The 108,060-nt window shown below is 40.9% G+C and overlaps 6 protein-coding genes across 16 annotated transcripts; 5 read left to right on the top strand and 1 right to left on the bottom strand.

The window, feature by feature from the left end:
• Nucleotides 1-3,082: 3,082 nt before the first annotated feature.
• PRUNE1 (prune exopolyphosphatase 1) lies at nt 3,083-57,893 on the top strand. The gene is made up of 8 exons (XM_051992711.1): nt 3,083-3,274; nt 39,067-39,159; nt 39,619-39,821; nt 40,175-40,359; nt 40,904-41,062; nt 41,841-41,935; nt 54,909-55,067; nt 56,233-57,893. The coding sequence occupies exons 1-8, from the start codon at nt 3,236-3,238 to the stop codon at nt 56,656-56,658; spliced, it is 1,359 nt and encodes a 452-aa protein (XP_051848671.1). The 5' UTR covers nt 3,083-3,235; the 3' UTR covers nt 56,659-57,893.
• A 203-nt stretch (nt 57,894-58,096) lies between these two features.
• On the top strand, nt 58,097-64,480 carry BNIPL (BCL2 interacting protein like). Of its 4 annotated transcripts, XM_051992697.1 has the most exons (10): nt 58,097-59,259; nt 59,995-60,084; nt 60,234-60,298; nt 60,468-60,680; nt 61,609-61,791; nt 61,987-62,089; nt 62,222-62,353; nt 62,981-63,067; nt 63,282-63,380; nt 63,995-64,480. In XM_051992697.1, the coding sequence occupies exons 1-10, from the start codon at nt 59,117-59,119 to the stop codon at nt 64,029-64,031; spliced, it is 1,152 nt and encodes a 383-aa protein (XP_051848657.1). In that variant the 5' UTR covers nt 58,097-59,116; the 3' UTR covers nt 64,032-64,480. The 4 variants fall into 4 exon arrangements, with proteins under 4 accessions (XP_051848657.1, XP_051848658.1, XP_051848659.1 ...); XM_051992699.1 differs by lacking the exon at nt 58,097-59,259 and having other exon boundaries at nt 60,069-60,084; nt 60,445-60,680; XM_051992698.1 differs by lacking the exons at nt 62,981-63,067; nt 63,282-63,380; nt 63,995-64,480 and adding an exon at nt 62,525-62,974.
• Nucleotides 64,481-64,582: 102 nt separating this feature from the next.
• Nucleotides 64,583-68,009, top strand: C4H1orf56 (chromosome 4 C1orf56 homolog). 2 transcript variants are annotated; one of them, XM_051992689.1, is made up of 2 exons: nt 64,583-66,824; nt 67,831-68,009. In XM_051992689.1, the coding sequence occupies exons 1-2, from the start codon at nt 64,863-64,865 to the stop codon at nt 67,849-67,851; spliced, it is 1,983 nt and encodes a 660-aa protein (XP_051848649.1). In that variant the 5' UTR covers nt 64,583-64,862; the 3' UTR covers nt 67,852-68,009. The 2 variants fall into 2 exon arrangements, with proteins under 2 accessions (XP_051848649.1, XP_051848648.1); XM_051992688.1 differs by having other exon boundaries at nt 64,583-66,860.
• A 461-nt stretch (nt 68,010-68,470) lies between these two features.
• Nucleotides 68,471-77,235, bottom strand: CDC42SE1 (CDC42 small effector 1). Its single transcript, XM_051992704.1, has 5 exons — nt 77,137-77,235; nt 72,066-72,386; nt 71,443-71,553; nt 70,943-71,031; nt 68,471-70,635 (listed from the first exon to the last, which is right to left on the bottom strand). Exons 2-4 carry the CDS (start codon nt 72,117-72,119, stop codon nt 70,957-70,959), a joined length of 240 nt encoding a protein of 79 aa, XP_051848664.1. The 5' UTR covers nt 72,120-72,386; nt 77,137-77,235; the 3' UTR covers nt 68,471-70,635; nt 70,943-70,956.
• On the top strand, nt 71,570-83,796 carry MLLT11 (MLLT11 transcription factor 7 cofactor). 2 transcript variants are annotated; one of them, XM_051992702.1, is made up of 4 exons: nt 71,570-71,998; nt 74,915-74,963; nt 78,188-78,242; nt 82,393-83,796. In XM_051992702.1, the coding sequence occupies exon 4, from the start codon at nt 82,399-82,401 to the stop codon at nt 82,672-82,674; it is 276 nt and encodes a 91-aa protein (XP_051848662.1). In that variant the 5' UTR covers nt 71,570-71,998; nt 74,915-74,963; nt 78,188-78,242; nt 82,393-82,398; the 3' UTR covers nt 82,675-83,796. The 2 variants fall into 2 exon arrangements, with proteins under 2 accessions (XP_051848662.1, XP_051848663.1); XM_051992703.1 differs by lacking the exons at nt 71,570-71,998; nt 74,915-74,963 and adding an exon at nt 76,373-76,826.
• Nucleotides 83,797-83,882: 86 nt separating this feature from the next.
• GABPB2 (GA binding protein transcription factor subunit beta 2) lies at nt 83,883-107,257 on the top strand. 6 transcript variants are annotated; one of them, XM_051992692.1, is made up of 9 exons: nt 83,883-85,675; nt 88,513-88,620; nt 90,812-90,979; nt 91,524-91,718; nt 92,836-92,986; nt 99,119-99,232; nt 101,084-101,269; nt 102,891-103,030; nt 103,310-107,257. In XM_051992692.1, exons 2-9 carry the CDS (start codon nt 88,513-88,515, stop codon nt 103,640-103,642), a joined length of 1,395 nt encoding a protein of 464 aa, XP_051848652.1. In that variant the 5' UTR covers nt 83,883-85,675; the 3' UTR covers nt 103,643-107,257. The 6 variants fall into 6 exon arrangements, with proteins under 6 accessions (XP_051848652.1, XP_051848651.1, XP_051848656.1 ...); XM_051992691.1 differs by having other exon boundaries at nt 88,481-88,620; XM_051992696.1 differs by lacking the exon at nt 88,513-88,620.
• The last annotated feature ends 803 nt before the right edge of the window (nt 107,258-108,060 follow it).

The raw sequence follows: 108,060 nt of genomic DNA, 5'->3' as shown, positions 1-108,060 counted from the left end.
GAGTTCCAGTAGCAAGAATCTGCTTGCTTTTTGAAAAGCAAGAAAAAAAGAGGCAAATCTGATAGCAAGAAATCCATAATATTATATAAGACTGAGAACTAATATGTTTCAGACTCAATATTTCTAAAATAAGACCCATTATTCCCATTTTCAGAATTGAAAATGTTTGCCTTCAAGGTCACATTCTGCCCATGAACACAGTTAAGTAGAAGCCTTGTTTATATTAAATCCTGGAGTCAAGAGGGAACTATTAGATTTAATGTTTAATAGAGAATGACATGGCGAAGTCTGTATTGAAAGAAAATCACTTTGGCTTTGTATGGAGGTTGGACCAGAATAGGGAAAAACATAAGCACAGACCTATCAATCAGGAATCTTTTACACAACCTATGCAAGAAGTAATGAGGGCCTAAACCTAGCTGGTAAGGAGCTCCAAAAGTGAGTCCAAAGTGAGAAAGGATATAGAGGCAGACATACAATATTTGGTAGCTCTTTAGATGTATAAAGTAAAAGAAAGTGAGGAAGTGAGGAAAATTTAAAGGTTCTAGGAATCTGGAAGAAATTAGGGAAGTCTAGTTTTGGGGAGAAAGATAATAGTTTCTGTTCTGCATACGTTAAATTTAAGATATCTCTGGATCTGCATGTGTTTTGAGAATAAAAAGCTTTAGCTACACCCAAAGAAAGAACACTGGGAAATGAATATAAACTGCTTGCATTTTTGTTTTTCTTCCCGAGTTATTTATACCTTCTGAATCCAATTCTCCCCGTGCAACAAGAAAACTGTTCGGTTCTGCACACATATATTGTATCTAGGATATACTGTAACCTATTCAACATGTAAAGGACTGCTTGCCATCTGGGGGAAGGGGTGGAGGGAGGGAGGGGAAAAATCAGAACAGAAGTGAATGCAAGGGATAATGCTGTAAAAAAATTACCCTGGCATGGGTTCTGTCAATAAAAAGTTATTTAAAAACAAACAAACAAAAAAGAGAGAGAATAAAAAGCTTTAAATTTAAAAAAAAAAGATATCTCAGGGACATTAAGTTTGAAAGGCCTAGTTGGCCCCTGCTGATGCTCAGGGGAAAGACTCAAGTTGTTCATACAGATCTGAGAGTCATCTGCAAAATGATGAGAGTTAAACTCCATGAGAACTGATATAGTTCCTGAGCAAATATATACACAGAAAACAGAAGACCCAGGATATAACCATTTTCACCAGCAGTTAGGGAGTATAATAGGTATAATGAGGCACCAAGGAGTCAGAGAAGAAATGGTCAGAGGTAGGAGGAAAATGAAGAGACAGAACAAACTTCTTAGCAGACATGGATGATAATTAAGGAATCAGTAACATATCTTCTATTTTATTCTGCCAGGAAGTTGATCCATAAATGTCAAAACATAAAGCAATTTGCAGAACTACTAATCAGTCATTTCACATTTAATTTATCTTCACACTCTCTCCCTCAAAGCCCATTTTTGGGGTTAGGTCAGGAGTTAAATTCCTTCCCCTGATGATGATACCTTCTCTGATGCAGGTACTCCTCCTGCCAATGGGGAGGGAGAGGGGGGTCCCTCGGATGAACCCAGGACCTCTGGACCTCTCAAACTCACAAAATCACTTGACCCTGAACAAATCAGTTAAGCTCACTTAACTTCAGTTCGCTGCTGTTCTTCAGCCCTGCCCAACTCTTCCTGACCCTATTTTGGGTTTTCTTGGCAAAGATACTAAAGTGGTTTGCCATTTCCTTCCCTGGGTTATTTTCCAGATGAGGAATTAAAGCAAATAAGGTTGAATGACTTGTTCAGTGTCACACAGATCTTGTCTGAGTCCACATTTGAACGAATGACGATGAATTTTCCTCATTCCAAGCCCAGCGCTTTATCAGTTTTACCACTAAGCTGCCTTCCACTTCAGTTTACTGATCTGTAAAAGCCAGATAATACTAGCATTTACCTCAAAGGTCAAACAAAAAAACTAAAATGAGAGAAGTGCTCTGCAAACCTTAAAGCACTATAAAAATGCTTGCTAGTGGCGTCACCTAATAAGGAAGGGAACCTCGGAGCAGGGTAGCTGGGGAAGGGCTCAGGTGCAAGCTCCTTAAGCCCCCCTCCTCCAGTTTCTCTGGGGCTCAGCTAGTGTCGCCTTGTGCCAGAAGCCTTTCCAAACCCCCTTAAGGCTGGTGTTAGTGCATCTCCCCTCCATTGGATAAGCAGGATACACTTTCTGCATGTTCCGTATCTCGTAGGAACCGAACTGTTCCGTGATTGTCCCGTGATTGTCCCCCTCATTGGACTGTGAACTCATAGAGCGCAGGGGCTGTCTTTTGCCTTTCTTTGTATCCCAACAGGCGTTCATTAATTGCTAATTGGCGACCGGTGGCCATCCAACCCCCCTCCCCCCTTCGAAGAACGCCTCAGGCGGTTGTTTGGTTTGGGGGGGTTTTTGGAGGGAAGGGGGGGGGACAAGGTTTGTTTTTGGTTTTGGTTTTTTGGTTTTTTAATGCCCCCTGGAAGGTAGAAGAAATCAAACTGGGAAACTGTCTCTTTTGAATTAACGCGGCACTTCCACGTCTTAACAATTCGAGTGGTCAAAATGCTCTAGGACTTTTTTGAGGGGAGGTCATTTTGTTCTCTTGGATAAGGACCCCGCCCTGGGAAACGCAGGGAGGGGGCTCACTGTATGCTATGTAATACACTAGATTTTAGATACTTCGTGAATCAGAACTGGTTCTGTCCTGGACAGAAAAGGACAGAAGTCAAAGTTTGGGTACTTGTGGCATTTAAAAACCGCCACTAAGTATTCCCTGCGGAAATGAACCTATCTGCTCCCAAGACTTCAACGTTTACTCAGAACCAAGAGACTACAATTCCCAGCAAGCCTTGCGCCAATCCGGACGCGCCCCTATCTCCGGAAACCCGCTCTATGGGAGGGACCAAGAAAGAGGCGGCTCAGGACGTGGCGAGGAACGTGGGTTTCTCCACCTTCTGAAGGGCGGGATGACGTCGGGCGACGTAAGCGGTCGGATGACGTGCCCCCTTTTCGGGCATGAGGCGGAGTCGGTACGCGATGCGTGTGAACCCCGCCTCCCTTCCTCCCCCTTCTAGCGCCTAGCGCCTCCCGCTGTCCGCCTGTGGCCTCCGGGCTCGGGGCGGGGCGCGTCGTGGGGAGCTCCAGAGACAGCTGTGTTGGGCTGGGGAAGAGGCTGTGCGGCACCGCGCCCGCTCTAGCTCGGCCATGGAGCGCTTCTTGCTGGGTTGCCGAGCCGCCGTTCAGGTAACGGGGCCGGGGCCCTTCGCGTGAGGGCGGGGCGGTGAGGAGGGGGAGTGCCGCCGCCTGCCGCAGGGGCCCGGAGGCGGGCGCGATCGTTCCCAGCCCCGCGACTCTTGGGCTCGCTGTCACGGGTGCCCCTCCCTCCGGGGCCGTCCCGCGGCTCTGGAGGGGCTCCCCCGGGCCGGTTGGTCCTGGCGTACCCCCGCCGTGGGGCCGGTGCGTGCCTGGCAGCAGGCCCGGGCGCTGGGGCTTTCTCCTTGACTGAGCGGAGGCGCGGGCTGGATAAGAAGCTGTTCTGGGGCTCGGCTTCGGAGCTAAACATTCCCTCGTCCCCCCGCAGAGCTCTTCCCGCGCTGCACGTGGGCTTCTGCCCCCGTGTTTTCTCCCTGGTCTGCAGCTGGCCGCCTCTGTGTGCAAACGGGAACGCTCTTCCACGCGGCTACTGAGGGTTAGCTTGTCCTGCCAGTCCTGGTGACTGGCCAAATATGCCCAGGCTGGAGCTCCTGGTAATACGGCAGGCGCTGACCTCAGGGAGAGAGCTTTCCCTAGGGTATCTCCTTGGATCCCATACTAGCTCTGAGTAGTGCTATAGGTATTATTAGACCCATTTACAGATGGAGAAACTGACACCCAGAGAGGCGAGGGATGTGAAGTGATTCGAATGAATGAAAATGAATGACAAAACGTATTAAGTGCTTACCAAGGGTTAGATCCGGAGTTAAAGGTTGGGAATTAAATTATGATTAAGACATTCCCTGCTGTCTAGGAACTGGGCGGGGGGGGGGGGGGGGGGGGGAAGGGGAGGGAAGGGGGGGAAGGGAGGATGGGGGGAAGTTAATACAGGTTTTCCTATGTTCTATCCAGTATACTCACCCACCTGGTGCTACCTCTGTAAGAAGTTAGCCAGGGAAAAAGACATATAGCACATTTCATTTCTGGGTCAGATTATGTCTAAAGCAATCTAAGAGTTAGATGACTTTTTCCTTTAAAAATCTCCTGCTTCATGATAAATGTGGAAATTATATAGAAGAATTGCACATGCTTAACCTATCTTGGATTATTTGCTGTCCAAGGGAGGGAGAAAACAATTTGGAACAAGGTTTTGGCAAGGATGAATGTTGAAAACTATGCACATGTTTAAAAAAAAAAAGATCTCCTGATTTCATAACTTCCTTATATTAGATGAAATTCAAACAAATATTAACATGTACTCTATTCTTAGATGATAGATGAAGGTGTCTTACAATAGCCTAGAGAGGTGAGAATCAGCTAATGTTCACTTGCCTTTTGTAGGTTCAACCATTTATTCTTTTTTTAAATAAATTTTATTGATATCTTTTTGCTTATTACCACACCAAAATTTCTAGTATCCCCCTTCCACCCTTTCCCAGTTATTCCATATAAGAATTATTTTTACAAAGAAAAAAGAAAGAGGAAGAAGAGGAAAAAACCCACAAAACCAATCAATACATTGGAAAAGTCTGAAGATATATGCAATATTCTATACCTGTGACCTTCTACTTCTGCAGAGCAATATTATGAGAAGGAGGGGAATCCTTTCATATCTTTTCTTTGGTGCCATCCTTGTGCTTTGTAATTTTGCAAAATTTACTTTTGATCATTTTGTGATTATTCTTTGCATTTGCGTTATTGTACATGTTGTTTTCTTGGCCCTGCTTGCTTTACTCTGCATCAGGTCCTATAAAACTTTTCAGGCTTGTCTGTAGTCATCATAGTCTTTTTTTCTTATAGTAATATCCCATTACATTCTTTTGTTTGTTTTTGTTTTCTCAAAGCAGTTGGGGTTAAATGAGTTGTCCAGAGTCACACAGGTAGGAAGTGCTAAGTGTCTGAAGCCAGATTTTAAATTCAGGTCCTTCTGACTATAGGACTGGTGCTCTATTCACTGCACCATCTAACTGCCTCTCCATTAAATTCTTGTTCCTTGGTGTGTTTAGACCCAGTTAATGGGCATCTATTTTGTTTCTAATTCTTTTCAGTCATTTATTCTTTAACTTAGGGTAACTGAAGAACTTGTTTCAGAAGTAGGGACAAATATTAAACATTATATTTTAATTTTTAAATTAAAATTTTTCATACATTTAATATCATACATTAAATATATTAATAGGTAACATTAATTCTATTATATGTATAATTAATATTTAAATTTTAAAACCAATTATGTGAAGCTTTTCCTTAAACAAAATTTAAGACATATACTTGGGATCTTCTACCTCTAAAATTCTATAGTTCATATCATGTATAAGAAAAAAGTGTTTTAGCAATTAAAATGTTGATCATAATGATGTTTAATAGTCAATCCTGGAGAAATAGATACCCAACTTTTACTGATTGGAGCAGGGATGAAGAAAGGAAATGGACATGAAATTTTAGTGCAAGTTAGAACCTCTTTTTCTGCAACATACCGCCTTAGACTATAAATTCTAGAGTGTTGCCAAGAATACTGTAGCCTCCAAAACCAATCCACCTTTGTGATTTTTAATTATGTTTAGATGGACTAAAAGGACAACTCATGTCCAAATGAGGTCATCCAGGATGACCTTGAGGCCCAGGAAGGGCCTTGAGACCAAGATATGAGGATCAATTGAAGTGGGCATATTTAGCCTAAAGAAAAGAAGATTTGATGAATACTGAAGACTATCTTTACACATATTTAGAAAATAAAATACTTATAAACTTAGGGGGGGAAATTGGGGAGTTGGGGGGCAGGGAAGCAGCAGTAATGTGTGTGTGAGATATAATAGCTATCTTCCAATATTTGAGAGTTGCTATGTGGAGAAGGTATTAGACTTGTTTTATTTAACCCACTGTCACCCCTCCTCCTCTAAATAGCAGAACCAGAAACAATGGTGTAAGTTGCAAAGGGGTCAGTTTATAACAACCTTAGCTATTAAATGGAATGGGATGACTCAATATACTCCTCCTTAGAGAGGGTTCAAGTAGAGGCTTCTTTTATATATAGTGTGGACTAAATGCTCAGTTCTCAGATTGCTTTGATTAAGGATCATTAAATCCATTAAATTCAACAAACATTTGTTAAGCACTGTAATGTTGTATATAAAATATTATTCTTTCTCTTCAGCAGGAGGGATGAAGCAATGGTAATGTAGGAATATATGAAAGGAATAGTAGCAGAAGCATATAACTCATACCAGAAACAGTAAATGAGGACAAAGATTCATGTTCATAAAGTGTACGACTACCAATAAAAACTACAGTTGCTTAGGATAGCTATCTGATAAGCCAACCAAGTCTTCTCTTAACATATTTTTAGCTTTCGTTCGGAAGAATGTTCTCTAACTTTTGTCACAGTGGTATAGGATGACCTATTTAAAGGGAATTCCGTTGAACAAATTGGCCCATATACATTTGTCCTTTGCTGTTCTAGGACCTATGGCCAACATGAACATACATTTTCTTGTCTTCAGAATTGAGCTAACCCAGGAGGTAAATAGGATGACTGCTCAACAATCTATGAAGTCTGTGTATTTTTCAAGGGTTAGATTAGAATCAACAATCACCTGCTGTCCCTGAAAACTTTGTCTAATGGCCTAATATCATTGAAATTTGCTTGATCTGCTTTGTTATGGTGCTCTGTTTTCTTGTTTATTTTTTATCACCACTGAATACTGTAATATAAAGTATGTATCAAACAGACAAAGATTTTGGAATTTGGGCTTCAGCTGTTGTACTCCATGGGTGATGATCAGCGACACGGAGACAAAGCAGCCAGGGTTCTGCCTTGTAGGTCATTTTAAAAAAGGAAAAAATATCTTATTTACTCATGGCTCTTGGATTCCATTTCTTCCATCAGAAGCTCAGGTTTCTACATTGCTACAAAGCATTGCTATATTTGACCTGAACACACTCTCCTAATCAGAAAATTTAGGGTGTTGCCCAGTTTAAGCTGCTTTCAGCTTGTGAGGAATGGGGGTGGGGATTGAGAACTACACCTGTTATTCATACTCTTTTCTCTCTAAGCCTGGGCCACCTTCCCCAGCCTGATTGTGGGCTGAGAGTGTCCTTTGCTTTCTAATTTAATTGGTAATAATCCTGTGTTTCTGCAGATTAGAGTTCTACTATTGGTCTCTCTTGGTCTTTTTCTTGATTCAACTTTCTCACTTTATCTCACTTTATCTTTCGTGATAATCTTATGCCTGCTTGATTTCATATATATATCATTATACTACTGGCCATCCTTTGTTGGATGCTTTTCTTCTATTTGATATTTTAAAAAGCTGAGTGATCACTGTGGCATAGGGTGATTAAAAATGACTTCAAAACAGGAGATTGAGATTGGAAGGCCAGCCTATGCTGGATTCTGAGGATCCAAAGACAAATAAACACAAAACAGGTCTTGCTTTCAAGGAGTTTATCTTCAACTCAGCAGTTTTAAGTACAAACACAAATTAGTAAGCACATGGAAAGTTGAGGAAGAAACACTTTGGCATCCCCCAGGAAGGCATTTTAGAAAAGGTGATTCTTAAGCTTGAGTCCTGAAGGAGAAAAATTCTGAGAAGTAAAGATATTCTAGGATGTAGCAGTCAAAACTCATAACTATTGATTAGACTATGTCAGCACTATGCTAGATGCTAGGGAGAGAAATTCAATTTAGCTGGTTTTTGCTCTTTAGGAGTTTTATATTCACCTGGGGAATATATGTTTACATATAATTAATGCAGGCTATGAACACAATAAATGCATCACAATTGGATAGGGCACTAATAATTGGGGAATGAGTGACAGACCTCTTAAATTAGGTGTTTTTTGAACTGTCTTGAAAGGAATTTAGATGTTCACTGATATATACACATGTGTATTATTGCCTTCCCTTTTACAATGTAAGTTTCTTGAGATCAAGAACTGTTTTATGTTTGTCTTTTGGGATTTCTGGTATCTAGCACATAGTAGATACTTAAATGATTGTTGATTGTTTAAAGAGGCAGAGATGTGGAGGGAAAGAATTCCAAAAAGGGGGAATGAGAAGGGTGGTGTAGCCTGTACAAAGATAAAAATGTGGGAAATTTTGTGTCGAATTTACAGAGCAGTGTTAGCCACTTTGGATAGAGAGTAGAATGTGTGAGGAGGATTAATTTGTGTTCAGCCTGGAAAACCTACTGGAACCAGATCATCAAGGGCTTAAAATGCTAAATGGAGGAGTTAATATATATTTTATCTGAAATGCAATGTGGAGCCATTGAAACCTCTTAGGCAGGAGAATGACCTTGATTTGTGCTTTACGAATTCCGATTTAGCAACTCTGATGAGAATGGAGTTGGACCCATTAGAAGGATGCTAAAATAATTGGGACCCAGGGTAATGACCTTGTCCTGGAATCATTATGGTGTGAAGAGAGTAAAGGGAACAAATGAGAAAGATATTAAAAAGGCAGAATTTTTTAAAATAACTTTTTATTGATAGAACGCATGCCAGGGTAATTTTTTACAGCATTATCCCTTGCATTCACTTCTGTTCTGATTTTTCTCCTCCCTCCCTCCACCCCTTCCCCCAGATGGCAAGTCCTTTACATGTTGAATGGGTTGTAGTATATCCTAGATACAATATATGTGTGCAGAACCGAACAGTTTTCTTGTGCACAGGGAGAATTGAATTCAGAAGGTAAAAATAACCAGGGAAGAAAAACAAAAATGCAAGCAGTTTATATTCATTTCCCAGTGTTCTTTCTCTGGGTGTAGCTGCTTCTGTCCATCTTTGATCAATTAAGGCTCTCTTTTCGAAGAGGTCCACTTCCAACAGAATACATCCTCAAACAGTATCGTTGTTGAGGTATATAATGATCTCCTGGTTCTGCTCATTTCACTCAGCATCAGTTCATGTAAGTCTCGCCAGTCCTCTCTGTATTCATTCTGCTGGTCATTCCTTACAGAACAATAATATTCCATAACGTTCATATACCACAATTTACTCAACCATTCTCCAATTGATGGACATCCTTTCATTTTCCAGCTTCTAGCCACTACAAACAGAGCTGCCACAAACATTTTGGCACATACAGGTCCCAAAAAGGCAGAATTGACAAGGCTTAGCAACTGATGGGTTATATGAAGTAAATGAGTGAAGAGTTGAGTTTGACTACGTTTTGGACTTGGGTGACTGGAAGAATTGTAGTCTTGTCAAAAGAAATGGAGAAATTAGAAGCGGGGCTATAATGAATTCTGTTTTGGATATATTGAGTTTGAGAAACCTAAGGGACTCGAGATAGAGTTGTCCTGCAAATTTTTGGAAGTATAGGACTGAGGGGTAACTAAATGGTGCAGTGGATAGAGCACCAGCTGGAGTCAGGAGGATCTGAGTTCAAATATGACCTCAGACACAACACAACACTGTATGGTCTTGGACAAATCACAACTCTAATTGCCTCTTTAAAAAGGGGGGGAAATGATAAGCTAAAAAGACAGTGTAGGATAGGGCTCTGAAAGAGGCTGAGATCTGGATATATTTTGAGGGGATTAATCTGCATTGAAATGGTAGTTGAATCTTTGGGAATGCTTGCCCTCCACATCAGCTACAGATCTCCCTGGTTTCTTTTAAGTCCCAAAGACTTATAAAGAAGCCTTTCCCAACCCCTCTTAATTTTATTGTCTTTCTTAATTTTGTACTCATTTGTCTTTATGTAGCTTGTTTGTACATATTTGTTTGCGTCTCTTCTATTGACTGTGAGCTCTTTAAGGGTAAGGACTGTCATTTGCTTCTTTTTGTATCCCCAGCACTTAGCATAGTGCCTGACATATAATAGGCACTTAATAAATATTTATTGACTGACTGTAAATAAATAAAAGGAGGGAATGAAATGTTGAGCTCTGGAACAACTAGTAGTTCATTCTCTTTGGCTGGAACCTCAAATTTGAAAAGAATAATATAAGACTTGAAAGGCAGATAGAACAGTGCTTCATTAATCAAAAGAATAGATGAATTTAGAGGAGAGAAAACTATTTTATATTTGTGCTAAGTACTTTTGGTAAAAGTCCAACCTCTATAATTTTTATAGAATTGGAACAAATATAATATATAAGGTCAAAAGGTATTTTCCAATAGAAAAATGGTCAAAAGACAAGAATGGCTTTTAAAAGAAATATAAACTATCAATTACCACTTGAAAAAGTATTTGAAATGACTGGTAAACAGATAAATACGTATTAAAATAATCCTGATATGTGCTACATCATATCCCTCAAATTGTCAAAGATGCCAAAAGATAGGAAAATTCCTTCTTGGATGGCCTGTCTTCCCACAGGCCTGCTGATTTCTCTACTGGTGGAGTTATGAATTAGTTCAGCCGTTACAGAAATCAATGTGAAATTATGCAAGAGAAGTTAATAAATGTTCATGCCTTTTGATGTAGAAATAGATGTACTATTGGAACATATCCCACCCAGGTTACTGACATTAAGGTATAAGTATTGTAGGAATATTCATAGTTATTGTTAGTGATGACCAAAAACTGGAAACAAAATATCTTCCCAACAATTGGTTATCAGATAGATTAGTTGATGTAACTTTAATAGAGAAAATAACTGATATAGTGGTTAATCTTCTAGAATTGGAATCAGGAAGACCTGAGTTCAAATTCTACCTATAACACAATCTTCCAATTCATTACTAAGCTTGGACTTTTGCAACTCTGTCATCAAACTGACTCTGAAGTTAACTTTGATTTTGTGGCCCTCTCCTTTGGTCAGAGAATCACTGTCAGGGACCACCATTTCAGTAGGTACCCATGTCATCTTTCTTTAATTCACTTCTATGTCTTCATTTTTCCACCTAGCAGCCTTGCCCCATGTGGTTGCCCTCCTTCCCTTTATGTGTTGCCTTCTATTAAAATGTAAGCTTCCTGAGGGCTGGGTTTATCTTTTTTGCCTGTATCTATCTATATTCCTTGTTCCTAACAGCACATGCTATATGGTAAGTGATTTTAAAATGGTTTAATTAAATAGTTATGTAGCTATCTACTAATTGACTCTAGGTAAATCATTTAATCTAAGCTTCATTGCCCTCATTTATAAAAAGGAAAGAACACCTGTAGCCTCTCATAAAATTGAGGCGGAAATGAGATAATTATGTAAGTAACCTTGTACATTTTAATGCCATATGTAAATCTTTATTACTGTGTGATAAGGAATTATAACTATCAAGGTACAGAGAAAAATAGGAGTAAGAAGGGGTAGAATATAAATAAAGCAGACCCAAAAGAATGATATACACAGTGAATGCAACAACATAACTCAACAGGGAGTTAACAAAAATGGTCCAATAAAACATTGTTAATAAGTCCAAAGGTAAAGGGGTTTATCCTTTTAACAGTCAGTAAACTGTTTTTGGTTGTTTAGTGGGAGGTATTCAGAGAAAGTATTTGTTGTGTCATGCACAGAGGAGGTAAAAATGTGTCAGTCTTCCCCTATTTCCCACCCCTTCCACTCCCATAGTAGGTGTGAGCCAGTTATAGAAGACCTTAAATGCCAAGCTGAGCAGTTAGCATTTATTCTATTAGCAATGGAAAACCACTGGAAGTTTTAGAGCAAAAAAGTGCCTTAAGATTATTGTAGTTTGGGAGGCAGTTAACTGATGCAGTGGACAGAGCACCAGCCCTGAAGTCAGGAGGACCTGAGTTCAAATGTGCCCTCAGGCACTTAACACTTCCTAGCTTCCCAGTGATCCTGGGCAAATCACTTAACCCCGATTGCCTCAGTTTAAAAAAAAAAAAAAAAAAAGACTATTCTAGCTTTGGTTCATATTATTTATCATTATTAAAATATATAGTTTTAAGACTTCTTTCCTGACAGTATTATGTAATTTTTTTAAGAGTGGGTAGATGGAAGTGTTGTGTGTATGCTACCATACAGCTGATATGTATTTTGTCTCTTCTTTATGTATGGATCATAATCAATCTGTTGCTTATGAGAAATACTTAACAGCCATTGTTACAAGCTTATAATGTAAAAAATGATTATTCCAATAGCCTTATGGAGGATGAATTAGAGTGGGGAAGGCCTAGAAGGAGGCAGATTAATGAGAAGGCTATGATTGAAGTGTAGGGAAGAGATAGTGAGGGCATCTATGTGAAAGCAGAAAAGAACCCAGGGAGAAGAGATGTGAAGCAGGTGAAGTATTTGACAGTATATGGATAAAAGATAGATGAGGAAGAATAATAAAGAATCACAGATGACTCCAAGGTTTAGAACCTTTGTGATTAAAAAGATGTTGGGTCATCGACAGAAATTGGGAATTTTGCAAAGGGTGAATTTGGTTAAGTGGAGGAAAGATGAATTCACTTTTGGACATACTGAATTTGCAATGCCTTTGGGCAATGATTCAGGAGATTCCCCAGCAAGCATGTATCATTCTGTCTAGATTTCCTAGCCTTTTAATTCTCCTTTGTTGCTGTTTTGTCCTATTCTTTTAATGCACATGTTGATGTAATTGTTCTTCATCTTTTAAGGATTCAGCTTCACCTCTAGTACTTGATATTTCATCCTTGAATACTATGTAGTCTTCTTTCCAAGATCATTACTTCAAATCCCAAGGATGATGATGTTAGTGGAGTTTAGTATTGGGTTCTGACTGAGTCTGATTTAACTTGCATTGAGGTAGCACTAATCTAAATAAGCTTTTTATAAAGATTTGTACAGTGACCTATGCTGTCTGAGTGCATTTTAGTGCAAAATTGTAGATCTCCTCCTGTCTTTGCCACTTCTTTGTTCCTCTTAACTTCCTTTTTTCAGTTCCAGAACCATATTCCACTCTTGTTTGTCTATCGCCTTTCTCTTTCTAAAGGATATCTTATCCTAATATTGCCTTTGCAAGCAAGTTATCTTTGTGGCCACTTACCTTAAGTGCTTTGTTGTCTTTTCAGTCAACATCTGCTGAAGCAGCTCCCTGGTATCCAGGAAACAAAAAGCTCTCTCTCTCATACATTAGGGCAGTAGCTAGGAAGTGGGTGAGTAGATAGGGAACTGGCAGGAGGTAGTCTTGTATACTTAGTTTTCCCCCTATATTCAAAAACTGCTCAGTATTTTAAAGGAATATATTTCTCTAAATCCTCCTGCTGCTTGACTGAATAAGATGTGGCTTCAGCTGACTAGGTGACCTAGGAAGTGCTTTTTTCAAAAAGCATTTGCTAATTGGTAACATATCCAGTACTTTTTGTCCTTTATCCAGAAGGGATATTTCAATCAAACAATAACAACAAAAAAATCTTTGTTTCCAGTGTGCAAATTTTTGTGAAAAGTCATTTCAAACTGGGTACTAACAAAACAACAAAAACACTTAAACTATACATGATGTGACTAAATCATCTTGGAAGTATTCCTTTTAAGTTTAAAAACTTAGATTGTGGTCAACTGGGTATGGTCAAAATTTGCCACAACTTCTTAAAGGTTATTTGAGGTCTTGTAGTTATTAGTGCATTTTTGAATAAGTTTTTGTCACCACCCTATTTAAAGTACCACAATAACTTTTTATAATAGCTTTTTATTTTTTAAAATAAGATAGTTTTCAATATTCATCCTTGCAAAATCTTGTGTACCATATTTTTCTCCTTCACTCCTCATCTCCCTTGTCCTATACACAGCATGCAAACTAGTACAGGTTAATAAACATTTGCAGTTCTTCTAAACATTTACACATTTATCATGTTGCAAAGAAATATCAGATCAAAAGGGGGGAAAAATTAGAAAGAATAAGCAAGCAAGCAAACAACAAAATCAGAAAATGTGAAAATATCATGTTGTGATCCATCTTCTCTCTGGGTGCAAATGGCTCTCTCCATCACAAGTTCATTGGAACTGGCTTGAATCACCTCATTGTTGAAAAGAGCCAAATCCATCACAGTTAATCATCATATAATCTTGTTGCTGTGTACAATGTTCTTTTGGTTCTCATCACTCCACTTAGCATCAACTTGTATAAGTCTTTCCAGGCCTTTCTGAAATCATCCTGCTGATTGTTTCTTATAGACCAATAATATTCCACATAACATAAAAATCAGTTTTATTTTCATCAATGAATTCTCTCCCAGCCATTTCCTCTACTCTCACCTCTTTGAATAAGCAAAAAAAATGAAACCCATTAAAAATAAGAATAATCAAGCAAAATAGATTCTCTCATTGGTGTGTCCAAAAAAAGGAAAGAACCTCAATTTACAGTGGAGTCCCTCTGCTTTCTCTCTGGAGGTGGATAGCATGTTTCACCATGTTTCCTCTGAAATTCTTACAGTAATAACTGTTTGATTTGATGAAGCATGGTAGCATTCTATTAATATGGAATTCATATACCATAACTTGTTTAGCTATTTCCCAATTGATGGCATTCCCTTCATGCCATCATGAAAAAATTGCTATAAACATTTTTTGTACTCATGGATCCTTTTTCTTTTTCTTTGATCTTTTTAGAGTATAGATACAATATTGCTATCACTTGAGTTAAAGATTATGCCTGACTGAAGAGTTTTTGGAACATAATTCCAATTTTGTTTTCTAGGATGACCTGACCTGTTCACAACTCTATCAATAGTTCAGTACCTATTTTCCCACAGCCCCATTAGCATTTGCCATTTTCTTTTTTCTGACCAACTTTATCAATAGGTGTGAGATGATACCTCAGTTTTAATTTTCATTTTTCTGATTATTAGTGGTTTAAAACATTTTTTCATATAGCTGTTGACAACATAGATTTCTTTCTTTGAAAACTACCTGTTGAAATATTTGCAAGGGTCAATGTTGAAAAACTACCCATGCATATGTTTTGTAAATAAAAAGCTATTGGAAAAAAAAAAAAAAGAATAGGAGAAAAGGCAGAGCAGGTCAGTCTTCCTGGAACACCGAATGCATAAAAGGAAGGAATGTTATTCTGGATTACATGTAGCTCAAGCCTATGTGTAATTCAGATTTGGGATCTGAATTTAATGAGACGCTCATGAAGTATAAAATCTAATAAAAAACAACTTTACTTTTAAAAAAAGAAACCATTTTTCATTTGAGAAATGCTTTTATTTCATAATAATTTCTAAATGAATAATTATAATGGAGATTTGTATAGTAAAATTATAGCTTTATTCAGAAGTACTCTAGAAGACAGACAAGATTATATTGGGATGTTTGATTTGCAGAAGTCCTTTTCCCTCCTTAGCTTTAGCCATGTTTAGATGATTACTTTTCCCCACTTTAGTTTATCCCTTTATCTTTTTGCTTCATTCCTGATTCTTCCAGGATGTCTTCCTTGCCTGACTGAAGTTTACAGAATTTGTGAACTTCTACCTCATACCTACAGATAACTTATTTCTCCCAAGACTCATGCCAAAATCACATGTTCCTTCAGGATCAGAGGATCACAGATTTAGTTACTTTTGAGGTCTTCTAGTCCAACCCCCTTATTTTATGGTTAAGAAAAAAAATGAGGCCTTGGCTAAAATAATGAAGAATGTTGAAGGGGATGTAGGAAAAGTGGGATACTAATACGGTGTTGGTGGAGTTGTGAACTGATCCAGCTATGTCTATAGGGCTATCAAACTGTGCATATCCTTTGATCCAGCAGTGCCTCTACTAGGCTTGTATCCCAAAGAGATCATAAAAAGGGAAAAGGACTCACATGTACAAAAATGTTTGTGGCAGCCCTTTTTGTAGTGTCCAGAAACTGGAAACTGAGCAGATGCCCATCAATTAGAGAATGGCTGAATAAGTTATGGTATATGAATGTTATGGAATATTATCGTTCTATAAAAAACGATCAGCAGGCTGTTTCATAGAGGTCTGGAGAGACATAAGCTTATGCTGAGTGAAATGAGCACAACCAGCAGATCATTGAACACAGCAACAAGACTGTGTGATGATCAACTCTGATGGACATGACTCTTTTCAACAAAAAGGTGATTCAGGGCCAGTTCCAATGCTCTTATGATAAAGAGAGCCTTCTGCACCCATAGAGACGACTGGAAGAACTGAGTATGATCACAACATAGTATTTTCACCTTTTTTATTGTTGTTTGTTTGCATTTTATTTTCTTCCACAATTACTTCTTTTTTGATCTGATTTTTCTTATGTACCATGATAATTGTGAAAAGATGTATAAAAGAATTTTATATGTTTAACATATTGGATTACTTGCCACCTAGGGGAGGGAATGGGAAGAAGGGAAAAAAGATTTGAAACACAAGGGTTTACAAAGGTGAATGTTGAAATTCATGCATGTTTTGAAAATAAACAGCTTTAATTAAAAAAAAATAAGGCTTAGAGAAATTAGGTGACCCTTAGGAAATAGGTTGAGATAATAGTTGGAAAAGAAAGTGATAAAACAGAATGTTTCATCATGGCAGATCGAATCTAAGCCTCTGTACTCATATGCATGAATATCATGCAATAAATGACAATCTGGTCACTCAAGCACTGATGGTTTTAAATGCATTTCATTTTCAAGTACCTTGATATCTGGGGAGGTGCAAGGCAGCAAGATTAATTATAGCAGCTGACATCTCTTCTGCCTCAGAACTCTTATCAGCAGCTTGGCTTTTCAGAGCCTTAAAAATAAAAATTCCATCAGCAGCTGTTATTCTTGTTCCAGCTTTGGATCTAAACCTGCTAGGGAAAAATTATATGTCTTAAATTGAGGAGCAGTAATTATGTGAAGAATCTCTGAAAATGACAGGGTTAACATGGGTATCTGGAGAACCAATGAGATTTTGTATTTATGTAACACTTAATTTCACATTTCCTTTGCATTTTGTTCCTCTAGAATGTAAGTATAACACTTCTATCTATTTTTGAAGATTGGAAAACCTGTACAGATAAGCTATAAAAGACAAGAAATTCAAGGGTACAAGACAGTGTGTAGTTAAATTGATTAACTTAACTGTACAGTGAAGACTACAAAGATGAATCTTCCCTTCTTCAGACCAAGTCTCTTCTGATCCTTGAGCCAAGTCACATGTGACATGGATTTAAAGCCTTTCTCCCTCCTTTTTGCCTTTGAGGTCTTCTTTTTTGAGGTCTTCCTAAAGACTGGTATCTAGAACACAAGTGGAACCATCTTAATTCTACCGATGAGGAAACTGAGGTCTAAAGACTTGCCAAAAGTGAAAAGCAATGCATGGCTTCTTGCCTCCTGCTTCTCAACTCCTTGGCTTCCTTTACAACTTGACTGGTCTTCTAAGAGGCTACAACCCCTATGAGCTATAGAGGTATACATCAGAGTTTTGTCTTGGATTTTTTTCCCCCTTTTCTCCTCACTCCTAGTGAGCTCATAAATACTCTTATGGTCAATTATCTGTTTGTTTTTTTTTTTTTTTTAGCTGAGGCAATTGGGGTTAACTTACTTGCCCAGGGTCACACAGCTAGGAAATGTTAAGTTATTTCAGGCCAGATTTGAATTCAAGTCCTCCTGACTTCAGGACTGGTGCTCTATCTACTGTGCCACCTCGCTGTCCCTTATCTGCCCCTCTTAACTGACTTTCTTCTTAATTAATTCTTCTTAACATTCAAATCCTTTTTCCCAAAGTCTAGCCCTATATTTATCATCAGTTGCCAGTCACCATCTTCATGTGGATGACATTGACTTCTCATATTCAGCATGTCCAAAATGAATCTCATTATCTTCCCCTATAGACCCACCCTGTCCTCACATTTCCTTATTTTGGTAGAGAGTACCACCATTTTTCCAGTTACCCAGGTTTGCAACCTTAAAGTCTGTCCCTGTACATCACTGCTTCTCATATACCCATACCAATCAATTGTCTAGTTTTGTTGATTATATCTAAACAATAATCTTGATTCTGCCCCTTTCATTCATACCCTAGATTTAGGCACTTATCATAGGTGACAACCTGTAGTGTTACTCCTTACTGGTTTCTCTGCTTCCATTTTTTCTTCGTTGTATTCCATCTTCCACACATCTACCGAAATTGCCTTCATAAAGCATAGGTCTGACCAGGTCATTGCCTTTAAAGAAATTCTCATGATGAGCTCAATGATCTTAGAAAACATGGATAGACTTGCAGGAAATAATAAAGAACAAAATTAGCAGAACCAAGACAATGTTGTATACAGTAACAACAATATTGTTTTAGGAACAACTTCGAGAGAATTAAGTCATTTTGACTATTATAAATTCCCAAATTAACTACAAAGGACCCATGAAGGAAGATGCTATCTGCATTCAGAGAAAGACTGATAAATAGAAGAATGCATAGAATGCTTTTACATAGATGTGTATGTGCACGCACGCACACACACACACTTGTGTCTAATAATAGCCATTTCTTTGGGGAAGGGAAAGAGAGTGAGGAAAGGGAAAAAAAAAAGAAATTTCCATGATAATTTCATCACATATTTAAAAGGAATTGTAAATGGTACATAGTAGATTTGCAGTTTCATGAGCAAATATCTTACTTTCTTATACTGTTATGGAAATATTTGTTTTATTTCATAAATCAAAATAATTTTGAGAAGAAAAAATTCTCCACTATCTCTGTGATAAAATACAAACTCTTCAACCTGGCATGTTTAAAGCCCTTCACATTTAATTTCCAGCCTACCTTTGATTTTATTTAAATATTTAATTATTATTATTTATTTTTTTAACTAGCAAGCATTTATCTCCCCTTCCCTCCAGCCCCCAGCTTGGGGAAAATTTTTTTTTTAAATTGACAAAAATGGCTCTTATTTTTATAAATTTGACTCTTTATATTTGAGAAATGATCCACCCTATTTTTTAATACACATTTCTTTATGAATTATGTTGGGAGAGAAAAAGGGAAAAACAGAAGAAAAAGGGGGTAAAGTGAATATAGCATGTATTAATTTACATTCAGTCTCAATAGTTCTCTTTCTGGATGCAGGTGGTGTTTTCTATCCAAAGTTTATTGGGATTGCTTTGGATCACTGAACCGTTGAGAAAAACCAAGTCTTTCATAGTTGATCATTGAACAGTCTTAGTGTTACTTTGTATAATGTATTCCTGGTTCTTCTTGTTTCACTCAGCATCTGTTCACTTGAAAGTAGATCTTTTAAGGCCTTTCTAAAATCAGCTTGTTCATTATTTTTTATAGAATAATAATATTCTGTTACTTTTATATACCATAACTTTTTTAGCCATTCTCCAATTGTTGAAGAATTTGGTCTGTTGATATCTACTGAAATATCTGATCAAAATTCCAAAATATTTCAAAAGCCTAGAATTACATATAAGTAATGTAGTTTCTTCTGAAAAAACTTCCCTCAGAAAATTAGCTACATGGCACTAATGTACAAATTGATATCATTCAGCCTAAAGAAAGAAGTAACTAGCCATTCCTCTGTGGTTCATTTCCTAGGCTTCAGCTGCTGAGATACGGGGGGAAAAGGGACTAAAAAGTAGAGGAGTCAATACTGTCCTAAGCAGACATGACAGATTGCTGTATGACAAGATAGGGAATGAGAGAAGAAGAATTTGATTCTATACCTGGACTATTACTTAAGCCTAAAGTTACAACTCTGCCAACAAAGTGGCAGCAATAAGGAACAATTAAAATTATCTTCAATATAGTGGGTGAATCAGCTCTTCCAGGAAGCACTCAGGGCAAGATCAAAGGTCTTGACTAGCTTTGGAATCCCGAAAAAAAAAAAATAGGAGAATAAAGAAATGTTGGGGATCTTTAGAGTGGGCTTCTTCCTTGAAGTAATAAGAACAAGGTGTCTGAGGTTATAGCATCTAAACTGTGTCCTTAGGTATAGCTATCTCAGACTTCTGACAAAGACGATTATTTAAATAAGAGGCACACTGACTGCTCAGCTCCCAAATGCCTATTCTAGAAAAGCCCTACAGTTCAGACCAGATTGAATAATCTAAACTTTCATTAAGAAACATTTATAATTAGTGACCTTTTCTTCCCCTGAACAGCCCAAAAGTCAACCATCACTTGTGTGTCCCAGGCATACTGAAAGTATGTAGCCTATAAGGCTCTGCAACTGCAGGCAGAAAGAATTGAGGACTTTTCTGGAAAAACACTAGAAAAGGGACCTTGGAAGTCCTGGAGAGTGGCAGCAGCAGTGACCTGCATGATAACAGTACTCAACCATGAATAGCACAAGCCCAGGACCCATTCTGAGATGCCAGGAACTGAATGAACAAAAGAGAATTAGAAAGAAATAAGTAGCTTAGAAGTGGCAAACCTTAACTAAGAAATAAGATTCCCTGAAAATTGAATAGATTAAATGAATAAATCATTCTGTGAGATAGCAAGAAACATTATGGTACAGATAAAAGACTAAAGAAAATGTAAGATATCTAATACCAAATGTTACCGCCAACCTGGAAAATGTCAATAAATTGATAATAAATAATTTAAGAATAATTTAATTTCCTGAAAATTGCATTTTTTTTAAGCTTGGATAATTTTTCTTTTTCTATTATAGCTTTTTATTTACAAGATATATGCATGGGTAATTTTTCAGCATTGACAATTGCAAAACCTTTTGTTCCAATTTTTCCCCTCCTTCCCCCTACTTTCTCCCCACGATGGCAGGTAGACCAATACATGTTAAATATGTTAAAGTATAAGTTAAATACAATATATGTTTATATATCCATACAGTTATTTTGCTGCACAAAAAGAATCGGACTTTGAAATACAATTAGCCTGTGAAGGAAATCAAAAATGCAGATGGACAAAAATAGAGGGTTTGGGAATTCTATGTAGTGGTCACACTCATCTCCGAGAGTTCTTTCACTGGATGTAGCTGGTTTAATTCATTACTGTTCTATTGGAGCTGATTTGTTTCATCTCAATGTTGAAGAGAGCCATGTCCATCAGAATTGATCACCATATAGTGTTGTTTGTTGAAGTATATAATGATCTCCTGGTCCTGTTCATTTCACTCAGCATCAGTTCATATAAGACTCTTCAGGCCTTTCTGAAATCATCCTGTTGGTCATTTCTTACAGAACAATAATATTCCATAACGTTCATATACCACAATTTATTCAACCATTCTCCAATTGAGGAGCATTCACTCAGTTTCCAGTTTCTGGCCACTACAAAGAGGGCTGCCACAAACATTTTTGCGCATACAGGTCCCTTTCCCTTCTTTAAGATTTCTTTGGGATATAAGCCCAGTAGTAACACTGCTGGGTCAAAGGGTATGCACAGTTTGGTAACTTTTTGAGCATAGTTCCAAATCGCTCTCCAGAATGACTGGATGTGTTCACAATTCCACTAACAATGTATCAGTGTCCCTGTTTTCCCACATCCCCTCCAACATTCCACATTATCTTTCCCTATCATTCTAGCCAATCTGAGAGGTGTGTAGTGGTATCTCAGAGTAGTCTTAATTTGCATTTCTCTGATTAATAATGACTTGGAGCATCTTTTCATATGGCTAGAAATAGTTTCAATTTCTTCATCTGAGAATTCTCTGTTCATATCCTTTGACCATTTATCAATTGGAAAATGGCTTGATTTCTTATAAATTAGAGTCAATTCTCTATATATTTTGGAAATGAGACCTTTATCAGAACCTTTGACGGTAAAAATGTTTTCCCAGTTTATTGCTGCCTGGATAATTTTTCAAGAAATCTTAAATAAAAACTGCTCGGATCTTTTAAAACCAGACAAATAGTAACGACTGATCATCTCCTGAAATGTAATCTGAAAGGAAAAGGGTCAGGAATATCATAGCTAAATCCAGAATTCATGTCAAAGAAAAATGATGCTGCAAGCATCCAGAAAAGCATTCGAAGAAGCTATTCAAGAAATTAGTCAAAATCAAAGAAGACCAGGCGACTAATACTAAAATCAGAGGATATCTCGAAGCAAAATTAGTTTGACTAATTTGTTCAGTACCTACTGTGTGCCAGGCATTGTGTTAAGTACTAGGGATAAAAAAAAAAAAAGGCCCAGTCCTTAATCAGGACTAATTCTAATTGAAGAAAACAACATGCAAACATATACAAAATAAATTATATATAGGATAAATAGGAAAAAATTAGCAGTGGGAAAGCACTGAAATTAAGAGCCCTTGAGGAAGGCTTCCTATAAAAGATGAGATTTTAGATGGGATTTAAACGAAGGCAGAAACATTAGTAGTTGAAGCTGAGGAGGGAAAGCAATCCAGGCATGGGATGTATGTCTGGAGCTTGAGATATAGAACCAGAAGGCAGTGTTACTGGATTAGTGTATCTGTTGAGGAGTGATGTCTCAGAAGACTGGAAAGTTTGGAAGGGCTAGATTACGAAAGGCTTTGAATGCCAAACAGAGCATTTTGTACTTGCTCTTGGGGGCAATGATTGGACTTATGTTTTCAGAAAATCACTTTAGTGGCTAAAAAGAAAATGAATTTGAGTATGGAGAGAGTTGAATCAGATAGACTCTTCAAGCTTTTGTAGTAAGGCATGAGGTGGTGGTGCATAAAGTGGTGCTGCAGTGTCTGAGGAAAGAAGGGAATGGCTTGGAGAGAGATTGCAAAAGTGAAATGGACAGGCCTTGGATATGGGGATGGGGAGGTGCTATAAAAAGTAGAGAAGAGTCCAAGATGACCCTGGAGCACTGGGGAAAGGGTGTGGCCCTCTACAATAATAGGGAGTTTTAGAGGGAAAGAGAATAAAGTCTGTTTTGGACATAATTGAGTTTAAGATGTGAGGTGTCTGAAAGGCAGATGGATATTGGAGAGGGGAGGTCAGCTGATAGAATGGGGATAGAGTGGGGCAGCAGAGGTAAATTTAAGTAAGATTCATCAGCCTAGAGATAGTCGTTAAATCCTTGGGAGTTGAGATCACCAAGTGAAGCTGTATAGGAGAAGAAAAGAGGAATGATTAATTAGAAACTAACAACTCCAAGACACACCAAAAAAATATCAGAACAAAGTCAGAATATAAGGTTTTCACAACAAGAACAAATGATCTGGAAAACAGATTGAGGAGAAAAAAATTAAGAATGATTGTACTATATGGGAACTGAGTTAACACCCTGGACACTTTAGAATCAGCCAGAGTCAGGATAAGCAAAAATCCTTGGTCTTTATTCATGGTTGAAATGAGAGGAATAGACACAGGAATCTCCTCCTCCCTCCACCAGGAGTCACACTTGCTTGTCTTACTCCACCCTCTAATCCCTCCTCCAAATCTCTCTATACACCAACAGATCAGGCCAGCACCAATTAGTGGGGCAGGCCATTTTCCAAGCATATGCTAATAGAGTATTGTCCAACAAGTAATTAACCTTAAGTGCTCGGCTGTCCAAGTGCATTTGCTCAGTTTCAGCCTATTACATCTCCTGCTTTCTTTTGTTTTAGAACACAAGTAGTCATGCCATCCCTGACTTCTCAGGGAGGTGAGAGCCCCTAAAAGGAAGTGACATCTCAGGAAGGGAGATGAAAAGCAACAAAGGGAAGTGGGGATTGCTAGCGGGTTTCTGGGCTGAAGGGTCTTATTAGAAACGGTATGCACAAACCCATCAGCATGGGAGGTATTACAAAACACATAGCAATAACACACAGGCTATTAGTGATGACTCTCCCCACAGTCAGTGCAGGCTCGATGTGGTGTAACAAACATGAATTGTACATGCAAGTGGTGATATAACAAACAATATGAATCAGCATGGTATTGTAAAAGATTTCCAGAAGTCCTAGAAGGAGGGTATGTAAACAACAGTCATACATACGCCTTCTTCAGTAGCCAAAAGATAGTCCCAAACCAATCTATTGTCCATTGCCTCACTTGTCAGGGAATCCAGTGATCCCTGCAAGTTTTTGAAGTCCTGAAACAATCTTTTTATGTGTTAGGGAATCCAATGATTCCTGCAGATTTTGAAGTCCTGAAACAGTCATATCATTTCTCAGAAATTCCAATGATTCCTGAGGGTTTTCAAGTCCTACAACAGTCTTATCATGTCTCAGAGAATCCAATGATTCCTGAGGGTTTTCAAGTCCTACAACAATCTTATCTTGTCTCAGATAATCCAGTGATTCCTAAGGGTTTTCAAGTCCTACAACAATCTTATGTCTCAGACAATCCAATGATTCCTGAGAGTTTTCAAGTCCTACAACAATCTTACCACATCTCAGAGAATCCAATGATTCCTGAGGATTTTCAAGTCCAACAATTTTTTGATGTCCATGAGTCAAACGCCATAACTGCCAGGCTCATTCAGTGGTGGGCACAATCAGCAATGGAACCACCCAATGTTTCTTGGGTCTTCTTCTTCGTTTTAAGGGTATGCTCTGTCTCTCTCCAAAGGACAAGGCGAATATGGCTCGTTGGTACCCATCTGATTCCTTCTCCATCTGTAGAGATACAAGCAAACCCTCTCCCCCAAGCAGTTAACCTATCTGGTCCTGTCCATTTACCACTTTCTGGGTCTCTCCACAGCACATGGCAATTATCTAAAGATAGTGGAGCTGTGTTGCACTGGACACTGCCCTTACAGTGGGTTATAAAACTTGTCTGCTGGAGCCAGTGCATCTTTGTCAAAAATCAAGAAATTAATAGTATAAAGAGCCAAATTTAGAAGTTCTCTAGGGTTACATGTGATTCCCCTTTCTTTTGTTTTTGGAGGAGATTCTTAATGTCTCTGTTTCTCCTCTCTACTATTGCCTGTCCTTGAGGATTAAAGGATATGCCAGTGGTGTGTAAAATCTTACACTCTGCACAAAAGTGTGCAAAATGTTTAGAAATATATGCAGGTCCATTATCTGTTTTCATTGCTTGTGGCACACCCATAATTGCAAATGCTTGGATAAGGAATTCAGGGATCACTTGAGCTGTCTCTTTTGCTGCTGATATTGCAAAAGTGAATCCTGAAAAGGTTTCTACCACAACATGGATAAAAGACAACGACCAAAAGATTCATAATGGGTCACATCCATTTGCAAAATTTCATTGGATCTCGAACCACTAGGATTCTTTCCTGGAGGCAGTGTAGGAGCATGGAAAGGAAGGCAAGCTGTACAGGCTTTTACTATGCTCCTAGCTTCCTCTCTTGAATTTGTAAACGTAAAGCTCGAGCAGCCTGATGATATTTAAAATAAGATTCTTGGGCTTCTTGAAATAAAGGAGTATAGGCCAACATAGATAGAAGGCTATCTGCCTTTGAATTATCTCAAAAATAGGACCTGGAAGTTCAATATGAGAATGGACATGCAAGATATAAATCTTATCTGGATGCTTTCTCACTTGCTCTTGAAGTAATTTAAAGAGCTGATATATATTAGAGGCTACAAATTTTATTTGGGCTGTGGCAATTCTTTAAACCACACCTACTGGATAGGCCAAATCAGATATTATATTTATTTCTCCTGAATAATAAGTAAGAGCTAGAATGATTGCATACAATTCGTTCTGCTGAGTGGACTGAAAAGGAGTTCTGACTACTCTCTTTATAGTTAAGTCATGAGAGTATACAGCACAAATATTGTTTGGCTGCATCTGTAAAGATAGTTGGTTCTTTAAGAGGAACTTTAGAAACTTTTTCTTCAAGAATCCATCGCCAATTATGTAATAGTCTGCTTATCTTTAATGGAGACCCATGTGTAAAATTTGGAGCCATGGCTAATAAAATTTGCCATGCTGGGATGGTTTCACAGCACACAGATAATTGTACTGCTCGCTTAATGGTCTTTAATAAAATTCTAGCCACAAGCACTGGATAAGGAATAAGACTTTGTTCTGATTGTGCTGGGAGGTTCATCCACTTTATCACACTGTCTCCTTGATAAAGGACTGCTGTGGGTACCTCTTATGTAGCAAAAACTGATATTTCCAAGGGTTTTTGAGTGACTCTTTCACCCATATTGGATAAAGCCAGTTCAACTTCTCTCAAAGCCTCTTGAGCTTCTTTTGTAAGGTGGCATGGTTAGTTTAAAGCACTGTCTCCCCTTAATGTTGCAATTGATAGTTAAGCCTAACACTGGATGCATCCATTGGATATCTCCTATCAATTTCTGAAAGTCATTTAAGGTGTTTAGCTTCTCTGTTCTTAAAGAAAGTTTTTGTACTGTAAGCACCTTAGGGTATACTTCATATCCTAAATATTGAAAAGGCGCATGTCTTTGAATTTTTTCTGGAGCTATGTACAATTTGTAGTTCCTTAGTGTTTTGTAGACATGCTTCTAACATTTGTTCCTCAGGTGCACATCCCAATATATCATCCATGTAATGTAATAACATTACTTTTGGAAATGCTTTTCTTACTGGAGTAAGAGCAGCAGCAACATACATTTGACACATAGTAGGACTGTTTTTCATTCCCTCTGGCAAAACTGTCCATTCATATCTTTTATAAGGCTTAGCTAAGTTAATGCTGGGCACTGAAAAGGCAAATTTTTTCATATCCTCCTTATCTAGAGGGATAGAATAGAAACAGTCCTTAATGTCTATAACCCAAAGAGGCCATTCTCTAGGCAATTGAGTAGGAGATAGAAGTCCAGTCTGAAGAGTTCCCATAGTTTCTATCTCTTCATTTGCCTTTTTTAAATCAGTCAACATCCTCCATTTTCCATATTTCTTTCTTACAACAAATACTGGGGAATTACAAGGACTTAGACAAGGTTGTAAGTGTCCTTGGTCAAGTTGCTCCTGTACTATATCTAACAAGGCCTGAATTTTATCACTACCTAAGGGCCACTATTCTATCCACACTGGTGTATCAGTTTTTCATTGGATAAGAACAGGAGAAATTGTTGGCAGGCCTTCAACAGCAGCCCTGCCTAAAAAGCCAAAGTACTCATTTTTAACCCTAATTGTTGTAAAATGTCTCTTCCCCACAGATTGATGGGGATTTTTTCAACTATAAAAAGAGTAAAAACTCCTGTTTGGCCTTCAAAAGTCCATCTCAAATGGGTACCACTAACTTCAGCTGCTATTGATCCTCCTACACCAGACATGTACATGTCTGCCTTAATCTTTGGCCAGTGACTGGGCCAGTTGGCACCTCTAATGAGTGTACGATCTGCACCAATGTCTACCAATCCGTCTAATGGTATGCCATTTATATAGATAGTGAGCATAGGTCGGTCAGCTTTCACAGCTGCTGTCCAGTATATTCCTGAATTTTGAATCCAGTCAGAATCTGGGGGACTATTACCAGATTTCTTATTAGGAGTCTGTAGCAGTAAACTTGATGTTACTACTTCTCCTGAGTGATAAGTCACACATTGTCTACCTGTATTAGTGACTGGGATATTATCTACACATTTCCTAGTTTCCCACATCAGTGTATTGATGGACACTGTTTTGTAAGTGCTCTCAGGAGGTAAAATGATCAAGCCTACTGTGCCTGGAGGCAAGGGATCCATAGGCTGGAGAGGAACAGATTTCACCTCTCCAGGGGGTATCTCAGTTGTCCCAGCTGCATACAACTCTATTCTCCCCAATTGTAATCCCTTTCTCCCATCAGATGGCTTCCTGGCTGATTGGTCATGTCTGGGTACTGGACTTCTAGGCATTCTCTGGGTGTACCATTGGCTGCCATCATGCCCCAAGTATTTTTTGCCTGGGTTCCTGGAGCTGGGCCCCTCATCCGGTTTCCCTGAATTGGTCTACATTCTGAAGAACAATGGAAGCTCTGTTGCATTTTGGACATGGGGTCTTGTTCTCCCACCCTGTTTTCTCACTCTGTCTCTATGCCAACATTGAGCTTTCCAGATGCCCTACTTTACCACACTGAAAACATTGACGAGTATCCCTGGAAGTCCCTTGCCAGAAGGGACCCTGTCTTCCCATGTTTGGATCTTGAGAAACCTGGCTATAAAAGGCATTTGTGCCCACTGTGGCACAGCGTTTTATGATCTCCTCTAAAGGAGCACCCTTGCATAGTCCTAGTGGAATTCTTCTACAAACCTCATTAGCATTTTCTTTAGCAAGTTGCCTTATCAAAATGTCTGTTACTGCATTTTCACCATTAGTTCATACGACAGCTGTCTGCAAACGTCCCACAAAATCAGCAAAGTGTTCATTTGGCCCTTGTGCAATTTTTGTGAAGGCTTCACCCTTGTCTTTTTTATTGTGGAGAGAAGCCTATGCTTTGATAGCAGCAGCAGCAGTTTGCTAATATGCTGCTATGGAATTAATCTGTACTGAAATGTCTGCATAAGAACCTACACCTGTTAGGTGGTCACAGGTGATAAGAGGATTAACTCCATAGTGACTATTTTGTTGGGCTTGTAGCCTACAGAGCTCACTATATTCAGAAAGCCACAACAAGTTCTCTCCAGGTTCTAAGCATGTCCTTGCTATAGATTTCCAATCCCTAGGGGTTAAGACTTCTTCATAAACCAAATTCTGTAATAACATCTTAACATAAGTGGATGTAGCCCCATAAAAAGTGCAAGCTTCTTTCAGGTCTTTGAGGATTTCTATATCAAAAGGAGCATATCTTCTATTTTCTTGACCTGAAGAGTTAAACTGTTGAATCACAGGATACATTTGTAGTTTCAACTCAAATATAACCTTCCTTTCCTCTGTGGCTTTAAGTACTGCCTTTTGCAATCTAGTCATAGGAGGGGATGATTGCTGGGGGGGGGAGGTGCTGGTGGTATCACTGTTCCTCCCACTACTCCTCCTCCCTCCATCCTGGAAGGTGGAGTTGATGGGGGCGTGTCAGTTATCTGCTCCATAGGCAGGGTTGAAGCTGCCTGGTGAGAGGGAAAATCCCCATGCCCTTGAACCTCATTTAAATCCCCATGCCCTCTGGCGATATGGGCATTAAACTGTTCTTTGTTGTCCTCTTTTTCCTCACACTTCCTCATCTGGGTGTTCTGAAAAGTTTTCTTTTTTCTATAACTTAGCGGATTTTTTTTAAGGCCAGTTGTATTATGTTGTGTATATATATAGTGTTTCTTTGGAAATTGACTCAGAACCATTGTCATTATGATATTCACATAATTGATCTCCTACAAGTTTCCAATTATCTGCCCTTACATCTTCTTCATTGAAGATCCAAGGGGACGTATGTTGTGATGTATCTAGGAATCCATCAATCTGCTCCCAAGTCATAATTAAACCCTGTCTCTTTTTCAGTCTGAGTATGTTTCCTGCAGATCTCCTTTGGGGGTGGGGTTGGGAGAGAATCCTTTCCTAATATCTGCCCCATTTCAGCTAGAAAAGGTTACTAGTTTAGCCTTTACAAAGCAAGTTCCCTCTTTGTCTATTAAAATACTCACCCAGTTTTCTGGTCACCGGGAACATCGGTGAAAGTAGGGTCCTTGGTTCACACATTGGGCACCAATTGTGGGGACCGAGTTAACACCCTGGATACTTTAGAATCAGCCAGAGTTGGGATAAGCAAAAATCCTTGGTCTTTATTCTTGGTTGAAATGAGAGGAATGGACAGGGGAATCACTTCTTCCTCCCTCCCCAGGACTCACACTTCCTTGTCCTACTCTACCCTCTAATCCCACCTCCAAATCTCTTTATACACCAACAGATCAAGCCAGCACCAATTAGTGGGGCAGGCCATTTTCCAAGCATATACTAAAAGTATTGTCCAGGAAGTAATTAGCCTTAAGTGCTCGGCTGTCCAAGTGCTTCTGCTCAGTTTCAGCCCATTATAGTACTATATGAATACCACTGCCAAAAAAAATAGCCTAAGTATTCTACTTAAAGAAATTTTAAAAAGAAACTGCCTAGATCTCTTATAACCAGAGGACAAAGTAGAAATTAACATCCGTTCATCATCATTTGAAAAAAAAATCTAAAATGAAAATTCCCAGGAATATCATAGTCAAATCCTGAGTTCCAGATCAGTGAAAAAGAATTGCAAATAATCAGAAAGAAAAAATTCAAATACTAAAGAACCACAAAATCAGCTCAGTTTATTTAAATAATATCAGTTCTTTCTGGAGTTAGATACTATGCTTCATCATTAGTCCTTTGGGATTGCTCTGATCATTGTAATGCTGAGAATAGATAAAGCACAGTTCTTCAATGAACAATTACTGTCTACAGCATGACCTTGATTCTGCTTATTTCACTTTTCAGTTCATACAAGTCTTTTCTGAATCATCCTGCTTGTCATTTCTTATAGCACAATAATATTCCATTATAATCAAGTACCCCATCTTATTTAGCCCTTCTCCAGTTAATGGGTATCCCTTTGATGTCCAGTTCTTAGTCACCACAAAAAGAGCTATTATAAATATTTTTGTACATATTGATCCTTTCTCCCTTTTTTTGGATGTCTTTGGGATATAGAATTAGTAGTGGTATTACTAGATCAAAGGATATGCACAGTTTTATAGCTCTTTGGGCATATTTCCAAATTGCTCTCTAGAATGTTTGGATCAATTCACAGTTCTCCTAGCAGTCCACTAGTATACCAGTTTTCCCACATTTTCTCCAATGTTTCTGTAATCAATAGTGATCCAGAGCATTTTTTCATGTAACAATAAATGCCTTTGATTTCTTTCTGTGAAAATTGCCTGTTCATATCCTTTGACTGTTCATCAATTGGGAATGACTTGCATTTTTCCTTTTCTATTATATTAGCCAATCTGATATATGTGAGGTAGTACCTCAAAGTTGTTTAATTTGCATTTTTGTAATCAGTAATGATCCAGAGCATTTTTTCATGTAATAATACCTTATGAATTTGATCCAGTTCTCTATATATTTGAGAAATGAGGCCTTTTTCCAAGGTACTTGTGGCAAAATCCTTCTCTCCCCCGTTTTCTACTTTCCTTTTAATTTTGGTTGCATTGGTTTTGTTTGTACGCCTTTAACTTTTTATATAATCAAAATGAACTATTTTACTTTTTGTAATGCCTACTCTGTTTAATTTGTGCTAAATTCTTCCCTTATCTACAGAGCTGACAAATAAAATAAATGTGTAAATTATATATCCTTACACTAATATGTTTTTGGTGGTATTATAAAATGATCCAATCTGGAGAGCAATTTCTAATTGTGACCAAAAAGCTATCAAACTGTGTATACCCTTTGATTAGCAGTATCACTGCTGGGTCTGTATCCCAAAAAGATAATAAAAGAGGGGAAAAGGACCCATTTGTGCAAAAATGTTTTTAAGCAGCTCTTTTTGTACTTGGCAAGGAACTGAAAATTGAGCAGGTGTCCATCAATTGGGGAATGGGTGGATAAGTTGTGATATATGAATATAATGGGATATTATTATTCTATAAGAAATAATGAACAGTCTGATTTCAGAGAAACCTGGAAAGACTTAAATGAACTGATGCTGAGGAAAGTGAACAGAACTAGCAGAACACTATACATAGTTAACAGCAAGATTGTGTGATGACAAGACATGATAAGCATAAGTCTTCTCAACAGTGCCAGTGGTCCAAGACAGTTTTAATAGATTTGGGATGAAAATGCCATCTACATCCAGAAAGAGAATTATGGAGACAGAATGTGGATTGAAACATAGTATTTTTGTTGAGGTGTGAGAATTGAGGGTAAGAGATCCCCTAATGGCAATGGGATCCCCTTGGCCTGTGACAGGCTTTTTGGTAAACTCCAATAAATACAGACACTTGTAGCAAAAAATGGATTTATTTATGCTAAGAAAACAATACGCTAAGAAGATAGCTTTCTTAGTGGGCAAAAGCAGGAATTTAGCAAAGATGGGTTTACACTGAGAAGAAAATATCTTCATCAGTGGGCTAAGTCCAGAAGGGCATTTAGCAAAGGTGGGTTGACAAACCCTTGGTTATATTGGTTAGTCTTGGCCTGCAGTTGGGGAGCAGTTTGAGCCACTCAATAGAGGATGTTGACTATGTTCCGGGCTAAGATTTCCAATTGAATGAGATTACTTATTTTGGGAGTTGTCTGGGAAAGGTGTGCTCCTCCCAAAGGCCAGGAGGATTTGAGAATCGGGAGTATCCTTCCCCCAAAGGGGACACAATTTACATGAGGGCTCCCCCCTCCAAAGATTGAAGGGGACACAATTTACATCATTTTCATCTCTTTTTTGTTTGTGTGTTTGCTTTTTCTTTCTTATGGTTTTTTTCCCATTTGGTTTGATTTTTCTTGTATAACATGAAAAATATAAGTTGGAAAATGCTCTAGAGTAGACTATCTAGACTTTCTCCTTACCTCTATCAATCCTTGCTTCCTTTGAAAGCTCACTCATTTAGAATTTTCATCTAATCACATAGATGTTCCCTTAAATTCTCTAACCTCCCAATCCCTTAATCTCTTTAATAACATATACCTTCATTGCATTTCAGGCATATACTTAGGGAGGATCACACACTAGAGTTCATCATTACCTATGTTTTCCACTTACTTGTTTAGAAACCGATACTCCTCCATCAGACATTGAAGAAAAAAATTATTTAGACTGTATTCTACATTTTAGTCACAATTCTGACAATTTTATTTAACAATAATCTGATGTCCATGCCATTTCTAGTTTAGGGAGGAGATGTCCAAACCAGCCTAGCACCTCTTCCTTCAAGCCTTCATGCCTTCAGACCTCAGAACAATTAGAGATATTATAGGAATTTTGAAAATATATACACATAATATCCAAAATTAGATATTATATCCCCCAAAATGGGTTATTTCAGAATAGTTAAATTAACAATGTTATTCATTATTCTGTTCTTTCCTTGATCTTTAAGAATTTAAAAGGACTCCTTCCTTGTGAACAGTATCAAAATTCTCTTCTGACTATTGAAAATAATAGTAGCTAGCATTTATATAGTATTTTTTAAGGTTTGAAAAACTCTTAACAAATATTATTTCACTTTATTCTCATAGTAATCCTGAGAAGTAGGTGGTATTGTTATCCTATTTTGTGGATGAGGAAACTGGAATATATGGCAGTTAAGTAACTTGCCTTGTCTAACAGGAATTATCTGAGACCAGATTTAAACTCTGACAGATATTACCCTTTTTAGCTATGTAGATTAGGGTGCATCTTCTTACTGATCATCTTTAAAAACCCAGGAGATAAATAATAGTCACATCACATAAGGCTTTTAAGGTTTGCAAAGCATTTTTACTCATATTATCTCATTTCATCTTCATAATGGCCTCTATATTATTATTCCTCTTTTTACAGATTGTGAAACCAGGCTTACAAATAGGTTAAGTGACTTTCCTAAAGTGAGCCAACATTAGGTACTTGAGATAGCATTTGAATCCAGGTCTTCCCGACTCTAAACCCAGCCCTCTATCAAGTATAACCTATGCTTATTAGAATCAAAGGATAGATTTGACTGAGAAAGTATACCCTCAAGTAGTTTTGGTGGGAAGAAAAGAGTGTGACTTGTTAGGGAGGAGTGGGAAGAACTATCCATTCAGAGAATAAGATTTGTTTAAAAAAATTAATTTTAGGAAGTAATGATTTTGATACATGTACTGAGAATAAGCTGTTACCAAAGAGGGAATAATATTTGTTTTTGTTGCTGTTGCTGTTGTTGTTGCTTGTCCTTCATTCTTGAAAAGGACCATGACTTCAGGGAGGTGACATGCTAGTGAATTGTATTGAAGTGATTTGATTTGATTTTTTTTTTGGGGGGGGGGGCGCAGTGTGACAAATATGGAAATACATTTAGAAGAATTGCACATTTAACTTATATTGGATTGCTTGCTGTCTTGGGAAAGAGGGAAGTGAAGAAGGAAGAAAAATTTTGAACACAAATCAAAATTTTTTTTTAAGTCTTTTATCTTTGACGTATTACCTATCTTTTTAAATAGGAGAGCAAGCCTTGGAATGGGCTTTTAGACCAAAACTAAATTGAACTTAAAAAAAAATTTTTTAAATTTGTTTCCACACTGAATATAACTTCTTTTTTTTTTTTTTAATTTTTTTATTTAATAATTACATTATATTGACACTCGTTTCTGTTCCGATTTTTTCCCCCTCCCTCCCTCCACCCCCTCCCCTAGATGGCAAGCAGTCCTTTATATGTTGGATATGTTGCAGTATATCCTAGATACAATATATGTTTGCAGAACCGAACAGTTCTCTTGTTGCGTAGGGAGAATTGGATTCAGAAGGTATAAATAATCCGGGAAGAAAAACAAAAATGCAGATAGTTTACATTCGTTTCCCAGTGTTCTTTCTTTGGGTGTAGCTGCTTTTGTCCGTCATTTATCAATTGAAACTCAGGTCTCTTTGTCAAAGAAATCCACTTCCATCAAAATATGTCCTCATACAATATCGTTGTCGAAGTGTATAATGATCTCCTGGTTCTGCTCATTTCACTTAGCATCAGTTCATGTAAGTCTCGCCAGTCCTCTGGTCATTTCTTACAGAACAATAATTGAATATAACTTCTGATCTTTCTACTTCTCCCAAAACTTCATCCCTCTTAAACTATTTTTCACCTCCATGGAAATTTCCAATGCTTTACTGCTCGCTACTTTTTCAGATTATCCTCAGACCTCACTTTCTTCCCTTTCTTAATTTCAAATCTACTACTAAGTTATTTCCATTCTACACTGTCTTCTGTTCTCAAATCACTTGCCTTCTTGTCCTGTCACTATTTATATCTTGTCAAACCTCAGCCCTGGATTACTCCTACCATCTGCCTCTACTTCTATTCACCAGCTGATAAATGCAGTTGGAGAAAATCTTACAACTTTGTTCACAGGATACATTACAAATTCATGGTAACCTGATCCTGTCCTTTTGATTTTCTCCAGCAGATTGTTTCCTCATTCATCTTCCCTCAAATATTTGGTCTCTCAGTACCTTGGTTCTTTCCCTGCTGCTTTTGAACTTACCCAGATTTCCCCCATTTTTAAAAAATCTTGAGAATTCTCTTCCTTTTCTTAGTCAAACTCTTTGAAAAAGTTGTCTGCTTCCTTGCCTCTGCTTCCTCTCCTTTCACTTCTCACACCTTTGTGATATAAATACCAACCTCATTACTCAGCTAAAGCTTCTTTTCCTAAAGTTACTATCTTTTAATTTAAAATTTGGTGGTTTTTTTCCCTCAGTCCTCATCTGCTCCTCTGTAGCCTTTGACACTGTTGGTCGTCATCTCTATTTGATAATCTTTCTTCTCAAAGTTTTTATATTAGCACAATGAAGAGACAGTGATCTCTCCTGGGTCTCCTACTTCTCTCTTCATTCCTTCTCAGTCTTCTTGGCTCACTCATTATCCATATTCTTTCTGAGGTTCTACTCAAAGCTCGCTGTTTTTTATTCTGTACATCAGTTCTGATGAGTTTCATGTTCATCTTGCTGCTAGACATCCCCACATTTCTATAGCCAATCTCAGGTTGTCTCTTGAACATCAGTCCCACTGATTGGATATTTCAAACCGAGTGGCCCAAACATATCAAACTCGTTGTGTCCAAAAGTGAACTCATTATCATTCTTATTTCATTCCCTTCCTAAATTCCCCATTTTTTGTGTAAGGTACTACAAGCTTTGCAATCTCCCAGGTTTTAAATTTTTTCATTATTCTCAATGACACTCTCTCTTCCTCACCTCATATATCTAGTCACTCGCTGATATTGCTGTTTCTCAATGCACATCTCTGGCATCTTCAAAATTTCTTTACTTGAATAGCTGCTACCTTAGTTCAGGCCTTCATCACTTTTCACATAGATTATTTTAATATGCTCCTTGTTGGTCTCACTATTCCTTCATTCCTGTTTCTAGTCTGTCCTCCACCAGAGTAATTTTCCTTAAGGGAAAATCTGACCACTTGACTCCTATATTTATTCATTTCCTATGAGTCCCTACTGCCTCTAGGACAGTACATTAACTCCTCTTTTTAGCTTTTAAGACCTTTTACAAACTGGCTCTAATCTATCTTTAAAGTTTTAATAGACATTACTCTGTCCTCCACTCTGCAGTTCAGTCAGACAAGATATTCGCTCCACTTTCTACCTCTACCTTTGTTCTGACACTCTCATATGCCTGAAATGCACTCTGTCTTTACCTCTACTTCATATATTTCTATGCAAATCAAGCAACACATTCTTTTTTTTCATTTCTATATACAGTGTGGCACAGGAGGATTGCATATGAAACTTCAAATTTCCATTATGCAGAGCTTGCTTGTTTTTTGTTTTTTATATACATTTAACATGAAACTTTGCTTGTGATTCCTTCTGTTTTCAACTTTTATTCTCCATATCTTTTACTCTCCATATCTAAAAATATATGTCCTGTTATATGCTGAATCCTTCATCTCTCTGGTGGTGGGGTACATATTTCATCAGTTTTTACATTTTTGCTTTTTACAATACTGTTGTAAATTTTTTTTTTGTAAATTTTTTTTGTTTTGTTCATTAAATTTAAATGTTTTGTAATTTATGCTGGTTCTGCTCACTTTACTCTGTATCAGTTCATAACTGATAACAAGAATTCTTGGTTTTCTCCAAAATGATTCCTTTTTTCATTTCTAACACTACTATAATTCATATTGTGTTCACATATCACATTTTATTCAGTCATTCCCTAACCAGTAACCACTCCCTTAGTTTCCAGTTCTTTTCACCTTTACACAAGAAGTCTTTCCTGATCTTTCCCCAGTGCTCTCCTTTCCCCAAAAAAATACACAATAAAGTATATTGAATTACTTTATATTTGTATATATCTACTTTACATCTATGCCATACATATTTATATATGAACTTGTATTACTTGTGAGTAGAGATTTTCTTTTGCTTGTATCCCTGGCACCTGGAAAAATCCCTTGTACATAATGGGTCCTTAGTGTTTATTGTTTGAACAATTGAGAAGGAATCGTCAGAGGGGATCCTACTAAGGATAAGGATTTCAAGTGCTACTCCCAGAGATGATTAATTCATAAAGAACAAGTTTGGAAAGAAAGATGAGCCAGTGGGTTGATGTCATTCCCTAGGCTGAAATGGGTCTGTATCTGGGAAAAGGTATCTACATCTATCTCAAAGGGGCTTAGAAAAAGGAAACACTTCCTATGAAGGAGATCCAGTGGTCTAGTAGATAAAAAGAGGACCTGGAAAGTGGGAAGTCTCTGAAAACCAGTAAGGAATGGGTTGTTTCTCCTTGCCAAAAGTTGCTGAGGTCAAATGAAAGAGGATTGAAAAAGGCCTTTGAACTGAATAATCAGTTACCAACTTTTTTTTTTTAAACACATGATTTCACTGTTACAAATTATTCCTAGTAAGGAAACCTACTTTACCTATGCATATCCACCCTTGTTGGAATACGTTGGAGCCACCTGACAGTGGCTGCTAGAGATCCAATCCAGAATGGATCTCTTCTTGTGAGAGGATGATACAAGGAGACTGAGAGGCAGTTGTGTTCTCTGATCTCTCTGACTGAGAAACTGTTGTGTTGTCTGATCTCTCTCCTCTTCCCTCTGCCTCCAATTTATCTCATTCCCAGTCTGCAACACCTGTGTCAGCAAAGGCTGCCCTGCAACTCCTTCAGATGTTATGATCCACAGCTGTGGAGGCTCTCAGAGAATTGACCTGTCCCTTAACACACCCTGTTCTTGAATTTATATTCTTAGAGATTTGGTGAGGCCCCTGAGAGGTTAATTAATTTGCCAGAATAACAACATTGATCAGGTCACTTTTAAGAAAATGATTTCTGTAGAGTAGGGAGCATCTAAGCCAGAATATAGAGGGTTAGGGAGAGAATGAGTCTTTGAAAAAGTGATGGTATTGGATTTAGAATACTTTGTCTAAAAAGTATTTCTTTTTCTGAGAAGAGAAGGTGTAGGGGAGAGGGACTGGAGGTGGATTGTGTAGAAGGGTCAAGGGAAGGATTTTCCCTCCTAATAATTGAAATGAGATGGAGCCAGTAAAGGAGAAGAGATGGAAAATATAGGAAAGAGATCATGTGCTACTTGGGTTTGGAGGAAAAAGAGAAGTTTTAAGAAGAGTAAGGTTTAGCAAAAGATGCCTATGTGTAGAGAGGGAAGGAGAAGAAAATGGGTAAAGATCCTGAACATTGTCCTCAATCAACATAAGAGGATTCAATATAAAAGCATGAATTTCCATTTTGTACTGTTTACTTTTTAAAAAAAGTATATAATGCTGCATATAATTTTCAAAGCTACCCTGTTTTTTGTGCTTCCTTTAAATTTTGTTCTCTGTAATGTTTACTTTTTTTTTCTTCCCTCTCTCCTCACCCCATTCTAATGAAGGCTACCAATAGATGTACTATACATACTTCTATTTTTATTCTATTAGCTATATCTCTGGATGTTGAAACCGTCTTCCTTCTTAAGTCATTGAGATTGTATTTGGAATTAGTTGATCTTTTAATATTTGGTGGAATTCACTGGTAAATCCTTCTGATCCTGATGTTTTTTTCTTAGGAAGCTTATTTATGGCCTTTTCAATTTCTTTTTCTAAAACAGGTTTTTTAAAAATATTCTATTTCATATTTTTGTAAATTATTTCACTTAAATTATTAAATTTGTTGACAATATATTTTATGAAAGGACTACTTATAGTTACTTTGATTTTATCTTTATTAATGATTTAATTAATATTCACTCATTGCATTTTTTAAATACTAGTGATTTGTTTTACTTCACTTTTTAAATCATATTAACCAATGGTTTATCTATTTTAATGTTTGTTTCTTCATAAAACTAGTTTTTAGTTTTATTTATTAATTCAGTGGTTATCTTCACACTCAGCACTTTAATTTTTAAGATTTCCAATTTGGTGTTTAATTGGAGATTTTTAATTTGTTCTTTTTAAAATTGCATTCCCAATTCATTGGCCTGATCCTTCTCTGTTTTAGTGATAGACAAATTTAGAGATATAAATTTTTCTTTGATTATTGCTTTTGTTATAGCCTAGGTTTTAATATATTGTCTAATGCCCCTTTCTTCTATCTTCCTAACCGCCTCCTTACTCTTTTCAGGAGTCCCGACCTCTGCATATTGTATTGGGAAATGAAGCCTGTGATTTGGATTCTATGGTGTCTGCTCTTGCCTTGGCCTACTACCTGGAAAGTGTGAGTTCCTGAGGCATGGCTGCTTGTAGCACTTCAGAGTAGAAGTCTCCCTAATTTTGCTTTTCACTTATGCTGGGCACTTCTTATTCCATTTTTTCCAGGCTTCTACATACTAATAATTATCTTTTCCCTCTAGCACTTAGACTTCAAAGTCATTTATCATATCATTGATTTTCACGTCTTCACTATATAAAAGAATGGTACTTTCAAATATGTAGATATGGAGTAACAAGCAGAAAAAATATCTGTGACTTAAAATTCACAATAGGACTAATATGATATATAGTAACAAAATAAGGTTCTCAACCTGAGGTTATGTCAGCCTGCTTTGGCTCTTTTTCATTCTGTGTGTGTGTGTGTGTGTGTGTGTGTGATGTCCTTGTAACCAAGAAACACTCCATCTTTCCATTCGTCCATCTACTTTTAATACACCAAATTTCTTTTCATCTTCCTATCCAGACATCTGAGTCCAAGGCAGCCTTTGTGCCAGTTTTAAATATCCCACGCTCTGAGCTAGCCTTGAGAGGTGATAGTGTCTTTATGCTTTCGGAATTTAACATCCCAGAATCTTCCTTGATTTTCCGAGATGAAATTGATCTTCATGCTTTGCACCAGACTGGAAAACTTACCCTTTCTCTTGTTGACCACCATGTCCTCCCAAGGTAAGTGTAACAATTATTGTCAGTATTTATCAAGTTGCCCCTAAGCACAAACTTTTAACTGGTAAGTAGATTTTGGAGGGAGGCATCCCAGAAAGTGTTCTAAAAGGCAGAGGAAAGACATTTTGAAAATAAATACTTGCTACAGATGGTATGTAAGATATTTACACTACTTATGTATAATTGAGAGTTGACAATAGTTACCAAAAGAATTATACAAGTGAACTGAGGAGATGATGAATTGATGATTTGGAGAAGGGCTAAGAATCCTTGAAGATTAGCTTAAAAATCCTTTAAGGGAGACTGCTGGAATTTTTTCCCATAATCCCTATCTTTTCTCTCCCCCACCCTCACAGCAGTGACGCAGCTCTAGAGAATGCTGTAACAGAGGTGTTGGACCACCGGCCTCTGGAGCATCAGTACTCCCCTCCATGCAATGTAACAGCAGAGCTGGTGGGGTCCTGTGCCACTCTGGTAGCTGAGAGAATCCTTCAGGGGAAGCCAGAAATCTTGGACTGGCAAACTGCAGCACTTCTGCATGGTAAGGGCATTTTGGAAAGTATGGCGAAGTGTGGGAGAAGCTTTAGGTCATCTTAGTACAGAATAAAGGACCTTTTTCCTCTTTGCTTATTGGGGTTTCTATATTAGAGTTCAAAATTTGTCTTCAGGCTTATAGAGTAATTTTCTTTTCAGACATTTTCAGGGAAGGGAACAGCAGTAGCTACCTGCATCTTTGCAAGCTGTTAAGTATTAAACTTAACTTGGTGTTGTCTATTTTGCTTTGGGGGAAATCTCATCTATCTTTGCCTGTGATAAAAGCTTTCCAAGTCTGCAACAGTCCTGCTTCTCTTTATTTCCACTTCTATTGCAAAATCTTTTTTTCCTTTCTGAGTTTCTGGGATTTCAGAAAATCTTAAGTTTATAAGTGAAGGAGAAAAAAAAATCAACACAGTACTTGCCAGCTCTTTTTTTCTAGTGGTTTTACTCCACTCTTTCCAATGCTATATGTTCAGTTTGTTGAAGAAAATGTTTAGGGTAGTGTGTGAAGGCAGAATTTCAGCTATCAATTTTCCTCTTTCTTACAGGGACCATAATCTTGGATTGTGTTAACATGGCCCCTGAAGCTGGCAAGGTTACTCCAAAAGATTCCAAGTATGTGGCACAGCTAGAAGCCCAATTTCCAGACCTACCTAATAGGAGCAACATCTTTGAGTCCCTGCAGAAAGCAAAGTTTGATGTATCAGGTATGAAACATTAAGCCGACTTCCCTTCTTAGGTTTTGTAAGTGGGTAGCCAGTGGCAAACTCTTCCTCTGTTCTGTTGTCATGCTTTGGGACAGTTGCGAAATCTTAGAGATAATGTAGGCTATAAATATAGGGTAAATACAAGCCAGAAAGGAACCAGGTTTTGAATGAGACTGATATTTAATTAGTCAATAAGGAATATTTGTCTAGCAGCTAGGTGTCTTCTTGATACCTGTGGTATATGTGTTGGGTGAGTTTGTATTAAGAAATAAGTTCCCCTCACCCAGGAGTTCTCTGTCTAATCAGGAAAACAGAACATTTTAAAGTAAGTAAATTATGTATTAACTTGAGTTTATAGGTGAGATAGAATACTAAGGGATGGATTGGGTAGGGAATAGAAGTGGGTTTGAGTACTTGCTTTTAATCCAAGAGAAGAATAAAGTTAATGCCTAGCCATTTATAGTAATATACCCATTTTTCAAACTTTTTTTTTTTAACTTTGAGATTATTTGTTAGATTCTGCTCAAAATTGCTCAGAAACAATCTCTGTTTTTCTTTTTACAGTGTTAACATTAGAGGTAGCCAAATTTATTATATGTCATTTTGGGGGTGGTTTTTTTCCTTTATCTTGCACATTCACTCCCATTGTACTGTTCCTTTATACCCTCTCAATAGTCCTAGCCCTTTATCTGACTGAAGTTTCTTGGTCTTAGAGCCCTCTACTCTTCCTTTAGCTTCTTCATTCCATACCTTCACTTTTTGCCTGTCCACTTTCCAGGGCTGACTACAGAGCAGATGCTGAGAAAGGATTTGAAGACAATCTCTGGGGATGGTACCATGCTGGCCATTAGTGCAATATACATGGATTTGGAGGTAAAATCCAGGTATAAGGGAGTTTACTCAGAATAGGTATGGAGGAGACAAACCAATGCTTCATGTATCCTTCCCCGGAAACCTCAAATTACACTTGATGTATTTGATGATAAGTGTTAGAGAATCATATAGTATTAACTCTAAAGGGGACCTTAGAAATCATTTAATCTATCCACCTCATTTTACACACGACAGAGCTCTGAGTTTTTCATTAGTTTGTGGCTCTAGGTCAGTCAGCAATCCTGTTTATTGGAGGACTGCTTATGCCATTTCATGAATATACAACCTTGGATATATGTCACAGTATTTACAATCATTATTTTTCCCTCCTTTTGTCCTTTGGATGGTCTGAAATTTTGATTCTTCATTGAGTATGGTGTTCTAAGATTAGCAATTACACAATTACAATGGAAGAAATTTCAGTTAAAAAATGGTGAGGTTTTGTTCCAAGGAGCCGTTTCTCCAGTGCAATCTAGCTGCTTTGGAGGGTAGAGGAGAGGAAATAAAAGGAAAGGTAAGCAGCTTTTCCTTCCTACTATCTTCTGCTTGATCTCCAGCCTCAGTGGAGTGGGAAGAGGAAAAGCCTTCTACTTCATGCTTTCTCCTTACTGCTTTCCAGCTTGTATGGGAGAATTAGAAACTCTATTCCAACATATCTATCTCTCAATGCTGAAATATCAGGAGCAAGTGTCATTCCATCAAGTCTCCAACCTAGTTCCCTGCCTTAGGGTAGTAGAATGTCATGACCCCTTCTCTAAGTTCTTGCTTCTTCACTTAAATTGCCTAAGATTCTAAAAAGGAAGGGGAAAGAAAGGGAACACACATTTATTAATGTCTTACCAAGCATCAGACACTGTGCCAAGCATTTTATCACTATTATCTCTTTTGATCCTCAGAAGAGCACTGGGAGGTAAGAGCTATTATCTTCACTTTACAGAAAAGGAAACTGAGACAAACAGAATTTAAGTGGCTTGCCCAGGATCATGTAGCTAATAATGTGTGGTGGGCAGTATTTGAATATAGATCTTTCTGACTCCAGACCTAGCACTCTAATTGCTGTTCTACCTAGCTGGCTTTACCCTTACATTATAATAATAGTAACTTTAAAATTCTGAGTTCAGTCTTTCTAAAATTCAGTCTTCCACCTGGTCATATTTTACATGTCCTGGTGATTCTGTACCTTTGTAGGTTGTCATCCAAATCTCATTCCCTCTTCCACACTACCCAATCCCTTATTCCCATTCCCTTTAACCTAACCCCGTCCCTACCCCCACCATGTTGCACTGTAAATCTACTCAACCCTTCCCTTGTGACCTCTGGAATACCTACCCATAGTCATTTAACTTGTGCTTATCTTAAATATTCCTTTTCCACTTCTTCCCCCACATGATACAGCCTCTCTGGCCACCTTTTACAGCACTGGCTGCAATTTTATTCATTGTTTCAACTTACTAGTCAAGGCGGGGGAATTGGAATACTCCTTCCCCTTTGTCACTTTCAGGTTTCTTTCCACCATCATCAGTCATTAACCTAATCCTCCTTGGAGATTAGCCAATCAAACTCTTGATAATTGTTGTCTACCTACCTCCAGGTCCCTCCCTTTCTCTTAGGCTAGGGAACTTCAACATACATAAGTGCTCAGTTCTCTCAAACACCACCCTATCCTCCTAGCTCCTTAACTAATTTCTCACAATGGTTACTCCACTTTACTTTATCCACACACAAAGATAGTCATATCTTTGATTCTGCTGTCATTCACAAAGACGTCAACTCTGAAATTTTCTTACCTGATTACAATCTATTTTCTCTGCTTTCCATCACCAAATTCTTTTCTTATCCTCACTGAGACCTTTCTTGTTCTCTAATTTTCTCCTAGACCATTTCCCTGCACTAGCCACACTCTCTTCCTTTCACCTCCTTGACCCTTTAGTGAACCAGTTCAACTCTACCCTTTCTTCTTCTCTTTAATCTTTTGTCCCCTTATCAAAGTGCCAGTTGAGCTTTGGCAAACCTTTAAGATTACTTCTTCCATCTCCTGCCTTGGAGCTCACACATGTGCTGCTGAATGAAGATGAGAAAATCATTCAATTGTTTTGTTTGGATCCACTTTAAATTTGTTATAGAAACTCAGTTCTGCTCTCACTGCTGCTTGGCAATCCTTCCACATTTTCCTGATGTGAAAACTCACTGTTCCATCTCCACAATGGCTCTTCCATAACTTTTCATTCCACTTCAAACCTCCTATTAATTCTCCCTCTACCATCTTTTCAGCTGAGAACCTTTCTTCATTTTTTACTGAAAAAATGCAGGCCAGTCACTGAGAGCTGCCTCTTCTCTTCTCATCTCGTCTCATTCAGTGATTTCTGCCAAGAACAAGTAGGTAGTGCTATGGATAAAGCACTCAGAAAGACTTCAAACACTTCCTGGGTAACTCTGGGCAAATCATTTAATCCATATTTGCTTCAGTTTTCTCATCTGTGCAGGGGAGATGATACTAGCACCTGCCTCTTAGGGTTTTGGGAGGATCAAATGAGATATTTGGAAAGTACTTAACACAGTTGTTCAGTGTCTGACCCTTTTCGATCCCACTTAAGAGTTTTCTTTTTTTTTTCTCTTTTTCTTTCTTTTTTTTTTTTTTTTCTTATGAGGCAATCAGGATTAAGTGACTTGCCCAGAGTCACATAGCCAGTAAATGTCAATTATCTGAGTCTGGATTTGAACTTAAGTTCTCTTGACTCTAGGACCAAAGCTCTGTCCACTATGTCATTATGCTTAGATTTTCTTAGTAAAGGTATTAGAGTGGTTTGCCATTTCCTCCAGTTCATTGGTTAAAAATAAAAATTTTAAAAATTTAAGTAACTTACCAGGGCCAGATAGCTAGTACGTTTGAGACTACATTTGAAATCAGGAAGTCTTCCTGATTCCAGACCCAACACTATCTGCTATAATACTGCCATATTACCTTCTTAACACAGTACCTGGCATGTGGTAAGTTTTATATATATATACATTAGCTTTTGCTACTACTGCTACTACAACATCAAGAGATGGCCCTTCTCCTAGTCAAGAAGACCTCCTCTGTATGTCCAAGTGATCCCATTCCATCCCCTCTCCTCTAGCAGATTCCTTCTTCTGTCATTCCCTACTCCCTCACCCATCTTTAGCTTTTTCTTGTTTACTCCCTGGCTTCCCTAATGCCTAGAAACATACCCACATCTCTTTACCCTTAAATAATGCTCATTTAATCCTCCCATTCCCTCTGATGCCACAAAGCTCTCTTGCCCTTTGAGCCAAATTCCTTGAGAAAGCTATCTGCAATAGATGCTTCCATTTATCAAACTGTGCATACCCTTTGATCCAGCAGAGTTACTACTGGGCTTATATCCCAAAGAGATCTTAAAGGAGGGAAAGGAGCCCGCATATGCAAGAATGTTTGTGGTGGCCCTCTTTGTAGTGGCCAGAAACTGGAAACTGAGTGGATGCCCATCAATTGGAGAATGGCTGAATAAATTGTGATATATGGATGTTATGGAACATTATTGTTCTGTAAGAAATGACCAGCAGGATGATTTCAGAAAGGCCTGGAGAGACTTACATGAACTGATGCTGAGTGAAATGAGCAGGACTAGGAGATCATTATATACTTCAACAACACTATTATATGATGATCAATTCTGATGGATTGGCTCTCTTCAGCAATGAGATGAACCAAATCATTTCCATTTGTTCAATAATGAATAGAACCAGCTATACCCAGCAAAAGAACTCTGGGAAATGAGTGTGAACCACTACATAACATTTCCAATCCCTCTATTTTTGTCCACTTGCGTTTTTTATTGCCTTCACGTGTTATGTGTACATTATTTCAAAATCTGATTCTTCTTGTGCAGCAAAATAACTGTATGGATATGTATACATATATTGTGTTTAACATATACTTTAACATATTTAACATGTATTGGTCTACCTGCAAGCTGGGGGAGGGTGGGAGGGAGGAGGGGAAAAATTGAAATAAAAGGTTTTGCACTTGTCAAAAAAAAAAAAATAGGTGCTTCCATTTCCTAGGCTCTCAGTCTTTTCTTAACTTTGTCAGTAGGGCTTCCCACATTGGTTCAACAGTTCTGGTATTAAGTGACATCTGTTTGGGCTAGAAACCTCAAGAGGCTTCCCCTCCCAGATTTTATTTATTTGTGTTTTTTTTTTGACTAGGTAAAAGAGGCCATTCTGTGCCTCATTTAGCCTTAATCACTGAATGGGTATTGCCCAAACTGAAACCTGTTAAAGAGCTTAGCTTAAAAAGATCAAGGTCTCCAACTTCATCTGGGACCATCTCTAATTGTTCTAATCTATATTTTGCTACTAGACCCAGATGGCTTTGGAAGAGAAAGTAAAGCAGGTGACCTTGCCAACCTTCCTCACTTAAATCCAATTCACTTGCATGTCATGGCATCTCCTTCCTGATGTCATGGTCCTCTTTGAGAACAAAGGACAAACATAGGGCTTCCGAACTCATATCAGTCAACTGGAACTATTCTTTTCAAAGTTACCAGTGATTTCAGCTGCCAAATCCAATAACCTTTTCTTAGTCCTCATTTTCTGCAGTCTTTGATGTTATTGATCATTCTCTCCTCCTTAATATTCTCTTTTCTGTGAGTCTTAAGGATGTCCTAATTTCCCTTACTGTTCCTTCTCTGTCTCCTTTGCCAAATCTTCATTTGTGATGTTTTCTAGCTATGGTTGTTCCATAGGGCTCTGTCCTGAGCCCTCTTTTCTCCTCCTATACTAATTCACTTGGTGATCTCATCAACTCCCATGGATTCATTTTAAATTTTTCTATCATTTTAATCTCTAAGCTAATGAGTCTCACAATCTATTGGCCTCTTCATTTCCCCTCTGCAACTTTAATATATTCCTCAACATCTGATGCCTGGATTATTACAATAACCTGTTGGTGGCTCTTCCTGCCTCAGGTTTCTTCCCCTTCCAATCTATCCTTTCAGCCAGTAAAGTGATTTTCCTGAAGCATGGGGTCTGACTATGGTAAATATTCCCAAATCCCCCCATTCTACTCAACAACTTCCAGTGATTCCGTGTTGCTTCCAGGATCAAAAGAAAAATGCTCAGTTTCATATTCTAAACCCTTCGTAACAAAGCATTCTCCTACTTTTCCAATCTTCTCATACCTTATTCCCTGTCAAGTACACTTCAGTCCAGTAATACTGGTCTTCTGGTTATTCCATAAACAAGACACTCTATCCCTTAGCTCTAGGTATTTTCTCTATCCTCCATGTCCAGAATGTTCTCCCTTTTCAGTCTTCTTGGCTTCCTTTAAATGTCATCTAAAATCCATCTTAATTCTACTGTTTTCTTTCTCTTAATTATTTTCTGTTCATTCTACACATTTGTTCGCTTGTTGTGAGCTTCTTGAGGGCAGGGACTATGTTTGATCTTTTTTTGTATCCTTACTACTTAGCACTGTGCCTGGCACATAGTAGGCATTTAATAAATAGTTATTCTTTGATTGATTGCCTGCACAGTCAGGATGAGGATGATCCCATGGACTAAAATTTTACAGAAAAAGCCCAGAAGAAATGGAAGATTCTCAAGAATGAAATTTTGAAGACACAAAAAGGGAACCGACTCCAAAGAAAGGAAAATAGGAATTCCGCTTAGATTTTTTTTATTTTCAAAAGATATATGTAGAAAAAGGAGAGGAGGGAGGAAGGAAAAGCAAATAATGAAATGAATATAAAAGTATGGTATAGTGCTGGAGAAAATTGTCAGGAGTGAAGAGGATCAAAATGAGATTGGTGAGAATAAGCTAAGGATAGCAAAAGTTAAAGAAAGTTGCAGGAAGAGACTTATGTTTTTGCTATATTGAGGGGAGGAAGTATTAAAGAAGGACTAGGACTGCTACTTGGGGTGATGGAGGACAATGGTAACTTATTGCCAAGAAGACAGAGTAGCTCACTTCATCTGTTTTCTCTTCTAAAGAGAGGAACATTTGGTTAGAAAAATACTGAATAAAAATACCTTACCAGGAATTGTTATTCCAAAAAAATAGTTAAGTAGTAAAAGATCACCTACCTGGTCTGAATGAATTTAAGATAGTTGGCTCAGGTGAACTGCTTTTTTGGGTACTGAAAGAAATGGCAAGTATAATTGCCAATCCAGTGTCAATGTAATTAAAAGATCATGGAGAATAGGAAAGATATGACAAAAGTGGGGAAGGACAAATGTCCTAATTTTCAGAAAAGGGAAGACAATAATATTTGCAAACTATGAGTTACTAATTGATTCCTAAGAAAATGCTAGAAGGTAATAGAATGTAAAAGTTATAGTTAGTGAATATCTAAAAAAAGGAAAGTTTCATCAAGAGCAAATTATCATAGAAATATGTGTTACAACTTTTTATAGTAGCAAAAACCTGGAAACAAGGTAGCCATCCATTGGGAAAATAGCTAAACAAATTATGGTATGTGAATGTATTAGAATATTCTTGCTGTAAAATGAGACAAAGTAGGCTGCTATGAAAAAAAATTAAATAGACTTCTGTGAACTAATGAAGGGTGAAGTGAGCAAAACCAAGAGAACAGTTTATACAATATTAATATTATTAAGAAAAACAACTTTGAAAGACTTCATTACTCTGTTGAATTGACAAACATGATTCTATTGGACCAGAAGGATGCCTCTGATGGAGTGCCCTTGGATCTATGGTTGGTCCAATGCTGTTTGTTATTTTTTTAATCAGTGATTTAAACAGAAACATAGACAACATACTCGTGGTTATAGGTGACACAAAACTAAGAAGTATAGCTAAAATACTTAACAAAATTAGGATCCCAAAAGATCATAATTGACTAGAACACTGAGCTAATCTAATAAGATGAAATTTAATAAGGATAAATTTGAGGTCATATATTTGGATTTTAAAAATTATGAGTATAAGATGGAAGAGGTAGGGTTAGCATTTTGAAAAAAAAAGATTTGGGGGTTTCATTATGTTACCAGTGTGATATGAACCAACAATGCAGTATGGCAGCCAGAATACTAAAGCTAAACATAGCTTTGGAGTATCTTAAAGAGATTAGGAAAGAGATTTTTTTTTTTTTTTTTTTTTTTTTTTTTTTGCTGTTTCTAATCTCCTAACTTCTAACAGTGTATCTAGATCTGGAAATATATTAAAGAAAAGACATTGAAAAATGTCTATAAGAAGAAAAACAGAATAAAGAATAAAGGGCCTTGAATCCATGCCATCCTGCCATAAAGATAGACTGAAGCATAGAAAAGTCAAGTCTTAGGAGCACCATGATTGCTATCTTCAAGTTTTTGAAAATGATGTCATGTGGAAGAAGCACCAAACTTCGAACATCAAACTCTTTTTGCCCCAAAGGGCCTACGGGCTATGAATGGAAGTTGCAAGGATTTAAATGAAATGTTAGGGGAAACATTCCAGGAATTGAAGCAATTCCAAAGTAGAATGTGCTAATTTGGGAGATGGTGAGCTTCTTAATGAAAGGCTTCAGAAAGAGGCTGTAGCAGGATTTTATTTTATTTTTTTTGATAGAATATAGATCAGGATCTGAAGGCTTTTCAATTTCTGAAATGTTGTTATTCTCTAATTTGTTCTAGTATTGATGCCAGTGTTTCCTTTACAAGGTAAAATTCCCTTAACAAGGTCAAAATGTCAATAATGTGTGAATTCAGTGTCTGTCATGATTGTTCTCATAGACTTTACATGTAGGGTGATTAAAGTCCTTTTGATCTTTATATCTTCCCTGTGGCCACAGCACACTTTGGGCATTAACCCAGAGTCTTTGTTCCATGAGAAGGAAGGGTAAGGAATCAGGTCTCAACTTCATTGTAGCATTGTTTGAAGGATGGTATAAGTGGAACTCACTGGTGAAGAGAATTGTTGAATTCTGACAGAACAATTTCAGTCTCAGGGTAGGACTCTGTAGGACTAGCAAGGTTCCTAGAGAAGGTGTGACCTACTAGAGAGAATGTAAAGTAGTCTTGTCTTTTGTATGTGTGTATGATTAATTAAAGTCTGGTGTATGTTCAATATTTTGTTACCCTAAGTTTTCACATGAGCTCTAAGAACTATCATATATAAGCCAAATTCTAGTGTTTCTGGGGAAAACCCTGGCAAAGCACAAAGATCCACAGATATACATTGGGAAGTCCCCAAGACTGAAGCTGCTACACATCAGATTACATTCAAGATGAGCCTGATAGGAAGATACTACTGAGTTGGAAGAGGCCCTTATGCTGTAAGCAGGGAGGTGTAGGCAGGCATTGTCCTTGGTGAGAAATAAGGAACCTCTGAAGATTTTTGAACAGAAGAATGACAAGACTGGCTTTGTACGTTTTGAGAGATTATTCCGTATATTTGTTAATAATGATTGTTTTTTATTCTTTTAAATTGGAAGGGAAAGGAATGCTTATTAAAAAATAATTTTATTTTAAAAGAAAAGATTATTCAGTCCAGAGTATAAAGAACAGATTGGAGGAGAAATAAGAGTAGTAACAAGAACTATAATAGGTATGTTATACATTTTTGTCCAATGACCCACAAGTTGAGTTTATTTTAAACATTCTTATTTAAAATGTTCAGTTCCAGATTCTCTGCCACCTTCCAACCCCTCTTTAAATCATTGAGAAAGCAAGAAATAGGATAGTATTATGCATGCAAAGTTATGCAAAATGCATTTCCATATTGGCCATGTTGCAAAAAGAAAAATGTGGAAAATTAAAGAAAATATGCCTTAATATATTAAGGAAAAGAAATATAGTAAGCCAGTTAAATGATAGCAGTGAAAATAGAGTTCAAGAGATGTTGTAGGGATGGAATTAAGAAGTTTGGGTAACCAAATGAAGGTGTGGGAAAGGGGAAAAATCAAAAAGATAATCCTGAGACTATGAACATGGAAGACTAAAGTGAATTGTGGTGTCAATGACATACATTATGTAGTGATGAAATGTAGAACTTGGTTTGGACACGTTAAGTTTGAGGTATAAGTGCACTCCAGCCCCAGATGGAAGTGTCTGATTGGCAGATTACTCAGAAGGGAGGTGAAGGTCAAGAGTTTTGTGCACTACCATATGTATGATAGTGGTACTTGAAGCTGTAAGAATTATTGAAATTAGAAGGTGATGCACAAGAAAAGCACATAAAAGAGGAAGTTTTAGACCCTTAAAAATATTCACATTTTAAGAGGTTTATCAATGAAGGAGAGAAGGAAAATGTGAAAAGAGCTAAATGGTTTAGAAGTATACTTTTTTTGGATTGAAGAGATCTGAAAGTGTTTGTGGGTAGGTGGGAAGATACCAATTGTGAGAATAAAGTTGAAAATTCATGAGAGTGAGCAGGTCCCAGAGAAAACAGAAATCAGATCAAGATGAAATTCCCTGTTTAGTCCCTACTCCAATTTCTTCATGTGGGTTTGACTTCTCTATTCAGAAATCTTCAGTGATTATCTTTGGTTTCTGGAATATAAATTCCTTAACCTGGCTTTTAAAACCTAAATCTGGCTTCCTGCTAGCCTTTCCATAATTCTTTTACATTATTACTGTCTTTCACTCAGTCTGAGTTCCTTCTTAATTGACCTTCTGGTGGTTCCTTGAGGCAGAAAGATAGGAGGTTCATGTCAATCTTACAGATATTTACGAGCCTACTATATGCTAAATATGGCAGATAGAAAGAAAAAATGAAATCATTATGACCCTTAAAGAGCTGATTATTTGATGGAGCATGTACACAAATAAGGGTAGAAAAAGAAAATTGAGGAGTAAGAACATGCTAACAAGTGAGATTTTGCTTGAAGGAAAGAATTTCAAGATTGTAATTTTTTTTTAAGATGATAAAACCATGTTTTTGTGTAGTAGAAGCAGCATAGAGATTATTGGTATCAAGCAATTATGTCATAGAGCTATAAGAGAATTTGTCATCAGGAATATTGGATAATAGTAGGGAAGAGGAGGCACAAAATACAAAAGTAATTGGAAAGATCTGGAAGAATGACCAGGTGGTCTTAAAAGATGGATGGAGGGAGAGAGAGATGGCTAGATACATAGAGACCATTTATTTTTTATGTGCTTATTACATACCAGGCAATCTGCTAAGTCCCACGAATATAAAAAACAAGCAAATATGACAGTTCTTTCCTAAATAAGTTGATATTCTAATTGGAGAAAGAACATGAGAAGAGGAGCAAAAAAGTACTGATGCATGAGGCTAAGGTAGCATGTGTGAAGAGATCCAGACAGTGAGCTCAGGCCTAAGTGGTAGCGGCTACTTTCACTGACCCCCAAAGAAGAAAGGCCATTGAAGGATGTGTAAGAATAACGATCTAGAGCTGGTTATGTGAAACACAAAGCTGCTTCCTAGCCTTGTAATTTGGATGAGTAAAGGAAAGAATGATCACTAGGGAAAAGGATAATAAGGCTTGTAATGTCTTCAGGAGAGACCCGAGTTGAGTGATGATGTTTATTAATAATAGAGTTAATTGTTAGGCCAAAATTAGTACAAGCAACAGAGAATCTAACCGTACTTTGTTGTATCTCAGCTTTGTAGGCTGCACTGAATGTAGTCATTGGTCAAAAAAGAAAAAAAATCACACACCAACACTCCCCCCACTTTAGTTTTGGCTTCCACTTTTCCAAGCTAAAGAATTTACTGTTAGGCAGTAGCCATGTTTGTTTTCATTGCAGGCATTTAAAAACATGGCAGAAAACATGCTCTAAAAAGCATGAGGCAAGCACACAGCCTTGTTTCACCTCCTTGGTGACTGGGAAAGCTCTGGAGTATTGTCCAGAACCAGGGCAAAAATACCATCTTTAAATTGACGTAGCATATTAATGAACTTCTCTGAGCAAACAAATTTTGACATAATCATCCATATGTGGAACTATCAGTAACAGCAAATGGAGAAGTTTTGAATGCTGTAGATAAGTTCACTTACCTTGGCAGTCTACTTTCCAGGGATTAACACATTGATAATGAGATTGATACGTGCATTACCAGAGCTAACTCAGTGTTTGGGAGACTCCAAAGGAAAATGTGGGAGAAAAGAGGTATTAAGACTGACTACCAAACTGGAGATCGAGAAGCTGCTATACTGACCTAACTGTTGTATGCCTATGAAACTTGGATAATATAGTACCATATCATGAAACCAAATTGCTTCCATTTGAATTATCTTAGGAAAATTCTGAAGATACTAGACACCAAGGTCCTTCTTGAACTAATCTTCAAAGCTTTCACACTATTGCAGAGAATGCAACTCTGTTGGGTTGGCCACACTATTTGAATGCTAAATGTACTTATCAGAAAAACCTATTTTGTGGAGACCTCACATGGGGTAAGTGCTAACAAGATGGTCAGAAAAAAAAAATGATACAAGAACATCTTCAAAGTCTCTCTTAAGAATTTTAGAATTGATTTCAGATATGGGAGACACCGGCTCAGGACTGCCAGCATGTTATGCTCTCATCAGAGATGTTCTATGAGCAAAGCAGAATTGAATTAGGGCAAAGAAAATGCAAAATTCACTGAGAGTCCATCCAAATGGTCACAGGGATTATTTGTGTCCAATCTCTAGCAGAGCATTCCAAGTTCATATTGTTCTGATCAGCCACAGTCTACACACTATATTACACACACAAAATGTCATTTTGGTCCTCTTCAAGAATGGAGGACAGATAGGGGGCCAAAGGATTCCAAGTGGTTTGTAGGTGAACCAAGTTCAAGTAGAACTGTGGAAAGGGGTTACTAATTAGGATATGGGCTAAGGTTTGGGAGAAACCTGTATGCAACTTGTTCACCAGGATTGGAGAGATAGCATAATAGGAATTAAGTTGGAGTAATGTACCCTTCTTTGGCAAAACCTCATCAGTAGAGAATTTACAGTTACCCAGACTGAGAATTTGAAAATTTATGACTCCATCAGGTTTCTTCTTCTGGTGTTCTTCTGTTCATAGAACTGTTGGGTCTTCCTAGTGTTAGGTAGGGTATTTAAAAGTCTATCAAGTATATGAGCAGCTTCTTTGGGGGTAATTCCTCCACATTTGTTTTATGTCATTGAGAAAAAAAACACAGGGAAATGATTGAACAATAAAATTGTGATATTTCAATGTATTATATTATTATTATTATTTTTTTAAATTTTATTTTATTTAATAATAACTTTGTATTGACAGAATCCATGCCAGGATAATTTTTACACGACATTATCCCTTGCAATCACTTATGTTTCGTTTTTTCCCTTCCCTCCCTCCTCCCCCCCCCCAAGATGGCAAGCAGTCCTATATATGTTAAATATGTTGCAGTATATCCTAGATACAATCAATGTATTATATTATTAAAAATATTGTTAAGAATTGATAGACGAATACCAAGAAATATGAAGACATGAATTGGCATAAAGAATTATAAGAACAAAGTACATATTGATTACAAATATGTAAAAAAACATAACAGTAACAAAATTTTAAGTATACATATACACAAAAGATCAGATAGAGAAATATATTACATTATCAGCTATTGTATTTTAAATATTCAGAGGTTGTGGCTTTATTTGTGTTTTTATTTGTTCATTTGTGTAGTAAGACTTAAATTTTCATTTAAAAACTTTTGAAAAAGTGAACATGTATTTGCAAAGAACATTTCTCATGTCTATTCTTTGTGTGCATTATTATTTCTCTATTTGCATATAAGCATCTAGAGGATAAGAAACTGACTTTAAGATTTTAAAAGCTTCTTGCAGACAAATTTCTTTGTATCCCCAATTGTACTATTCATAGCTTAATATGCATAATAGGATACATAGTACCTACTCAATAAATATTTGTACACATTAGGTAATTTTCTTTGTAGATTAGCCTACTACATGAAAATAGGAGCTTGTTATTGGTGAGTGCCTTTGTGTAGTTCTTACATCTCCCTCCCTTTTTTTTTCTTTCCCAGGTCTTCCTTCAGAGATCCAACCTTACAGCAGAGCTGGATGCCTTCTGCCGAGCTCATGGCTATGATGCCCTTGTTGCGATGACGATCACTTTCAACCCTCATAATGAGCCAGTGAGGCATCTGGTTGTTTTCTGTCCTAGCATGGACCTGCAGAGTACTGTGAGTCTGTAGCCTTTCAATCTAACTTTTGTCTAACATAGAATTTGGAGCTCTTTTGGCAGCCCTTCTCTACCCTGAGTTGGTCCTGTGTACAGAAAGCCCCCTTGAATTAGATCCTGATTTTTTTGTTTGGAATGTTACAGAATTTATACTCTTCTCCTGGCTATTGATGGCAGGAAAGGTTACAATAGAAATGTGAATTAGAGTCTCTTCCTTTGGGAAACTTTAAATCTATTTGAATAGAGCTATTCTAAATTTATAATCAGGTCTGGGTTCTACTCTTTACTTAGCCACTCATCCCTTAACTGTATCCCCCAAAGTATCTCCCCATTCAGATCTCACTTGCTTCCTTCTATATCTGATTCTATACTATCCCCTGTAAAATTCAGGTGAATTTTCCTCACCATGAAAGAATGATTTAGATTATGAAACATAGGATAAGATTCTTACAGAAAGGGTTTTAAGAGGGTTGACTTGGCACCTTTCATCATCTTATTAACCACCTGGCTTCATCTGGCCCTTTTCTCATTTCTTGATGGTTATTGATCAAGTCGGAAAATTTTTAAGTATACAGAAGGCAAAGGGAGTCTTATAGCCATATGAGATGCTAAAGACTGATCTAATCATAACCAAATAGTTTTATTCACTTAAATAAGGTATATCCATACTTTTTTTGGTTGGTTTTTCTCTCCCTCTCTCTTCCTCCTTTTCTCCCTCTCTCTTTCTCTCGCTCCCTCTTCTCTCTCTCTTTTTCCCTCTCTCCCTCTCCCTTTCCCCTATTCCCAGCTGCCCAGGCTGGATGATTTGCTTCAGTCTCTGAAGGCAGAGTATTAGGGGAAGCATTCCCCAATTCCCTTCATTCCTCTTACTATTATTGAGTCCAAGGCTGTTCTATCTCCCTTCCCAGATTGTGCTAAACCATGTATCTCATCCTGCTCTCTTGGGAGTCTGGTTTTCATTCTTCTCAGTCTGTTCTACTGTATCCTCTTTCCCTTGCATTTTATTCATTCCAGCTCTACGATGTCTTTTGTTTATTTTCCAGGTAATTGCTTCTTTCTCCATATCTAGAAAGAGGCATAAAATCGCAAGCACGAGATTTTGTCTATAGGATGAGGCTATTTTACAAACTCAGCTTTATTTACTTTCATTATCTCCTTTTCCCTAGATCTGTGGAGCCTTGGAATGTTCACACTGTCCACCTCTGAATCTGACTCCAGCCCCAACTCCCAACCCTAATCTCAGGGCCTATTTCCAGGGAAATGTTCTTGCTTCCAGGAAAAAAGTTCTCCCCATCCTCAGAGATGCCCTATGGGCATATCCTAGTGCCATGAAGACACCTTCAGGGACGCCTGGGCCAGAAGCCCAGGAGCAGATGGATGATGAACTGGACAAAGCCATTAATACCCTGATTCCTGAAATGAGTCGAGATGAAGAGGAACCTGTGCTGCCCCCCACACCCATGAACAGCCTAGTAGATGAGTGCCCTCTGGATCGGGGATTACCTAAACTCTCTGCTGAAGCTATCTTTGAGAAATGTAGCCAGATCACAATGGCACGTTCTTCTATCAGTCCTCCCCAGAAGAAGAAGTGACCTAGGGGGTGGGAATGGGGGAAGTTGCAGAACATAATGGGAGAAGGTACCCAGCCTAGCTTGAATGCATGATTTGGAATGTATAGGGAATTTCTGTGATTCTCTTCATTGCTCCAGGACCCAGGTACACTATTCACATAGATGCGTAAGGAGATGGAAGTGAAAGGAGATCTAATGGCTGTAGGGATGGTTTTCTACCTTCCCCATCAATTTGCCACCAATCAACAATGTTCTTTATTGATTAATTCTGGGAAATCTGCACTGACCTCACTCTTTTACAACCCAGGGATATAGCATCTCAGACAGAGACCTGTGAAAAGATAGATATTAAGAGGAAGAAGAAATAAATGGTATCAGGTGAACTCCAGCAATGCTCTCAACCCCTATCTGAACTAAGGCAGAGTAATTCACATGTAACTGAGGGACAAATCTATTTGTTCAGGAAGTATTTGTGTAATTTCATGCTAGGTAGAACAGTGGGGCTTTGGAAACTGAATTTTCAGTCTAGTTATGATACCTAGGAGCATGATTTTTCTTTCTGCCGCGATTGAGATGATAGTATTTAACTCAGAAGTTAAATTTCCTTTTAACTGGTTCCATAAAATTGGCTGTGGACTTTCTCTGGCATTGCAGAGCATTGTACTCGAGGTTACATAATTAGTGACACTTTACTGAGCAGGTTACCAGGCTTTAGGGTTCTTCTGATCCCCTTTTCCAGAGTGCCAGGGGTTCTTAAAGATTAGCATCTGTTCACACCTTTGAGAGGTAATCAGTGAATTATTGTCACCTTTAAAAGACACTTTTTTCTCAACAGTAAAACTGAAGCAGTGGTTCATCTCTTTGTGTGTCTATCTCTCATCTGTCTCTTGTTTCTCTCTTTCTTCCTTTGCCATCATTTTCTTTTATGTTTCTTTGTCAGTATTCTTCCCTCTTCATTTATAAGAACAGTTGATGTTGTGGAAGAATTGGACATAAAGTCAGGAGGTTTGATTTCTACTGACTTTGGGTTTTATTTTTATGGATGCCCTTTGTATTTACATCTGAATTTGTTTTTACATTAATGAATATATCCCACCTCACTTTTCTACCCAGTGAACCATCCCTTGTAACAAAAAGTTAGAAAAAAAGAAAACCCAGGTCTTGACTGTGGGTATCAGTCAACCTTATTGAATGTCTGTTTCTTCCTATGTAAAATGAAATAACATTCATTGAATGATCCCTAAGATTTCCTCCAACTTTTTATCTTTTATCTGTCCCTTTATTTTTCTGTCTTTTCTCCATCAATTTTCACTTGAGAATGGGAAGTGGGAACATTTTCCCATTCTCCAACTCAGCCCAGCAAGGTCCTGTTTTGCTGGAGAGAGAGAGAGAGTGAGAATGTGAGAGAGAGAGAGAGAGAGAGAGAGAGTGTGTGTGTGTGTGTGTGTGTGTGTGTGTGTGTGTGTGTGTGTTTGGTGTGTGTGTGTGAGAGAGAGAGAGAGAGGGAGAGAGAGATTAGGCCAAAGGACAGCCTCATGTAGCATATACAAGTATATGAATCATACCATATCTTAGTAATCTAACTAGGAGCATCCTGCCACTGACTCGCATGTGATTGATTCAGCCCTGTGTTCTTCCCCTTTAGTGCCCTCTTGTACCCCTTCACCAGGCCTGCTTCCCTTCTACTTCTCCATGTTCCCAGACAACCAGAGAAGGTGCTGCCATTAACTGAGTATTTAGGTACCTCCCACCCTTTGGCATGACACTGTGGCTCAGAGAGAATGAGTGTGTGTGTGTGTGTGTGTAAGGAGGTTGTTAATTTGAAGGATATCTGCAATCACATGAAAGATAAAAAGCAAGGCATAATCACTGAACCAAAGGAATTTGTGTTTTGTAATTGTGGGAAGTTTTATTTTGCACTTTGTTAAAGTATTAAATGCATTTTTCCTGTCCTGTGTCATTTTGTCTTTAAAAAAAAAAAAAAAAACTTGCATTTCTCTCCTTTTGCCTTCCTCCTGTGACCCTCATTTTTTCCCCTCCATCTGCAACGTGGATGGTCAGTGCCTTCATCCCTACCCATCTCCAGCTCTCTATCCCTAAAATAAACAGTGCCATCTTCAAGAGCCTTTTTTCTCTGTTAATAAAGGCCTACACCCTTCTCTACTCTACCTGGCCTTGCTCAACCTAGGAAGGTTGCCAAGAATCAAATCAATTGTGGGACTGAGGAGAGGGACATAAAGAGATACTTGCTTTCTCTTGAGCATCTCCAGAGGGCCAAGGGGCTAGGAGAGAAAGGAAGGCCAGTTGTTCACATGCATAGATTCTCTCTCTCTTTGCCCCAAACTACCTATACCTTGGAAATCCAATCTGGGAATCAGCACCTTCTTCCCGCCCACCCGCTCCCCACACCCCTGCATAGGAGGAGGATTTTCTTTGGGCAAGCCTTTCTGGGAGGGGAGGTGGCAAAACCTGTTTGAAGATGAGTTTACTTCCCTCTGCCTCCTCCATTGGAGTCACTGAGACAGCAGCACAGAGGGAAGAAGTAATAGGGGATGGGGAACTTCTCCCATTCCTCATCTTAGGTGTGACGATGGGAACGTTAGAGGAACCAAGAGATCTGGGGTAAGTGCTGGGCCTCCCTCCCCCCCTCACCTGGCTGCCTCTTGAAAACCTGGTGTCATTGGTCTGGAGGGGACGTCTCTTTAAATTCCATTAATTTGACTCATAAGCTAAAGCTCAGGATAGTTACATATAGGAGATAGGACAAAGTCATTCTTTTTGGCTGACAACAGGGATAGTTTTAAATAGAAAAACGTAAGAGAGAGATGGATAGAAAGGACCCCAGAAGAACTTCCGCAAAATGGGAGAACGTGATGACTATCCATGCTTTCAATTCTGATTCACTCTCCAAAACAAGGACACCAGACCAGCACCTTCTTGATGGTTTTTCTGTTCCTAGTCCATGTTGCCCTATGCCTCAATTTCCCCCAAAAGGTTGGGAAAAGGCAGGCCTGACTGTCATCTTCCCTCAAATTTAAGGTAACAGCTGGGTATAGTTGTCCTGGATTCAGGCCACTTGCAATGTGGGCCACCTCTCACCCTAACTTTGTAGGGAAGGTGGGAGGGAAAACTGACTTGGAGAGGTGTAAAGTACATTAAGTTATACTCCTTCCTACTTCTGTTGCTAAAAGCAAAGAGTAGGGATAAACTGGTTCACCTAGAGGGTGGGGACAGCTTCTGGCTGGATTCTCTTATAGGTCTGACATTTGTGCCTTTTGCTGCTTCCTCCTACTCCCAAGAGTAATGCTGCCCCACTAATCATCTCTCAATTCCTTTGTACCTTGGCAATGGTCTCAGGGCTGGAGAGAAAGTGGAAGAGCTGGGACCATCGCTGAGATTTGGGGAAGTGGAATTGGAAGAAGAGTGGCAAGATGAAGAGTTCCCCGGGTGAGAGAACAGGGAAAGAAAGTGGAGTTAGAATGTATGGGAGCATAAGTGGGGAGATGGAAAGGACAAAGTCAAGATGGGAAGAGCATGGCTGGTAGGACAACCATTTCTTCCTGCACCCTTCATCTAATTAATTCCTCACATCCCAGACTGCTCCCCGAGGAGATCAATTCCTCTGAAGATCCAGAGGACAATGGAGAGGGCACCCAGATAGGTGAGTGAGGTCAGAAAAACCTTGATTAGAACTGTGGGAAGGGAGTGCCTCCCTTGTCCTTCTCTTGTGTCTCTCCTGTCAGTTCTACCCTCCTCCCTTCCCCTTTTTTTTTCCAGACTGTTTAATCACCTTTTCCCTCTCTTCAGTTTTTTTCTCCCTGTCACCCCAGGTCCCTCAAGCACATTAGCACTATGTGGTAGGCGTCATATGCGGAAGCGCCTTTCAGCCCCAGAACTCCAACTGAGCTTGGGGAAGGACTCGGGAGATAAAGAAGTCTCTCCCAGCCACTCCACACCTTCTTCACCACATGATAGTTCTGACCTAGATGTGGATGATTTGGAGACACCCTCAGACTCCAGCGGGCACGAATTTGAGTGGGAAGGTAGGTACTTTAAGAACTAAACTAGAATGACAGAACTGGGGGAATGGAGTGGGAGAGAAAAACGGGGCTAATAAATTGGGACATAGCTGGTAGAGCTGAGAAATAATCACTGGAAGTTAACAGAATTGGCCTAAGATTAAATGAGACTAAGGAATGAATTGGCCAACTGAAATGGGCAGGTGAGTGAAGTAATTGGTTCCCCTCATTGTGGTCTTCAAGAAGAGGCTGGACTAGATGGTCTCTAGGGTTCCTTGAACCCTTTTTTGAATTCTGTGAATTAAAAGACTAGTCAATCAGGAGCTAGTCTGGCAGACTCCTTGACAGAGAGAGGAAGCATTGTTCATTAAAAATTGTACCATATATGAAGTCAGAAGATTGAGGTCTTCTCACTGGGTCTCAAAGGAAAATTAGGAGACCAAACTAGATGATTTTTAAGGTCTCTAACACTAAATATTTTGATCCTTATGAAATGGACCAAATATGGATAAAAATGGGAATGGGGCTAATATTGGGTAAAGCCAACAGAGCCATAACCAGGAAAGTGTGTGTGTGTGTGTGCGCGCACACTCATTTTTATAATTTAAATGTATTGCACTTATTTGTACAATATGCACACACATATACATACATAAATATATGAAAGACCTTTATATTAAAGGGGCCATAATAGTAGTTAATGGACACATTAAAATTAGGCAACTGAGCTGGAAATGACTTTTCATTTGCTCCCTAAATGTAGCAAAGCCATCAATTGTCCTCACTATGGGTTCAATCCTAGATATATTCAGAAAGAGTTGGGGAATATGGATTGAAATGGGGCAATAGGGAGACGAATAAGAATATAACAACTGTTCAGGTCATTATGCTTCTGTTATACTCAAGAGTAATGAGGAATGCATTCATACAACCATTCCTGTGTCTCTTTTAGATGAGCTTCCCCAAGCAGAGGGCCTGGGGGCAAGTGAAGCAGCTGAAAGACTGGGCCAGGGTTGTGTGTGGGATATGGCTGGGGAAGATGGCCATCGAGTGAAGGTGTTCCGAATAGGACATCAGGAGCTTCGAGTAGATATGACAATCATTGAACCCTATAAGAAGGTCCTGTCTCATGGAGGTAACAGATGATAAAGGATAAATATAGGAGCTGGGTTCCTTATAATTAATAATATTTAAGCTGAGAATCATCAGTTCTCCCTACTATTCTAACTTACTCAACCCCCTACCCCTTTCCCTCTTGGTCTGCTTTCATTAATTCTTCAGACTTCATTAATTCTTTTTTCCTTCCGACCTCCAATCCTGTTCTCCCCAGGTTACCATGGTGATGGCCTCAATGCTGTTATCCTTTTTGCTTCCTGCTACTTACCTAGAAGCAGCATCCCTAACTACGGTTATGTCATGGAGCACCTCTTTAGGTGAGAAGGGAATCCTGAAAAACTGGGAAGAGTGGACTGAAGGAGGGAAGGAAAAGAAATCAGGAAGACCTTAACCTAATCAGTAATCAGCTTCACACTACTTTCTAACGGCCCCTCTCCCTTCACTACCAGGTACATAGTGGGGACTCTAGAACTACTAGTTGCTGAGAATTACCTGCTTGTCCACCTGAGTGGAGGAACCAGCCGAGATCAGGTACCCACTCTGAGCTGGATCCGCCAGTGTTACCGTACCCTGGACCGACGGTGAGGAACTTGGAAAGATCTTACCCACTCACTCTTCTCTGATCCCATTTCTTTCTCCTCCCAAGATGTCCCTCATACTGTCTTCTCTCTTCCCTTCCCTTTTCTCCTTCTCTGCCTTTCCCCAAATATCCCTCTCCTCTGATTTATATTTTCTCTGTCCCTGCCTTTCAGGCACTTATTTCCCTTTCCTCTCAGCCCTCTATATTTTCTTCCGCTGTTTGAATCTGTGCCACTGGAGTTCTTGAATAAGAACTCAAGGGAATAAAAAGAATGCTAGAAGAAGCAGAGGAGACCCAAGAATGAGGAAGAAAGTAGGCAGCTACAGAGAGAGGAGTCCAGAGAATAGCAAACCGAAAAGCTGTGCGACACAAGTTGGAGTGGATTGGGGACAGGAGGCATTTCAGGAATTTCTTCTGTATGAGAAGGGCATGAAAGACAAAAACAGAAGTGAGGGCCTCAGGCTGCAGCTGGGAAGATGAAGATTAGGCCCTCAAAGAGAAATTCCTAATGGAGGATTAGAAATGAATGTTGATTAAAGAGGGGATGATCTGGAAGGTCCAGAAGAGACATCCTTCTGGGTTTGGGGCTCAGATTAAGAATGTGATGATTCCACACTTTTTGCTTCAGACTCCGAAAAAACCTGCGAGCTCTGGTGGTTGTGCATGCTACCTGGTATGTGAAGGCACTTCTGATGATGCTCCGGCCTTTTATCAGGTATTTATCTCTAGGGATATGAACTTCTTGCTTCTCAGATCCATTGCCCCTTCCTCTTTCTCACATTCAGCATCCGCACTTTCCCCTCACCCTTTCTGGCTCTAACCACACTTTCCTGTCTCAACTAGGTAGCGGACCTCCTTTGTCTTCTATAAAGATGTGTGAGAGGTCCTTCTCTAATCTTAAATACATGTGACCTTTCTTCTTTCCTGAGTTCCAAGTTTAGCAGAAAAGTTCGTTTTCTGGACAGTCTAGGAGAGCTGGCCCAGCTCATCTCCTTGGAACATATCCACATCCCTGATGCCGTCAGACAGTGAGTTCTAAGAGGGACTTCGAGGATGGGGAAAAGAAGGGGAATAAACAGGCAGAATCGTGGAGAGATAAGAAGCGAAAGTCCTAGTTCTCACCTTCTGAACTTCACACTTAAAACTTAATCAGGAGCCCAGCACTCAAAAGAAAATGCCTTGGGAATTCTCTGTATCTGGTGTGTTGGGTACAGGCTGGGTAAAATCCCAGGGAGACAGGACAGAACGGCCAGAGGAGGGATAGCATTAGAAGAGAAGGCTTTCTTGAAGTGAGCTTGGAAGGATGGGAGGGACTATGTTTGTGGGATCTCAGATTGACATCAAAGGTCACGTACTCTCTTCTCTCTGTTCAGGAGGAAGCTGAAGTCTAGAGATTTGGGAGACTCAATCAAGATTACATGTAGAGTGAGCAGCAAAGCCCTATTTGAAACCAAAATCCAGCACATGCTATGTGGGGGAGACTGACCATAGTTTTGAGAGGATAGATTTTATGGAGAGCAGCCAAGGAGTAGAGAAAACTAGAAAGGACTCAGCCATTTATTTACCAGATCTACTCCTCCAAGTTCCAGTAGGGTTAGGATATGATGCTCTGCTTTGTCCTTTCTCTCTCCCTGCAATCTAGGCTGGACAAGGATCTACATGGCTCCAGAGGAACCTAACCTTACCTGGATTGGATAATGGGCCCTCAAACCAAAGGAAGAGACTGCCTTCAAGCTCCTGAATTTATTTACTTTCGCTTTTATATACTCCCCAATTTATATATTCTCCCTCTCTGTCTCGGTGTCTCTCACTCTCTTCCCTAACCCATTCATCCATTTTGGATTTTGCTTTCCAACTCTTCCAGGTGTTCTTACCTAAAAAACAACTGGGCTCCAAGGAATCCTAAACCCAAGCAAGCTGGCCACTTTACCTTTTACGTTTTAAGCCTAAAGAATGAGCTGAAAAATGGGCAGGTTTGGACTTACTGCCTACAGCCATACTGGGGTCCGGGGACTATTCCCGGATAAGGAGCTGCCTCTCAGCCTGTGCCAATGCCTTCCTGTCTCTGTTCTTTTTTCTTCAATAAATTCAGATGTACAACTGCAGCTTAATAAAGTCACTTACGAGAGAGGACTCGGTTTTGTGAAGGAAACCTCCCCGATTCCCATCCCAGTGACAGCCAGTCTCTGCCCAGTGCACCTACCTGCACACTTGGGGAAAGGGGCGCTCCGGGGGAGGACCAAGCAGAGACAAAGATGCCATAGGTCGGGGTAGGGGTGGGAGTTCTGAGGCTAGGGCCCCGCTGTTTCCATGCAACGCCCCAGGGGAAGCGTCACGAGCTGCCGGAGGCCCCTTTCCCCCTCCCCTGGGGCGCTCGCGTCTTTCCCTCAGTTCAAACGAACCCGGGAGTCTGGAACGAAAAGGGAGGGAGGGAGAAAGAAGCCGAGCCCCTGCCCCTTCCCGACCCTCCCTTCTGTTCGCCTCCAAACCGCCTAGAAACCCGTCCTCCCATGATCCCCAGCGACCGCGCGCTACTCTGGGCCCTGTGGCTGTTCCTGGGGGCCCGGGCGGTAAAAGCCAGGGTCCTGGTCCAGAGCCAGCCCGGAGCGGATTGGGCTGGGGGCAGCGAAGGGGACACCGTCACAGCGGGGATCCTGACCAAGGGCTGGCCCAGCATCGCGAAAAGGGATGAACCTGCTTCGGTGGGGAGGACGCGAAATCGGGAGGAAGAAGACAAGCCCGCAGCTCCCGCCGCCGCCGCCAAGCTCCCGGCAGCCTCGATGTCCTCGGTACCTGGGAACCGGGAAGGGCGGGGCCTGAAGAAGGCCCGGGAGTTAGACGGGGAAGAAGAGCAGAAGGAGGACCCAGAAAATGACGAGGACCCAGCCCAGGAGACTGAGGACCGGGACCAAGAAGTTGCCCAGATGGAGAAGCAGGGGGAGCATTCCGAAGACCAAGGGCAGTATCAGGGCCAAGCGCAGGAAACGGAGCAGGACCAGGAACAGAGCGAAATCCAGGATTTAGAGGAGCAAGAGCAACAAGATGAGAGAGAGGGAGAGGAAGGAGGGCGGGGAGAGCCGCAAGAGCAGTTGCAGGGGCTCGAGGAGCAAAAGCAGGGGGAAAAGGGCCAAAGGCAAGAGGAGAAAGCCGGAGGATTGAAGCAGAATCAAAGACCGGACCAAGAGCTGAAGCAGATTCAGGTTCACGCGGAGGAGAAGCAGCAGCTGAAAAAGCTGGAGCAGCAGCAGGAGCAAGAGCTGGAGCAGCAGCAGCAGCAGGAACTGGAGCAGCAGCAGCAGCAGCAGCAGAATCAACTGGAGCGCCACCAGGAGCTGGAGCAGCAGCAGCAGCAGCAGGAGCCGGAGCAGCAGCAGGAGCTGGAACAGCAGCAGGAGCCGGAGCAGCAGCAGGAGCCGGAGCAGCAGCAGCAGGAGCTGGAGCAGCAGCAGCAAGAGCTGGAGCAGCAGCAGCAGCTGAAACAGGAGATGGAAGAGCAGCAGCAGGAGCTGGAGCAGCAACAGGAACTGGAGCAGCAGCAACTGGAACAGCAGCAGCTGGAACAGCAGCAGCAAGAGCTGGAGCAGCAGCAGCAGCAGGAGGAGCTGGAACAGCAGCAGCAAGAGCTGGAGCAGCAGCAGCAGCAGGAGGAGCTGGAACAGCAGCAGCAAGAGCTGGAGCAGCAGCAGGAGCTGGAGCAGCAGCAGGAGCTGGAACAGCAGCAACAACAACAACAACTGGAATTGGAGCAGCAGCAGCAGCAACAACAACAACTGGAATTGGAGCAGCAGCAGCAGCAACAGGAACTGGAGCAACAACAGCAGCAACAGGAGCTGGAGCAGCAGCAGCAGCAACAGGAGCTGGAGCAGCAGCTGCAGCAGCAGCAGCAGCAGGAACAGAACCCTGAGAAGCTGGAGCAGCCACAAATTCAAGAGCAGCTGCGGGAGGACCAGCAGCAGCAACAGATTCAGAAACTGGCACAGGCAAAGGAGCAGCAGGCCTCTAAGCAGGCAAAGATGGGTCTGGGCCCTGGGTCCAAGAGTAAGAGCTCAGGATTCTTCTCCAGCCTGGGTCTCAGGGCGCCTAAGCCATCACCAAGGAGACAGGAGTTTTCCAACACAATTCCAGCTCCTCTACAAGGGAAGCACTTGGTGATGCTGGCTTGGGGACCATGGCAATGTCATTGCCCCACGGGTCTCATGAGCCGAGTTCGGGGAGGAAAGATTTTAGATTTCACTGGGCGTCTTAGATCTGGAGCCATGAGCCGCCTGGAGACTCAGCGCCAGCCCTGCACTTATGCCCTCTGCCACTGTAACCAGGAGAAGAATGAATGTCCCTTAGATCACACCCTTTGCCCTTCCAGTGCCCCTGGTGCCTGCCAGTACCGTGCTGTTTTGGCCCCACTGGGGAGTCCAGAAGACACCGTCAATGAAACATTTTGGAAACAAGTCCGGGAAGGGCTGGAAGAAGTCTGGGTAGGCCTCCAATCCCTGATGACTAAGGAAAAAAGGGTGAGCATCAGGGACCAATGCATGAATGAAAGAATGAGGCATTTATTATTAAGCACTTGCTATGTGCAGAGCACTGGGGATTAAGAAGACCGCCCCAGCTCTAATGATCTCTCATCCAATGAATTACCTGATCCATGGTTGTTACTAGTTTTATATCAATACATGATTTAGTTCATTGAAGTCAGCATTTTTAGATAGTAGTTAAGAGTTCTGATCAAATAGCTCTTGATTGGTCATTGACTAATCTTTGTGTTGGTCATCATAAATCACTGAAATTGTACAAAGCAATCATTGTACAGATTCTTAATAAATGGAAACTGATCCATTGATAATTCCTAGATGTGGATAGATCAATGATTTATCAATAGATATTCACCAGTCAGTGGCTGGCAATTACCTAGAGTAGCTCAAACAGCACTGATTGACTAGGTAATGATTTATTTTGCACTGACCTAGTATTGCTCCTTTATTCGAGGAGGTAGGATGATCTTCCAGTATGGGGATGAAGCCAGGTAAAAGGAATATACATTTGTCTTGGTCACTGCCTGTTCCTATTTCTCCCCTTTAATGGATTGCTTTACATAATGTCCAGTGAGAGTATAGATTTATGCATGAAATGAGTAGATTCCCTTGTATTCTAGTAGGGGTGTATTTCCCCCACTATTTAAGACTTATCTTATAAAATAGTTGTGTGCAAGGAGGCAGCTAGGTGGCTCAGTGGATAGAGCACCAGCCCTGAAGTCAGGAGGACCTGAGTCCAAATCTCAGACACTTAACACTTCCAGTGTTAAGTCACTTAACTTGGGCAAGTCACTTAACCCCAATTGCGCCTCAGCAAAAATAAAAAATAAAAATATGCATAGCACCTTTAGGGAGAGCAGTATCAGTAGAATAGTAGGTGAAGGAAAATCGGGGGAAGGGATAATATACAAATGTGATTGTAATTTCCCCCTTTCTCTTCTCTACCTAGACAAAGAGAAACCAGAGGTGATGGCCACTCCGTGTCCAGCCCCAGAGGAGGAAGGGGTGTCAGCACCCTAGTCTCTTTCCCCTTCCACTCCCACTACTAACTTTCCAGATCATATAGATATCTTTTGTAAAGTAGTAATGGCTGTTTATAATATAAAAACAAAACAAAACTGAACAGAACCTTTTGGTCTTTTATCTTATTGAAAGGGTGGTTGGGCCTACAAGAGGCTGGAAACATCCCTCTTCCCAAGAAAAGAATAGGGAGTTTCTGTATAGGTTTTTTCCTTGGCTCCCCGATCCCAAGTTATAGCCTGAAAAATTATTTACTTTCTTCCTTATGTCAGGGTTAGTCTGAATCTCGGTCAATCTAAAGTAAAAGAAAAGGAAAAGTAGAGAACAGGAAAGTCAAGGAATGGAGGCCCTTCAGAAGTCATCCCCTCCTTTCCCTGCCTTCATTCTGTCTAGCCCTTCCTTAAGGCAGGGGAAGTGCCTCATTTGGCTAGATCCACCTTTGTTTCTTACCTGTACCCACAAGGTAAGCCAAGAACCTCCTAAATTCCATCCACCCAGATACAGCATTCCCTCTTCTTCTCCACCTCCCCCTTCCCACAAACCCCTACACAGAAAGATCCTTCTGAAACTTTTTGCTGGAGAATTTTTTTTTATTTGAAAAAAATGTATTTAACAAAGTCTGGCAGTTTTTTGTTGTTGTTGTTGTTTCTTTGTTTTGATAAATTAAGACTCTCAAACCCACCCCTGTCACTTCTGGAAGTTGATAGAAGTGATGAGGGAAGGCATAAGTAATATCAAGTGAGTTCCATAAAAGGGAAGGCCAATGGTATAAGAGCTTTCAAAAAGGGAAGACAAAAAGGAGTGTGGCCCAAGACTAGAAATGAAAGCCACCAGTGTTCACAGATCCAGCTGAGCAGACAGTACCTCACCCTTCCAGAACCAAGTCAATTCCCAGGCAGATTTCTAGTTTCCACTTAGCTTTCAGGGTTAGAATCGAGGCTACCCCTCAAAGCAACCAGAAAGATGAGCCAAGTGTGAATCAGAAAATTATTGTGCCACATCAACCGTTGATCTAAAGAGATATTTAAAAAGTAGGAAGAACAGAGTTTTGCAAATGCAAGGACCTCCCTAGTCAGTGCAAAGGGAGGCAAAGGACTTGGAAAGATGGAAGAGCTGAGTCTTGGGCCCTGTGCTGCTAATGGTTCCTCACTTAGCACCTCCTTCCTGCCACCGAGGCGACCACAGAGACTAGACAACTCCTCGCTCGAGTGGAGGGTCAGGTTTCGATTTGGCTTTGTGCCTTCCTCAATCTTGCTCCCTACCCCTTCAAAAAGGGAAAAAAGCAGAGAACACCGGAGGAAGATTGGAGGTATGGAGACACCCACAACACTGGCCTTTTTTATCAGGTGGGGAACTACTCAGAATTCATCCTAACCCCCACCTGAGTCTGATATTGCACAGAAGAACAATATGTGGAGTTTTCACCACTGCACTGGTCCTACCCATCCCAGGGTGCTCTACCAATGCCTTCTGGGACCTCTCTTCCAATTAGCAAGAATGACCACGTCACACAAACATACACCGATCACAGAAACATTAGATACACACAGATATTAAAATAAAGTTGCATGGCTTGAAAAGGTGTAGAATCTTGCTAACCCTGGCTAGAAGGGATGCTCTGTCTGTCCACAGCCCAGCTGCAGAGACTCTTAAGATGGGCCAGAACTGAAAATCATTGGGGGAAAAAACACTTCTTCAAACCTCAAATCTACTAGGATTTATACTCCAAGCAGAACCCTGCCTGCAAGCAGGGCACATTCATGATGAGGTTTCTAGCTACAAATTCAAAGGTAGCCAGCCCTGTCTCTCTCTCTCTCTCTCTCTCTCAGGATGGTCAGAAGGTCCTCCCTGAGGTATAACTTCCTTCTGTAGTCCCAGATCCCAACTCTTTTTCCATTCTCTCCCTCACCTGTGCCAGCAGGGGAGGTCAATGGAGGTCAAGCCTGATCCTGAAGATTTGACAGAAGGACAAATGTTTAGCACACAGGTGGTTTCTCCCAATTCCCAACCCTGAGAATAGATGCAGTGGGGATTGTGATAGGTCCTGACATGGTTGGGGGTAATTAAGAGAACTGATCTTAAATTAACTTTTTAATTATAAAAAAACAAAGGTGGGAGAGGAGATAATTGGCAGATAGATACTAATGCTATAGAAACCAGGGTTAAAAGGCCCTAGGTATTCCGAAAGAGAGGCTGAAATGCTGGGAGCTGAGGAGCTAGAGTCCAAAGGGGGAAATAAGAGAAGTAGGTGGTCATCTTCCCCGGCCACTTGCCTGAAAGTCCAGGAAGAGAGCTGGAGAGGATGTGGATGTAGGTAGCAATCAACAAAAATGGCCTTAGCTTTGACAGTACATCCCACCTACCCCAAGAGGAGGATTCCTAAGCTAGAGGTCCAAGTTAAAGAGCAGCCCAGGGCCCAGACCATCATTAAGGAACCTAAACTTCACCCTTGGTTCCTCCCAAGGGTGGGCATAAGGACTCCTATCTCAGGTCACTTGGGTATCCAATGCTAGAGCTGGTTAGCCAGTGGTCATTTGGTCAGTCCTGCTGCCTTGACCCCATCGCCAGGAGGGGCTTGACCAGGGTGGTAGAGAGAGGAGTCCAGGCTCCCAAGCCCTTCTAGACACTGATAGGTAGGGAAGACAGAGGGGAAGGTCCCGGGGTCATTGGTTCAGGAAGGGGCAGCATTTCTTCTTAGCTGAGCACAGGACTGGGGATTCCAAGATGGCAAAACCTGAGTAGGAAAAGAGTGGAATGGTAAGGCTTAAAGGCCAAAGGGAAAGACCTACAACTGTCTTTGTGCTAATTTAAACATAATGGGATATTTGCATTAAATAGACTATATATCTGAATATTTTGGTGTCTGGATTTCTGCCTCTTTCTGTCTCTTACTCAGAGGTCCTTTACTCACTGTTCTATCTGCTGGATCTCATTGTGAGATTTCACTCATTTTTTTTCCTTTCCCATTAATTTCCAACCCAAGCCACAAGATCTGAGGATGGGGAGGGGAGGTGGACAGGACTCCTTTCTCCTTTACTCACCATCTCTCTTAGAACTATAAGCCCCTGGAGCTGCTCCACGGTCTGTCCCGGTTTCCCTTGGACCGCATTTGCTCTTGTACAGCACCTGTCTGTGAGGAAAAGGCATCTTAGAGAATGACATTGACCCTTCATTACCTCAACTCCCCACACAGATAGTCATTTTTCCTGGAAAGGAGATACCCTTCAGACCCCAAGTCTCCTTAACTACAAAGTCATTTCTTAGACCTCACCTTTCTAGCTATATAGTCTCAGCCCCGTTCACTTAGTCTATTCTTAAATATGAAATGTGAGCAGTTTTCCTAATAATACTCTGCATTTTTATAATGCTTATATTTTTATCTTTTTTTTTACACCAATTTGCTTTTCAAAACCATGTTTTTGAGATAGGCCTTGGAGACTTCCTTTTCAAAACTCCCAGGCAATAGCTTCAGTCTCCAGTAGAAGGGAACAGTTCCTATCTTAGATCCCCATTCCAAGCATCCCTCTTTTCTCATATTTACCATGGAGAGTCCATCTCCAGCCCCCATCTCTCCAGAGCCAATGTGTGTTAGATGAACAAAATTCATTGGTTCTCCAATCATGGTCCTGTCAATCCGCCTTCTCTTCTTTTTCTGTTGGGAAAGGGTGAAAAGATTAAGAATTAAGGCTGTCAGCCAGAGCTGAGAAAGAGGGACAAGGAGCTCAGATCCTCTAGGGAGGAAAGACCCTTTCCTCAATAAGACCATGGGAGAGAGGGGCAGATCAGAGTATGAGGGAGAGACTAGAACTAAAAAGACATTGTGTCAGGAAGATGGGAAAAAAGGACCTGGGGCCGTGGTCTAGAGGGCAGATGCTGAATCAGCTGAAGTCACTCGGTTTGATGAGAGAACAATATGGGTAGTTGCCTAGCACTGCCCCCTTTCCTGCCCACCAGGGAATAGGGAGCAGGATGGGAGAAAACTGAGACCATTTTTTAAACTTTGCCTCATGTACTATCTGCCTGTGAGACACTAGCCTGGCAGACAAGACACAGAGAGCCTGAAAGGACCAGATCCTGCCAGGTGTGAACACCACAAGGTATGCTCCCTCTTGTGTGATGGGGTCGGGGAAGGGGGGGGGGGGGGGGGAGAAAAGAGAGACTCACCGGCTGGGGTTTCTCTACCACACAGCAGCCCAGTTTGTGCCAAAACTCACTCATGTTCCCTGATGGTTCCAGTTTTGTCCCCCTGCCCGAGGCCCCAGAGGGCTCCTTTTCTGGTCCCTTGGTCCTCCTTCTTTGAAGACCCCCCTTTTCCCCTTATTCTCCTCGGGGGAACTGACAATTAGAATGAGTCAGAAGGACCTGAGACGGTAGAATCTTAAGGACCTTCAACTAGTCAGTGCCTCAGTCCATGGCAGACTAGGAAGGAAGAGGAGAGTAGAACAAATGTAGCTGAAAGTTGTATCTTCCTCAAGACTTGGAGACCTGGAAGAGAGAAGGGGGTGAAGAAGTCATGGCGAGGTACAGCTCTTCTCTGCGAACCCCTTACTCCAATGCCAGCAGCGTTTTCCCAGTCTCCTCTTCCTGCCCCCGCCCCCCATCCTAACACTGCTTCCTCCTTGTCCACTTGAGGACCTACTGGTTTTGATAGCTCAGGCAAAGAGGTGACAGTGATGGACAGGAAAAGGCGAAGGACAGAAGCCTGTGGCAGCTGGAGAGATAAGAGATTTGGGGTGCTGGAGGAAGGAGAGGAGAACCAATGGGGAGGAGAGCAGGGCTGATTTGGGTTGGGGAGTGTTGCAAGCTTCAGCTTTCTCTCCCTGAGGTGGGGGCGGAAGAGGAGGGGCAGATAAATAACTTAGAACTGAAGAGGAAATAGTGGTTTCTTCTTCTCATCAACAGGGCCCCTACCTTCCTTCCCTACCACCACCATTTCTGCCCTGTCTCGTCTCTCCTCCTAACTTTGCCTCTCATTTTCTCCAACGAAAGTATTTATTACCCATAGAAATTTTTAAAAATATCCTTCTGACAATAAAATTCTTTTACAATCTGATTTTAACATCTTTCCTGCCTTAATCATACCACTTTTTTTTTTTTGGGGGGGGGAGTAGTTTGCATTTTAATGTTCAACACAGGCCTTCTAATTAACTGTTGTTGTCCAGTGTCATTATGTTCCCTTTCATCTTCCTGCATCAGGGCAGGACAATCCCCATAGTTAGAACTTACTCCCTTCTCATCTCTGCCTGATGAAATCTTTTTCTTCAGGGTTTGAGTCAGGTGTCATGAAATCTCTTGATTCCTTCAGATAAAAACAATCACTGCATATTTAGACTTTCTAAAGAATGTTTTAAGGCCAGAATATTCCCCATCACAACCAACTTTGTGTCATAATTTATCATGTTTGTGCTCTATCCTCCATCCCAAATAAAATTTTAAAATCTTTGAGGGAAGAGAACCACATGGTTTAACTTTGTATTCCAGAGCGTAACATAATGCCTTGAAAATAGTTGGAACAATAAATGTTCATTAAACTGAAATGATATCCTCCCTTTTTCCCTCAGGGACAGTTTGTCATAATTCCTCCATTACCTGACCTTGAAATATAGTCAGGAATGTGTGTGTGTGTTTTTACATTCTTTGTTTGTCTTTAGTGTGATATGTTTTACTGTATAAATGATATGTATATTCTATGTTTCCATATACTGCATATTATAATTGTTGTCTATATGTTGTCTCTATGGGGTCCTCTATCCTAGCAAGGTTTTAGACCCATTCTCTCCACATACTTTGGTGTGGTGTTCTATTCCACATTATTCCCCACAAGACCTCTGCTCTCACCAGCCTTGAGTCAACATCCTCCCCTTTACAAGCACCATCAGCTGCTTCATCACCTAATTGCCCATCCTCAACAACCAGATGCTCAGCACCAAACTAAAAGACATATCCACTGCTATTTTAAGTGCTTAAGGATCCTTGGTGTCTATAAGATTAGGACCTTTCACTTCAAAACTTGTTATAATTCATTTATTCAATAAGCACTTACTCAGTGCCAACTATAATAGGCACTGGAGATACAAAGATGGAAAAATAACAATACTGACCCTTAAGTAATTACAATGAATTAGGTGTGACATACATTATAGTATAATTCTGTCTCTGCTGACCTCCAGAAGCTTCAGTGTCTCCCTATTACCTCTAGAACCAGATAACTGACTTCCACACAGTTTCCAAAACCCATCTCATATTACTCCCTTTCATTGATTCTGCCAAAATGGGCTACTTAGAACATGTATTCTGTATAGTATATTTCATCTCCTGTCTTAATCATCCCTATCTTTCCCTTCCCCTTTTGAAATTCTAAGTCTATCTACTAGATGAGGATTTTCTTGGTCTTCTTAGTTGTTGGTCTATACCCAAACCCAGCTTCAAAATTATCTTGTATTTCCTTTGCATATATTTTGAATTTATTTATTTGAGACATATTGTTTTCCCTCAGAATGTAAGCTCCTTCAAGACATGGACCATTCCCTTTTCCTCTTTATGTAACTCCTGCACTTAGCAGTGTTTGCCACATAAATGATTACTATATTCTTACTGAATTATATTGGTAAGAGCAAAAGATAGAGAATAGTTTGCATTAATATACTGAATGTTTACAAAATGCTTTCCTCATAGTAACCCTGTGAGGTATAAATACAATATGATTATCTCCCTTTTCTCAGAGCAAGTGAATCAGGAAAGAGTTGAGGGAGGCAGGAAGGGCCTTCGAGGGAGAGGATTTCAAATGGATGAGATGAGAAGGACGGAAGTGCACTCTTAGCAAGAGGGATGACTTAAGTGATGATGGCTCAGAGACAGGAGATATCATGTCTCATTTTTCTCACTAGCCATCAAATCTGGATCCAAAAAAGGAGACCCTCTATTTTCCAAATTAAGTCCTTTTTATGAATGTATTCATCAAAATATATTGCCAATAATTTTTATTAAGTAAACATGTATTAATTATCTCCTAGGCCCGGTTGTCATGCTGTGCAGTTAACAGCAGCATCTCAGATACCCAAGGTATGTAGCACTGGATGGGGGATATGGTAAAGGCCCGGGGGAGAATCTTGGTTTTGATGCTGTTGTAAACATGGGCAAATCACAATCTCATGAAGCCCATTTTCTGATCCATAAAATGGAGTAAATAACACATATATTAACCTTAAAACCTTTTTAGCCTTATTTCATTTCTCCCCTAAGCCTGGCTTTTGGACTCCTCCCTGTTGAGAACTCCAGAGATGGAACAGCAATAAAATGGGAACATAGATTTATAGGAGACTGAGTCAAGGGAGAAAAGAAAACTAACGGAGGTTTTGTCTCCTGTCGCTGAAGGACCAGACAAAGGGCAGAAGCTAGGACAGACAAACGCGGGTTGGGGGGGAGGGGGGACCTGTGCTCTGGGGGGCGGTCAGTCATAGGGTTTGTCTCAGTGGTAACAGTGGGTGGAAGAGGTCAAGGGGGAAATGGAGAAAACAATGAAGAATCGGAGGAAACTCCCCCCGCCCCATCCAAGGCAGGCTCTGTTAAGCCTGGCCTGTCCCGGGGAAGCTGAGTGGACAGAGGTAGACGGGGAGGGGGAGGGAGCGGCGGAGGGAACAAGGATCCTTCTGTTCCCTCCTGCGGGGACCTGGCCAGAGCTGGGGGAGGGAAAGTGTGAACAGCGCTTGGCCCCAGCCGACAAATGATGCTAAGAAGTGACCGGGAAATTCCGTTCTTCCAGCCTGGAGAATCTTGAGGCTGTTGAAGTTCAAAGGAGAAAGCTCGGGAGCCCGCCCGTCCCCGCCCCCTCCCCCCAGCCCAGGTGGCCATCTTGTGTGGAAGTGGGCATGTGGGGAGGTCAGGCCTGGGTGACTGGGGGGGGGCTCGGCGCAGAAAAGGAAGCAGGCAGCCAGCGGGGTCGGGCGGCTGGCGAAGGGCGGGCCTGCGGAGAGAAGGGAGCCCCGGGCCGCAGCGCTCCAGAGGCGGGGCTTTTCCCACCCAGAGAGGCAGGGGGAGTGGCTGAGAAGGCAGCCCCAAGGAGAGGGACTTGCTTCTAGGAGGGGACTTCCAGGCAGTCAAGGGGAGCTCCTCACTGGTTCCCACAGAGAAAAGGCCGCCTCCTCCGCCCAAGGTCACGGGGCCCCGAGGACCCCGGCCCCTTCCTGGGAAAGGACGGGGCTGTGGCAGTCCGGAGAGCCAAGGGGATGGTGCCCTCTGGTCCCCCAAACCTTGGGAGCCACAGCCCGGGCTTGCGGGGCTGGGATCTTAGGGGAACAGAACCCTAGAGGGAGGCAGGAGGGGCGCCGTTCCCTGGTCCTGCCTGGCCCCAAACCGGTTTTCCCGGTCCCGCGGCCTCCCAGCACCCAGGCCCCGGCCTCCGGCTCGCTGCCGCTGCCTGACAAGCCTTCACAAGAAGCAGCTGGAGAGAAAGAGAAAGGAAGAAGGGGGGTGGAGGGGTGGGAGAAAGGGGAAGCACCTCGACTTCTTTCCGGAAAGGCCTGGGACAAGGAGAAGGGGTGACGGGCCCAGGAAGGGGGGCAGGACCCCGGGTTTTCGGTCAAGTGACAGGCGCGGGCAAGACCCGGCCCTCCCCCCACCGCCCCTAGTTTGGGGGCTAGAGGCAGCGCTGTGCCCGCCGCAGGCCTCCTGGAGGGAGTCCCCACATAAACCCGTCACCCTGCGGCTCCCCTGAGCTCCATTCCCGGCCTCCAGCCCGGCGTTCCCAGAAGCCCTTCTCAAGGACCTTCGCTTTTCTGTCCGCCTCTTACTGGCCTACGGCTGGAAACTTGAAGGCGGAAGTCCACCATCCTCCTCCTCAGCGGCTGCTCCTCTTACCTTACTTGGCCATTTTCCAAGCTTCCCCCACCCAGGTCGCTGATCTAAATCTCCCACCAGAATCTCAAGGTTAATTGGGCTCAGAGGGAGTCCCTCTCCCCCCCCCCTCCATTTCTTCAGCCCTCGACTCCCCAACCTCCCCTGCTCTCGGGCCCTTTCGTGGCTCTCACCGTAAAGAACTAACTAGACCTAGGTTTGTCGAGCTGTTCTTGGGGGAGCCGGGTAAATGGGGGGTTCCTTCCCGCCCCCCACAGCCCCTTCACCTCAAATCCATCCAGGCTCAGATCTTCCCTCAGCATCCGGTGGCCCTCTTTCCCACCCTCCCCCCACCCCCAGAGTGGACAAAAGCCCAGAGCCGGCCGAGCCCCTGCTCTCTGACCTGCCTTTCCCAGGGATTGAAAGGTCTGCTGGGGATAAAGAGGGGCTTCTTGGCTCCAGCCCTGGGTCCTCCCGTCAGGAACTTCAAGGTTTTCTCTTCTAGGCGGTGTGGGGGAACTGAGGGCGGGCCTGGGGAGAGGTGGGGCTGGCTGATGGCGGAAACGGTAGCAGCTCGATTACGAAATCCGCCTTTCTGCAGCCGGGCCCGCAGCTCCCACTCTGGACAGATCGGGGAATGCACGGCTGAGGGGGGCAGCGCCGGGAGCCAGCCCACCCCGCTGGGGGAAGCTCGGAGGGCCGAGGGGCTCGGGTGGGCCCGGGGAGGAGGCGAGAGGCCAGGAGAGGGCAGGAGCCCCGAGTCCCCCCCAGGCTCTTCCCTGAAGGTCAAAAGGAACGTTTCTGCCCTTTCTGCAAGCAGATTAAACATTACTGACATTAGACTTCATGGATCACAGACTTCCCTCCCTCCCCCCGGAGTCTCCTCCCCAAGCCTCTCCTATGCCCTTCTCTAAGGGCAGGTAGAGCTGGGGGGGGAGGGGAGTGCTCCTCCCAGCTTGGGTTTGGGGGGGGGGGGTATTCTGAAAGATGACAACGTGGAAAAAGAATCAAGAGCGTCTCTGATTCTAAAAGCCATTTCCCATCTGAAGTTGGGGGGGGGAGTCACCCCTTTTAAACCCTCCCCTCTTGCTGCAATGTAGACATTTTAATTCATAAACCTAAAAATAAATCAAAGAAGAAACTGGTTCCCGGGGCACTGTTAGCAGCTGTCTGGGCGAAATGGAAGTTAATTAACATATTGTGACTGGTCCTCCATCAGGCCTATCTGATTTCTTCCCCCAGAGAAGCCAGGCCCGAGAATCATTGAGAATTAGCAGAGTCAGAGGCCCTAGCTGGGAGGGGGAGGGGAGCGGGGGAGTCCTTCCGCCCCTTTAGGAGGGGCTGCATTGCAGGGGGAGACGGAATAGACAGTCAGACACTCTCACAGGCAGAGGGAGAAGGCGTGAGAGCGAGACAGACAAAGCTTCAACTGCAACCTTCTCTTTATCCACCAGCCCAAGACCCCTGAAGGCTGACCCATCCTTGGAACCCCCCGACTGTTGGTGACTGGTAAGCTGAGCTGAGGGGAAAGGTAGAGGGAGCAGAGAGGCAGCTTGTTTTACGGGGATGGACCATGGGTTGGGAAGACAGAAAAGGCAGTAAAAGGGGAGTTCTAAATAAAAGGTGGTCACTTAATAGATGTGATCTGTCATATTTATTCATGTAATTTCCTATCTCTCTTTACATCCCTCCAGCTCTAGATATCTTTGAATATTTAATTACCTTCCCAAATCTTATTTCTAGCTATTTGTGTGTATGTAAGCATATATAGTCTTTTCCTTAATATGTAATATCTCTATGTATTGATCTATTCATCTGTCATTTTATCGATCAATCATTATTACTGTTTTATCATTATTAATCTATCTACCTCATTTTAAAAAAATCTTAGTATTTCTCTGATATGTCTCTGTGAAATCAGCGTTCACCCTGGGAAAGATTTATCAAAGCAGGTTATGTAGGAATAGCTGCCAATGCTCTGGACATCAGTCTTCTCTTGTCTTAACCTTTCTCTCTGGAGAAGAGGCAGAAGTAGGGAAGGGAAGGCCTTCTGTGATGGGGAGCTGTCCTGCCGGCTCATTTGAATTCAGTGCAGTGCACAAGACCAGGGGATGGGGGCCAGTTTCTGGGGGACTGCATGTTTGCAGCTTAGAGGTCTGGAGGGAAAGGTAATAATATTATTTAAAAGGGTTGGGGACAGGATGGGCTGTTTATAACGGAAAGGTTTCCATTACTTTTCCTTCATGAGTAACATCATGACACAGATTTTCTGAGGCGAAGGTAGTAAACACATCAGGTCCTAAGAAGGTTTGATGTGACCAAGTCTTTGTGTGTCTGTGAATGGGTGTGTCTGTCTGTATTTCTATATTCCTATATCTCTTCTCTTTCATATGTCTGATAACCTTTGCCTGCATCAACATGTAAATTTATCCAGATAACTGAAGGCAAAATATGCTTTTGCTTAAAAGTCTAGATAATTGAAAATGAAGGCTATAGCTTCTGTCCAAGCAGTAAAAGGGCTGTTTTCCGGAGTAAGGAAAGCTTTTTATCAGATTTTGTTTAATCCCATGCAAAATTTTATTCTAAAGTGAATACCACTGTTATGAAGGGCATTTTAAGCACCAGTCATTCAGAGAAATTTTATGCGCATACCTAGTTTATTTCTCTGTTGTAAGTTACTGCCTATTTAGATCTTTGTGTTTCTGTATCTATCTCTGTATGAGCTTCTGGGTTAATAATACATCTAGATTTAGATCCTAAGCAAATATTTTTTAAAAGATGTTTTGCCTGACTTAATTGCCTCACCTCCCTCCCCCCCCCCAAAAAAAAAAAATCAGATTTTCTGCTCTGCCTACTATGTAAGGACTACTCAGTCAGCTTTTACATCAGAGCAATGGAAAATGGAGGCAGCTCTTAGAATCTGATTCTTGCTTTTTATAGTCACTTACATTTTCTCCATGTAGATATCGGAATATTTTTAACACTCAGAAAAATAAGTCCAGTTAAATAGATAGTTCTTGAAAATTTAGAGGATAACTAAGGGTTTGTAAGTAGAGAGTTTATATTATCTTGCAAGTCTGATCAATAAGTATTACGAAGGCTATTAGGTTAGTATTGTAATAAGTTTTATAGGAGATTTAAGAAAACTATAAACTATTAATTCTATCTTCAAGGAAACATTTTAATACAACATTTGGAAGATACGTACTGCTGGTAAGGTTATTTGCCAAACCTGGTACCACTGTTTTGCCTTCTGAGTTTATTTCTTAGGACCTCTTAACCCGCAAACCTTTGCAGGGTTAATCATATGGAAAGTATTTTTTGGTGTGTATGTTCCTATATTTTTTGCAAATATTTTTGAGGTGGAGCAGAGCTGAATATCTGGGAATGATGACCTCACCTTTCTCACATACTTCCCCCACGCTTTGCCAGCCATCCCTGCCTCACCCTCTCTTCTAAGCAACTTCCATGCTGACTAATGCTCAGCTTGTAGGGTTTATTTTAGAATTCATGCCTAGTTAAAAAGAGAAAGAGCAACAAGGATCAGTTAACGTTTAAAAATTCCTTCCAGCCTTCTTATGCCGATGATTTCAATCCTATTTTAGTGAATGGATTTCTCTTTTAGTACAGAAATTTATTTCAAGTACAGAAATTTCACATTATTCAGGGAAATTTTTGCACTGTTCAGGACAGAGACAGAGAATTAAGTCCAGAATAATGGTAGGGATTGTTTTCTACATCCTAAAGAGTCTTTTCAGGGAAAGAAGTGAGTCTTGACCCTTCTGGACATTCCAGTCAATACCTTATATCTCCACCCTAATCTCTCTCTAGTTGCCAGGATTGTTCAAAGATACAGTTTTTTTTTTGTTTTTTTTTTTTTTTACTGCTTAGCAGCAATGTGTGGGTGGGGTGAGATTGGTTAGGGAGGAGAGTGAAAGTGATGATGGGGATTCAATCAGCTTGGAGAAAATTCCATTTAATAACTGAATCTTTCCCTATGAAAGGCTTGGCACATAAGTATTCAATGGATGAGAATCATTTGGATTTACCCCTACAGGCAAATAAATCCTTTGCTTTATTTTTTTGCCTTTGAGTTTTTGTATATAAGATTTCTAGTCATTTGCCTTTATTCCTTTAGCTATTACTGGAAATAAGGGCAAAAGGAACCATAAGCAGTCGTGGAAAAGAAAAACTTTAATTAGGGTTTAGCTTTTGTGTAGGGGAGGACAAAGCTGGAAAACTGAACCAGGTCTTTAAGACATCAACTGTGGCCTGACAGATTTGGGATGTTAATCTATATGTGTACCTTTAAAATAAAAAAAAAGTTAACATCATTGATCAACTTTTGTATGCTGAATTCTATACAGCTGTTAGAAGAACATAAGAGAGGTTTGTATCTTGCTCTTAGAAAAAGTCATCGAGCTAAATAGAGATTTTAAAAAATGCTTTAAAAGACAACTAATTTTATGATTATCTTCTACATGCATAAGAAAGAACTGATTCTATATATCTTACTCTACATATATGACATCGAACTAATTTTTTATACCATGTAGTCTATAATGGTGCTATATTCTCAGAGCACAATATACCTGTGATATGGGGGAACACTGAAAGGATAGGTCTGGAACTTGTCAAAGTTAAAAGAAACCTTCCTGAAGGAATTGATTTTATCATAGGATTTGGAAGGGAAGAAGGAACAGAGAGCAGTAAAGAGGTTTTCAAGACAGGGTATAATGTTTAAAAAAAAACAACCCAGCAACAAATCTCAGAGGCAGAAAATAAAAAGTTTATTTGGCTATAGTGATAAATCCAAAGGATCCTCATTCATTGAATACTCATGTCCCTAACATTGCATAGAAAAAGAGTCTAAAATCTGGTTCCTCCCTTCAAGGAGGTTATAATTTAGTTAGAGGAAAAATTAACCTGTGAAGCAATTAGGGAACAATAAACAATAAAATAACATGTGTTGTATACCGTAAATACAAGCATACAAGAATAATGCAGTATGGGATGACATCTTAATGAATTCCAGTACTCTCTTAAAAGAGGTAGGACAGGTGAAGAATATCTTGTACTTTTAACAGTGCAGAATGTTACAGTGGAGATGACTGTAGTAGATAATCTTGTTTAACTTTGGTTTTTTATTATCAAATGAGATAATATATGTAAAATGCTATTAAGTGTTTTGCAAACCTTAAAGCGCTACGTACATATTAGCTATAATATAAAAGATGTCACCATGGGAAAAGTGAGAATTACTGGAAAGTACAAAAACCTCTCAAAATGCACAAATTTTTGTCTAAAAGAAAGCAAAATATGGATAATCAGATAGTTAATTGTGAGCAAAAGGTCAAGGCAAGGAATGTGAAGAATAATGGTGACAATCATCTGTTAGCTGGGGGGAGTTTGTAGATAAAGGAACCAAATTGCAGAGTTGAGTTGATGCTATAGGGAACTCTATTCTAAGATGGTTCACTAAGACAGCATTTAAAGGCAAGGGATAAAAGGGAGGATTATTGAAGAACTTGGAGTGGATGGGTGGAGCACAGGAGCTCTGTTGCTGCTTGTTTCTGAGCTGGGGAGAGACAGGGAAACAGGCCAGGAGCATCACGGAGGCTCTTGGCAATATGTATACTAATCGGTGATTCTTTCCCAGGGAATCATGTGGGACCCTGTGAGCAGCCAATATAGCTCCTTCCTTTTCTGGAGGATGCCCATTCCCGAACTGGATCTGTCTGAGTTGGAGGGCCTAGGTCTGCTGGACATGTCCACCTATAAGACCCGAAACAACAGCAACAATGGGAATCTGTCTGAGAAGCCAAGTGAAGCTGTGCAGCAGAAACATCCTGAAAGCGATCCCCTTCTCGAATACAGCACCTTCAACTTCTGGAGAGCTCCTATTGCCAGCATCCACTCCTTTGAGTTGGACTTGATTTAAGGCTAAAACCTTTTTTCTCCCTATTACCATTTCTGTATTTTCGTTTTCTTTGGCCCCTTCCTATCAACACTTCTCTTTGGCTCTGCTTTCCTTCATTCATTGTGTTAAGGTGGTGCTAAAAGAATCTGCCATGGAATGGCTATTTATTTATTGTTATTTATTTCCCTCTGGACTGTACTACCCTATGCACCCCTTTTCCCTATGAAGTCCCTCAAATCACTTTGGAAGAGGTATGGTTCTTCACAGGAAATGTCTTAGGTACCCAAATTCCTTTGGCTCCTCAAACTAATTGGGGGATAGGTACAAACCAGCCTGGCTCAGAGTCAGAGTAGAATGGTAGTAAGAGGTATAGTAAATTAATTCTTGGTTTCATTGTTACCAACTTTATAGACAGTTTACTAGCCTTTCTTACTCTCCTAGATCAGTTAGCATGGTTGGCTTTCTCACCAATCACCGAACATTCTGGGATTTTTTATTTGGGATTGTCTGCTATAAAAAGGTAATAAAAAGTGTAAAAAAATAATAAAATAAGCAAGTGTCTTCCCAGGCAAATAAGTAAAAGATGAAGACTTTTAAGTCCTCAGGTAATAGATGATGAAAAAAATTGGAGCCAATGATGAAAATTCAAAGAATTTAAGAAATAATTTGGTTTTCTCCAATTTTTATATGCCTCTCTATTTCCCACTTAAGCAAATTTTGAAATAATGAAACCCCCCCTTCAATGGAGCTATTTTCTTTTGCTCAGCTTTGTTCTTAATTGAAGGCAATGAGTAGAAATATAGCAAGTTCTCTCACTAAGAAAAAACAACACTCAAATTCTAAGCTTTTGAACTTTTATTTTGCTATTTCTGACAATTTTTCACCTCTTGTTCTTAGCTTCATTCCCTTGACTTGTAGTCTCCAAGATCTTACTTAGTTTCAACCCTTTGGAAATTATCAGCCCAGCAGCGTTTAATGGTTCATGTACCTTGAGGACATAATGTGAGATGATCAATACCTTCTCCACATCCTGACACTCTTGACCACACTTATCTTTGCGAGTTCTCCCCTCTTCCCCCAGCAACTGCTGCCCATTTGTGCTGACATTTCCTCACACTCATTGAATAAAGCTGTTTAATCCCACACCCGAACTTCATGATTCCTTCTTCATAGGGAGGCAGTTGGGATATGCGGGGATTTTGTTTCCTAGGGGTACAGCTTTAATCATTTAGTCATTTCTTGGGGGGGAGGGGTGCAAAGAAATGAACGCCTTATGCAGAAAGGTGGTGGTCCAAATATGAGGGAAACGATGAAGTTTCCGAGTTCAGAGAAGTCATTTGGTTTTTTCCAATTTTACGAGCCTCTCTTCTTCCCTGAGTTTGCTCTGAAACCCAGTACTTTCCCTAACAAGTGAAAGGCTTAGGGGCAAAGGCTTCTAATTGTAGATGTTAGAGATCATCTAGTGTGGTGCAGATAAGGGAACAAGACGAGTCCAAAGCTTTGGAGAGACGGTTGCCTCCAGCTCCTAGCAGTCCCCTTTTGTTCCACGTGTCTGACTTGGCACCTCATTATTACCTCATTTAGAGGTGGAATTACCATTTAGTAGTTGCTAATATCAAGGGATTTGAGGGCCTACTGGGGTACTTAAGAGAAAGGAAAGGGGTTGAAGATCGCCGACCCTGTCTATATAATTTGGTTAGAGCAAGATGTTAAGTAAACTCGAGCTAACATTAGAATCACAATTTATGAAATTACTTAAAGGTACAAGGATGCTATAAGAACTCAAAGAAATCACTTGCAAATGGAAAAATGTAAAATCTTCAATACTCAAAGATCCCTCCACCCTGGGCATTCAAAAAAGGGAGTGGGAACACATAAATTGCCTCATCTATAATCCCTGAAATATTTTCATTAATATTAGGGCCTCATTCAAGGAGGTTGGATAAAATCAACAATATGCCTCTTGGAATCATTTAATCGGACTTTTAAGAAGATTGAAGTTACTTTTCAGGAAACGGATCTTGAGAAAGAAAAAAATTAACGGGCGGATAAATAAACTTGATGATGCTAGGATTTACCGAGTCTGTCCTGGGTCAGTCCCTTAATTCTTCTCTCTTTCCCGGCCGCTTCTCCCCTCCCCCTTCTTCAGTTCCTCTTTATGTGTCGGTTTCTCCCATCCCCCATTAGAATGGAAGCAGCAAGATGGAAAATTAAGTTTCCCAGCGTGGAACACAGTGTCTGGCACACAGTAAGGGAATCATAAAGGCTTATCGTCTCACACTAATGTCTCTTTTTAGAAAAACGCACCATTTCCACAGAGGGGCCGCTGTCACGCTCTGGCGTGCTCGAAGTGGAAGGAGAAGGAAAGACCTCCAAGGGCCACGTTCGCGACAGCGTGACCCTAGCATCAAGAGCGACCTTTCGGTCCACACCCCGCCCCGTCCCGAGGCTGAGATGTCTGGAGAACCGCGGTTCTGTTGGAGGCCCGGGGCAGAAACACCCACTAGGCGACCGCAGCCCGGGAGGAATTTTTCCTCACGGTTTCTTCCAGTTCTTGGCGCCAAAACAGAAAAAAAAAAAAAAAAGCCCTTGCTCCTCCCTTTGCCGGGACTTTGTAGTACGTAAAAACACGTAACATTCCGCGGCGCTAAAATAATCCCTTCTACACAGACCCCAGGGGAGGTTTAGAGCCTTCAGAGAGCCTCAGAACTCGGAGAATTAGCCCCCCCAAGGCTCTACCACCCTTTCTTTAGCGGGGACAGGGCTATCTTTGATCGATTTCCACAGCGCATTCCTCCGCCGGAGTTGATCTTCTGCGGCCCCACTACTTCCGGGTCCGCCATTTTGTCACCTCCATTTCTCCACGAGGGGGGGTTAAAGGCCCCCCCACCCACCCAATATGCACTTATGAAAAAGCCGAAAAAAGTGGCTAGTGCCGACCGGGCGTCCTACTCAGGGGAAAAAAAGGGACCAAACTGGCGGAAGCGGAGGTAGCAGGGTCAGCGGCACCCCTAACGCAGCGGTGAGTCCCCCGGGAGGGGGTGGAAAGAGAGGCTGGGCGGGGGGGTCCGTCAGTCCCCGCGCGCCCCCTCCCGCCTTTCCCCTCGCGGCCCCGGGAGCTGGAGCGGCGGGGGTAGCCCCTGGAGGGGCCCGGAGGAAGGGGATGGAGTCGGGAGGAAGGGGAGGGGTCTGGGAGAGGGCGGGGAGCACCGGCGCCGGTGCCCAGGCACGGCCACGGGGGGCGCCGGCGAGGCCGCTAGGGGACCCCACGTGTGCGCCCCACGATCAGAGGCCTCGGCCCCCGAACCTGGCTCAGCCCCCCATTTCTCCAGCGGGCCCGCCGGGAAGTGGCGAACGTGGGGGTCGCGGGGGCTTTGGCCGCCTCTGCCCGGCGATGCTTCCCCGCCAGGGCCTCCTTCCCCGGGCGCCCTTGAAGCGTGCACGTGGTGCAGCCGCCGCCTAGTCCTCGGTGCAAATAAATCCTCGTGCTATCTCCCGGCGCCGACTCCTTTATTCTTCATTTCCCCCTTCTTTTAGACCTGCGGAGGGCTGGGGATGGAGCTGCAGTCTTTCTGGGAAGCTTTGGGGTTCCCGTGCAGAGACTGGGGGCTGTAATCTCACTCCGGTGCTGTGCAGAGAGAGCGCGCGGGCGAGCCTGCTGCCCGTGGCTGCGGCTGCTACCGGCGTTGGCGTGCGGAGCTTCGGGAAAGTTGGGGCCCTGTGCACTCCCCAAGTGCTGGCATCTTCAGTGCAATTTACTTTCTTCCTTGGGGTTCAGAGAATGGAATGGGGGGCTTCAGGGAAGCTTAAGAATATTTGCTGCTGTAAGAATATACACTTTAAATGTGTAAGGGGATCATATATATTTGCATATATGTACAATATTGAAAGAATCTTAACTGCTGCCCCAGCCCCAATAATCCTTTCTCTTTTCTCACTCATGGACTTCATTAGGGGAAAAAAAAAAAAAAAAAAAAGACTTATATCATGCTTATCTAACTGCTGCCCTAATATCCTTTTATAGTAATATATGATATAATACGTCATTTGTGATCCTTACTTCATTTCTGTCTTCTGAGATGTTAGAAAATAAAACCATCTTTGGCCTTTTCCAGAAGTAATGTTAACCCCAGTTTCTATTTAGTGATGTCATCCCAACCACTTTTTCCTTTCCTATAGCAGATGATGGCCTCAAAATGAGATTAAAGATACTTGATAAAATTGAGTGGTTAAACATAGACAGCACAGATGATGAAAACTCAGTTCCACCGAAACCTGGAGTTAAAAAACAAAACAAAAAAATGTGAAAAAGAGTTGCGATTCTGATATCAACTGGAATCTAGCTTTTCAGGGCTGGCCTGCCTACATTTTTGAAGTAATTTATGTTTACTTTCTGTAATTGTTTCCCTAGAAAATTGAAATCTTTTTGGTTGTTTTAAGGAAATTCAATATCATCACATGTACTGATAAAGAGTTAATTTTCACACTGGTATTTCTGCACTTTATTATTTAGCTCATTCATTCCTTGTTGTTCTGGGAGCATTTATTGTAGGAGTGATCAAGATGTGTAAAATTTTCATCTTATAAATAGGTTTTCTTGAAAATGCCCTTCTGCAGGAAGCCAGCATTAGCAGAGTTCTTGACTGGTAAGCTAGAAAAAACTAGTTTTAAATTTTAAACTAGTAAGCAGAAGCACTAAGCAAAATCTCTTTTGTGCCATTTGATATATAAAGTCAAAAACCTTTAGGGAGACAACGTGGCAGAGCAGGGAAAGTACGAAATTTGAAGTCTGGCCAACTTGGGTTAGAGTACTGTATCTTCCTCTCGTTAGTTGATCAATTTGCTTATGGCAGTGCCAATTAGCCTCTCTCAGCCATATGTTTCTGGTCTATAAAAAGTCTACTTTAAGAAGATTGTTCTAAAGAAAGGTTGTATTTTTTTTTTTTTTTTTAACCCTCAAGCATGATGGAAATTTAAGCTATTTTAATTTCCTTCTGAGAATTGAAATATTCTTGGAAGATAGAGATCATGGTAATCTTATGTAAATGGAGAAATTGAGTCATAGAATGTTAGAACATTTGGCCTAGGATACAGCCAGTAAGAATTATTTGACTTTGCTCTCTTCTTGTGGGGCCCTGTGGCCTGGAATTAGCTTGAGGACAGGGACTCGTGTTAAACTGATTTGATTTAGAAACCCTGTGTAGACTATTTGGTTGTGCTACACGTTGACCCCAAGTCCTGCCACTGTTTATAAAATACTGGTTTGTAACATGAATTCCTCAATTTCATCAAGCAGTGGTTTATAAGAGGTTTTTTACTCAGCCAAACCTTCTCCATTTCCTCTGGAAATCATATACCATACAGTATCCCAAAAGAGGGCAGTTTTAAGCTATGAAAATCTAAAACTACACTAAGATTTTTGGGACACCCTATACGATATGCACAATATTTATCTTGAGTCTCTGGAAATGACATTTGGCATAGAGTTCATTTACAGCAGTTGCATGCTGCTTCATTGACTGACAAGCAGAACAAGAAAAATGAACTTGGGGTCATTTCATTGTAATGCTTTATTATTTGCCAGAACATTTTTATTTTAGGTCTGAAAGTGGATTTAGGTTAGGATGTATGCATTTCCTAGCTTCTGTAAATAGATCTGGAAAAGAGCAATGTGAATTAAGCTCAGTTATGCATCTCACAAGGAAAATGAATATGTGAATCACTAAGACATCAGATGAGATAAGAAACCAGAAGGTGAACTGCTAATAGGTCAGCCCAGAATCTGAGGAAAGCATATTCATTAACATTATTGTTTTGGGGGTTACAGCTTCCTGAAAATACTTGTTCTTATGCCTAAAGATGTCTTTGGTGGACCTGGGGAAGAGGTTGCTAGAAGCAGCAAGAAAAGGACAAGATGATGAAGTGAGGACTTTGATGGCCAATGGCGCCCCTTTTACTACGGATTGGGTAAGTTTAGGGGAGAGAGCATATTTCTAAGCTACCTGAAGCAGAGACCATCAAGTCTTGTGTTTACCATCAAGGGAAGTAAAGAATCTTAGCATGAGATCTCAGCAGTTTTTGAATCTACCCCTTAATCTACAGCATTCCTGATTTGAGCTGGATTTCTTCTAGCCTATTTTTTAAGACCTCTAGTGATTGGAGAACTCACTACCCACCAAGAATCTTCATTCTATTTTTGGACATCATTAGTTATTAGGACGCTTTACCTTATGTTCAGCCAAAATCTGCTATCTTTTATCTCCTGCCTGCTCTGTCCATTAGTCCTTCACCATGAATCAAAACAGGACACGACTGTGGAGTATTGTTCTAGAGAATTGCTGACTCCTGAGACTACCCGTGGGGGTACAGAGAGAAAATGTAGCCCAAAGATGTTAATGATGATCTCTGACTGGAGAGGATGAAGCAAGATTTCACTGGACTCTTCTTTCTGGGAGACCTTTTTTTGTGCTTTATTTCTCACTCTCCAGGTTTTGTGCTTTTTGTTATACCCGAAGACATGATTAGTGTGCCATTTTGTGCTCCACTTTTCCAGATTGGATCTTATTGCTATATTGGTGATAGTTGAGATTTGTATGTTTGGGAACGTTTTTGAGTGTGTGTTCTGGGTGTATTTGAGTATATTAGCAGGGCAGTGAGGTGGCATGATGGAAAAATGTGACCTGGGCAAGTCATTTAGTTTGCCTTAGTTTCTTCAGTCAAATAAGCAGGAGAAGAAAATGGTAAATCACTCTAGTAGTTTTTCCAAGAAAACCCCAAATGGGTCATGAAGAGTCAGACACAAAGCACCAAAACCACTGAAAACAATATTTGGGTTGGAAGCATCTGGAATTACCTGAAATTCAACAGAATCAGAACAATGAGAATAAATTTTTAAAGCAGTAAATGTTTTGATTTCCTTTTTCGCCATTGTGTTCTGATTGACAAGAATTTTCTAGCCTTTTTCAGTTTCCTTTGTCAGTCTTTTAACAATTAAAGAGAAAGATGTCATTTCCAGAGACTTAAAAGCCAGCAAGAGATCCAGGTTATTATGTTAATTCTTGGAGGTTCCTAAGACTTTCCCCGGTTTTTAACTGCTTGGGTGAAGGAGCTTCCTCTTGTTCTGTGGAGATTATTTCATGCCCTCAGGACCAGCTGCTCTTCCTTGAGAGAGGAAGAACAAAAAGAGAGCCTTCAAAATGAATGCTTCTGTAAATAGATCTGGAAAAGAGCAATGTGAATTAAGTCCAGTTGTGCATATCACAAGGAAAATGAAAATGTGAAACACTAAGAGTGAGCAAAAGGAGCTTAAAATAAAGAGCATTAGACTTAGAGGAACAGCCGTTGTTCAGATTTTGGAGCAGAGTATTGATAATTCAAGTATTGGTAAATCAAGTCATGGATGAGAAATCATTGTTTTTTGCCATTGACAGGTCCTCACCAACACCATTCTATCATGCATTCCAGCCCTTGCTTCCAGTTCTGTAACCTTATTTTGTGTTGCATCTACAGATCTACTGCTTTAAACAAAGTGATTTTTGTTAAGATGCATTTGTAGAATCCCAGCATCTTGGTCTGCAATAGGACTTTGACATATGACTTGCTAATTCCTATTTCTCTCCTATGTTTCTTTAACCAATTCCTATTCCTCGTCAGCTTTCCAATCCTGCATGGGGTCAGTACATCTAGGAAACTTTTCCTGTTTTAATTCTACGTGATGATTCAGTTTTTAAAATTTATTTATTCATTTTAAATGACCAACCTCTTTTGTTATAGCCACCTTTATTTTTGAATATATTCTTTCCCAAGAAAGATATTAACAAGTAATAAAAGGGAGGAAAAAAACAACAGTTCAAATTTAATACATCTGTCAGGTCTGAAAGTATTTGCAATGTCCATACCTATAATTCTTTATTTCTGCAGAAAAGGGCTAACTAGTTTTACGGTTTCACCCACAAACTTGGGTAATCAGCTGTCATCATGTCAGTTCAGGTTTGCTGAAAGTGACAAAAGGCATTTCCAAGTCTTTGCTGTTGACTTCTCCAGGTTATTGGTTTCAGTAGGACCTAGTTCTCTGGGATCACAATTCCTGTCTTTATATGGCCTCCCTAATGTCAAGTCCAGGATGTACCCAGCTTCAATGGGCATTATTTCTCCACAGCTTGGAACATCACCTCTCCACCTCGCAGCCCAGTATGGTCATTATTCCACGGCAGAAGTACTCCTGAGAGCAGGGGTTAGCAGGGATGCCAGGACTAAGGTAGACAGAACTCCTTTGCACATGGCTGCAGCAGATGGACATGCACACATCGTGGAACTTCTTGTCCGGGTAAAGCAAGACATGGTTGGATTGAGTCCTATTCCAATAAGAACTGTTAACGTAGCTTGTAGACAGGCCTGCTGAGGCTTCGAGAGCACTGAATGGGCAGGAGTGAATTAGGTGGAAAACCAAGCTCTTGGGACAAAAGAATTGATCTTTCTCAAGGTTAGGAATGGTTGGGAAGAGTCAGGCTCCTGTCACTCTTAAAACATAGAAGAATGAACAGTCCCTGGTTGTTTTTCAAGTACTTGCATTTCATTTTGTATACAGTGAGACAAATATGGGTTTTTTTGTTTGTTTTACTGAGAAATAGTGCTCCCTTTTCTGTTACAGTTCCTTAATACTCTCCTTTTGAAAAAAGTTGTCCCAGTTTATGTAGCATATTTATTACCATTATGAGGAGAATTTGGAGATGTTTTCTTTCTATAGTATTTAAGCAGGATCCAAATTAGAATATGTATAATTTTCCAGTAATCCTTCAAATTTTGCGATGGGAATTCATACTTACTGCCCTATATCTGTCATCTTAGTGGAAGTTTATTTTTTGTGGCAGAATGGTGCAGATGTGAATGCCAAGGACATGTTGAAAATGACTGCTTTGCACTGGGCCACAGAACACCATCATCGTGATGTGGTAGAATTGCTGATCAAGTATGGAGCTGATGTCCATGCCTTTAGCAAATTTGATAAATCTGCCTTTGACATAGCTCTGGAGAAGAACAACCCAGAAATTCTTATCATTCTCCAGGTATGTGGCTACTGCATCTAACTCTCATTTCCCTAGATACGAGTCAAGCAAATTGAAATTTATTATAAAAATGGATTCAAAATGGAATTTCCCAAAGCCTTTCAAAGTAATACTTTTAAAAAATATATTTTAAAAACAGTGGAGGGAGGGTCTGTGTACCATGCTCTGTAATCAATTCAGTTTTTATTTTTCAAAGGGAATAATGGTGTGGGCAGTAAAAAAATTAATTTTTATTTATAATCTGTTGTGTCATTTTCTTCCAAGAGTTTACCTGTCCAGTTATTTTTGGCTGAGATAAATCTTTAAATGTCATTCCATGTTTTCTGAATGTCTATTAGTTGGTAAGGGAGGCTGTCTCATAATCATACTTGTGATCATAAGGAAGGCTAAAACTTAAAATGTATTTGTAAATAGTCCATGTGTAGGTAATTGAATTGATTGTACATGAGAAATAGATGCAACATTTTATTCTTTTTTTGTCTGTTTTTCCCTAAGTAGTTCCCTACAGACTTGTTGCCCTGTTCAACTCTCAGTTCCCTTTTTAAACTTCTTTATATAACAGATTTTTTTTTAGTCCTGAGCATGTTTGTGGAAAACTGCTTCTGATGATACAGAATTTGAAAGGAGGCCATCTTTGCTTCAGCTGTATGGGAACTAGGCTTCAAAAGGTCATGTTCCAAATGTGAGAGTCATTAGCTGGGCTGGTGCATTCTTGTGCATTTCTTCAGCACCATGTTCCAAACTCTGACAATATGGAGGCAGATTAGCTTTCCATTCGTGTATATTGGGGGCCAGATGAGATAGGTGGGAATTAATCAGTCTAGCCTTCTATTAGGGAAGGTAAGGAACAAAAAAGCGAAATGGTTTGCCTATCTCTGGGTTTTTTAATGCGATAGCACTTTGTTTTCCTAAAACATAAACAGCCCTGGAAAGTAACTTGATGTCTTTTGTCTGAGAAAAAATCCCAGCAGCCCTAATTTGAGCAGTGAACTCCCTGGGACATTTTGTGCTGGAACTGGTTCTGGATGGTGGAACGTTGTCAAGGGAGCTGCTGAGTAACTGTGTAACTAAGGCTATAATAAGCATTCTGACTTTGAAGTCGTGCCTTGTGTGGCAGGAGGCAATGCAGAGCCAGGTGAATGCCAACCCCGGGAGAGCCAGCCCGGTGACCGGTGCGGTGACGATGGCTGCGCCCTTCATCTTCACGTCGGGAGAAGTGGTCAACCTCGCCAGCCTCGTTTCTTCAGCCAGCACCAAGACCAGCACAGGTAACGGGCCATCCCGAAGGGCCCTGATTTCCATACCCAGAGTCCGTAGGGTGCTAGCAGGTTTTCCTTTATGCTAGAGAAGCACAAGGTGGCACCACAATGCACAGCGAGCTGAGCCTGGATTCCCCAGCTCCTGTATGACCTTGGCCAGGTCACCTCACCTGCTTGGCTCAGTTTCCTCCTTTGTAAAATGGGAACAATTTTGACCTACCTCACAGGGTTGTTGTGAGGATCAGATGAGAGAATATTGTCAAGTGCTTAGCACAAGGCCTGGCCCATAGTAGGTGTTTTAAGTTATTTTCAACTTCATCCTCTCTGTAAATAGGATAAATAGTAATAAGAGACTTCTTAATAAGTTGTATTTTGTGCTTCTACTCTTATTTCTGTTGGGGGGTGGGGGAGTGGGGGGGGAGAATAAAGGGTGTCAAGATCTGCATTCAAATCAGCCTGAGTCACTTACTCCCTTCATGACTCTAGAAAATTTACTTAATCTCTCTGGATCTCAGTTTCCTTATTTAAAATCAGACTATTTGATCTTTATGGTTACTTCTAATTCTAAATACATGATTCTGTGAATATATCTGGGCACTTTTTCTGATTGAAGATGAAGCTTGCTACTGATAAGCTGCCTTTAATACAAAACTCCATGTTAATCTCCCAAATGAAAATGAAGTATTTGTCAGTTTCTATCAAGAAAAATAATTGAATATGCATGTTCTGGAAGTATAGCAATTATAGGAAAAGAGAAGTTAATTAAAAATTTTAAATTCAGTTGTAACCCTAAAATTGCCAAAATATTTACACATGAGTTTTTTATCTGAAGAAATTAAGAGTATGTTCTTGCAAACTGCTTAGAAATGAAGTTAGAAGGGGCAACCAGACAACACAGTGCAGAGTGTTCAAATTTGACTTCAGACACTTAACACTTAATACTTTTGCAACCCTTAACCCAATTCCCTTGCCAAAAAAATAAAGAAAGGAAGGAAGTCTGTAGTGTTAGCAAATCTGCTTTAGCAAGTTTATTTATCAGGTTTTTTATTTGTTTGTTTTATAAATATTTGTATTAAAATAGAGGAATTTGAAGCTTCTTGTTTGGGTTCCATTAACTTCATGACTTGATATTTCACTTTTTAAAATTTTTAACTCAAAGTTAAAGAGAAGATTCATAATTCTGGTATGGTTTTCTAAATATTAGAAAAAGAATACAGGATTGCTATTTAAAAAAAAAAAATTGTTCTCTCTTTATGGTTTAATTGCCTCTTAATGTTTTCTCTGGTATAACCACTAGGGGACAATATTGCTCTTCCTTTTTATGAGCCCTGAGCCACCTTTTTGCTTCAGATAGATAATTTAAAAAACAATTGTTTTTAATGGTGTACAGATACAAAAACACTGCTCATAGGCCACACTCAAGGACATGACTTTGAATATTCTTTAAATTAAGTTCTGTTTCAGCATTTGAGGAGTGGATATGTTTCCAATGCTGAACCGACTTGGCCTGCAGAGTTGTGGTCTTCATTCTCATCAGCCAGAATCACGTTGCTTGTGATATTTTGGGCAAATACTCCACTCCTCATGGCTATTTGTTGTAGCAAATGTGAGGTTCTCAGGCCAATCCATAACTGATGTCCTTAAAGTAGTCTGTTACTTATGAAGTGGTTTGCCAGCACCTCTTTATAGCTTGCTGATCTTCCGGATATTTAATACATATAGGAAAGGAGGAGAGAAAAGAAATAGAGAAATTCAGCCAAAGTGTTTTCTTTTCCTCTTTGACATTTTAATTTCTCAGTGTCTATTACTTCAAGGTGTTCTTTTTTCCAAGAAACTGTTGAGTTTATACTATATCATTTTAGTGTTTTGAGATTACAGGGTTCAAATCCTAACCTTGCAAATACAGAGCTTTCAGTTATCCATATGTAAAGTACTTGCAGTAGTTTAAAAATTCTAAACTTTAGTTCTTGTACTGCCTAGTATCCTCCAAGATGTCTCCCTCAAGCACCAGTCACATCATGGAAAAGTACAATTTTTAAAATTGACAACAGACAAATTTGCTTCTCTTTGACTTAATATATTCTAGAACTAGATATCAGTGATTTTTGGATACCCTCATATTTTGACTTTTCCTTGCTTCTGTTGCCATCCATAAATGTAGATAATAGAAGGTAGCTGAAAACCCTGTTGCCTGTTAAGGCATAGTATTTCATCAAGCTAACACTTAACTCCATGAGACTTAAGATGGAAGCAGCTTGTTGCCTTTGGATTTACAGTAATTACGTTAGGATCTGCTCTAATTATCACTAACATTGAGATTGGCTAGCTGGTGACAGTTAGTTTCCTTTATCCCAAGCCTCCAATTAATCCTGGCCTGTGGCCTTTGATCATCTGTTTCAAGTTATAAACAAAGTAATTCTGTTCCCCAGCACATTTTATGATATTTTTTAATGTTGGGTTATGCCCTCTAGGAGCAAGGAAAGGATACTGTTGAGGAGAAAAATCTACTACCACATCCCAAATGCTTCTGGGAGAGGTCTGAGATGTCACTTCCCTTTTTAGTGTATTTGTTAGTTATAATTGGTTTTTAATATCAGAGATCATGGTATGTGTATATGGGAAGAAGCCTCAATTTCAGAAAATATCTGTCTGTGTGAAGACCATTTAGATAATTACATTGAAGTTTTCTTATTAATTCATTTCTGTATTGAAAGAAATTTGAGTGAATGATTGTCTGAGCCAAAGGCTCATACTAAGTACTCCAGTCACACAGCTTAGCAAAGCAGATTTCTGATGAACTACTTCCTCCAAACTGATTATTCACATGCATTCTACCCTTACAAGGAACTTAACAGATAAAAGTTCTATGGCTTTTTCAGCAGAGGTGTTACAGTGGGGTTTGCTGGCACACTAGCCAAGAAAGTGCCTTAGAAGATGGAGGTCAGGCAGTCCTGTGGACTTCAGCCCCCCTGGCTTCCTGAGCAGGTTCTTTTCTTTGGAGCACAGAGCGCTGGACTTGAGCTCAGGAAGACCAGAGTTCAGATATTGCCTCAGACATTGACTAGCCATGAAAGCCTGTTTTCCTAACCTCTTGTCTTCTTCAGCTGTGAAATGGGCATAGAAACAGCACCTATGTCTCAGGGTTATTGTGAAGATCAAACAAGATGCCATTTATAAAGGGCTTTTCAAATCTAAATTTAGCAGTAGTTAAATGCTAGCAATTATGTATTTTTTTAAAAATAATTTTGTTTTTAAAAAAATTTTTGAGCTTAAGGAACACTGGATAAAATGGATGTTTATATATCTATGTGACGGGCACATAATAAGCACTTAAATACTTGTTGACTGACACATAGTAGAACAGAAAAAGAGGATCATACACAAAACTGAATTTTTTAATGTACAAGATACTTTCTTTTAAAATATCTAATAAATTTAACATGTGACTTTCAAAACAGTCTTGCTTGTCTGTCATTCTTTCTGGCCTTCTATTCTCTTCTGTGTGCTTTAGGTTTGAATGACCTACTTTACTTTTTCCTTCTTTTTTGCTGCCCTATCCCTCCCCTCCCTCTCCTTCCGCCTAACCCCACCTTACTCCATTGGGAAAAGATAAAAGAAAAACCAAACCTTTGTAACAAATAGGCACAGCCAAATAGATTCCCATGTTGGCTCAGTCCAAAAATTTCATCATTGATTCCTTTCATCATTCTTATGGCTCAGTAATATTATATTACATTCATATAATAACGATAGAAGTAGCCAACATTTAGATAGCTCTTTAGGTTTAAAGAGCACTTTACACACATTAATTTACCTTTGGCCCTCACAACAACCTTTTAGGGTAAGTGTTATCACTATTTTTTATAGATGAGGAAACTAAAGGTATTACATTTTGTAAGCTTTGAAGTGAGATTTTAACTCTGGTCTTCTGACTCCAAAAGCCAGTCAATCATCTATCTGTTGTACCACCTAGCTGCTTTTATATTATCATTTTCCAGGCATCTCCAATTTAAGGGCTTTCCTTTAGTTTCCATTTCTTTGCCAAAACAACAAAAACTGCTATAAATATTTTTGTACATATGGAACATTTTGTATATTTCCTTTGACTTATTGACCATGTCCCAAATGTAGGGTGTCCCCGAAGTCTTAAGACAGTTAATAGCTTATTATTTTTGAGCTATTAAAATTTAGAACTACTCTAAAAACTTTTGGGGCACTATTTTGCATCACTTCTCTGGTGTGAGGTAATGACTTATTTCATCTTCAGTCTTTAGGATTTGTGATTTGGCATTGCCTTCATCAGAGTACTAAAGACTTTCAAAGTTGTTTTTCTCTATGATATTTTACTTAGATATTTTAGCAATTTATTATCTAAATTGTGCCCTTAGTTTTGCTCACTTTGCTCTGTATAGAGCACTTCATAAAAATCTTCCCAGTTTTCTCTGAAACAGTAAATGTCTTCATTCCTTCTGACAAAGAAGCTTTTCCATTCACACATTATAATTTGTTTAGTCATTGTCTATAGGAGGACATCCTTTTGTTTTCCAGTTTGGGGCTCCTGTGAGACTTTTCTGCTTTCTTTAATCTCTTAGGATAGAAGCCTTGTAGTGTTATAGGTGGATCAAAAAGTATGTATGCAGTTTAGTGATTTTTAAAACATAGTTTGCACTTATATTCTGGATAATCTCAGATTGGTTCACAAATCTGCCAGCAGTTACTAGTGTGCTGTCTGTCCTGCAGGCCTCCCCAACAACTTTCATTTTCTTCTTTTGTTAGCTTAACTAGTCTGATAAGTGTATCTGCCTGTAATCATTAGTGATTTGGAGTATCTTTCCTTTTGGTTTTTAATTGCTTGGCTTTCTTCCTTTGAAAACTGTCCATACATAGCCTTCCTAACATCTCTTTTTCTTGTAAGAGTAAGATTTTCTTTAGAAAAATTTGCCACAAGATTTTTTTTCTCAGTTAATTTTTATTTGCTTTGGTATGGTTTATATAAAAATTTTTAATTTAAAAAAAAAATAACCAAAATTGTATCATTTTCAGAAGAGGATCAATATTTTAGCCAGAAGTTGCAGTAGAAGGCCATGATAACCCACTGGTTATTATATGTTCTGCCACACACAAAAAAAAAGTTTAATAATCTCATACATGAGAAAATTAAGACAATTCTTTATTATGAAAGGATACTTAAGTGTCATTTTAAAAATGCACCTCCAGAAATGTGTTAAGTTTAAGAGTGATAGATCATAAATCCCTTGCCTGAGAGGCTAGGGCTGCAGTTAATTATAGGAAGACATATGTGCATACATAAGCCTGCCTTGCAGGAGGTTATAGTCTCAATAGTAATTGTATAGAAGTCATATGTTACAGTTAAAGCACTAAGCCAGTAAACTACTTGACTAGACAATCAGGTGTTAACAACAAGTATATATTTGGCTGTATTACAGTGTACAGGTTGATCCAGCTTTAAAGCTTTCCAGATTTTTGTGTGTGAAGATTCTGGTTTTCCCTATAATTGGGTTGAGGTTTTCCCCGACTAGCCCTTCCTGCTCACCTGTCCTGCCGATAAAGGCAAGAGCAACAATAGCAGTGATAATAGTTTAATAATGACTGCTTTCATTTCCAAAGCCTTATGTTCTTTCATTGTCACGAGGACTTTTTGTGATGAGGTAGTTTGAATTTTATAAATAAAAGGATAAGTTCAATGACTTGTCCAGGATCCCAGGATCACCCATTTTGTAACACGCACACTCAGTTAAAACTTCTGCTTCTTAATTCGATGTTCTTTCATATGTTCTGCCTATGAGTGAGAGGTCTCAGTAGGACCCTGGGGCAGTTTGGGATAAAGGAAGACTGTCAGCTGCCAGAGCCTGGAAGCTGGGGGGTGCCCTGACCCGTCAACCGCGGATGCGGGATGCTAGCACCCAGATAGGAAGGAACCAACGAGGGAAGAGAGCCAGAGGGCACTTCGAAGTCGCCCGTGTACCCAGCTGGTGAATTTACTCTTTAGGGAAGAGATTTGTTTTTTGACTTTAAATGAATTTACTGAAACCTGATATACGTTAGTATTGATTGGCAAGGAGGTTCATCTTCAGGCACCCTGGCTCTGCTCAACCTCTTCTGCCTTTTCCTCCTCCGTAGGTGATTCCCACCCTTCACCAGTACAGTTCTCCAATTCCACCACCTCCGTGCTGGCCACCCTGGCCGCTCTGGCGGAGGCGTCGGCGCCCCTTTCCAACTCCCATAGAACCCCAGGTAAGTGAGGGAGCACAGGACTAGTGACTAGTTCCTTTTTATTTTTTCAGATCTAATTTGCATGAAAAGAAAAAGAATTATGCTTAATTAGAGGCAGCTCCAAAAAAAGGTAATGTGAATTTGTTGAACATCAGAAAGAAAAGTTGCTCAGTGATGTAATCAGTCAGCTGAATAATCCCAGGGAACGTGACTCATTTCTTTGTGTCTCTGCAACCTTGGTGTGTCAGCTGGGACGCCAGTGGCTTCACATTGAATGAAGTGTTTTAATTTGTATTAAACGATCTTGAGAGAGATTGTATGGCATGTTTTGACTCTGATGCTCTTAGTCTGAATTGCTGGCTGAGATGTCTTGTATCAAAATAGATAGGAACATTGCCTGTCTCTGCCTTGGCGTGTGTGCTCGGCTTGTCTGGGGATTTTCCTTCTGCTGGTTATACGGAGGTGAGGGAGTGCACTTCCCAAAAGCCTTCCAGCCTTTGAGCCTGGGCCATAAGAAGAGAGCGACAGTTTGGAGGGTGAGAGGTCATCCAGGAATATTTTAGGAGTCCCCCCAGCCCCCAGGGAATCTCTTATATTTTGCACATAAAAATAGTTCTGATTTCTCTCCAGCACTAACACTTGAATAGTGATGATGTCTCCATTCATAGACTTCATTAAGTCTGCTCTGCTGGTGGTCTGCTTGGTGACCAGATGTCAGTCCCTACCTTCAGCAAGCTTCCCTTGTCCCCGGGGCTGTGGCGTGCGTGCAGAGACGTCTCTGCCCGGGGATGTTTGAGGAGAGGGAGCACTGGCAGCAGGAGGGAAGGCCTCGGGCTGAATCCTCCGAGGAAGCCGGGCCTGGGAGAGAGGGACGGAGTGGAGCTGCAGAAGTCCTGCAGGGAGGCAGGAGGTGGGCCGCGAGGCTCAGGGGCAGCCGCTTATTGGCCCAGCGTGGCGGCTCACGGCCGGCACCGGGCAGGAAAGGTTACAAGGGGCTGCGGAGCTGGGTTCTTCTGTAGTTCTCAAATAGGAAAGGGGCGTGATCAGACCAGGACTTTATGAAGACTGTGTAACTGGCTCTTGGCTAATCCTCAGGACTACAGAGGAGGGAGGGCTTGTGCTTGGGCCAGCTTCTGATTCTCCTATGGAAGTACTCAAGTATATTTAATCCAGACATTGTGGACTGCTAACTAGGCCACGCCCTGGGCTTCAGGGACTTATCTCCTCGCTCTGGGCACCCTTTCACTCCCCCCAGGGTGGTCTGGAACGTGTCCCTCCTTCTCTCACCCGTCAGAGGCTGGGACCTACCCCCGATTCCCCCCCAAGAACCTCTCCCTTCTCAGTCTGCCTTGTGCCATATGTGTCTCCTGTTCTCCCTGAACACCCCAGGAAGCCTCTTGAGGGTGGGAATGGCATTCTGGACTTTTCCCCCATAAGTTCCTAGTCCCCGACTTAATTCCTCCTGTGTAACAGGTGCCTGATTGAGCAGCCTTTCTCTGTGAAGTGCGTCCTGTGTACAAGTGACAACAACCGAGGAAAGCGAAAAGCTTGGTCATCAGACCACCTTAGGTTAAAGGACAAACCTTTGGACGTGTGGTCCTTTATAACTTTATTTCCAACCTTCAGCGGGAGCATTTTGTCAGTTTCATTTAGAAGGGCCTCTTTTCAGATTTGCTTTTCTGTTGTTATTGTTGCGTGAGCCAGCGTTATTTTCTCATTATTGGCACCAGGATCTTGTGACTTGTTCATATTTATAACAGCATTTTCAGGCCTCATCTGATTTTTTGAATGTTATTTCAAGAAGACATTCAGCTATATATATATTTTTTTTAAGTGCTAGATCAAAGAAAAATTTATATCTTTTATTTTTAGCCAATTCAGAAGAAATCATGGAGGCAAGTTCTGTTGATTCAGCGATCCAGCAAGTGGTAGGGAGTGGAGGCCAAAGGGTCATCACCATAGTGACAGATGGAGCCGCCCTGGGTAATCTCCAGACTGCAATTCCCACTGGTGGTATTGGCCACCCATTCATTGTGACTATGCAAGATGGACAGCAAGGTGAGCTGCTTCATTCGAAAGGTTATCCATTGGAAGACAGAACAGAAATTAAATTCTCTTGAATATAAAAAGAAAGTTAGGATGAGTATGGACTGGTTGAAGTTGCATGATACTGCAAACATTGGCATAAAAATATAGTCAGGCTGTCTCAGCTTCCTTCACTCTTTCTAAAAATGTCTCGGGGTGAGAAGAGAATCAGCATACTCACCTTTCTCTCTACCAGTATGACTCAGGTGTCGAGCAAAACTATAACTTCTGTTCAGAATCCCATGCTTTCTTGTTTGCATGATGCTATGTGAGACTTTTCCCTTCCTCCCATTCATTGAAAAAAAAAGAATTTATGTCTCATGGGAACAGAAATGTAAAAAGGAATAAAAACTTCATTTACGGTCAGGTCTTCTCAGGCCTGTTTAGAAAATTATTGATGACAAGCTTGTCTATACAAGTTATGTTTTCAGATGCTTTTCAGGGTTTAGTTGGTGTGTTTGAGAACCCTGAATTTGTTGAATGGATGAAAGCTAATTGGGACAAGAGGCTAGATTCATTAGGACTTTTGTCTATTTTTTGAACAGGCTAGTGTTGGAATGAAGTTTATTTGCTTATTCCTGATAGTGTAGCCTGGTAGAGTGGCTAGAGAACTAGCCTTTAATCAGGAATCCCTAGGATCAAGTCCCACCCTAAAGATCTGTGGCTGTGGGACCCCAGGGCCTTTCAGTGTTCTTTGTACTTCTCTCAGACAAACTGCAGAAAATGCCAACCTGAATTAGGAGAGGGAGTTTCCTATTAGATTGAAATCACAGTTCTAGGCCCTATCCCTATCACTAGCTTACTCTTAACAGAAAAATGCATTGGGATAAAAGTTGCCATTGCCATACCATCAAATTTGCTTTTGTGAATGGTACCTTTATAGATTGCCTCCAGCAGATTTTAAGTTCCTAGGTTGATCTCCAGTGGGAGTGGGAGTGGGAGAAGGCTCAGATATGTACTGTCAATTGAAGAATACTCAAAGAATACAAATTAGCTATAGTCAACTTAATTAAAATTAACGAGACAAATAAATTAGACAGAAGCTGAAATCCAGAAGTCAAAAAACAAAAAAATTTGTTTTAGATGCTCTTTGCCACAGCTTACTTCTGATCCAGATAAGTGAAAATTGGCTATGGTATTTTTGTTATAAACTGTACCATCTCATCAAGTTTTATCCTGTTGTGAATGGCTCAAGGTGGTTACTTTAGGTCTTCTTTAGATTGCTCCTGCTATTTTACTCTGTCTCTGTTAATCCTATTAGTAAATATACCAGTCCATTTCCCAAAATCCTACACCATACTATACAGAAAGGAAAATCAATTCTTTATTCTTGTTGTTCACCACACAGCATGCCCCGCTCCAGTCTTTAAAGCTTTAGTAATTTTGACTATGTATCACTACTCCCTTAAGAGCTTTAAAATGTTTCCACAGTCCTAGCTAGATTCCCCAAACAGTGTATATAATAAAAGGCATCAAATTAAATTTTTCAATGTTGATTTGTTTGGGTGGAGAATCCTCAAACCCACAAAAAGCAAGATCTGTATTTTTTTCTTTGTGTATTTACTTCCTTCCCTTGATGTCCCTTGGTTTGTAGTTCTAACTGTACCTGCTGGTCAGGTTGCAGAGGAGACCATTATTGAAGAGGACACAGAAGAGGAAGGAGCAGCTGGGGAGCTGCCAGTGGCCAAGAAACCGAGGACAGAAGAAGTGACCGACCCCGTGGAAGGCAGCGAGGTAAGGGGCTTGGCTGAGGGGCCAGAGTGTTTCTGCGGTTTTAGGGAGACCATGTTGGCAGCCAGATGGAGGGCGAAGGGGTCACCCCAGCCAATGGTAAGGCCCTGTCGGGAATAGAGAAGGGCCGTCCATAACGGATGTTAGGTGGACAGGATTGAAAGATCAGGGTGGGGTGAAGGACTGATGGAAGAGCTGAGAAGAGGAGCCAGTCTGGGGGAGATGGAGAAAGGGCTCCCGGGGCCGCTGGGGATGGAGGACCAAGCTTCTTTCTCCCCACAGGGAGATGAGCCTGACCCCAGCGGACTTTTACAGGAAGATACAGAGAGAGAATTGCTGCAGCAGCAGCTCCAAGAGGCCAATCGCAGGGCCCAGGAATACCGGCACCAGCTGCTAAAGAAGGAGCAGGAGGCGGAGCAGTATCGTCTCAAGCTGGAGGCCATGTCCCGGCAGCAGCCCGACGGCACCGAGATCACGCTTGTGGAGGAGGTGGCCGAGGTGGATGCCTTGGTGGTCACGGAGGAAGAGCTGGAAGGGAGGGGGGCTGAAGCTCTGGGGTCAGTGGGGACTGTGGAACCTCACACTGATGTTGCCATGGAAACCGTTGCATCCTAACATTCCGGCTTATACCCTACATCCCCCTTCCTTTTTTCCTTAAAAAAAAAAAGAGAGAGAGAATATTAAAAAATAATGAGGATTTTAAAAAAGAAAATCACAATAGGACACAGCCCTGTGGGCTCCAGAGATTTCTTCATGCAACTGGAAAATTAAAACATAAATTATGGGAGGATGTCTTCTGGTATCCAAAGAATGGGACCAAATTTCTCATAATTTGTTTCAAGCATAAAAGTGTAGGGAGTTTGTTTGCTTTTATAAATGTATCCCTGTTTTTAAACCCCCAGAGTTTATATTTGTTATGATAGTTCCTCTTGCACACCCAGGCTCCTTAGTCATATGACCAGCATGTCACTTGCAATTTGCCTTGAACTCAGGACAGGTGCCTGTCTGCTAGATGAAATTTGGAGGGAGAAGAGGGAGCACCTGCCTTCAGAAGAGCTCGTTGGTCTCGGCTGTCCTGATCTTGCCCACACTGAAGACGACTCTTTGGCAATTGTCTGACAAGACTCGAGCTGTTTTGTGTCACAGCCGAGGGGCCTGTTTACCAAGTCTTTGGTAGCCTAACTTGGGGAGTTGTCCAGAGTGGCAGAAGTGGTACCGGAGCCTGGAAAGCCCTGTCCCTCACGGCCGTGGATTCAGGTCTGGCCTCTGTCCCTGTCTACCCCAACCTTCGGCGTTCCCACCCACCTATGCCTCTTCCTCCCACTGAGGCCGAACTGAGCGCATCTCACCGCCATGGGTCCTTCTGGGCCTGCCCGTTACTTCTCCCTTCGCCTCTGCCTTCCGGGAAGCACTTAGGAGAGCGGCTCAGGTGCCTGTGAACTTGTCACTGGGTCAGAGTTGTCAGCCTTGACTCGGGGCTGCTGCAAGAGGAACAGAAGCCCCCGGGCCACTTGAGGAGGGTCTCCTTCATTCTCCATATGTGCCAGGATGGAGATGGAAAAAAAAATGGTTGTAAAGGAGCATGAAGAAGGCCGCCAGGGCAGGCCGAGTTGTGTTTCGGGGAAAGGCCCTTCCTCCAACCTTTCTTCTTTTGTTGCAAAGCAGGGGAAGAAACCAGGGAGAGGGGAGCCATGTCGGCACTGGGGGTCCCCTTAAGGTGGTTGTCATATGGAATGCTCATGGGGAAGCATTTTTTAATTTGGAGAAGAAACCGGACAGTTAACTTGGCTCTTTTTACCCTGATTAACCAAGCAGGTTGATGCAGTTTTCCAGAGTTTCAGAATCAGTTTGGGCTTAGCTCTGAAAACAAGTCAAAAGCAAGTTTAACAATTTGATTTGGCCCCCCCCAAGCCTTTGTGGCCCCTCACACCTTCCTGCTGTCTTCTCGGTTACTTTGGGGTGTTTTTTCTATTCCCAGCTTCCCTTTGGGGAGCCTGAGTGAGATGTGTGGTGGGATTGTTTTATGTTCTCTCTTCATGTGTGACTTGGATGCCTTTTTTTTTTTTTAATTTTTATTTTTTTTGAACGCCTTTTTTTAAATCCCTAGAAGCTCTTGGCCAAAGGGCCCTGACCTCTGGGCGCTGCAGATGCTCTTCTTTGTCTGACAAGTGCATTTGCTCCCGTGCCCCAGAGCCCCCTCGGTCTGCCCTCAGATACAAGTTATTCTTCTTTCCCTGGAACCTCGGGTGGAGGGGGTGGTTCCAAGGACGTGTCAGAAGCTCTTTGGTGGAGAAGAACCGCCGTTTTCTTGCCCTTAGAGAGGTCTTGGTCTTTGGTTGTATGACAAAGGCTCAAACAGGATGGTACCAGAGGTTGGCTGATGTTACATGAGAGTGATCCCCCAAATTCTGTGCGTCTCTTTGGGATTTGCTGGGGTAGGTAGTTGCCACAATCCTTCATTGGTTGGTCTGGCTTTAGAGGGTCCGAGAGGGCAGAATGGTCACAGAGGGTAGATGCAGGTCCTGGAGATTTCGTACTAAGTAGAAGGAAATTTGGGACCCTGGGGGTTGTCTCTTAAAATAAAAGCTGCCTCAGAAATGTCAGTGTTATTGTCAGGAACCGTCTAAGGGTGATTTGTCTTATTCTTTCCTCAAAAAGGAACAAGTGGGAATTCTTCCTTCTCAACTTTAGGGAAGGTGAGCCATGAATTTGTGTCCCTTTCCATCATTGTCCGTGGGGACTTCTCAGTTACAAGGGCTCTTTTAGGATACAGATGCACACGGGGTCTCACCTCCCCACCCCCCTCTGATCACAGCTTTAAATCACACTTCCTCCCAATTCAGTAACGCCGGGAATCTGGGACGGATGAAATGACTCGTTTTCTTTATTCTGCTTTGAAAGAACTGAATTCTTCATAGGAATCTCTGTGTAGGGAGTAGATCATGTGACCCGAATGCTTCACTGGTGCCTTGTGTTTACATGTGGGGGGCATAGGACACGCCGCGCGCACGCATGTGTACACGCAGCCCCGTCTTCCACTTCTCTGTTCCTCGGGCTGCAGCTCTGCGGAAAATGATGCCGGGTGAAAGCCTTAAGGGAACCGAAAGGAGTGTTTTTCTCCTCAGATCATTGTAAAGGTGCGAGGGAGAGGACAGAGTGGTTGGTCTTGCCTTGGCTTCCCTCAGGGAGCAGGCGTCCAGGGCAGGCCTTCTCGAGAGTGTCGGACCTTGCAGCCGGAGCTCCCCGATTGTCTGGGCCCGGCCGGGCGATCCTGGCTGCGACTGCTACCCACCCTCAGCTCTGGTCTGCAGAGGAGCCAGAAAAGAGGGAGCCGCTGCTCTCTGTCCTCCTGGCCACGGTGGGAGTCCCTGCCCCCTCCCCCAGCGGTCAGGGTCAGACGTCCCCACGCGCCTGCGGAATCTCTCCGGACGAGGCCCTCGGGCCTTTTCCTAGCTGTGCAGGCCTGGCCGAGAGGCCAGAGGCAGGAGTGCGGGTGAGCCCAACTGCAGGACCGAATGCCCTCCATGCTGCTTTCTGTCACCCTCAGTTCCTATTTATTTGATGAATTGTCTGAATGCACCCTTGACATTCTGCCTGGGGCCGCCGGCCAGGGAGCTCTGAGCCTTCCAGGGCCGAAGGGGACCAAGGTGCTGCTGACACACCGTGTCCCAGCAAACAGTCGTGTCAGCATCAGGAAATGGCGGCCCCAGATCTCCACCTCGTCCCCTCCTCTGACCCCATCGCATTAACCACAATGAGCTTTTTCCACCCGGGGGAACATGATTACTTGGTCATTTCCATCCCATGTGTGGGAGTTCCTGTCTCTGCCCTGCACCCCCTCTCCCCATCCCTTCCACCCTGGCCTGGTTCTGGAGCTCACCCCCTGCAGCCAGGCTGTCAGAACCTCCCTCCCCGGCTTTGCCTTCTTTACCAGCCTTCTAGCCTGCATTCCCCAGTGTGCCTCCCCCTCAAACCGCTCAGCACAGAAACCATTTCTCCAAGTGCCCTCGATTTGTCAAGTTGTCTGACAGCTTTAGATACAAGACACTTTTAGGAAAACCTAAATATTTTCCTTTTTCTTTTTAGGATGTTATTGAAATAGTGTTTGATTTTGATGAGTTTGTATGTATACATATACAGATATATATTATATATATTTACAATTTTGTACAATTGTTTTCAAAATAAAGGAGAGATATTTCTTAATAAAACGCCAAAGTTTTACTCTCAGTGGATGTCAATGCTTCCTGACTCTGGCCAAAACCTCGCTGGATCCCGTGCTGCAGAAGCTGTCCGGTAGGAACTTTGCCCTCTGGACTTGGCTGCTGGAGAGCTCATCCCTTCTTTGTTTCATCAGTCTGCTTCCTCAGCTGGCTCCCACACCCTTTTCCTTTTCTTTCTCTGACCTGTTTTACCCTGCTCTACCGCTACAGACTGAGGTGGGGATGGGCTGGCAACTTTGAACTTCCAAGGAATGGCCTTCCTGCTACATGCGCGGCCCTTGCCCACCCCCCCAACGTTTCCCTACGAACAAGTCTCGGAGGAGGTGGGGAAAGGTGGAGGAAATGCCTCGCCCTCGTGTGGGGTGAGACCATTGCTGAGGGACGCCGAGAGATGCCAGAGCCTAGAGAGGGAAAAAAACAGGAGATTTGTGCCGGGGTGGCGCCTCGCTAATGGGGTCATTAGCAGATGGCTCAGGGAGGCCGGGCTTTGTGTGTGTGTAGATTGAAGGGGAAGGAAAGGAGTTTAAGGGGCATAGAATTAGGATATTCTTGACCCCTGCCGAGTGGCCTGGGGGTAGATTTTAAGGAACCTGTGTGGAAAAAAAATTTATTTCACTATAATTGGTTTCCTTGCAATCCTACATATTTTTTGCATTTAAAAATATTCAGAGAAGGGATCCGTAGGCTTCGCCAGAGTGGGAGGGAGAGGGGGATCTACGAGGCAAAAAGTTGAGAGCACCTGCTCCAGGAGTAGCAGAGCAGGACTTCGTAGATTTGGCCAGAAGTTGTATATCCTGCTCACCAGCCAGC

Source organism: Antechinus flavipes, chromosome 4, assembly GCF_016432865.1.
Source record: "Antechinus flavipes isolate AdamAnt ecotype Samford, QLD, Australia chromosome 4, AdamAnt_v2, whole genome shotgun sequence".
Classification (NCBI taxonomy): Eukaryota; Metazoa; Chordata; class Mammalia; order Dasyuromorphia; family Dasyuridae; genus Antechinus; species Antechinus flavipes.
This window is presented reverse-complemented; position numbering and strand designations above follow the sequence as displayed.

Bases quoted from the DNA above. Each gene is read 5' to 3' on its own strand.
- PRUNE1 (XM_051992711.1), top strand. From the start codon at position 3,236: ATGGAGCGCTTCTTGCTGGGTTGCCGAGCCGCCGTTCAG. The intron at 39,822-40,174 runs GTAAGTGTAACA...CCACCCTCACAG, and splicing joins GACCACCATGTCCTCCCAAG to CAGTGACGCAGCTCTAGAGA. The intron at 55,068-56,232 runs GTGAGTCTGTAG...CCTTTTCCCTAG, and splicing joins GCATGGACCTGCAGAGTACT to ATCTGTGGAGCCTTGGAATG.
- BNIPL (XM_051992697.1), top strand. From the start codon at position 59,117: ATGAGTTTACTTCCCTCTGCCTCCTCCATTGGAGTCACTGAGACAGCA. The intron at 60,085-60,233 runs GTGAGAGAACAG...CTCACATCCCAG, and splicing joins CAAGATGAAGAGTTCCCCGG to ACTGCTCCCCGAGGAGATCA. The intron at 63,068-63,281 runs GTATTTATCTCT...TTCTTTCCTGAG, and splicing joins ATGCTCCGGCCTTTTATCAG to TTCCAAGTTTAGCAGAAAAG.
- C4H1orf56 (XM_051992688.1), top strand. From the start codon at position 64,863: ATGATCCCCAGCGACCGCGCGCTACTCTGGGCCCTGTGGCTGTTCCTG. The intron at 66,861-67,830 runs GTGAGCATCAGG...TTCTCTACCTAG, and splicing joins TGATGACTAAGGAAAAAAGG to ACAAAGAGAAACCAGAGGTG.
- CDC42SE1 (XM_051992704.1), bottom strand. From the start codon at position 72,119: ATGAGTGAGTTTTGGCACAAACTGGGCTGCTGTGTGGTAGAGAAACCC. The intron at 71,554-72,065 runs GTGAGTCTCTCT...CTTTCCCAACAG, and splicing joins TGGTAGAGAAACCCCAGCCG to AAAAAGAAGAGAAGGCGGAT. The intron at 71,032-71,442 runs GTAAATATGAGA...TTTTCCTCACAG, and splicing joins CTGGAGATGGACTCTCCATG to ACAGGTGCTGTACAAGAGCA.
- MLLT11 (XM_051992702.1), top strand. From the start codon at position 82,399: ATGTGGGACCCTGTGAGCAGCCAATATAGCTCCTTCCTTTTCTGGAGG.
- GABPB2 (XM_051992692.1), top strand. From the start codon at position 88,513: ATGTCTTTGGTGGACCTGGGGAAGAGGTTGCTAGAAGCAGCAAGAAAA. The intron at 99,233-101,083 runs GTAAGTGAGGGA...TTTTATTTTTAG, and splicing joins CAACTCCCATAGAACCCCAG to CCAATTCAGAAGAAATCATG. The intron at 103,031-103,309 runs GTAAGGGGCTTG...TTCTCCCCACAG, and splicing joins ACCCCGTGGAAGGCAGCGAG to GGAGATGAGCCTGACCCCAG.